This window comes from Microtus pennsylvanicus, chromosome 7 (genome assembly GCF_037038515.1).
Source record: "Microtus pennsylvanicus isolate mMicPen1 chromosome 7, mMicPen1.hap1, whole genome shotgun sequence".
Taxonomy (NCBI): Eukaryota; Metazoa; Chordata; class Mammalia; order Rodentia; family Cricetidae; genus Microtus; species Microtus pennsylvanicus.
The window spans coordinates 29,938,723-30,058,976 of record NC_134585.1 but is presented as its reverse complement, the minus strand read 5'-3'; the positions used below and the strand labels follow the sequence as shown (position 1 = coordinate 30,058,976).

At 43.4% G+C, this 120,254-nt stretch overlaps 2 protein-coding genes across 6 annotated transcripts; both read left to right on the top strand.

Annotated features, from left to right (window-relative positions):
- The first annotated feature begins 36,761 nt into the window (after positions 1-36,761).
- On the top strand, positions 36,762-85,638 carry Il1rl1 (interleukin 1 receptor like 1). Of its 4 annotated transcripts, XM_075980294.1 has the most exons (12): positions 58,364-58,403; positions 69,955-70,140; positions 70,922-71,132; positions 72,122-72,296; positions 72,409-72,571; positions 74,074-74,142; positions 75,415-75,556; positions 75,994-76,139; positions 79,563-79,709; positions 81,265-81,432; positions 83,118-83,260; positions 84,237-85,638. In XM_075980294.1, exons 2-12 carry the CDS (start codon positions 70,080-70,082, stop codon positions 84,279-84,281), a joined length of 1,470 nt encoding a protein of 489 aa, XP_075836409.1. In that variant the 5' UTR covers positions 58,364-58,403; positions 69,955-70,079; the 3' UTR covers positions 84,282-85,638. The 4 variants fall into 4 exon arrangements, with proteins under 4 accessions (XP_075836407.1, XP_075836409.1, XP_075836406.1 ...); XM_075980292.1 differs by lacking the exon at positions 58,364-58,403 and adding an exon at positions 36,762-36,853 and having other exon boundaries at positions 83,118-85,638; XM_075980291.1 differs by having other exon boundaries at positions 83,118-85,638.
- A 1,238-nt stretch (positions 85,639-86,876) lies between these two features.
- On the top strand, positions 86,877-119,374 carry Il18r1 (interleukin 18 receptor 1). 2 transcript variants are annotated; one of them, XM_075978878.1, is made up of 11 exons: positions 86,877-87,015; positions 92,431-92,516; positions 94,517-94,763; positions 98,698-98,863; positions 101,486-101,639; positions 106,388-106,450; positions 108,861-108,981; positions 110,492-110,631; positions 113,143-113,301; positions 116,657-116,815; positions 117,699-119,374. In XM_075978878.1, the coding sequence occupies exons 2-11, from the start codon at positions 92,459-92,461 to the stop codon at positions 118,052-118,054; spliced, it is 1,623 nt and encodes a 540-aa protein (XP_075834993.1). In that variant the 5' UTR covers positions 86,877-87,015; positions 92,431-92,458; the 3' UTR covers positions 118,055-119,374. The 2 variants fall into 2 exon arrangements, with proteins under 2 accessions (XP_075834993.1, XP_075834994.1); XM_075978879.1 differs by lacking the exon at positions 86,877-87,015 and adding an exon at positions 91,043-91,093 and having other exon boundaries at positions 117,699-118,173.
- Positions 119,375-120,254: the final 880 nt, after the last annotated feature.

Genomic DNA, 120,254 nt, shown 5'->3' with positions numbered 1-120,254 from the left:
CTCACATACCCAGAATGCATCTGGGGAGCCCGCTAGCTGCTTTAGTGCAAGGACTTCTAGACCAGCTACTTATCTGTAACAGATTCCCAATTTGGGGGAAAAAAAAAAACAAACCCAAAGCCCCAGGTTTCTCCCCCTCATCGGTCTCTCACTCAGCTGCTGATGTTTAGCTTTGCATGAGTACCTAACCACTTCATAAGAAGGGCGCCCAGGGGGTGCCCTGTTGTGGGAGTTAGACTAGGAAACAGAATTTCCTGCTCTCACCCACCAAGCATCCCAGAAAAGGACCCTGCATCTCATTCTCTAGGTCAGGCTCAGATGTGCGGTCGCCCATTTGTTCCACCACACCTTGTGTTACTGTATCCCCTTTCTTTTCTAAGCTAGCAAGACAGTGTGGAGGTGCAGAAGCCAGACTCCAAGTTTTGAGCTAACAGACTGGTATCCACCATCATGAAAGCCCTCACAATGTTTAAAGTGTGAAGAAGTGCTTGGGAAAAATACACGCTTTTATTTCGCACTCAGTGTATCCGTGCAAACACGAGGCATTAAAAACGAAGTTGGCTCTGTGCTCTCTGTTCTATTTTGTTTAGGGAACTTCAACAAACTCCTGCTTTTCCGGTGTTATTTGTAACCTTTTCGTTATCTGACTGGGTGCCAGTCAGCGCTCTTTCCAAAGAACACAATTTCCTGCCGCTGTAAAAAGATGACATCAAGAGGGAAAGAAAGCAGTCCCGTGGGCGGGGAACCTTGAGAAAGAAAAGCCAAGAGGCCAGGAAAAAAAAAAAATCATGCCTGAATTTGCCAGAGCAGAGATTCCACTTGGCATCACCCCTACGGCTCTGTGGCGCCCTCTTGTGGCGATTATGGAAATGCTTTTGCTCCCGTCACCGACTGAGTCCTTCACCCATCAGAATGGGCTCTCTGGGTAGGTGAAGAGGCAGGACACACCCGCTTCTAGAAGGTTCTAGGACCCCCGATGAGTCACTTTTTCTAAGCTAAATTGGATTTCTGCTCAGAGAAGCCACGCTGCTTCTGTTAAATCACATCACGTTTAAGACACCTTGTGTGAAAATGTTCTCAATGAACACTAGCATGTTGTAAACACAGGTATGGTAGATCCTTGGGGCCACACCTAGCTAAGCTTTCTGATCTTTGGGACTGGGCCTTGGAATATTTAAATATGCATAATGAGATACCTTGGGGCTGGATCCCAAGTGTGATAATGAATTTTATTTATGTTCTATATATGTCACATACCCACAACCTCCAGCTGATTTAGTTTATGTGTTCAGTTCATTTTGATTTCTTATCTCTGGAAGGCAGGCGGGCTTTTCTGTAATGACGTGTCAATGAGAAAAATGTTGTACATTTGAAAGCATTTAAGATTCTTGATTTTTATTTTTCAGGCTAGTGACACTCAGCCTGTATACTATAATTATTCCTATTGCACTAATACCATTTTTATTGCTGCATTGACATTAACCCCAATAGTAGCTGATGCTCATGGGGCAGCCATTCTCCTCTATGTTTTATACATGAAAATACCTGGCCAGGTCTACGAGTCAGGAGCCTCAGGGATTCTACTTGCAGATGAGGAAGAGGAAGCCCAGTGCTGTGCCAGAGGCAGCTTTGGAATCAACGTACTTTGACTCAAGGTACCCAGCCCAGTGTGGGCTCAGTGTTCCGTTGCTGCAGCCTTGAGAGAGCAGCTGCTAGGAGCTGCTGGAGCCAGGGCAGAGTCCTTAAGGCACGACAGCCAGATGTGCCCAGCCTTTCCTGCTGTGTCATGATATCATCTACAACCTTCATGTGAAAACCATGCAGACAAATTACAGAAACCAAGCACCCCTAAGTCTCATAACATGGGAAGGTAATTTATGGTTCTGTATTGAGCATATACATAGATATCATTAGTCACACACAGAGCGACTGGTTATTGTCATTGAGTCTATGTGAGCCCGGGAAGTCCTAGGCTCCCGTATGGAAGTGAGTTAATGAGTGAAATAACCCCACCTAAAAAACCCAGAGAGAAAGAGAGAGAGAGAGAAAGAGAGAGAGAGAGAGAGAGAGAGAGAGAGAGAGAGAGAGAGAGAGAGATTAAGTTTTATAAACATCAAATTCAAGACACACACACACACACACACACACCATGCTCAAGGACACATTAGCTGTCAAAATGCCCACCGAGTTTCTTCCACCCCCTTAAATGACAGGAGGCGTCCTGTTTGACTCTGTGAGTCCACATCTTGCTGCTTTTACAATGATCGGCACACTGAACAAAAGGTGCAGCCAGGGGATTTTCTGGAGTGGAGGACTCCAGTATGAACCAGGCCGTGACGCATGAGGGAATAAACCAGGGGAACATGACGCCTAGATGAGCAAATAAGAGATTAGTCCCACCTCTTCTCTACCCATCATGCATCTGGGAGCCACGACTTCTAAGCAGGCAAAGACACCCAGGCCCCATGTCGTTTGTGTCTGTGAAGTGAGGGGACATCGGAAGTTACAACATCAAATATGGTAGAGCTGACATTCCAGTTAAACTCCTACGTGATGCCCCTCCCTCAAGCTAATACAGAGGGGTTCACAACATGGCAAGCATACCCACGAGCGATGAAGCAGAGAGGTAGTCACAACTGAACAAAAAACAAGGCTTTTTTTTCATTCTTGGCAATGTAGGAGGAGCCTCAGCCTGAGGAAAGTCACCAAAATCTGTCCCCACAGGTGACCAGAAACCCCAGACATGCTCCCTGTGCTCACTCTAGTCCCATTTCACCAGGAGACAGTTTTCTCAGTACCGGGGGTGGGGATCACCCTAAATGATTTACTCAGCATCCTTAGAAATAAATGCTTTGGTGGAGTGGGTGTTGGGTATAAGAGAAGCCAACAGCTCACCAGAAAACAAAATATCACCTGTGGCGGCAGGTCTTTCCCACGCTCTTGCTTCGTGGGTTGCGGAGCCAGACCACCACTGAGCCCTTTTATCAAGATCACAGAGGTGCAGCTGGCCCTGACACAGGGAGGCCACACTTGACTCAGCCACATCTGTGAGTATGGTGTGTTTCATCTTTTAGAAGATGAGAGGCAGAGACATCGAATTGTTGTTCTCCCATGGTTATCTCCGGTCCCCCCTTCTCCTCTTCTCTGTCCACTTGTCTGGGTCTTCTGTCCCCTCTCTTGTGGCATTCTCACGGTTGCTCTGACGGGTGCCACACCACCAGTGCGGCTTCCACAGCGCCTCTTCCTTCCAGGCAGGAGGGACATCTGGTCAATGAGTGTTGGAAGATGACAGCAGCAAGCAAAAGAGCCAGTCTGGGGCATTTGCCCAAAGATACTAACTTTGAAACTATGGATTAGAAAAGCCATTGGATGCTTTAAGTAGGGCTTAATGGGCCACCCTAGTAGGAGTATGGAAGACAGTGGTGCTGAGGGTTATTTGAACTCTGGGGACCTGGCTCACCAATTTTCAGAGGAGGAGAATTTGGGTAAGTGATTTAGAGACTGTTCTTGTGATATTTTGGTGAGGAATGTGGCTGCTCTTTGCCCTTGTCTAAAGAGTCTACTGAGGCTAAAGTAAAGAGTTTTAGATTACTTAATTCCATTGGCAAAGGAAATCTCAAAAGAGCCTGATATTGGCTCTACTGTGTTCTAGGCCAGTCAAGCTTAGGCAGTGAAGGAAACCGTGAAAAATAAAACAAACCCAAAATGGTAATTAAAAAAGAGGGCCATGTTATAGAACCAGTAAGCAGCAGAATTTGGCAGCTTTAGCTCTGTGGTTCTGGCTTTAGACTCAAGAATAGAAGAAAGGCATTATGGAATCTCCTTCTGCGACTGAGGAACGCTGCCAAGGCCAGACGTGAAGCAGGTATGTCTCTGAATGGAGGCCTAGAGAGTCCATTGTGTGACTTTGGGATGGAAAAGCCTAGATTTGCCTTGGAGATGACAAGACAATAGAGATGTCAGAGCCATGGGATGCCTGCCTAGGAGAGCTGCTAACAGGGAGTGTAACCAGTCCAAGACAAAGAAGGGTGTTGAAGTCAACAAAAATGAAAGGGATTGGAGATCTGAAGAGTGTTTTGACATTAGACATGGAAATGCAGCTTAGAGTTTGCCCAGCTGGTGTTAGTCTTGCTTTGGTCCAGTATTTCCTCACTATGTTCTATGGTCCCTTGTCTCCATTTTGGAATGATAATGTATATCTTGTGCCATTATATATTGAAAGTATAATTTTGATTTTTTTTGAGTTTTAATTTTGATTTTACAGGAGATTGCAGTTAAGAGAGTGCATGAGTCTCAGTCGAGACTTTGAACGTTGGACTTGTAAACAAGTTTGAGACTGATATAGACTATGGGGACTTCTGAAGTTGAACTGGATTAATTTCTGCATTCTGTTATGATTACAAGCCTATGAGGTCCAGGGAGTAGAATGTGGTGGTTTGAATAGGAATGGCTCCCATAGGCTCTGTGTTTGAATGTTTGACCTACAGGGAGTGGCACTATTAGGAGGTGTGGCCTTGTTGGTGTAGGTGTGGTCTTGTTGGAAGAACTGTGTCATGGTGGGGGGATAGGGGTGGGGTGAGGTGGGGGAGTGGGGTGCGGTGGGGTGGGGTGGGTTTTAAGGTCTCATATGCTCAGGTTATGTCCACTGTGGTAGACAGTCATTCTCTGGTACCTGCCAATCAAGATATAGAACTCCCAGCTCCTTCTCCAGCACCATGTCTACTACCAAAATGTCTACTACCATGACCACAATGGACTGAACCTCTGAACTGTAAGCCAGCCTCAATGAAATGTTTTCCTTTATAGGAGTTGCTGGTCATGGTGTCTCTTCACAGCAACAGAAACCCCGACGAAGACAATCAGTTAGCTTAGTTTCCGCAAATGCAGACTGGCTCTTCTGCTTGTTGCTGTCATCTTCCAACACTCATTGACCAGATGTCCCTCCTGCCTGGAAGGAAGAGGCGCTGTGGAAGCTGCACTGGTGGTGTGGCACCCGTCAGAGCAACCGTGAGAATGCCACAAGGGAGGGGACAGAAGACCCAGACAAGTGGACAGAGTGTGTGTGTGTGTGGGGGGGGATAACCATGGGAGAACAACAATTCGATGTCTCTGCCTCTCATCTTCTAAAAGATACACACCGTACCCACAGATGTGGCTGAGTCAAGTGTGGCCTCCCTGTGTCAGGGCCAGCTGCACCTCTGTGATCTTGATAAAAGGGCTCAGTGGTGGTCTGGCTTCGTAACCCATGAAGCAAGAGCGTGGGAAAGACCTGCCGCCACAGGTGATATTTTGTTTTCTGGTGAGCTGTTGGCTTCTCTTATACCCAAACCCCACTCCACCAAAGCATCTGTTTCAAAGCAAGCTGAGTAAGTGACTTAGAATCATTTCCCCCTTGGTGCTGGAAAAACTGTCTCCTGGTGAATTGGGTCTAAAGTAGGCACAGGGAGCCTGTCTGTGGGTTCCTGGTCACCTGTGGGACAGATTTTTGGTGACTTTCCTCAGGCTGAGGCTCCTCCCACATTGCCAAGAATAAAAACAAAGTGGTGAACACTGCCTTGTCTTTTGGTCAGTTGTGACCACCTCTCCGCTTCATCGCTCGTGGGTATGCTTGCCATGTTGTGAACCCCTCTGTATTAGCTTGGGGGTTGTGTACAAATTTAATGTCAACTCTGAGACTTTAAAACCCCAACAGAAAAGCGGTTGGTAGGTTCCAAGCCCATCCCTTTCCCAGGTCCACAGGACTGTTGCTTTTGTCCTGCAGGGGGCACCCTGGTGCTTTGCCTGCTCTCTGAATAGAATCTGTTTAGACCTAGGCAAGCTTACATAGGTGCAAAGCACACTACTGGGGGAGAAAACTCCTCAGTAGTCTTACCCAGCTGTGAGCCCGTGGCCTACAGTAATGTCCAGATCAGCAAGATGACCCCGGGGGCAACAGTGATGGGAATATTACAGGATAACCAACCACTTTCTGGATGGACTTAAGGCCCACTCCACAAGGCATACCTCATGCCCCATACACTTAACTGGGCCAATAGCTCATGGCATTGTAGGTCATGGCCCCTAGAGGTGAACATACCTACTATCATTCTTCCAAATGGTCCTGATATTAAACTGCCCTCTAAGCACTTTACCCCCATACATTAAGGCGTTGGTCAACCCTCAGCCGAGAAGCTGCTTTTTTTGCAATAGATGATGATAACTTCAGAAACTCATAGCTGATTGATATATTGAGAATAAGAGATTGTGGAATGTTCGGCCTTAAAAGAGACATCTACATCAACCCTGCTCCCGCATGGCTCAAGTGATCATAGTGGAAGAGGGGTCGGAATGATTACAGAGCTAGAGGAAGTGGATAGTTGTAGTGAAACGGCATTTTCCAGACATGGCAGGGCCGCCGACCGAGAGTGACTTTGAGTGAAGGAGGCAAACCCGCTCAAGACCAAGCCAAACAAAACCCCATCAGAGATGGGGAGGAGCCTGGGCAGCTCCACCCCCAGCTAAAGGGCTGTCAAGCATTGACGTTCTCTTCCGGGATGCATCGCTCCTGGGACCGCTGTTGTAGCCCTGCTGTAGATGGTCCTACTCCCGTGCGCATGCAGGAAGCACCAAGGTGGCCTAGTGGATTTGAAAAGAAAAGACCCTAGGAATTTGGGAGGGAAATATAGTTGTGGGTCCTGGGGGATGATTTGGAGGCGACAGCATTGGGCCAGATTTGATCAAAACGCATAATACGCATGTAAAAAATTCTTAATATATAAGAGTATGTAAGTTTGGCTTGGCAGGAAGCAGGGAGCACACACACTGAAGCTGACTGACGCTCTCACTGACATGTCACTTTGGCTTGCACAGACCCCTTTAACACAGCACATAGCTTTAAACTCCGATGACTGTATGGGTGAATTCTTCTGTAGACTTTTCTAGGTACAGGTCAGCAAGGTTAAAAGCAAAAGTCTACAATAAAAAACAGTGTAGCTAAACGTTTGATCTGGATGCAGCCAGTCAGAATCAAGCTTCTAATCCTTGTACCAACCCCCCTTCCCAACGTGCAGAATTTCCATTGGTGAGATTTTATTTGATTTATTTTTATTTTTTGTAGATTTAAAGTCACTTTTGGACTGGGAAGAGTCATTTGGGTTCAGAGTTTGCAACCGTGGTTCACATTTAGACTTTAGTCGTTTGATCCATGTTGCCCGCTACTGTCAGGGTGGATGGGGGCTGGCTGAGACACTGTATGAAGGTGGGTGGGGTGTTTCACACACTTGGATCTTTTCCTCCTCTTTCCCCCCACATAGAGTCTTGGGAGAGCAGAAAGGAGTCAGGGTTCTCAACTACACATGGTGTCAGCCCTGTTTCTTGGGTCCTCTTAGCTGCTGCCCCAGTTCACTGACAAGGATGCCAGGTGGATTTTAGTGGCACCTTCATGTCCTTTGATGAATTGGCATCTGCGCAGAACCTAAGTGAGGTGATTCTTGAAGGGATATGTCTACAATTAGGCTGATATGTTGTGGGTGGCCCCAGGGCTGCAGAGAAGGACACACCTCCAGTCCTAACTGTGGCAGTCATCTTGGTTCTTGTACTCCCCAAAGAGAAGAACCCACCGAGGGTGCAGGCAGAGTGAGCAAGGGTTATGTTGAACAGGCAAGAAGGCAGAAGTGGAAAGCGCCCCATCCAGAATGGTGAGTAGGCGGAGCTGTGGCAATAGCAACCGGCTAGTTCTAGGATCTGGACTCAGAATTCTTCCCCTTTTCCCACCTCTGAAGTGGTCTGAGATCGCATCCTTTCTGGGATAAACAGAGGCTTTCCTAGAAAATGTCTTTACCCATCATTCAATCTGTTACAATTAGGTTCATTAGATAAAAACCGGTAAAGGAGTAACAGCTTGTGGAGCTGAGAAGTTAACTAGCGCAGAGGGCTTCCTAGTGGCAGCCGGAGCCTGCTGAGACTTTGCTGTTTTCTCCGAACCCAGCCCTTTCTCTTAGCTAGTTAGCTGGCTAGGCTCATCCACTGCTGTGAAAACTCTTTACTTTCCCCAGTGTTTCTGGCCTTGCTGTTTTAATGCTAACATTTTTTTTTTAATGGTAGCAGTGCTGCATACATTCCCCCACCTCCAGGCCCTGCTGACCCCCATGGTACTGTGTACATGAAGTTCCTGACCAAGCTTCCTGCTTTGGTCTGCTCTCAGATACACAAGTACACCCAGAATCCTTTTCCTTACTTTTCAGAAACCAAAAATGCTTATGCCCAAGTGTAAGCAGCCGCCTATGTCCAGTCTCATCCCAAGGGCAGTGCCCCAGCACCCCCTTCTTTTGAAGTTCACTGTTCTCTATTTTGGAGGCACAAGGCCTATCCAGCAAACCCACTAGCTGAGCTGACAGAAAGCTGGAGTTACCCAGTTCCTCTTTCTTCTTGGCACTCAGTTCTATGAAAATTTCTTTTATGGATCCCTCTTCTTTGTTTGGCCTGGTTAGGTAAGGAAGCAATAGGTTCTGTTGGGATTTAAACACTGGTAAAGGATCTGAGGAAAACCCCTCGAGCTTCTCAGGCGAGTAGTGAAGGCCATTGGGCTGGGCTGGTGATGATTGTTGGGTTGGATCAGTTCTTATGGAATGTCGAGTCTGTCATTACCCTGAGCTAGAGCTTGGGGACAACAGGAAACACATGTGGCATCATCTTTTGTCATCTATTTTTATATGAGGAAGGTTCGATGGTTTGAGGTGGTATACTAGGCACCCATGGTATTAGAGTTAGGTGCCTATGTCTTCTGCACCTTCCAGGATCACCTCAGGAGTTGCAGTGTTGGAAATGGCTCCCTCTCCTATAGTTTATTTTATTCTGACTTACCACATATAGGAAGAGATTTTGCTGCAATGTACTTTTTCTTCTAAAAAATCAATGTATGAATTTTTTTCCACCTGAAAAAGAGATTTTTTTTTTTAAAAAAAAGGAGCCACATTAAGATTGGGCTGTTACTATATGTGCAATTGATTTAAATTATGAAATAGCTCAGAAGAAACTTTTGTAAAAACATTTATGTATGCGTATTTATGTGCGTCTGCTTATCTGTACATGTACTACCTGTGCGCAGGTGCCTGCATTGGCCACTAGAGGGAGTCAGATCCCCTGAAACTAGAGCTACAAGAGTTGCAGGTGGTTGTGAGACTTCCAATGTGGCTGCTGAGAACCAGAACACCTGGGTCCTCTCTGAAAGCATCAAGCACTTTTAACCTCTTCAGCCCCGGAAGCAACTTTTAATTCATCTACTGGCTGTAGCTAACAAGTGCTGTCTGTTGTCAGGAAAGCTGACGTTGGAGATATGATGAGCTGCTTTTCTTTTCTTCTCTACTGACATCTTCCACATCCCCAGAAGCATAAGCCTTAGCTATAAATGGTGACACTATACTTTCTTCTCTGAGACCCTCCACACATTCAGAAACACCAGCCTTCGGGAGACATGATGATCCTTGCTCTGAATGCAGTTGAGTGAAGAGTAGGTCTTTCCTGTGGACTGGAGAAGGTCAGAAAGAGAGAGGGAGCGAGGAAGAGAGAGGGAGCGAGGGAGAGAGAGAGAGAGAGAGAGAGAGAGAGAGAGAGAGAGAGAGAGAGGAGAGAGCTCATAGGGAAGAGATACAGGCCAGCACACTGGTGATTTACACAGTCCTTCATGACACAGTAACTTCTCCCAGAGTAAGCCAGGCAGCCCAAATGCAAACCAACCACAGCTATGAGTTGAGTCGAGAGAAGCTTGACAGTACATGGTCCTTCATCTTCAACCATCCAGGTGATAAGCATCCAGCTCCTGATCACAGACCATCTTGACACCAGTCAGGTGTGCTTCTCATTCAAGCAAACCAAGGTCATTTCCCAGTGTGTAGTGGTTTGGGTTCCCACGTCACTCACGTGTTGGGATCTGGGTCCTTTCTCGGCAGTGAGAGATTGGTGGTGGAGCCTGTAGGGGATGGAAACTTGATGAAGTCCTCAGGTCACTGAGGGTTCTGTTTAGCAAGGAATTAATGCCATTCTCAGAGAGCCCTGGGATTTGTGAATGTGAGCAATTGCATGAGTAACACCCACCGTGGAGTCTCTGTCATGGTCCTCTTTGATGGTTTCATTTTTCCATCATTATGGCTCATCTGTCATCTAGTTGTCACCAGAGCAGAGCTGATGCTGGCCTCATGCCCCCTGGAATCTGTTGAACTGTGAGAAATCACCCCATTTCCTTTATATAGCATTTCTTCGTAGTAATGAAAAACAGATTGTTTCACAAGCCTAGGGAACGTAAGTTATTGTGTGACCTTTGCTATAAGGATAAAGTTGTGGTTTGGTGTTGGATTGGTTTGTTGGGGCTCTGTAGTTGCTGGAAAGAAGAAAAGTTGTGGAAGTGTTTTTTCTGGGACACAAGAAAAAAAAATTCTTTTAACTGGAACTGTGTGCTTTAACTACCAGAGCATGGTGAGACTACCCCTTTCTGTTTCCTGTCCTCCTCCTTCTCCCTTTGTCCATTCTTTCTCTCTGTCTCTATCTCTCTCTCTCCACCCATTTCCCTTTCCCCATCTCTTCTTCTTTTTAGCATTCTCTCCTCTTTCCCCCTATTCCTCCACTGCCCCTTCCTGATCATATTCTTACTTATCTATTTATGTGTTTCTTTAATTTTTTTTACTTCTTGAGAGTGTATTGCTGCATTTAATGTGCTTCTGTTAAATACTCCCCATCTCCTCCACTCCCAGTTTCCTCCTTGTACCCCTACCACTTATCCTCCCAACTTCATGGACTTTTGAAAAACAAACAAGCAAGCAAATAACCATTGAGTCTACTTAGTACTGCCTGCATGTGTGTGGGTGTAAGACATCTATCTACCCAAGTGCCTTCATCCTGGAAGAAAACCAATTCTCCCTCCCCCAAGAGCCATCCATTTTAACTCGCCCCTTAGCTAGGGGCGGGACCGCCATGTGCCATGCTGGGAGCCTGTCTGGATTGATATCGCGTGGGTTTGGGGCATCAGTCCCTCCCAGCAGCTGTGAGTTCGTCATGGTGCAGGTTTTCAGGTCCCAGCCAACGCCGCTTCACTGCAGACGTTGACTTCTTCTGGCTCCTATAGTCTTTTGCCCCCCTTCTGGGATGACCCCGGAGCTTAGGGGCAGCAGATGTGATACAGATACTTCCTTTAGAGCACAGCACTCCACAGTCTCACTGTGCAGCCCAGCCTAGGCTCAAACTCTTTAGCCTTCTGCCTCAAGCTTGGCAAATCACTGGGCTGTGGGATTACATAAGACTGGGAGACAGCAGAGAAGGGGATTCCAGAGGTGAGCACATGAGGAAGACTGACTGCCCCTAGTCTACCTGGGCTTCATTCAGTTGAGGGGGCATGATGAGAAAAGCCCCAAATAAACAAAGTCAGGGGAGGCAGGCACTACATTAATGGCCATAAAAGGTCACCAGGACCTCCTCAATTTGTCCCTTCGGTTCCCTCTGTGCCACCTTGGAGTCAAGTGAGATGTGGCACACTCCTTATTCCTCTGTGTCTTTCCTTTAGTGAATGATCTATGGCCTTTCTAATTCCTAGCCGTGTGTCTCTCCACACAAGTCCTCATAAAGAGTCGCTAAGAACCTCGTAACTCAGGCCCAACCCTCCTGATGAAGATCTGAAATTATCACAACATGTGCCGTCTTGCCTGATGTCCAGTTCTGCCCGGTTGAGCTGTGTTCCTTTTGTTTATGTTGCATTTGTTTAACTCTGCGAAGCTGTGATTCTTTGCCTGTCTAGAACACCTATGGGCTAATAAAGACCTGAACAGCCAATAGCGAGGCAGGAGAAAGGTTAGGTGGGACTGGTAGGCAGAGGAAATATATAGAAGAAATCTGGGAGAAGATGTGGCCATTGAAGGAGGAGGTTATCAGGGGCCACCCATCCAGCTACACAGCAACTTACGGAGTAAGAGTAAGATTTACAGAAGTAAGAGGGAGGGAAAAGCCCAGAGACAAAGGTGGATGGGACAAGTTAAGAAAATCTGGCAAGAAACAAGCGAAACTAAGGCTGAGCATTCCAAACTAGGAATAAACCTCCATGGGATTCATTTGAGATCTGGATGGCTGCCCCTCAAAAGAGCCAAAAGAGGAAAAGCATCACACTACACTGCCCCCTTGTTCCTTCTTCTAGCCAGGAAGCTCTGACCTGACCACACCAGCATGTGTGAATTCACACACCACAAACGTGAGTTTGCTTTCTCATGGTTTCTAAACAAAGGGTTGATCTTTTCTTTTCTCGCTTCCTTGGTTTTGTGGCTCGCAATAAGGTATTTTCCTTTGCCAAACAAGTAAATAAAATAAAACCAACAAAAAGATATTGTAGAAGAGAAAGAAACACACACCACACACCACAAGATTAGTTCAGAGGAAACTCTTGAAGACCTGAGAGCTGGGAGGGATTGGGGCGGCAGGGCCCATACAGGAAATTTTCTAGAAGAGATTCTGAACATTAAAGCCTGCTTAGCAAAGACCACTGTTGGCGCCAGATCTCTGCTGGGCATGCCAACAGAGGCCCTTCTTAGGAACACTTCACAAAACATATGTTTTAAATGTGTTACCACCTTGGTCCATGAGGCAAGTGGCTAAGGTTTCCTCAGGCAAAGGGTGGGGGAAAGGGACTCAAAGAAAGATTAAGCCAGCCCTTACTGATTTGAAAGCTCAACGGCACACCTTGCAGGGGAAAGCCCAAGACTCCAGAGAAGCTGTCACCCAGAGCCTTGAGCTCACTGGAGCGCTTGTGGAAGACAAGGGTGATTCAGGATGGCATGGACTTTTGGGTGCGCGCTCCCCCTCTATGCCTTGCGGTTTGGGGAGCCTCAGCATGTGTAGACCTGTAGGCACAAGGTCCACATAGGCCTTACTTTACCAATACAGGGTTGGGAATGCCCCAGGCAAGCTTATATGGTAATTGTATGTACTCAGTGGGTTACCCAGCCTCTGTAGTCAGGGTGTCTCCTTCTTGGTTGGAAATAGCTGCCTGCAGGCTGCTGCTGTTGGCTCTTTCACCTTGAGGTCTCTGAGAAGCTTTCAGAGAATTTCTTTTCCTTAATGAAAGGTCAGCCTTTGAAAGTCAGGCCCTCCTTCCTTGACTCTCTACATAGCCCCCCTCCTGTGTTACTTAATGCCTTTATTGTTGGCAGGTGATTGGAATCTGACTCCAGAACAGGACTGCAAACATCGCTGGTAGAATCAACCACTGTATTTCAACTATCCTGATTTGAAACCAATAAACTATTTCTATGTTTGATTTTTATGTGTCTCTGTATAGTATATGCATGCGAATGCAGGGCCCATCAGAGGCCAGAAGCATCAGGTCTTCTAGGGCTGGGGTTGCAAGCAGTTGTGAGCTGCCTAGCGTGGGTGCAGGAGAGGAAATGAGGTCCCCTGCCAAAGTAGTGCATGCTCTTAACCTCTGGGCCAGCCCTCCCGCCATCTCTCCGGGGTTTATATCTAAGGTTTCAACTACAGTTAAGACATGAACATTGGAAGATAACCTGTGGGAGAAGTAAGTAGAGCAAGAACAAAAGCAATAACAAGAAGAACAGATTAAAACAAAGTATGTCCCTTCCCCCAGTGAAATACCATCTTTAGTCTAATTTATTTTCTTTTATCTCATTTTTATTTTGGTATAATTTCTGTATAATGTAGATAGAGTGAGGAAGGCAGGACATGGGATAAAGAGAGAGTTATCTGAAAAATGCTGACTTTCCTACAAGCTAGAATGAGTTGGGGATTTCTAGTATGGTGTGGGGGTAGAGTGAAAGGAACCACTCACTAGCTAGTAGCTTGGTGATTTTGGATTCATCATAGAATGTCCTTCCATAAACACACACAGAAGAGCCTGATGCTCATATCACTGTATGTGATATCTGCCACCTGAATGGGATGTGTCTTTCATTAAACATCCTTATACAGTGTGTGACTGCAGCTCCAGTGCCCTGAGTGCCTGAAACCCAGAAACCCGGAGTGAAGGCACCGTTTACCAGACTCCTAGCCAGAAGACCCGGATCAAAGCCCTTCTTGATGGCTTCCCATATCTGAAGTAGGACAAAAGGTTGAAAACAAAATTAGGCGCCGGAGAGATGGTTCAGTGGGCAAGAGCACTCCTCTTACGAGCATCAAGACTCTTATTTACGATTCTAACACCCATGGAAAAGGCTAGGTTGGCATGACCAGGTCCTTGTCGGAAGTCTCAGCACTGTGGGGGAGCAGAGACAGGATTGCTGGGGTTTGCTGGCATCAGCCCTGATTCAGGTGCAGTGAGAGACCCTGTCTCAAGTGACTGAGGTACAGAGAGATGGAGCAGGTCACCTGACATCCTGCTCTGACCTTTGAGCTGTCCCAGTGCCATCAAGGGCTGGCTTCTCCTCCTCCACACATACCACATACCTCTGTGTGCAGTATACTTGTGCATGTCTATGCATTTCCTGCATGTGTTTTATTGGTAACTTGAATTTCATTTGCAAGTGAAACTGACCTTTTTAAATGTCTTGCAGATACGTTGCTGCTTTATAAAAGTCATGAAGTTTCCTGTTTTAAAAATTATTATGTTTTATTTTTAATCACAACTATGTATGTGTATTGGTGTGAATATGGGCCGTGTGTGTGTGTGTGTGTGTGTGTGTGTGTGTGTGTACGCGTGGGCGCCTGTGTGTGTGCCCACTGAGCCCGGGTTGTCAGATCTGAAGCCACAGGCAGTGAGACACTTACAGACAATTGTGAGCTTCTATATAGATGCTAGGATTTGAACTCAGGTCCTTTAGTAGAGTAGTAGAGCCTCTTAAGTTCTGATCCATCTCTCTGTCCCTGAAACTCTCTGTCCTAATGGGCTGTAATGAAAGCATCCACACAGGCTGCTCGTCCACCGCTCTTTCCTATGGGTATAAACACAAAAACCAAGCTAGGAGCCAGGCGCTGAGATCCTCCAACTACGCTCATCATTTCTGTCACACTCAGTGATTGACTTGGGTGTTTGCTTCTTTAGTCATTTACATCCATCTAGGAATTCTGCACATTATGACTTTCACGTTAATCACTACATCGAGATACAAAGCAACCCCGAAAGCATTTCATGGCGTAAGAGTGTACACTCTTGTTCTTCATTGAGCTCTAATTGCATTGGCTTTTGGCTTTCATTTCTCTACGTGGCTTCGCCAGGCTAATGCCCCTGTTTCTCTGCCCGCTGCTTATTCCACTTGGCTCTCTCATCCCGCACAGTGGCTTACAGACGGATTTTGGTTTCAGTCTTCAAGACACTCCTGTTTTTGTTTGTTGTGGTTGCTGTTTATTTGTGATTGTTGTGTGTTTCTTGGGCTCTCAGGTAAGTTCTTAATTACCTTATTAAGACACTTTACTCACCTGAATTCAAACTGCTCTACGGCACAGCTTTGGAGGAGTCCTAAGGGTTTTGTTACCGGGAAAATAGGGTCCTCCTTAGGGATCCTTAGTCTCGCTTAAGTCTTGCTTTTATAATAAAATGGTTTATGAATGGACCACGAAGGAAGCTTGAGACCAGTTTTCTCAGAGTTTGAAAGAATAATCACAGGGCAGGACAGCTGTTAATCCTTGTGGCTGAGGGTGATGGAGAAGAGGGAGAGAGAGCGCTATGCCTCTTGAGTTAGGGTGGAGGTTCATCAGTAAGCACCCACACGGCAGAAGAGAGCGGCCTTCATCCTTTATGGCATTTAGGATAGGGAAATATTTTAAATTATTTTGTGGCTTACATGCCTGCTTTTGATGTTATCTTTCAAGTAATGAAAGTTGAAAATTTTAAGGACATGAACCAAAGAGGCAAACTGTCAGACATAGTGTACTTGGACTCTGGCCAGTGTGTGAAAGAGACAGAAAAAAAAAATGCAAAAGGGATAGTTGTCTTTTGAACTCAGTACTTGGAAAGCCAAACAGACCTGGCATAGCCTGACGGAGACTCTGTAGTGACTTCATCGGGCAGGGCTTTGTGAGCAGGAAAGACAGAAACTTACCTCATTAAAGGGATGCTTATTTCTTTCAGCTCTTCAGCATGGCTTGACGTGAATTCCCCTTCCCGAAGGCTGACCCCTTAGCTAGGCGGTTGAGCAGCCCAACTGTATTGTGTAGTTTGGAATGTTAGAACTCCACCAGGCCAGACAGACACCACACCATTGACCAGAAGGAACCAGCTTCCCCTTAATGACTCTAACGCTGCTGTAATAATTTGATACATGATATTCTTGTTTCGTCAGAGGGATATTGGGGCATGAGCAATTTAATTTTCTGTCTGATTTTATTTTCAGCTAATGTGGGTGTCTCTTGCCTGTCCTACTGGCTCAGTCTCTTTGACTATAACTTCAAAAACAATTTCTTTCTAGTTTTATTGTGCCATGAATTGAAAATAAATCCCCTACCAATCATAATATAATATGAAGTTAAACAATACCTTGGCACAATGGTTGCCACTCACGTAACATTAAAAGTAAGAGATAAGTTCCCTCATATAACTACATGTATGATGTACATATTCTTTTATTTTTTCATTCAAAAATTTACACTTCCTCCCCTTCTCCCATTCCCTTCCCACTCCCCCACTCCCCCTCCTCCCTTCCCCTCCCTTCTTAATAGAGGGCAGGGTACCCTACCCTGTGGGAAGTCCAAGGCCCTCCCTGCTTTATCCAGGCCTAGGATGAGGTACATATTCTTAAGCCAACAATTAGGTACACAGGACTGGGTTGAGCTGAGCATACTTGGGACACAGGCCTAAGGATGGTCACATGGCTGTTGCCAGGGGAAAGAGGCAAATGGAGACTTCCTCTCTAACTTTCCTTTTCCCCTACTCAAGAGGAACAAGTATGTGATCACCTCACGGCCACAGGATGGTTGGGATTTGGGAAACGAACATTAGAGGCTATGGTGTAAGTAGCGGGGATACAAATCCTTAGGGAAAAGAGCCACGGAGAAAGTGCAAGTGGGCTTCAAATTCCAGGCACCCATACAAGGAAAGATGTGGAGGACGGCAAGCCCAGAATGTATGGAAGAGGCTGATGATACACTCCTGGCATCCATGATGAACGCTAACTCAGGCCAGCTCCTGGCTTGTGATACCATCTGCCTTTATTTCCTGGTCATTATCCCTAACCTCTATGAGGACTTACCATCAGGCAAACCCCTGGCTGGACAATATCAGCTTTTATCTCTCTCCCCTCGAATCTTTTAAGGAAGATACTGCCCATGATTCAGAGGAATACAAATAAGACTGAGCCTCAGAGACCATCCACGACCCATCATCCTCATATGGTGGGGTCTCGCAAGTTCATTTTATGGCTGGAGGTCGTTCATTACATAATAATCAATAAACATTCCAGAATGTTTCTGTTAAACCCACTGATAATCACACCTCTTTGAATTTTAGCATAGACCTTAACTGCTTTTCTCTTCAGTACTCTTGGGTATTGTGTGGGCCCCCCACACCATCCTTAAATACTCTTTCCCTAAACTTGACATCCTTGCTCAAAGTCAACACCAGTGCCTTTGGGAATAATGTCACTTGTGTTTAGGAAATCCACTCATCTTGGCTCATTGAGTAACCTCCATGTCTAACGTAAGGACGCTCAACATGTCCCTGCCTATTATTAGTCCTATATCTTGTCACGCCATCAGGAAGAAATAAACATCTTGAGTTCAGAACCCAACCTGGTGACACAGCAGTCAGATGACTTTGAAGGACAGTTGGGAGACTACCTCACTGCCTGGAGAAGGAGACACTCCACGGAAAGAGCCGTCTGCAGCTTCTCCCCTCTGTGTTCCGAGCATTTAGCGATAGAGAGCCTGTATGATGAAGCTCACCTATGGAATCTCCCCTCTATCCCCTGAGACTAAAGAAATGACTACCCGTTTTCACACCTGGCAGTGCTAAGGTAGACGCAGTGACAGGCAGTGAGCCTCTCAAAACCACATTGGGTGCATCTCCCGAGAGCTTCAAAGAACAAGGTGAAGAGCTCGTATTTCCCTTCTGAGAAAAAAAAAGTGTGAAAATCACTTTTTCTTGTAAAGTGGTAATACAAAACAATCCTGGGTGTCACAACTGCTAATTCAGCTGCTCTGTAGGAGACATGCAAGTGCAGATACTGATCCCTCAGCTCTGTGGCTTCTCCATCACACACACACACACACACACACACACACACACACACACACACACACCCCATTGGGGGAACATACACGTGTATTGTGTATGTGCTCAAACTTGGATCATTATTTTTTTCTTCAATATAAAACAAGTGTCGTTTCTGACAAATACCAAACCCTTCATTCACTAGAGGGTCTTAGACTCAGAAAGTTGTGCACAATGTTGCAACAAGCTAGTATTTTTTATTAGCTTTTTAAGAATTTTGTACAGTGTGTGTGTGTCTGTATATATATATATATATATATATATATATATATATATTTGGATTTTTCGAGACAGGGTTTCTCTGTAGGTTTGGGTTCCTGTCCCGGAACTAGCTCTTGTAGATTAGGCTGGCCTCGAACTCACAGAGATCTGCCTGCCTCTGCCTCCCGAGTGCTGGGATTAAAGGCGTGCGCCACTATCGCCCGGCCTGTACAGTGCATTTTGGCCATATTCACCCTCCCCGCTCTTCCCAGATCCACCCCCTCTTTCCTACCCATTCAATTTTGTGTCCTTTTTAAAAATTCCCCAATCAAGTCTTTTTTGAACTGCCCAAGCAGTCTTGGATGCATGGCCTTCTGCTCAAGTGTGGCATGGAACAAGACTCTTAAAGAAAATGCCCTCCCTCTCCCGGTAGCTGTCTCTGCTAGGTAAAGGACTTTGTGTCCACCTCCCCACAAAAGAGTAGTGGAGTTTGCAGCTAGAATGTCTCTTTCTTTTTCTCATAGAGGAGCAGCTGTCGGGCCTGCACCGTCTGGGCTGGATTTCCTTTCAAATGTTCAAATGCTGGTTCCTGTATGGGTCTATATGATTTCCTTACCCAGCTTCCTAACTAAATATTTTTGAAGAAGATACAATTTGAAAAGTGAACTAATGCGAGCGAATTGGTTTTCTGAGGGTTATTGCTTTACAGGATGGGATAAGTTTGTGTGCTTTCCTTTTGGGATCCTGACATCGTTTGTGTAGTTAGAATAGGATTTTAAGTACTAATACCTAGTCTTCTCACTGAAAATCAACTGTAGACAACTATAGCTTGATTGCCACATAAATCCCTAATTTCCTTGTCCTTTATCTTTTATGCATTTTCCACTTTTTGTTCTTCCACTGGTCACCATCTCTAACCCATAATTTCCTCCAGTTCTAGACTGAACTGTTTAGATCATATTGTTAGCTCTTGAGACCATTTGCACAGAATAACTGGGAAAGTTTAAGGAAATACCTGATGCTGGGTTGGGTCCAGCGGCAACTATGAGGTTCTGGGCACAGACAATCTTCCAGGTTATTTCCGTGGCTGACATTCTGGGTTCCGACAGCAACTCTGTGGGTGATGGGAACAATGTTGGCAAGTCACTGATCTCAAATAGAATGTTGAGGTTGGTGTGATGATTCTGGGAACCAATGTATTTGCAGTTATTGTTGACCTAACCTTTGACCCAACAGTCATATTTGTAGATTTTATTCATGTGTGATATTCTTTTGAGATCAGATTTTGTTGTGTATCTCAGACTTGCCTCAAGTTTGGCATCGTCCTATCTCGGTCTCCCAAGTCCCAACTTATGTAAGTTTGTCAACATACCCTGTACCCTAGCTATTTCTTTTTTTCAAAAACATTTTGATTTTTCTCTATACAAGTGTTGCCTGTATGCAGGCACGTGCCCCACATACATGCAGTGCCCACAGAGGCCAGAAGAGGGCGAGAGAACCCACAGCGGGTGGAATTACAGGCAGTTGTGCACCACCATTTTGTGTTGGGAGCTGAACTTGGGTCTTCTGCAAGAGCAACAAGCGCTCTTAACTGCTGAACCATTTCTCCAGCCCCCTAGTTATTTTTAATCACATTGTTTTCTGTGTGTGCATCTCTAGGTTCCACTAGTTATGGATAAGAATATTCATGAGGGGGCTGGAGAGATGGCTCAGAGGTTAAGAGCATTGCCTGCTCTTCCAAAGGTCCTGAGTTCAATTCCCAGCAACCACATGGTGGCTCACAACCATCTGTAATGAGGTCTGGTGCCCTCTTCTGGCCTGCAGAGATACACATAGACAGAATATTGTATACATAATAAATAAATAAATATTTAAAAAAATATTCATGGGCAATGCCTCAGCACTGAACCCTTACAGACCATCTCTTGTCATTATTCTTTGTTCACCCAAGAAACAGCTGCCTGCAGATTATTTTGAGTCCCTTAAATGTTGTAAGAATCTGGAGATGATCTGAAGTGTATGGGGGCATGGGCATAGGTTATGGGCCTGGAATAGGTTATTTTATATAAGACTTGAGCATAGATGAAATTTGATACCTGCTGGGAATCCTGGAACAAATCTTCCAGGGATACAGAGGGATAATTGTAATGTTGTGTCAAATATTTAGTTATGATGATGATGACCCCAGAAATACATGAATATGTAGGAAAATGAGAATCAGGAAATGTCTAAACAATGACAGTACAATCATTGCAATGCCATACTATACCATCACTGAATTACTAGTCCCAAAGAAAAATAAGTTACATCGTGGGAATGCATGAAAAATGCTCCTGATGTACTATAGGGGAAACACAAAATAAAATAATTATTTTGGGGGATAAAATCCATAAATATTAGCTCACTTTTGTATGGTGATAAAGCAAAATAACGACAATGTAATATTATTGAAGTAGGAAAATGAGAAGTCATTTTGATTTTTCCCTGACCTGCTTATCTTATCTTTCAGTAGCCATTGTGTAACATTATTATGTTTATTTAAAAATTATCTTTATTTAAAAATCACTCTCTAGTCTGGCTCCTAGATTCACCTTCAGCCTGATTGGCGTACAGTCTCAAACAAATGCTAAACAGCCATGAAAGCAAGCTAGAGCCCGAAGGTTGAAACATTTTGTAGCTACTAGAAAGTATTTTTAATTTGCTGCAGCTTTTTCTTTCTTTAAGAAAACAACTACTCGATCTGCATTATCCTTCATCCTTAGACCTTCCTGTGACTCATTCGTCTTTCATACTCCACGTGACGGAGCGTGGCTACAAACCCATGCTTTGCAGTCTTGAGCTTGAACAGTGGGCTGCACACTGCATCCTGCTTACAGGCCACCCAAAGAAAACAGAAGAAACAGATCACAAACGTAAAGCGCAGGCCCAACCGAAGGAACACATATTCAATAAATGTGCAACCAAGACGTGGGGCACAGGGGAGGCGTTCCAGGCCTCGGGAGGAACCATCATGATGGAGCACATACTTAATCTGCTTGAGACCCTGGGTTCCATCTCCTGCACCACAGGAATAAACATGGGGGAAATAGTCAAAGCAAGAGAGAGGTACAGAGCCCGACCAATAGGCACTGGAGAATGAATCAGTTTTCCAAAGTAAGAATGAGAGATTTCTCTAGGTAGAGCCCACAGAAGCATACACACTGGGTTGTTAATTGCACAAGGTATATTTGGTAAAAATAAATTAGTTTTGAGTGACAAATAAAGGGAGCAGTGTGTTTAGGGAGAAATTTGGAGAAGTCCCAGCCCTTACTGCTGCCTTTGTGCAAAGAAGGGGAAGGTGCTTTCTTCTCTGACCGAACTCCCACTCGGCCCAGAAAACGGAGTTGACAGGGATGGAGGATGTGTTGGATGTTAATTCCTCGGGTAGCAGGGGTGCCCAGCATACTCCATCCATATGTAACCTGAACAACTAAAGAAACAACGTTGCAAAGAAGGCAAACCATTTCCCTGAGCCCAGCTCCTTCAGTCAGTGCCAAGTATCTGAAGCAAAAAGTTTTAAGCAGGCAGTGTGGGCCTTTCTCTAGGGTCTGTGCCAGCCACTGATTGTGGATTTCTGATAGGAAGCTAAAATGACTTTCCGGAGATGAGGACATACATGGAGGACGGTTAGGATGTTGTTGTTAGAGGTCTCGGTGAGATAGGAGGAGGAGGTTACATAAGAAGAAGAAAGGAGGTGGAAGTGTGATACAGAGGCTGCTGTGGTATACAGGAATTTGCTGGTGGAGTAAGTTGAAGAGCGGCGAGAATAAGGTCCACCTGAAACGGATCTCAGAACCATCAACGCTTACTGGTAGCTGGCATTGTGAGAATCTATGAGAACTCCCAAGAATGAAACAGGTCCAAATCTTAGACAAAGGCTTATACTTACAAGAGGAACCAATGAGGAAGTCCCACGGAGCAACCAAAGTGATGAGGAGGGAAAGCAAACGGGGACAGGGGAGGAGGGGATGGAAACAAGAGTGGAGCGGGGCTCCAGCAATAAAGCATCAAGGAGGAAGTGGTCACAGTGAGAGAGGGTACCGGTGGAGAACCGAGAACACCATGCTTTGTTAGCAAGTCTGCAGGAAAAGCTCGTTTCTTAGTGAATCTTTCAGTTCTCCCGCAGTAATTTTATCTAAGGCTCCAAAGGGCAGCTGCGCGGTGCACAGTTCCTCTGTGTCCACCTTCCGAGTAAGGAAGTACGGAGGAGGTCAAAGTGTCACACGATAGTGAAGGACAGATAGAGTTTTAGTTATAGTGGGGAAGGGACTGGCCCTAGACCATCCATAGAGACTCCATGTGGGAAGCAGATCCTAACACTAGGTCTCCTTTAACAGATAAGCCTGCACTGCAGTCTGGGAGACTGAGGGGTCACGTTTATTATACAAGAGGAGGAGCTAAAGAAGAGGGAGACACATCTGTCTCTCTCAGTGGGGAGGGAGCAAAGATGAGTGAGGATCATGGGAGATTCTGGCTGTGAGAGGAGGGTGGAAAGCCCAATAATGTTGTTTTCCTCAGCCAGGAAAGGTCAGCGACTCTTAGCAAAGGGCTTGAGTTTTCACATCTGGGCTGAACAGAACATCTGAAAAGATTCTTCCTAATGGGAAAGAAGACAATGGTAAGCAGAAGGGTTTGTCTGTGGTGGATCAAAACCCCCTCCCCAATACAGCTAGATACTCTTGAGTCTCCAGGTTCGGTTTGGAGAGAAACCAGAGTTATTTTGTGTGCCGTTCCATTGACATCACACGTCCATGACAGGACAAAGCGCTTGCTCGGGGCTCTGCTCAGCTACTATTTAATAAATACATCCCATAACTGTCCTAACTAGCAAAGTTAAGTCTAGCCAGTATGTCTTTAGCGGATGGTAGCGAAAATAAGAGCAGAGAAAGGCAAGACATGAGGCAAAAAGGGAATGCTACCCGGGTCTATTGATACATGTAAGGCCTTTTGACGTTGATTACCTCACCCTGCTAGCCCCCAAAGACGAGGCAGGAGATATCTCAGTCTCCACTCTATTCTTTTTGTTTATTTTCTTTGTCTTCTAAGCTGTCTGTCTATTGTGCAGAGCTATTAGCTAGACTATTATATAGGGTAGACTATTGCTATTACTGGGGATGAGATTTGCATGCAGAAATTTGGACTTGGATGGATTGTGGACCGGGGATCCTCCCATCAGTGCAGGGCAAGTGTGAGGCACCCATAATCTCCCATGGTGCCGGGATGGGGGTGACTACTTCAGTAGGGACTGTAGCTTTCTTCTCTTTTGTGCTAAGAAGACTTCCCTCTTTTAGTTTTTTTATTTACCTTTAATTTGCATCCTATAATTCCCTATGTATTCTCCTTGGCTTTGCTGCTACTCCCTCACCCTACTTCCATTTCTGGTCTTTGAAGAATGAAGACCTCCTCCATGCCCAGGATATTTGCTTTGATGGAAACATCTATCTTGGGGATCTGGCTGACCAATGCAACAGATGTTTTCCTGAGCTTAGCTGACAACATAGGAACTCACCCATCTCATTCCTTGGTAAAGGGCATTTTTATCCTTGCTTTGGTTTGCTGGATTTGACGATATTTCCAATATCCCCTTTGGGCTGTGTTTTACCTAGTGAAGTTCCTCTAAGCATTTGTAGGATCCTGCCATTTCTTGTCTGGAGAAGGGGAGGCTACCTTTCTCTCCAGCTTTCTCTCTGAACCCTTCCAGCCCTGTCTAACCTTCTGAACTCCTCCCAAGGTCATCTACCTTCCTGCTCATTCCAGAGGTGCAATTTTCCCACCAGTTTTCCTGAAAAGCAAAAGTTATACGTAAGCATGGCACCTGCAAGTGACAATGTCAGATATGGAGAAGTATACAGTTACTCGCTGTTTGTGGTTGGAGAGCCTTGCTTGTGAGTTTCGTGAGGCTGGTGACTTTCCTTCTAGGTGACAGAGGTGCATTCTCATGCTGTGTCACTTTCTCTGTGAGGCTTGTGCGCTCTCTCCCCTGTCCCGAGGCAGCAGGATGGAGAGAAACGATTCACAGTGGCTCAGGTAGCATGTTTGTGTGATATCGCTGCTTATCAGAGCCAGGGTAGCATGGTGACAAGATGAAGTGGGGCCGTGAAGCCATGGAAGCTACAGAAGCCACATTGCCCATGGCTGTCATGCTGCCTTGGCAGAAGCGAGACTTTGAAAGCTCATCCATTGCCTGTCTCGGGGTCAGCCTTGAAACTTCCCTCTATCCCTATAAATGCACATGAATGTAGAAGGCAGTAAACACTGTCCTCTCTGTTGCAACTAAGACGTGGGAGGGGTGGCAACTGGGGAGAGGCTGGAATATGCCAATCTGCTGACATGGAGACCACATCTGCTCATCTTCTTGGGTTGCTATAACGACTCATCACAGACTGGCTAACTTACATAACAGAATTTTTTGGTCAAGGCCTTGGAGGGTGGAAGTTCAAGATCAAAGGGATGACAGGATTGGCTACTCCTGAGGATTTTGAGGGTCAGGCTGTTTCTAGCCCCTCACCTTTGTTTGGAGGTGGCTGCCTTCTCCCTGTGCTATCATGTGGTCTTCCATTGTGTGTACGTATCCTTAGGGTCTAATTCTTTCCTAAGGACCCCAGGGGACCATGAACCTGGGTAATACTAAGCTCCCTGGGATATACTACATTTTTTCATATACATATTCTTTCTAAAAATGATTTTTTTCTTGACTAAGCACATGTGTGTCTATATGAGTTTATGTGCCTCACATGCATGCAGTATCCCTTGGCAACCAGAAGGGGACATCAGATACCCTGGAACTGGAGGTACAGGAGTTTCTAGAATGCCATGTGGGTGATGAGAACTGAACCCACTTCTTCTACAAGAACAGTCAGTGCTCTTATCCACAGAGCCAAGCCTTTAGTCCCTCATATACATCTATTCTATGGTTAATTTAATTTCCAAATTAGGCACAATAAGAGATTAACAAGAACTTCCCATAGCTCGTAGCTAACTCAGCATTTGCTCATTTTTCCATGAACGCTCTCACATTTTCTCTTCAAAAGAAGAACTTTCCAGTCTCTCTCTCGTAGGTGTATGCAAATTGCCAGGCCACTACCCTTGCTGTTTGGCATCATCGGGAAGTAACACGGGGGTTGTTTGACGTGTTATCTCCTGGTTCCTATTGCACACCCTGAGGTAACTAACTTAAGAAACTTACTCTTTCAGAGTTTTGACAGTTTTGCCATGATATGCTAGTCCCTGTTTCTTTTCTTTTCTTTCTTTTTTTGCATGAATTTAACTCCTATATACACTGTATACCCCAATACAAGGGGGCCTCAGCACTAATTATCTAGTAGAGTATTGTTCATTTTCTAAATTTTAACAGAGTGTCAGTGACTGAAAAAAAGATGGAAAGAGAGAGAGGACAAGGAAAGCAGGGTTTGTGTTAATCTTTCAGTTTTACCCAGTGAGCCCTCACAGGTCTAGACTAGGGTGTAAAGGAGTAAAGCGGGTTCTAGTAACAACTTTGTGTACTAGAGGTACACAAAGGAGGTCATGGGATTGTACATACATGCACACCTACGGTTATACACTTATGTTAGTTGTTTTTCTGCTATCGTGATATAATACCTACAGGACCAATTTAAGGTGGCAGGAATTTAGTTTGGCTCATGGAATCAGTGTTTTCATTTGAGCATGGCGGATGAGGGCTGTCAAACCATAGCCGCTGGAAACAGACTTTCTTCTCCTTTTTCTTTCCTCTTCTCTCCTTTCCTCCTCCTTTCCCTCACTCTATCCCCCTCTCTCCTTCCCTCTCTTTCTCTTTCTGTGAGCATTAAACCTAGGGTCTTGCTCATGCTAGGCAAATGAGTTACAATGTTAGGTCTCTTCTGAGGATTTAGTCATCAGAGAAATGCAAATCAAAACAACTCTGAGATTCCATTTTATGCCTGTAAGAATGGCCAAGATCAAAAACACTGATGACAATTTATGCTGGAGAGGTTGTGGGGAAAAGAGAACACTCCTGGTGGTAGTGTAAGCTGGTACAACCCCTTTGGATGTCATTGTGGTGATTTCTCAGAAAATTAGGAAACAACCTTCCTCAAGACCTAGTAATACCACTTTTGGGTATATAGCCAAAGGATACTCAATCATGCCACAAGGACATGTGCTCAACTATGTTCATAGCAGCATTGTTTGTCCTAGCCAGAACCTGGAAATAACCTCATGCCCCTCGACTGAAGAATGGATAAAGAAAACGTGGTACATTTACATAATGGTGTACAACACAGCAGAAAAAAATAACGACATCTTGAATTTTGCAGGCAAATGGATGGAGCTATTAGTCCCCATTTCTTTAGGTATGCGACAGTCGATCATTGCAGGAGTGTGCCATCCCACAGAATTGCTCACTTCAAGGTCAGGATGTGAGACGGGGATCACCGAGATATATCATTTGTGGCTGAACATTCCACAGACACTTATTCTCTGTATTCTGACCAGTTGTGTGTTTCTGCATTAACCACTGTCCACTGCACAGAGAAACGTCTCTGATGAGGTCTGAGAGCTGTTAGTAGGTTCTCCCCTGGGGCCTGGGTCTCAAACAGTATTGTGTACTTGGTATTTTAAATTATCCTCCCACTTTCCTTAAATCTAGTTTATACTAAAGATTGATGTGGGAGGGTGGCCCCTCCCACTGACGGCAGTACCACCATGTGCAAAGTGATTTGGGATATAAAAAATGCTAATTGAGCCATGTAGGGCAAGACAGTAAGCAACATTCCTCCTGCTTCAGATTTGGCCTCCAGGCACCTACCTAGAGTTCCTGCTCTGGCTTCCCTTCAGGATGGACTAGAAATTGGAAGCCAAATAAAACAATTTCTCCCCCAAGTTGGTCATTGGTCTTGGTCAGTCTTTTTTTTTCCACAGTAGTGGAAAGCAACCAGAGTGAAAGGATAAACATGCCTGCTGTAATCGCCAAAGCATGGCATTGAGCGTCTGTAGACCAACAGTCAAAGGATGAACATGTCTGCTGTAATAGTCAGTGTAGACCAAAGCATGGCATTGAGCATCTATAGACCAACAGCAATCATGGTGTTCCCAGAAGTGTGGCAGAGAGGACTAAATTCCTCCTCCCAAAAGTCCCACAACAGGGAAGGGAAGGTTACTGTGAACCATAACAGCAGAAAACCACAATCCCTCTACCAATTCCAGATGGGAATCAATACAGACAGCACAGAGAAGGCCGGGGCCCTTTAGATAGACCTTCTACGCTGCTTAACCACTAATCGTTCACTCCCCTTACCCAAAGGCTAGGCAAGAGAGAAATACAATTTAGGAAATATAGAAACACAGGGAATTATTCGGGAGGAAATGAATAGGATTGAAGATTAGACTAGACCTGTCTGGTCATTCAGCATTTCTGGTTTTCATGAAAGATATGATTTTAAATTTCTCTCTCTTTTCCCTTTTCTTCTGTTTTTCTCCCTCTTTTTTTCCTCCCTCTCTCTATCTGTCCCCTTCCCTCCCTTCATATCGCTTCTCTTTCTCTTTCTCTCTCTTTCTCCCTGCACCCCTCTCTCTCTTCCAGAATGTCATACATTACAGCAAGTAGCTTCAGAGGCAACTGCTCCATGTGCTTGGAGAATGGGATGGGAGAGACGCAAGACAAGGTTAGAGCGGTCTGCACACCCGGATCCTAAGGTAGTCTCGACACGACTAAGGTAGTTCCTTTTCACTGCAAGTGTTTAGCATGCCAAGTATACTTTATGGTACTAATTTCTGACACCTGTTCATCATCAACGTTAAAGCACATTTGCTGAAACCAGCCATCCCATTCCCTCAGTTTCTAGAAAGACTCTTGCTACCCATCAAAATTTATGATGGGCACAGGAAGAAGCCTGTACTTTTGTCTTTCATCAGTATTAATTCTCAGGCTACTTTTAACCAATATATTTCAAATATCAGCCATTCATAAATCTCTGAAACTCGCTCTATTTGTTGAGAGTGAACTAGCGTTGGCTAATGTAAAATGGAGACAGTTCAGTTTTTCATGACCCAGTTGCTTTCTTCTCTGGAGACAGAGTTCTGCCATCCTGTTCCTGATGTTCTCAGTTTGACAAACAGTCCTGCCAGTGACGAGGTGCTGTGTACACAGGAGAGCCCATTGCCCACCATGGTTGGTTCAGTCATCTGACGCTGGTGTAAGATTCCCGCAGAGAGGGCTGGGAAGGAAGCTGAAGGTATGTTGAGCCTCTGCAAAAGGGAGTTCTCCTCAGTGGAATTGGATGGCCCTGCAAAATCAGTGTATTGTGTCCTTTGAAGGAGACGTATTTCCCATGGGCCCACGTGTTTGAACATTTGTTCCCAGTTGGTAGTGCTGTTCTGGGAATTCAAACTGTAGATTTGAGAGTATATGACTTCCCCAACTTTCTAGGTCTGTTTGTTCTATAGGAGAAGTTATGCTATAGCTTGAGTTGGTCTCTACCAAAACTCCTATTCAAACTATTTCTGTCCATGGTGGTACTGAGGTGGTGGGGCCTTTAAGAGGGTTGATTAGATCTTTTGAAAGGATCAGTGTTTTCTCAAGGGAGTTTTAAATCTTGTGGGATGAGATTCTTGATGTCGGCCCAGGCAGTTGTAAGAGAGACTGGCACCTCCCTCGAGTCCCTCTTCTGTAAACACCAGTGTTATACATTCCCTTGGACCTCCAAAAATTGAGCTAAAGAAGCATCTATACTTCATAAATTATTTGGCCTCAGGTATTTGGATAAAGAGTTATTGAAAACATCTCAGGATTAACAATTTTCCTGTTGCGTTCAAAAGAGTAGATCCTGTTGGTGCTATTTTTTTTCACTATGGACCAAACATTTTGCATGCATTTTTTTTACGTATCATTATGATAATCTTGCAAAGCTATAATGGTGATGTCCATTTTACAGATAAGGAAAGAGAGGTTTAGAGAGCTGAATAACTCGTCAGAGACGACACCTCTGGTAAGCCCTGGTGAGGTTTTGGCACAGGTCATCTGGCTGACTGTCTTGCTAGCTCTGTTGAGTGTGCGGCCAGGAGCTCAAGTTCCCTTAGATATTTCCTGTGCTAAGACATTTCCTGTTTTCGTCTGCAGGAGATTCTCTTCTTGCAGGTTAACTCAGAGTTGGGTCAGAGAACTGAAAGATGATGTAATGGAATCTGCATAGCTGTGGGCAGCCTAAAGAATAGCAGGTCTGAAAAGAAAAAAAGTAAAAAACTAACTAACAAACGAATGAACGAACTAACTAACTAAAATGCCTTGATCTGCATAGGTAAAACAGCTAGCTACCTTGGGGTCGCTAAAACAATCCCAGAAACACCAGTGTCAGTCTGGGCAGAGCTACCTGGTGCTTCATCCAGGGTGCTGGTATTATTGGCACATTCAAGCTCAGAGCATCTCCATCTCTAGCTTTTCAAGAGGCCATTTGGTCCCCCAAAGACTTTGCTCAGTTCTTATGGACAGTGACAGAATTTCAGTCATTGGTGCATGAGCTCAACTTCTCTAAGTGATTTTCCAGCTAGCATTATAAAAGCCGCCTGTACTAAAATGAATCCATACCAATACTGTACATTTATCTGTTTCAAGTAAGGTGGAATGGAAGGGATTCGAGGTCTGTGTCTCATCGTTAGTGCACATGTTCCCTGTCATTTCTGTACTTAGAGGAATCAACAGTTATGCTTCCTTTTTTAAAAGTTCGTTCCATACTTTGTTGTTATTATTATGTTTTGTATTTTAAGAAAATATCTATAATGTTTAACATAGTCACCTCCCTTGGGCTTTTGCTAAATATACATTCTCAAAAGCAACACTCTCATCTTTGTGGTTCAGGGCTGGATCTTCTCCTTGCCACTTGGGGCTTTGTTTCTCCCTCCTAGGGGCTTTGGAAATCTTCATCCACAGCTTCTGGGCAGGTTCAGAGTACATGACCAATTCTGCAGTCTCAGAGACCATGGAACCTAGTGGAGGAACTTAGAAAGATTCTATCTGGCCCCGTTGGTGCAGGATCACTGTAGGTACTATAGTCACCTGCTATGGCTTGAAGTAGACATTGCCCAGGCTTGGTGTGCTGAATCCATCTTTGGTTAAGGAGAGACTCCCCGCTGTTTTTGGTGCTGTGGTCTTTGCTTGGTAGTCTGCTCATGACTCTTTTGAGTATTCGTTTCTCTCTTTCTTCACTGTCTTGGGCACCAAGGTCCTGATCAGTTAGGTATGATGTATCCTCTTTTACCTCTTAAAAAGATTGATCCCCCCTTCTAACAAATTTCACTTCTATAAAGCCTGCCTTTTTTTTTAAAAAAAAAAATAAAAAACCCAGCATATTCATGAAACCTACATTACTTAAAAAGAACAATAACTTGTCATGGTCTCTATGTCTCTACTGACCACAGGGCCATAACCCATTTTCCAAAGCTACCCAGCACTTATTTATTTGTATGTGTGTGTTTATTTGTATGCATGCTCGTGTGTTGGTGGGTACGGGGGTAGCTGTATGTATCAATATGCGTGTGAAAGGCTGAGCACAAACTCAGGTGTCTTTTATCAGGGCATCTTCATATTTTTTTTTTTTTGCGATGAGATTTCTCATTAGCCTGTAGCCAATTAACTGGTTAGATTGGCTATTCACGAATGCCAGGACTCTGGGTGTTTCAAGTTCTAGAATTATCAGTCTTTGCCAGCCAACCATTTTTCATTTTTTTTTTACATGGGCTCTGGAGATCTGGCTCAGGTCCTTGTACAGGAAAGGCAAGCATTCTACCAAGTGAGCAATGTTGCCCGCCTTATTTATTGATTTTCACTTTGCTTAACAAGTGTTGTTTTCTTTTTTTTCTTAATCTCCAGGCTAGTGACATTCTAGGAAACAGTGCAAATCTCTTATGATTTCCTTTAGGGTTTCTTGCTAATGTGTATTTCCTTTTGTATGTTACTTTTGTTTGACCCCAAAAGATAGTTGATTTATTATGTGATAATGTCAGCAAACTCTTTATCTGTTCAGAGATAAAAGAACAACCGCCTCCAGGGGTGGAGCCCACAGGCTGGGTTCTTGAAACCAATCTTTACCAGAAATTACACATTTGGTGGTCTAGAATGATATAAGGCTGCAAGGCAGAGAACACTCCTCTGAGGAGGACCTTGTGTGCAAACACTGAAACCCAAAAGTCATCTTCCAACAGGAAGTCCTCCTTTCTTATCATAAAGAGGCACAGAGGACCTCTTTCTAAGCTGTCTGCTCTTGTCTCCCATCTCTGCCCTCTGCTGTGATGGAGCAGAAAACCTGGTGCCCTCTGGCAGCTTATAACTACCTGCAGACGAAAGAAAAGAATGGATGGGTTCCTGCTGAATCCATTTTTGGTTAAGGAGAGAGTCCCTGCTGTTCTTGGTGCTGTGGTCTTTGCTTGGTAGTCTGCTCATGACTCTTTTGAGTATTCGTTTCTCTCTTTCTTCACTGTCTTGGGCACCAAGGTCCTGATCAGTTAGGTATGATGTATCCTCTTTTACCTCTTAAAAAGATTGATCCCCCCTTCTAACAAATTTCACTTCTATAAAGCCTGCCTTTTTTTTAAAAAAAAATAAAAAACCCAGCATATTCATGAAACCTACATTACTTAAAAAGAACAATAACTTGTCATGGTCTCTATGTCTCTACTGACCACAGGGCCATAACCCATTTTCCAAAGCTACCCAGCACTTATTTATTTGTATGTGTGTGTTTATTTGTATGCATGCTTGTGTGTTGGTGGTGATGCTAGGCTTTGCCCCATGATTCCTGGCTTGGGGAGCAGACAACAGCACTTTGAGACACTGGCAGGTCACACAGCCTACTGGTCTTGGAAAGGGTGATTTCAGAAGAAGATGTTTAAAGTTGATGCCTATGAGGCTGGGATTCCCTGGGTTCCACATACACAGGCCATGCTGTCTCCACGAAGGTCTTGGTCTCGCCAGTGTCTCTACTGTCACTTGGTTAGAAGTTTTTGTTGTTTTTGTGTTTGATTGACATAGTTTAAGCTCTCCATGACTAATGAGTTTTTTTTTAAAGGTCTTCAAGTTCAAAGGTAGGGTAGGTACAAATTTGGATTTATTTTCCCTTCCCGATTGTGGTTAAGTGCTTTGTCATAATCACCGTCTTAGAAACGACGTCTTCCTTAAGGGAAGCTCAGAGGTTGATGACAGAAAATAGGGTCACCATTTCTTACCTTTTTCTTTCCACACTCCTTCTCTCAAGTGAGCAATTTTCCGGGGCTTTTGAAGGCATCGTCTGGAATATGTGGGCCCCTGACTCTGGGAGCTTCCAGCTGATCCTCTTCATTCATGGCTCCCACGTTTACAAGCATGTAAATTTTATTATAACCCTCAAATCGGGGCTTTCTATGGCTGTGCGTGGACAAAGAGAACAAGCAGCTGTCTGAGCTGATCGCTGTACACACATTCTCAGCCTAGGTCCAGGAAGTTCCGGAGCCTTGTTTCAGCTTTATGGAGCAATCAACTTCTCATGCCCACCTTGTTTTACTTTATTTGCATTTTTGTGCTCTCTGTTGTTGTTGGTAGTGATGTAACTGTTTAAGTAGCATCAAGTGCTGTCTGGTGTACCTAAGCAATAGCCCGACCCATGGAGAGAATACATAGTTGGGCTGGCTTCAAATCCACAGAATATATGAACTGTTTATAGTGTCTATATATTGGTCTCTTTGTGACCATCCAGCGGATTGGTTCGGAGTCACCTAATACAGCATGTCACGTTGGTGTTGTGGTACAGCATTCAGCCATTTGGTGCTTATGGTAACTTATGTATACAACTACTGTAACTAACATCTGGTCTTGACTGGAAAATAGTTTTCTAACTTTTTTTTTAACTTCTCTGGAAATAAGTGGGTTTAATGATGTAATGCTTGGGACATTTGGGGGAAAGGAATGAGCAACGACTGGGATTGCAGGAAATGACCTTAGTAGCGCTAAGATGGACCAAGGAAGTTCAAGCCTTGTCTGGCTTTTACAATGAAATTCAAGGACGAGATAACATTAGTCTTTAAGTCACTTGAAATTTTAATTTACCCGCAACTTTCATTTTTCCTTCATATTTTAATGGTGTAAGAAATTGAAGTTGGACGGTCGGGGGAATAGGATAGTATTTTATTGTCATTTGTTTGTTGCTCAGTTTCTTTTGGTTTATTTGTAGATTGCAAATGGGCACCATTGGAGATTAGAAAGGGATGGGGCTGTCTCAGTTGTAGGGATGTATTTGATTTCTCTGGTGCCGATCCCTGGTTGAGCCATTTGTGGAACAAATCTGGATTCTTCTCTTTTGGAACAGGGGTGTAGCAGGAGCTTCTCTGGCCTCAAAGTCAGGAGTATGACTTCCTCTCCCAGGAAGGACAATCATAGCTAAGGCAGTAAGTGTCTGTGCTATTAAGCCTGGTGAGTTAAGAGAGCTAGTTGTTGAGGGCTGTGGGGTCCTCATCTCTGTTTCTTCTTGAATCCCACGGAGATTCCTGTTATTTATGATACTGGATGAACAGCTCTTTCCTGAAGAGGTGGGGCTACTACACTCCTTTCCTTAACTTTCTCCTTGTGCGTCTTATTAAGCCTGTGTATCAGGGAGGGGTTTAGAATTTCAGGCTTGTGTTTAAGGATGGAGGCAGGAATTTCTGCTTTCTGTTCTCTGATTTAGGCTTCTTAGTTCCCTGGGCAGCTGAGGATAGGGAACCTGAAATGACCCTACCCTAGAGCAATACTGACGAATATATTGCATATCATCCTAGAACTTGCATCTGGCGATAGATGGAGATAGAGACAGAGACCCACACTGGAGCACTGGACTGAGCTCCCAAGGTCCCAATGAGGAGCAGAAGGAGTGAGAACATGAGCAAAGATGTTGGGACCACGAGGAGTGCACCCACCCACTGAGACAGTGGAGATGATCTACTGGGAGCTCACCAAGGCCAGCTGGACTGTTACCAGAAAAAGCATGGGATAAAACTGGACTCTCGGAACATGGCGAACAATGAGGGCTGATGAGACGCCAAGGACAATGGCACGCGGTTTTGATCCTACGCAATGTGCTGGCTTGGTGGGAGCCTAGCCAGTCTGGATGTTCACCTTCCTAGATATGGATGGAGGGGGGAGGACCTAGGACGTACCACAGGGCAGGGAACCCTGACAGCTCTTTGGACTGGAAAGGGAGGGGGAGAGGAGTGGGGGGAAGGGGAGAGGGGTGGGAGGAGGGGGAGAAGAGTGGGAGGAGGGGGAGAAGAGTGGGAGGAGGGGGAGGGAAATGGGAGGCTGGTGGGAGGAGGTGGAAATTTGTTTTTTTTCTTTTCTTTATCCTCCTTTTATCAATAAAAAAAAATTAATTATGTCTCTTTTGACTGACAGCAGGTACCTCTTGACTTGCTAGCCAGAAACCAAAGAATACTGGTACCTTGAGCCTACTGAGATGAACCACAAAGCTATATAAGAGCAGTACTGTTAGGGGATGATTAAGACAAAGGTCCAACTGATCCAATAATGGGTGGAAGTCAAGCTCAAGGTCAAGGTGCCCGTAATTAAGTTAAAAAAGAATTTGAACTGTAGAGGCCAAGTGGAAATTTTAATACTTCCACAGTCCTGGTATTGTTCTCTAAGAGATCATCCGCTTCAATACTTCATGGATGTGTGGAAAGCAGTATCCAGAGCTGGAGGGGTGGGCGGCAGTGTGAAGTGCATCCTAGACCTATGGTAGGATGTGTGGGGAGAGAGGAGGCCTTCGTCTTCAGGAAGGAACTGGGCAGGGCAGGATATAAAGTCGAAGGTCCAAGGCGGATGTGGTCTAATGGGAACTAGCCTGATGCTAATAATGATACCCCAAGCCTGCTTCCAAGCATAAACTCACTGTGCCTGGGGGTGGAAGTCATTTCTAGATCCTATCTAGTGGAAAGATGGTTGTGTCACAGTCTGGGATCTCACCATATTAGGTCTTCTTCAAGGTTGAGTAACAAACTTTTGACCCTTAGCAGAGGCAGAGGCTTGGTGGAAGAACTCACCTCGTGATCAAGTCTTTCAAACAATCACTACCATGTGTCAGATCATTATGATTTTATATCCTCTTTGATATGAAGTCTTTATGTTGTGTTTTATGACACGGTTTACATCCACTTTTTATTTTCATATATTGTATGTGTCATTTTATATTCAGGAAAAATTTAATTTAAAAACAAATAAGAAAACAGCTGGGATATTACATAAAGTAGCATTGGCATGGCACACTGATACATTTCATGGGTAATAGAAACTTAAACTTTTGGGTCTAAAGCTTTTAGAGGGACATGAATATTTGGTCTCTACATGAACAGCTCAATGGACGATTAAAACCAAGCAGTGCAGTTCCCAAACTTGAATGTCACACAGACCAATGGTTATCACTTGACTTGAAATTGACTTTCAATGCTCCAAGTCAACAAACACATATAAAATCGGGCAGCACACAGGAGCAACCAGACGAGGCATTGGTAGTACTGGTGAATGACAATGGGTTCATAAAGATTAAAATGTTTAAGGTTTGAGTACTCCTTTAAAGAGCTCTTTGTAACAGAAATAACTCTGAAAAGGAACACCAAAATAATAATATATAAAAAGGAAATATTAACATATTACTTTTTAGAAAAATTTAGAAAATTTTGATTTTTTAATTATTACATATAGAAAAAATTGTGCTTCATAGAACTCGCGAGATTAGCATGGATGACATGGCTTTTTTTTTTTGTAATCAATCCATAGGTCTACTGATAATCCAATTCTGTCACGAAAGGATGAACTTGGCCTACTATTTGGGGTTCCAGTCATTCTTCCTAACATACTGCAAATGGTGCTGACCAACCATGGTGCTCTAAACCAAGCGTTCCTGAAGTCCTCTCAGCCCTGTGCTCTAGGGACAAACTAGAGAGCATCACCAAGTGATCAGAGTTGGCTACACGTGGGATTGTATCAGTCATTTTTGTTTTCCTTAGTCTTCCTCTTTCTATTTTAAGCAGCCTACCACGCTGCAATCCAGTAACATGTGAACACGATATAGAGAAAGCACTGTGGAGGAGCCTTGCTTGTGGCTTTTGGCATTGCATTATATGTGACATTGGATGGGCGACTAAGACTATAGAATGGTAGGAACACGCAGGAAGCTTCCCTGTGTGGATTCACAGGAAAGGAAGCAGCGTGGGTGAGTCAGGAAGCAGGGAGGCAACAGGAAGTAGATGACATCAGCTTCTGAGCTATGGGGAACTAGAAATCAAGAACAATGGTAAGAGTGTAGGAAGAATTTCAGTTAGCATGGGATGTGCTAACTTGCTAGCTCCGGCAAGCAACTGTGCATGAGATGTTCAACAGAGACAGAAATGGAGACTTGGGGGAGAGGAAGCAATACCTGGGGTGAAGAAGAGCGCAGGAAAGCATCTACCAGGCAGGTGTGAACTCCCAAGGTAAGTGGGGCCACGCCTGGGGACTGTGAGTGAGCATGTGCAGGAGGGAACTGGTCTGCAGAGCGGATGCCGAACTGATGGAGATGTGAGGTTTACTTACAGGTTAAGTAAGCGGAAGATGAGCTGGACCGAAGTTGCTTGGGAAATACCTGGTTGCAGAGATTTATAAAGTGCAAAATAGGGTTAGAGTCTTGAGTGAAGGTGGGGTGAATAAAATAGGAAGACAGTCGATTCAATGGCTTTGGCCACACTGGGACCACTGGTTATTATGGCTCAAACCCGGGACAAAAGGCTGAGGTACCTACTTAACATATCAAAGGGGACCTGACCTCCAGGTTCTCCCTGCATCCCTGGATCCCTCCCTGGTACAGGTTATGACTGGCATGCCTTGCCTTCTACCCTGAACTCTCCTGCCCAGGGACTGGGCTACCCATCCCCCGGAGGGTCTTCCTTCTATAATCCAGATATTTTGATTACCGGTTTCTTTTGGACCTTGAGCCTCCTGGCTGCTGCATCTGGTTCCCCTTCCCCTCTCCCACAAGGCCTGGGTCAGTCTAGTCTTGTCTACCCTGGATTCTCCCAGCTGTCTGTATAAACTTTCTCCTCCACCATCCCTAGGAGCAGTTGTGTCCTCTCCTCTCCTCTTTGTTTCTGTTTTTAGCACTGGTCATCATGGGACGAAAGCGTTAGGTATCTCTGCACTTCCCCCTCACACAGACTTCCTCCAGATCTCACTTCCTATTATATACCCCCGAAGGAGCAAAGCCACGATCACCACCACAGTGCTCCATCCTCGGACTTCTCTGGCTGAGCATCAACAAGGCGCCGATTTCCCGTCTTTAACTGTCTTTATCTTGGCTTGAGGTGAAAGCTAATGTTACACCCTGCTTATCTATGAACTCCCCCATTGCTCTTCCTGCCACCTCTAGCCTACATCTCCTCTTCGCTTGCTTTCCCATAACTGAAAAAGTTGGGCCAAATGTTATGCATGTTTTTTTCCCCTCTCACTTTGTATTTTTCTCTGACACAGTTTTAAACAGCTAATGATTTCCACATTAACACCTATAATGCTAATTTTTGAGTAATATATTCAGCCGCTACTAGACTTTTTGCTTGGCTGTCTTTTTTTTATTGTTTTCATTGAGCTATATATTTTCTCTGCTCCTTTCCCTTCCTCTTCCCTCCCTTTCTACCTTCTCCCATGATCCCCATGCTCCCAATTTACTCGGGAGATCTTGTCTTTTTCTACTTCCCATGTAGATTTGATCCATGTATGTCTCTCTTAGGGTCGTCATTGTTGTCTAGGTTCTCTGGGGTTGTAAATTGTAGGCTAGTTTTTCTTTGCTTTATGTCTAAAAGCCACGTATGAGTGAGATTATATTATATTTGTCTTTCTGGGTCTGGGTTACCTCACTCAATATGATGTTTTCTAGATCCATCCATTTGCCTGCAAATTGCAAGATATCATTATTTTTTTCTGCTATGTAGTACACCATTGTGTAAATGTACCACATTTTCTTTATCCATTCTTTTGTCGAGGACGATTTAGGTTGTTTCCAGGTTCTGGGTATTACAAATAATGCTGCTATGAACATAGTCGAGCACATTTCCTTGTGGTATGATTGTTGCTTGGATGTCTTAAATGTTTCAGTTCAACAGTGCTCAAGCCAAATTCAGATTATCCTCCCCACCAGTTACAGACAAACCAGACCCTCTTCCCCATTCCATAGCACCAAGCATGCCCATCCTTTCTGTTGTTAAAGGAACACAGGAATCCATCCTTATCACCCTCCTTTTCTCTGCCATCAGCTTAATCAGAAAGTCCTGCTGCTTTTACTTCCCTAGTACCCTTTTCCACACTCTGCTACCGCTATCTCCATTCAAGACTCACTCACTTATTACCATCCCCACAACAATTGATTTTTATCAGTCATTTTATTATTTCCAACAACACCCTCCAAGCTCTTTGATGCATTTTCCACTGAGTAATGAGGTCTGCAGCCCATTTCTCTCTAATCTCAGAGATTGCAAGTGTGCTGGCCAAAGAAGCACTATTGTAGTAGCCCCGTGTGTCTTTGGAGCAAGGTCACAAAGTCTGGTTTGGTTTGCTGGACTACACACATGGGGATCATGACAACCCAGTTACATAGAGGAACAACATGGAGACAACCAAGGTTGTAGTTATAGCCAATGGGGTTACAAGACACAAACAGAGAGCGAGAAAGTCATTCTACCCTTTAATCAGCCATTCACTCTTGGTTTTTAATTCATCCCAGCTAAAGCTCCAAACCTTAGGCAGTGGCCCTAAGACATTCATATTCTTTTTCTATATTCTCACCCTAAATGCCTGTCTACATCCCAGGAAGTTTTAATCCTTTGGCACAATGCAAAACATTACTTTAATCTGGTGAATTTGGGGGATGATTTGGTATGCAGCAATAGCAACTGACACATGGATATAGCTCATTTGTCTTTACATATTTTTAACCCACAGGAGCAACTTTTCTACTTAAAACTGCTGAGTACATCTCAGTGCTCTTGACTAAGGATCTGAATTGTCCTCCCCCCCCCCCCCGCCCTTTTGACTTTTTGAGACTTATGTAGCCTAGCTCTATAGTCCAGCTGCCTTGAATTCACAGAGATCTGCCTGTCTCTGCTTCCTGGCTGTGGAGATTGAAGGTGTGCGCCACCACCACTTGGCAGAATCAGAATTCTTAATGTGACCCGGAGGATGCTCAGATGTGTCTCTACCCTTGGCTGGCAGCCCCCATCCTTTACCCTGTCCTCCAACAACTCTGGCTTCCTTCCAGGTCTCTGAATCGACTCCGCTCTTTCCTGCCATAACGATTTCTTTGTGAGCCGCTTTCCTCATGGCCCTGTGCTCACCTTTCATGACAGTCCAACAGACCAGTCAGGCTTCCTCGCTGTGGCCAGTTTGACGACACACTCACGGTCACATTTCCCTACCGTCTTCCTTCGTAGTCCCCTGTGCATTTCCAGAGTGACTCTTGGCACTGTGACAGGGATTTTATACTTCTCTCTGAAGGTTTCAACAGACACAGAATGACTTGTGTTCAACATTTGTAGTCTTAATCTAGTGAAAGGATATACAATGGATTGAATTAAGAATCATACATACACCTTTACATGTCGGGGCTTCTTGTTACTCAGCATTCTGTTTCTGTCACAAATACTTGGACCCCCAGTTTCTAAGGAAGAAAGATCCATTACCGCCCAAGGATTTGAGCTGTAACTGCTTTGTGCTATTGCTTTTGGGCTGTGGTTAGGGAGAACATGGTGGTGGGGAGTATGCTGGAGAAGAAGATGTTAAAGTCATGGTGGTTGGTGTTTCCTAGCGAGATAGAACCATCAGAAACGATATAGATGATAAAGAAGATGGATCCGATTGGCTTATGTGGTACCCTGAGTAGTCTTATGATGACTGTCTATAGTCTGGAGAGGTGAGGTACTCAGGAACCCGCAAGGATGGCTGACTCAGCAGTGCTGATCTGGGCCGAAGACCTAGAAGAGCAGTTCTCAACCTTCCTAATGCTGCCACTTTTGTGTTGACCCCCCAATCACAAAATGATCTCATCGCTACTTCATAACTGTAATGTTGCTGTTATGAATCATAATGTAAATATCTGCTATGAAGAATGTCTGTCTGTGACTCCAGTGGGAGGGGGTCACAGGTTGGGAACCACTGACCTGGAGGATTTCTGGAGAGCCGATGGTTTCCTGTCTCGATTGGGAGACTGAAGAAGCCGGCAAAGAATGGCAAGAGCATGGACTGAGTCATGAGAAGCAAAGTGAGTTCGTTTCTCAGACCTCTGCGTATCTGTTGGGAGCTGCTGCCCATTTGAGGAAGGGTCTTCTCTTTCCAGCTAACTTTTCCAGGAAATACCATCCCAGATACCATACCCAGTTAAACAACAACTAAAATTAACCACTGCCAGTCCACCCCCATGTCAGCTTGGCACTCAACAGCATTTCCATATGTTTTACTTAATTTCCAAATGAAAAAAATAATGAGGTCATAATTCTGCCTAATATAACAATACTGCTTGTAACCTCCCCGCATAAGTATGATTCCTCTTCCAAAACAGATGGCAAAGTCTCTTTTAAAAATATTTATTTTTTTGTGTATATTATGTGCCTGTGTGTATTGCGGGTGCACTGCCTGTGTACAGGAGCCCATGGAGGTCAGAAGAGGCATCGGATCCCCCCAAACTGGAGCTGCAGCTTGCAGTGAATAGTAGATACCGGAAACTGAACTTGGGTCCTCTGCAAGAGCAGAGAGCATTGTTAACCACTGAGCTATCTCTCTGGTCCAGACCGCGCTTGAGGAAATAGATTCGTAACAGTTCACTACTGATATCTCCATTGATGCCACATTACATGATGAAGAAATAGAGGAAAGAAAACACATTTGCTTAATGTATGTGTGCAAAAGCACAGACACAAAAAAATGGTGATTACAAATATACCTTCCTGTAATTGATCATCTAGCTTTAGCTGGTATTTATAACACCCTCGACTGCCCAGTTTGTATCTCTTCCACCCCTGCCAGCACCTGAGCAGGTCTTGGTTCTCCACCTTGGTGACTCACACACTCATTCCTGAGGGGTCTAGCACATTTATCATCCTGCCTGGATTGGGTTGTTGCAGTTTCCCATGGATCTTAATCCCAGGGCATGGCCAAACCCAGAGGAATCTGTTACACTCCAGACATTCTTCTGGGGAGAAGCAGTCCACTTTCCCTGTGGTAGCTTGAATCAGTCATTCCTGGTAACAATGTAACTCCTTTCTTCACTGGTTGACTCTTGGGTATCCAGAACCTGAAGTCACTAGAGGAAGTCTGAAGTCGACTTTCAGTTCAATGGGATACTTTTTGTGTCCTTGACAGAAGCTCCCGTTTGGAATAAAAACACATAGGCCAGCAAAGCATATAGTATTGGGAACAGGATGCCAAACTGTTGCTCATGGGTCACCATGGGTTGTGGCGAGTTGTGCATTTTCATTTCCACTCCTGGCTGTAGGACAAACTGTACCATACGTAGGATGCTGATGTGGAATACCCATAGCTTTTTGGAGACTCTGCCGCAGGCCTCCAGGCTTTTGCCATACGTGAGTGCTGTAATGATATCTTTAAAAGTCCCTGTCACCATTCTTTCAGACAAGCTGCTCTGGGATGGCCAGTGGAGTCTGTGAGCGTGGTCCCACGGCTGCACTTCTTTGTCCATGAAACAATTTCTTTTTTCAGGAGCAATGCTGTGTGGGATAGCAGGATGGGGGATAAGGCGTTCTGTTAGGTCCACGGATGCCTGCTTTGGCTGAAGCATTACACACAGAAAGGGAAGAGCCAGACCCAGAATAAGTGCACCAGCGAGAACAAAATATTATAGTTTCCTTGACGGAAGTGGGCCAAATTAGTTAACCCGACACCAGGTTTCTGACTAAGCACTGTGTGAAATGGTGCCATATTGGCAGCTAAGTATTGGTAGCTTAGCTGCTGTTGGTAGATCTGGCCCTCGGCCATAGCCGTAGCCTGGTCAGCCTCCGTGAGTGGGAGACCATGTTGTTGGTTCTATGCACAACCTCCACCCTTGCTACCATGGCTGTTTTGTTTATAGGTCCACCTGGAAATGACAGGGAATGAGGTTGATAGCATTTATAAGAAACACCGGTAACTTTATATCCTTTGGCGATTTGGAGAGCTCTACCTTCGTGGCTTTCCTCCGAATATCTTTCTCATCAATTTTCCAGTCATTCTTATAAGCCGCAGACCAACTGGTTACAGCTCATGAGTCAGTATGTAATCACACATCTGGCCATTTTCCTGGGAAACGAAGTAAGGAATGGGTTGTATATCAGGATCCCACAGATGCCTCGGGGGCATGTACACCATGATAAAACTTCCTCCTTCCAGTGCACACATTTTAAAGGGTTCCACTGTCTCCTTATAATGTTGTCAGCCAACAGTGACCAAACCTTTAACACATGGATCTCTGGGGGACTGTTATCTAACAATAGTAGGTGTTTATTGGTTTGTTTATTTGATTGACATCTGTTTCCCATAATAGACAGTCAATATCTCTAGGGAAGAGGCCACAGCTATTTCTGGGTTGTTCCCAGTAATGTTCTTGTTGTAGTCCATGTTACACAAAACTGAGACTGCATTTACAGGGGTAAACAAGCCTTAGCAGTCAACTGGAAAGGCCCTTACAAGAATTTCTTAACTAATGGACTATATTTAGTAGCTTGAGGAATGGGGAAGACAGAAAGATGAGGCAGCTATAAATATCCACTTGAGGAAATTACTGTCATGGAGTAATAAGAGATAGTATTAAATACCTCCCTGGGCTATCTAAGGTTCTGTTCTGATAGTCACTTTGATGGGGACTTCCACTCTTTAGCTTGTTCTTCAAACCCCAATGGGACAAGTACTGGTATAAGTCTTATTTTTCAAATGAAAGAAGAGAGGCTTATAGAGAACAGATAACTAGACCAGGGTTCTATAGTTACCAAGTGACTGGGCAAGACTCGAACCACGGATTTTTATTGAAGCAACTGGGACGGAAACATGATAATGTTTTCCATACACAATATTTCAGGGAGAGGAAAAGTAGGAAGTAAAGCAGGTTGGGTCATTTTTTCAGCTCTTACAGCTTTACCTATTTGTATATAGCAATAATCTTGCGAATACTGTGATTCGGATAAAGCCCTCAGCACCTACAGGAGAGCAGCTGATACTAGAGCAGGACCTTTACTGTAACTATTTGGAAAACCGAGTAGGGGCACTCACAGGGTGGGATAAAGGACAACAGGGCAGAACACTCCAGACCTCAGTACAGACATGGCAAAGAGCGTCCAGAGGACCACGAGGAGCGACAGAGATAATGCAATCAGGAGACAAAAAGTTGTATACACGTGCTTTAATTCTGCTGATGGTTTAAAGAAATGACAGTGAAGGTTCATGGAAGGCGTCCAACGAAAACGGAAATAAATAAACCCCAAAAGTAAATGAAAATTTGCCTAACTAAAAAATACAGTATCTGTCATGAAAAAGTGCCTAGGTTAAGGGAGCAGCAGTGGAAGTACACAGACGAAAAATACCAAGGGACCGGAAGACAGCGTAAGAGAAACAACAGTTAGATTACGCGGCAGAAAAAGACCAGGGGTCTCGAGAAACCTTAGTAGAGAGCAGGGAGGAAGGCTGAAGAACTGAAACTATATACTCAGGGATTTATGACACAGTACAGAGCAGTGTCTGGAGGCCTGAGCCTCAGCGATGAGAACAAAGCGCCTTATACAAAAGGAGAGACAAGTAAAGAGGCCTCTGAGTTGAAAAGCACAGGGAAATGTGGGTTTGTTTCAGCCCCACACTAGCAGATGCAGGCTGGTCTGCCCAAGAGTAGGGATGACCTGACTCTTGAGCGTGATGGAAGAAAGGCAGAGTCAGGGTGGATGAGGATCCCATCTAGAGGAAAAACAAGGGAGAGTCAGATGTGGTGGCTGGCGATGGGGATAACTGGGGCAATGCAATTGGGTAGAGGCGCTGAGAGGCAAGCAAGGCAAGTGCATCAGCCCCTGCCTTCCTGTAGAGGCTCTGGGGACCCACCTCGACACAGGTATTCTGAGAAATTCTAAAACCGGTTGCCACAAAGTAGATAAGCCCTGGAGGGGATGCCAGGATCCTAGGGAGACTTTATTTCATCAAAGAAGTTCCCACAGTCCCTTCCGGTTTACCTCTGCTCAGATGAGATGCCTTCAAAAAGTGGAGAGTACGCAGCTCCTGTGATCACTGATGCCAGAAACCGAGATCTGTGGTGTGTCTGACTCCTCTCTGGTCCGGAACCCTCATATACGCCTTTCCAAGAAGGGAAGAGGATTCTGCTCGCCAGTGGGCAGCCATGGGCTGAGGCCTTTGGGGTTTCTGAAGAAACTTGGTTTAGCTCTGTGTTTCCTTCAAAGAAACATGGGGGCTGGGAAGTCTGAAGCCTCCAGTGGCTACATTTTGCTTTTGCCATACTGGGATGTGAATGAGAACGGATTCTGATATCACAATGCCTAGTGCCATTTGTCCCGGGACTTACTTCCATGTTTGAGGAGCTGGTGAGATTCCTAGGTTATTTCGAATCGTATTACATGACAGAGGGAGGCACAGCCTGTGCTCTGTGCGGGATGAGGCACTGTTGTCTCGAACAGGAAAAGGTTGTTCTGACTAAAGCTCACCTTCTGCACCCATTTGTTAAAAGACCAGTATCATTCTTCAGTTTTGATTTCTTTCAAAGCATATTCATGTCAGTGAGGTAGTAGCCACACCTACGGCCCTACAATTCCAGTTTTACAAGGTGATCTTTGTACAGGATGTCAACGCATCTTCCTCCGTACTCTTGTAGGCACCTCCCTCATATTTATATTGCAGATCCAGATTTGGAAAAATCACTTTGCTAAGTAGCAGAATTAGGGCTGCAGGCCCAGCCTTCTCTTCTGCTCAAGAGTAGGGATGACCTGACCCTTGAGCGTGATGGAAGAAAGCACCAAGTCTTATCGGTATCTTCTATTTTCTAGGATTTGATTACTTACTTGGTAAAACTTCTCCATGCGCATTCTTTGTCATCCTGCTTTAGGGAACACCATCTCTAACCCACCCGGCATTTTTTTTTTTTTTTGCTCCGTGGAGATCATAATCTCAAGTATTATTCTGTATCTCATGTGCCCAGCTAGATTTGTAGTACAGGTCTAAATTCATGTTGAGAAAGATGATTTTGTTTTTGTTGAGGGAAAGTGTGACGGAGAGCAATGACAGCCGTTTTAATCAACTTTGAAAAAATGAGATAAGGGGTTGAAGAAAGGGAACCAAGTGTTTGCAGCTGGAGAGTGGGAGTGTGTGTGGGGGTGATAACAGCTATCTAGGGGGGAAGGAGAAAAAGATACAGTGGGGGAGGAGGCGAGAGCAGGCATGGGAGTCGAGGCGAGCTGTGGATGGAAGCCATCCTGCAGAGCGGCGTCAGGTACAGCAATCCCCAGGCTTCAGCGCACAGCTGCACAGCTTTAGAGCTGCAGGATTCTAAGTCAGCCAATGACTTCTTAGGGGAAGTAGTCCTGTGGTGTATGCTGCATGGGAAGTGCAACGCGATATCATCAGGGAGAGGCACTTCCTGTCCACAGAAGCGGCAAGCTTTTCCCTTGGAGGGTTAAGTATGAAAACAGACCCCCGTTGCTGGCTACAAAGTGTCTCTGCTCTAATATACGGTGCATGCCCCCTCCCCAGGTCAAAGGCTTCACAGGAGCTGAGTGACTGATGGTCAGAGCGGAAGGGCGGGCTGAGCCGTGGCCAGTTAGGTTTGTCTCTGTCTTCACAGTGTTGGGAAGTGGGGAGCAGACAGACCAACCCTGTGCTTATCCACTGGCTCAATAAGATCAGCTTTCAGTTCCTTTGAGGGCTGCAGAGATGGTTCACAGGTTAAGAGCACTGGGTCCTCTCCCAGAGGATCTCGGTTCTATCCCCAGTATCCACATATTTGTCCACAACTAACTGTAGGCTCCAATGGAGTTTGCACCCTCTTCTGATTTCTGAGAGTTACTGCACACATGTGGTGCACATTCATACATACACAGGCACACAACACACATACACACAAAGATATAAAGAAATACATAAAAATACAAAAAAAATTGTAAGTTCCTTTAGGACAGACCTAGAGGTAGAAACATGGATTTGTCTTAGTTTCAACATTAATATTCTATTTTTCAAAAATTAAGGCTTTTTTTTGCTTTTTTTTGTTTTTGCTTGTTCTTTTTGAAATGAAGTTAAATTTTTAAGCAGAAAGTCAGATTAAAATACTCTTGCAGCCAGGCAGTGGTGGTGCACACTTTTAATCCCAGGCAGATCTCTGTGAGTTCAAGGCCAGCCTGCTCTACGGAGCAAGTTCTAGGACAGCCAGGACTGTTACCCAGAGAAACTCTGGTTTGAAAAACAAACAAACAAACAACAATTATATGTGGCAATATAATAATAATAATATGGCAATTATAAGTCTATCACATTTAAAAACATAACACATGACTATCTCAATTACAAATTTATCAGGCCAAACATCTCTAAGTAATTTAAACACTAATTATTAATTTAATGTATCTAAGTTTCCTTCTTAAGTACTTCGACCAAGACCCTCCCAGGTAATAGATTAATTCTCACGAAGTTACTTTTTCTTAGGAATTTCAATGTTACAAATAGGTTTAGAAATTGTATATAAATTTAGTAAGGCTTTTACTTAAAATTGCAAATCTAATTATGTGTTAAAAGGGGGCAATTTGAAGGGGCCAGGAATGGATTTTTCTTGATTTGTTTTTGTTGTTGTTGTTACAAAACAGGGTCATTCTGGGGTTGTGAGCTGGTTCACCTGTTGCTTTTCTAGCACTGGGTCTAAGGTTGAGCCCCGCTCCACATGGGGTAGCTCATAAGCTCCTGTAACTCCACTTCCATGAGGAATTCAACGCCCTCTCTGGCCTCTGAAGGTCCCTCCTCATGGTGCATCTAAACTCATGCAGATTCACGCACATGAATAAAAATGAAACCAGTTAAAAAAAAATAACAAGATAACTTTATTGACAAACTGTAAAAAGCATGCATGGTAGTTTCCCATGCTGGTTATTTAAGCACATTTTCAGACTTTGTTAATGAATCCTTTTGAAATCTACCCAATGTCTGGAGTTAGCAAAGCCCCCGCTACTGCGTTAGGATACTGACTACTATCTTATAGGTATTCACCAAATCTCTTGAACGCCACATGACCTTAGGATCATGATGTCAGCACAGAACAAGCAAAACGAGGGTGCAGACCACCTCTCTGCATGCCTTGGGTGTTAGAAACAGAAGCAGCATGGCCTAAAAGGCTGTCTTGCAACGTTTCCACAAAAACCAAGTGCTCACAAAGATATCTTGTGTCTGTCCTGGAGGAACTTGCCTGTAACCTCAGCACCCAGGAAGCTGAGGAAGGTGGTTCTTGAATTTGAAGACTGAAGTACATAGCAAAAGCCATCTCTAACAAAGCAAAACAAAACAAAACGATAACAAACTCTCAGAGTAGTTGGAAAGGAGAATGAGACACTATGGAATAGCTCCTTCTTTCCCTCTCCTAAGTCCCAATTATGTCCTTTCCTCTAACACACAGAAAGAGGCAGAAGAGTCTAGACAGTTGCTAGGGAAACGACTTCACATTGTCAGTCCTGATCAGCAACTTCCAGTCACTGTGCATACGTGATGCCTTGTGCATCAGTGTGGACTGAGAGAGCCCAAAGCAATTGGCTGAAACAAGATTTCAGTCTAACTTTTGTCTCTCAGATAAGACCGCCTGGGTAGGCGATTGCTTGTAGAACCGTAGGTGGAGCCGGATCATGAAGGCACTTGGACTTCCAGTTCCTGCTAACTCATTGCTCCTCATCCCTTTGATCTGTGGCCCTTATTATTGTGGTTGAAACTGGCCTGGAAAAGTCAGTATGTAACAGAATTCAGTTCAAGATTTGATTCTTGTGTAGCTCCCTGACTAGGACAGAGATCTTGCCTGCTGGATGAGAAGTTACCCTATGCCTAGCCAGAGTTACAATTCATGTACTATTGTGGCCCCTGTATACCAGGGGATCTTTTCCTTAAAACAACCAACTGCAATTCTACCACTAACCGCCTGTTCAACTTTCATGCATTCATTGTTTCTGCATCTCCTTGAGTACCATAAAAGAGCAAAGACCAACTTTGGATCGTGGTTCAAGGGTTTAGTACATGGATGTTTGGACCCACGTACTTGGGCAGAAAATCATGGTGACCAGGGTATGTGGCAGAGATGCTACCTTGCTTCATTGTAGGACACAGATAGAGGGGGGCACAGGAAAGGGCTCAGGCAAGAAGTAGCTGCAAAGACATACCCCAAGGATCTACTTCCACCAAAGACACTCTATGTGCGTTTTTACCATCTTCCCAATAAGGCCACCATACTACGAATGGACCCAGGAATTAATTATCAATGAGCCCGGAGCCCTTCTCATTTTGCTATTGCTGGGAAGGCCATCACAAATACAGCCAGAGCTGAGCTTCTCTGATCTGGGCATTTCTTAGTAATCCAATCAAGTTGACAACCAAGATCAAAACTGCGTATTTTTCAACGTTCCTTTTTTGTCTTCTCTGGAGGAACACTAGGTAGTCACTACCTTGATTCTATAATCTATGTTTTGGAATGCTTAGCATACAGACATTTGGAATTAATTTCTTAAATTAAGGGATCTGTTATTGCCCAACATTGCTAGTGTTTGTCACAGTGCATTGTATTCATGCCACTCAAAAACATGTATCTTCCTGCAGGTAAGGTACCCAAGGCTTATTTAGAATTCATGTGATTTTCCCAAAGGCTGGACAGAAGTCTTCTGGGTGAAATAGTGTTTCTAGGAGGGAAATGAACAACTTTTTGTAAAGGTCTCTTCTTATTTCTGGACTGTGTCTGAGTTTCTCATGAATCAGCTGTGTGGCTTTGGGCATGCCCCATCCCACTGTCTTAGGAATCCGAGTCTGTGTCTGTGGCTTGAAGGCATTAGGGATGGATGTTTTCAAGTCAATCCTTCCTTTCCTGTTTGCCCTTTAGTTCCCTCCACTTTGACTTCTGCCACAAACGGTGCCCTAACCGATCTAACCCTCCTTACCAGCTACCAAGAATCTTATCTTATCTGGAACATATCAGCTGAGACGGAGTTTCGGTAAACTGCTGTCTGCTGCTGGCCTTTGACCTCACGAGACAGGAGGTGTGTTGGATGCAGAGACACTGTCAGTGGGGGCTTCTAGGCTCAGGGGCAGGGGCACAGTGACGGAACCTCAGAAATCCTCTTTAATTCTCCTTCTAACTGAGTAAAGGACCTGGGAAATTAGTTCATTTGCTCAGAAGCTGGACATGCAGTCCTTCTGGTTTTTATCAGTTAGATAAAAATATGTAGTTTTATCATGTTTTAATCAGGTAGATAAAAATATGTAGTAAAAAAAATCTAAAATGCATTTTCATTATGAGGGTTCAGAATATATAGAATATTTATGTGTATTTTTGCCATTTATGATTTTTTATTTGGTATATTGTAATTTTTTTATCAACACTTTTTTTATTGGCTGACAAAAATCTCTTAAATTGTTAGGGATATTAAAAGTCGGCCCAAGTCAGGAACTCCTCCCCAGCTTTTATATGTGCTTCAATTCATATAAGAATTTAAGTCATTCCAAGAGGGAGGTTTCTATTAGTAAAATCTTTATTAACACATAGAATTTAAAACTATTACATGTAAAAACAAAATACTTTCTTGGATGATTTCTTGTTTATTTTATCGCATTTCTTCTAGTCTAGGTGCCTGTTGCCACAAAGACAGGAATTATTTGTTATTCGGGCACTTGACTCAGAATGCAAAACGTACCTTGCAAATGTGTCTCACGCAGAAACAGTAAACACTATCATCGTGGTAGCGAGCTCAGAGGTGAAGCAAGCAGGAGGGCCAGAGTTAGCCACCTAGAAATCTGCAAGTGGTCACTCACATTTGTCGCCAGAAGATTCCTGGCTTCACTGGCCAGTCTGTCTTAGCGTACTTGGCCAGTTCCAGGCCACAGAGAGACCTGGTCTCAAAACAAAGGTGGGCAATGTCCTGAGGGGCAACATCTGAAGTTGACCTCTGGCCTCTTCTGGCCTCCATAAACACACACACACACACACACACACACACACACACACACGTACACACACACGCACGACACCCATGCGTATGCACGCGTGCACACACACACACTTAATAGTATAAAGAGCTTGCAGGGAGCAAATGTGCTATTTCTATGTTGCACACCCTGATTAAATAATCGGGATGAGCATCATAGCTGAACTTTGCAGATGGAGGTTTGACCCACCTGGGATGCAGACTGCTGGCAATGGACAATCAGGCTCTAAGTTACACACGGAGAAACTGGAGATCACATCTGTGGAATTCTCTTACATGGTTGTAAGATGTTGCCAGGGGAAGCATTTCTGTCTAATAAAAGAATAGACATTTAAATGTATATGGAGGCACGCATTATGCCATAGTTCTTCTCCATGTCTCCTTAAAAATCCAGACTCATTGAATTATGGTAAATGCTACTGAGGAAAAAGATTGACCAGAAATAAGGTACACGCCCCATGACTCCATCCCTCAAGAAGAAGAGCTAGGTTAACCAGTCCCTGGAATTCTTTGTGTTTTTCTGGAGCACGGCTTTCTATTCACCTTGAAATCCTGGAGCCAAATTTAGAATCTTTTCAGTAATGAGTCTCATTGAGCCCGTCTTAAAAATCTTTCTTCTCTCTCTCCCTCTTTCTGTCTGTCTCTCTATCTCTGTCGGTATCGGTCTCTATTTCTGTCTCTGTCTCTGTTTCTGTCTGTGTCTGTCTGTCTGTCTCTGTCTCCCTCCCTCCCTCTCTCTGATTTTAGGACATTTGGTCTTAAGTCACTTGTTAACTCTGTGCAGTTGGTTTGCAGGGAAGCATCCTTGTTTTAGATTCTGGGAACCCAGAGCAGAGTCTTATCAATGCAGCAAGCACCCTGCTGCCGATCCTCTTTCTCCCCAGACCCTAGACTCGAGAAGTGTTGACTGTGGGCTTCTTCTGTGTTCTAGATTCTGCCTTAACACTGTAATAGTGATCTGTTTTTCCACACCGGGAATTGGAAGTGATCATCATTGCTATTCTACGGAACTAATATAGAGATGGGGGTGTTACTGCAAATGCTGACAAATTGATGTATAAACACATTTGCTGGAATATACGTTTATATGCTGAATATTCCTTTTTCGGACATAGTAAATCCAGTTAGAAGTGATCATCATTTCCATCCTACAGAACTAATATAGAGATGCTGGTGTTACCACAAATATTGACAAATTGATGCATAAACGCATTTGCTAGAATATATATTTATATGCTAAGCCTTCCAGTTTTGGAAATAGCAAATCCGGAGTAGTGAAATGAAGAGAAAAACAAACCCTCTATCTTATCCTTGTAGATGGACATCGCCATGAATTTGGGATTCTTGGGCTTTAGACATTTTCTACCATGTACACACATATGCACATATGTATGAATGCGCTGTACATATGCATTTGTTGACCTGTGTATGTATTGTATGCATTAAAGTCATAGCACATGATACCTTTTAAAAATATTTGCAGGTTATACAGCTTTATTGAGCTATAACTGACATGATAAATTGCGCATTCTGAGGTTGTACAATCTGGCAAGTTTAGACACAGACATACACGATTGTGAAACTATCACCATGATGGAGATAGTGAACACATGGGTTACTGATGTTTCCACATACTTTTGTGAAATCCTTCCCTCTTGTCTCCCACTGAGATCACCTACACTTCTCAAAAAGTTAGTAGGGATCTTCCAGAACTTTATATAAGGGGACCACACTAGCATGTCCTATTGAGGTACACATATTCATGTGTCTGTTTCCTGTACTGTCTGAGATAGTCTCTTTCGAACATCTTTAGGAACTGGATATTGTTAATGCTTTTCCTCCTGGCATGGGATGTTTGTGTCTTCTTCCTTATTTCTCTGAGATCACCAGAGGGAGACAGATCAACTTTAGTGATCTCAACCAACCAGTTTTTGGCACCATTGATTTTTTTTTATGATTGTCTTCTTGTGTTCTGTTTCATTTTCTTCTGTATTAATGCTATTTCTTTTCTTCTGAGGTTTTTGAAATTCCTTTATTCACATTTTTTCTTAGTTTCTTAGGTGGTAATCAATGTCCTTCATCTGCATCCCTAATTCTCTTCCTATCCCAGCAGCCAGCTCTGTGAGTTCCCCTCTTCCTTGCATCTTATCATTTTTGATACATGTGGGATTCCCCTCTGTATGCTGTGATTACCATTGATTAATAAAGAAACTGCTTGGTGGGCCTATAGCAGAGCAGAACAAAGCTAGGCGGGGAAAACTAAGTTGAATGCTGGGAGAAAGAAGGCGGATTCAAGAGACGCCATGTAACCCCCAAAGGGGAAATACATCAGCTGTCAGCTGGAACCTTGCTGGTAGGCCACAAACCTCATGGTAAAATATAAAATAATGAAAATGGGTTAATTCTAGATATAACAGCTAGCTAACAATATGCTTAACTATTGGCCAAACAGTGTTGCAAATATAGTTTCTGTGTGGTTATTTTTGGGCTGAGCAGCCGGGAACAAACAAGCAGCCTTGTACAACAAACCTGAAATGTATCTTCATTCTCTTCCTCATATTGCATATTGGCTATTGGCTAAAGCTATATTAGTTAGTCTCTAAATATTTCCATTTGTATATATATTTCTGTTATTTATTTTATAACTTAATTTGATATTGCCATGTGATTTTTTTTTACTAATTTGCTAACGGTATGTATTTAACTTATGCATATTTCTGTTTGTTTACACCTTTATGCCGTTGATTTTATGACTGAATTTGACTCTTGTCACGTGACATCCTCTGTAATTATTGGATGGGGAATTCTGTGTCTATTTTGTTCTATCAGTGTCAGTTATGTGACCGTGGTGACAGTGTTTTTAAATCTTCAATATCCATACTTATTTTCTATCTAGTCTACAGTTATTGAAAGAAGAATGTTAAAATGTCTGGCTGTGATTCAAGATTCTTGTATCTTCCTTTGTATTTTCAAGTTTTCTACTCCTGCTTCAAAGCTCTGAGATTAGGACCGAAATAAGTATGTTTATTATTGTCTTAGGTAGATTGACTTTTTATCACTCTTCAGTGGCTCTTTATTCCAGTACACACACACACACACACACACACACACACACACACACACACACACACACACACTCTACTTTGAGGAAAATAAATACAGTATCCAAGTGTGAGGGTTCAAACTTGCAATCCCAGCACAAGGAGGAATCCTGCAGGCAGTTGGGGACACATGATACAATATTTCTTTCCAAGATGAAATGAATTTGTTTCTGTCAGAGATCTCGAACAGACTTAACAAGAGCACACTTTATCTTATCGGGCCAGATAAACTTTGAAGAGTGGTGGAAGGACGGCTGAGGGCGGAAGCTTCCTCTGATAGTAGAAGCCCCAGTGCTACTGGCTTCCTGATGCCATAGACGTCACAAGGCCCTCTGAGCAGGAGTGAAAGATGGGCTTTTGACCTCATTGTTAGAGGACTAGAGTGGGGAAAAAGAGGAAGAAAGGAATAGGAATCTTGTCATTTTATTCTAGCAGGTACCCTTGGCTCCTACATCCTTGGAGATCCACAAGGAAACCAGCTATGGATTTCCCTGGAAACAAGGATTAATTGCCTATTACAGCAGAGTAGACAATTTTTAAAATTGAGTGGCTTGTGCAGCAACATTCGTATCTCACACAGTTCCTAAGAGTCTGGAATCAGAGTGAATCGGGTGATGTTTCGGCTTCAGGGTCCGTCTCAGAGGACTTGAGTGGACCTGAGAATTCACATCTGTGCTCACAGAGCAGCTTGTAGTTCAGAAGCTCTTAGATCTGTCTACCCAAGTACTCCACTGAGGTGTCCAAGACTGTCACTCTCTGAGAGTGAGTAAGCCCAGAGGAGAGAGACCAGATGGTGTTGTGTGATTGTCACAACCCAGCTTTGCGGTGGTCAAGCATTTCAGTGTGTGTTGGTCACGCTGACCTGCTCTGGTACAGTATGGGGAGGCGACTAGAAAGAATAAGCAGGAGAATTCCTCTTGAACCATCTTAGAGGCTTGCAATTAAAGGCCTTTTCCTGGAGAGCTCACACTGAACTTCCCAGGGCTCCTTCTTTTGCTTAATCTAAGAATAGGAAGAGACAAGAATCTTACTAAAATTTAAAAAATCTTATTAAATTTCTTGTAAGTTTCATAAAAGCCATTAAACCTGAATAGGTCTGTATGCCTCCCTCCCCTCCCCTCCCCTCCTCTCTCCTCCCCTCCTCCCCTCTCCTGCCCTCTTCTCTCTCTCTCTCTCTCTCTCTCTCTCTCTCTCTCTCTCTCTCTCCCCATCTCTGGCTTTCCTTGAGACAGAGAATGTAAAAATCAGAAATTTCAGATGGAGATCCTGTTTTTCCCAAGTGGGCATGCCCACTGAGCATGATCCCTATCCCACAAGCCTACAAGAAGAGCCTCTGCGCACTCTCACTCAGCAGGACTTTCTCTCAACTTCGGAGCAGGAGTAAGAGCAAAGGGTGGAGCCCTAGACATCTTGCCTGATTGTCAGTTTTAGCTCTTTGAAGATCAAGTTAGCATCTAGAGCTCATTAAATCAAGGAAGGACTTCCATCAAAGGCAAGGAAAGCCAGGTCAAGTCCTGAGCACAGGGAGATCCACCCCCAACACCCCCCTCCAATATTGTAAAAGTGCCAAATGAATTTATTATGATGTTAGCACAGCTGACATTTTCTTCCCAGAGGAACATTCTTGGAGAGGGAGTCATGAATTGGTGATTTGTTGCAGATGCTACTCAGTTTTGCTTTCATACACAGACCTGCCTTAAATTTTCAATCCCCCAACCTCTGCAACACCTGGCTCATCTGTGACTTTAGGACACTTGGTCTTGAGACACTTATTAAATCTGTGCTTTTCTTTCTGGGTTGTATCTTTGACTGTTTTTGATGCTAAGATGATGTCGAAGAAGGTGTGTGTGTGTGTGTGTGTGTGTGTGTGTGTGTGTGTGTGCGCGCGCGCGCGCACAGGTGCTTACATGTGCCTATGCACGAACACATACGGCAGAATACCTGTGGAGGCCAGAAGGCAGCTTAAGGAGAAGTTAGTGTTTTTCTTCTATCATATTGGTTCTGGGGATGAAACTCGGGTTGTCATCCTCAGAAATGTCTTTGATTGTTTCTGGTTTCATTAAGAAGAGCTCTTATCCTTCCTTCCTTTCTTTTGGTTTTTTGAGATGGTGTTTTTCTGTGTCCAGGACATCTAGCTGTCCAGGAACTAGCTCTTTTAGACCAGGCTGGTCTCAAACTCACAGAGACCTGCCTGCCTCTGCCTCCCAAGTGCTGGGATTAAAGGTGTGTGCCCCCACTGCCCAGCTCAGGAGAGCTAGCTTTAAGTGGTACAGTTCTTATTACTGTATGGAAAATGAGGGTACATCAGATGGGTGCCTTCAGATCTGAGAAAACGTTACAAGGTAGCTGGGCTAGACCCTCCCTGTGAGAGGGACATGCTACAGCAGTCTCGGAGAGCCAGACTTTCCAAAGGCTTTAAAAATAGACACAAATGAAAGACACACAGGGCTACTTAGGTTTCTCATAATTTTTTTTTTAAGCATGGCCTTTCAATGTTAGCCGTGGAAGACCTCAACACTGGTCTCTCTGGATTTTGATGAGAGCCTTGAAAATATTCATTTAGACAGCACCAAATACGTAATTGTGAAGAATCGATAAAGACCGTTCTGAAGATAAATAACCACAGCAGAGATGGGCCAGATTTTTAAACACTGTTATTGTCATACTCGTATGACAGTTAGCTATCAAGAGATCTAGAATGAAGGTAGAACCATAGGTCAGCCACATCAGCAGATGACGTAAACTTCCCCTCACGAGGTAAGGCTATCATATTAGCCTGCACACTGTTGTGTGCTAAACCCCATGGATGGCAAAGAGAATCTTGGGGAGGAAAAGATTTATTTCATCTTATACTTCTCTGTCACAGTCCATCACTGAGGGAAGTCAGGACAGGAGCTCAGTCAGGAACCAGCAGGCAGAAACTGAAGCAGAGGCCATGGAGAACGGCCGCTTGTTGCCGCCCTCTCCATGTTCGTTCAGGTTGCTTTCTTCCACCATCCTGGACCACCTGTCAAGTGGTGATGCCACTCCCAGTGCTGGCTATTCCCACATCTGTCATTAAATGAGAAGATGCCCTAGAGCTTTGTCCACAGGCCACTATGATAGAGGCATTTCTTATTTGAGGTTTCTTCTTCCCAGATGACTCAAGCTTTGGTCAAGTTGATGCAAAGCAAAACAAAACAAAACAAAAAATGCCTATCCAACACAACTCTGCTTTGACAACAATCCACTTTCAATTTTTAAAAGAGATTTTGGTTGTTGCAAATATCTTAGTTTGAACCCTAAATTTTCGCACTTATGGAGTATCGCTCCCCACACGCAAGTTTGCTTCCTATGAGGCCGAGAATGTGTCTCATCCTTGTGTGTCTTTGAGTGTCTACCTAATGTTGGTCCTATCAGTGAGTGGTGTGGGATCAATTGCTTGTCTGGGTTTCTCCACCCTCGAAGGATGGAGAACAAGCGGTAGCTGACTCTGCATACAGTCACACTCTACGTGGAAGCGTGGAGTAAGTAATTGGGTTCTGACGTCATTTGCTTGGTGTCTTTTCAACTTTTGTTTATGATGCCCATAACGGCAGAGTAGGTTTTGTTGAAATTAGGGCAAACTGGTTTCTCCACACCAGGACAAAAGACTTGAGTGAGATCAAAACCCAGGCGCTACCTCAGACTTGTTACTGACCTGACCAGATGTGACTTCTGCTTCGTTTTCAAACAAGCCCTAGAGGTTTTTATTTTGTTCGTTTGTTTCATTTTTTTAAAAGTAGTTGTGCCAAGTGGAATGTCCACATATGGGGCAGAAAATCTTTAGTATTTATTAATGTAGGTTTTCAATAAATAAAAGAAAAACCAGGTTGTGTCAAAAACTCACACTCTTTCTTCATATGGAGGACTTTGGTAATTACACATCCTTATGTTTCAAAAGCTACTGTTGTTTCAGAAAAACAATTGCATAGAAAATTAAAGTCTGCCTATATCCAGTATTCTAGAACCCCTTGAGTTAATCCATAACATCCTTATTACAAGGATTTGAGAGGCCATTTGCAATCAGGTGGAAAGAGCCCAGTTATGGGGGCTTTGGATTCGGTCTCTGCTTGTGTGAGCCAGTGGCCTGGGTAAGAGAATTCCCCTCTGAGCATCCTGTCAGTCTGTGGAGATGGCAAGGGATTCCATGAGCCAAATCAGCATGCAAAGAGCTGGTTTCACACACAGACGTACCTGACGTGTGACAGAGTCTTCTAAACCCTGGACCCAGAAGTGTCAACTGAAAAATGAGCTGCAGTTGAGGGCAGAGCACAGCTGTGGGGAATTCACGTCTGTCTATCTGCTCTGTAAGGACAGTGAGGGATCTAACACCTAACAGGAATCAGGCTGGCTCTCCTGAGTCCCCACCCAGGAACACAAGACACAGTTTAGACAATTTGTGAAGGATCCTGAAGATAAGGCTAAAACTGGAAGTTCGTTGCACCGAATCTCTCTAAAACAGGGGAACCAGCAAGGATGGTAAGAGCTGTTTTTTAGTTAACAGAGTCAGTTTCTGTCTTTCAGTAACTGGGTTCCTGTATCTTAACTGATAAGAAAACGGGGAGGTTTTTAAAGACAGGGTGACAACTATATTTGCATATTGCTATTAGAGAAGCTACCTTTCAGAGCTGAGACATTTTGGTGGTGGGGAGCTGAGGAAGAAAGATCCCTAGGATGTCTGGCTAGTGGTGAGTGCCTTTGAAGTGTTTTTTTTTTTTTAAAAAAAAAATCAAAACTAGGTTTATTTCAAAGGGAAAAGCCTTTTCCAATTCAAATTTAGGTTAAAGGTAGTAATTACTACCAATTACTACCAACTTTGCTTGTGAGAGAAACAGTATTACTAGTGGGGGGAAAACAAGTTATGCTGGGCAGTGGTGGCTCACACCTTTAATCCCAACATGGAGACAGAGGCAGGTGGATCTCTGTGAGTTCCAGGCCAGCCTGGTCTACATAGTGAGGTCCAGGACAGCTTCACGGGAAAACCCTCAAAACCAAAACAGCAGCAAAAACCAAGTTATGGGTGTTAAAATCGAGATCCTGAATTCTGGTATTTGAGGTGGGTATTTTGGTCTAAACTACTGAGAGGGACCGGGATAAAGGTGTGGAAGGTTGGGAAACTTTCTAGAGGTTGGCATACCTCTAGAGTGTGCATAGGTTCCTGGGTCATCCACGAAACCCACATGATTCTGGAAATGAAGTAATGGAGTGTTCCTGGCTGGAAGTGTGTGAGAGGCTGTGGGGTAGGGAGGGAGGATGCAAGAGGGACAGTGAAGGATGGGGAGGATGTGGAATGGTGAGGACCATTCTATCTGGGAGTCAGGGAATCATCAAGGAATCCTACCTTTGTTCTGATGCCTGTTTTGACACCCTGGTTGACAGCCCCATCTTGCCTTGCTGAAGGTGTCTGAAAGAGTGGGTTCAGAAAAATATGTCTGAACTGGCCCTAAAATGTTCCCACTAGAGATCTGTTTTCCATTGTGATTTTTTTCAGACATTATAAACAAACAAGAAACCAAATAGGAATTACACCTCTTTGTATCTGCAAGTCTCTTAGCAGGTTTTCAAGCCAGACGATGGGCACACTACTGCCTCTACTTACAAACATCTGGACCCACCTTGACCATTATCTATAAATAGTAGCCCAGACAGACAATCCACACTTATGCCAACCTGCATTTAAGCCCTTTTTCTTGTCTACTATGGGGTTGTGGTAGTGTTTGAACCTAGGACCTCATGCATGTTGGTCAAGTGTTCTATCACTGAGCCACTCCACACCCCAGTGTTTCACCCCTGCTCTTGTAACTTATTTGCTGTAGAACTCGAGGCAGCTGGATTCTCTTTGTTAATTCTTGGGTTCCTTCTCTAGAAAGCGAGCAAGTAGGCGCTCACACCAAAAAGCTCAGCGGGTGGTTTCTAAAGATGAAGTACGTGTAGAATCCTTAGTGTTCTGTTAAGAGTGAATGCTAACTGCTGTCAGAGTTCATCGCTAGTATTTTTTTTCCTTTCCTGCTCTGGCCATGTTCATCTATTTGTCCAGCTATCTGGGTGCTGGGGATGCTAGTTTGAGTGCTACAGATCTCTCAGAGGAGAATGGGGTTCTCCACGTTGTTACGTGTTACGCTGTTGAAGGAACGAGTTTGGTCCTAAGGTGTTTTCCTACCTGGGTGCCTGCATATTTGTGGATGCATAGCCCAACTGAAACTGTAGGAAGAGTGATGAGCAGGAGGGATGTGTCTCTGGTTTTAAGATCCCCAATGACAGAAATATTTATTAACCACACACTAGTACAAGCTAATAAATAGATGGATTCTGGTCCTTTTAAATGTTTGAATGTTTATCTGTCGTATTTTTGTTGGTTCATTATTGGTTCCTTCCTTCCCCCTTCACCTCTTCCCATTCTCCTTCTGTGTCTATCTTCTTCTATCCATATCTCTCTCGTCCTTCCCTTTCCTTTTGAGACAGAGCTGTGCTATGTAGCCCAGGCTGGCCTTGAACAGGTGATCCTCCTGCCCCCGTCTCTCAAGTGTAATGCTAGAGTGCTGGCTCCTTTCTCTTTATGCATACATGTTCTAGGCAGTGGGGATATAGCTCAGTGGTCAAGTACATGCTTAGCATATCTGATGACCCCTGAAACCACCAGTGTCCCTAGATAAAACCAATCCAAATAAAAACAATCTAGTCTCTCCTTGTACACCTGTGTCCTAACTAATTGTAAAGAGTACTTTCCTAAATGCCAAAGAGTTGGGTATTATCCTGTGGCCTATTCCTTTACACCATAAAGCAAATATGTTTCCTGCCTCCACACTTATTTCTATCCTTCATTTCGATGTCCTTAAGAATATTTTCATGATTCAGAATACTCTAGAACCTACATCAAAATACAGACCTGTGCCTAAAATCTTCTCTGGTTTCTATACACTGAATTAGTGTGAATGTGCTCAGGACTCAAGAGATTTGACCTTGACAACTCTCTGACTTGTGTTTTTTGTCTCCACTCTTTCTTGCTTCGCCCGGCCTCTCTGATTCTCAGATCTGTGACATCCTTCTTCAGCAGGGCTCCAGGTTGGCCTGGTCCTCCTATCTGGGCTTTGCTTTTGTCACTTTCTAAAACACACTTTCCCAGGAAGCCTTCTCAGACATCTGTCTTAAACTCACAGCCCTCTAACCGCTCTCTCTCGTTCCCTCCCTCCTTAAGTGTATCACGATCTAAATCTTTTATCAGCACCTTTAACTTATCTATTTGTTTATTATCTCTTCCTTCTAGGCTATAAGCTTGACAAGAGTAGGTAGCTTTGTATTTTTCTGCTCTGTCTGACACATTCCTATAGCTCCAGTATCTGAAGCAATGATCCTTGTCTAACCCCACAGCAGTCTGAGGTTCAACATGCTGAGGTTGAAAGCCTGTTTGATGCACAGAAGGTGTGTTTCACTGTACAGAATATTAGAGCACAGAAACCCTTATTTACCAATGAGTTACTAGCCCTGCTCAGTCCTCTGAATATTCCCTATGAATGTCCCTTGGGACCCCCTCAAAGTCTGTGAGCTATAGACTTGACCTGGCTTCTCTTTCAATGACTCCTATCTCCTTCCGTCCCCTATTATCTTATAGCATTTATTTCCACATATTTTACTTTTATATGTGTGGAGGCATTAAAAGGGAATGATTGTTTTCATTAAGGTGGGTCTTCTACCTCAATCAACCCAGTTTAGGAAGTATCCAGATTGTACCCAGAGGTTCAATCTTAGCTGGCTCCGGCTCTTCTAATGCTGGCACTCAGTATTAGCCACCACAATGCTGAGGGTCACAAACGTGACTTAGGAAGGTACTGTGGTAGAAATAGATGAGCCACTCTCTCGTAAGCCAGCATGTCCTATTTAGAACACAGATCCCTCAAGCATTACATCTCTCAAACAAAGTAGATTATAGAAATCAAAGTGAATCTGGGCCATAGAAGCATCAACATGTAGAGAGAATAAGCACGTATACATTTCAATGGCATAGTATGGAAATGAAGATTTGGAAGAAAATCATATTATTGTTAGGTGCACAATGTAAAGAAATTAATCCATGATTTACCAGTTACGTTAAAAATAAGCTGAGATCAAACAACTCCAGTGGGATGAGTTTGGTAATTGATAGATGCTGGAGAAGCAAAGCTAATAGATACACGTCCTTCTACCTAGCCTCTCCTCTTCTGAGCCCTCTTTTTCTTTCCAAACTGACTGATGTGCAAGTACAGAATCCATAAGTCAGTCTGACAAGCTTGAACATGAGGAATTGATACGATCATCTTGAAGCTGATCCTTAAGAGCCACAGGTTGGAAACTGAGGCAGGATTTCTAAGATAGGAAAGGCCCAGTGTCTCACTGCACCCTTCTGCATGTCGGCAGAAGGATGAGACCTGTCCTTTACTGTGGAGAGTTGTCACTGTGGTTTGTCAGTGCTTGTGCGGTGGACTTGGCAAGTGTTTCTAAGGTCATCTTTACTTTCATCTAAGAACCCGAAAACAAATCGGGCTGGCTGCTCTTAGTTTTAAGTGGAAAACTAAAAACTGAATGGAAAGGAAAAACCTACTCAAAGGTTTGAAGAGGGAAATTACAGACCAAGAGCGAGATAGCACAAAAGGTGAGGGTACTTGTCCCAACCTGTCAACCGGAGTCCAATCCCCAGTCCTCACATAAAGGTGGAAGTCATAACTTGACTCCATCAAAGTCAGCCTTTGGCCATCCTGTGATATCGCAGCATATACAACAATAACAATCAATTAATTGCATAAATCAAGAACATTCATTCTAGAACATCTTATTCATGGAATTTTTATTAAAAGAGTCACCCGTTTTCTCCTGAGACGAAGAGAGCTGATAAAGGGCTGCTGAGATCACCAGTGGAGCTTCTCACGCTGTGGCAGATCCCAGAAATGACTCCAGTACCATGACCTCCTGTTGTCACCCGTGGAGAAGAAAGTCTCCAGTCCAGCAATAGTAAAATAACCAGTTGAATGAAATTCGGCCCTGCCTCTGCCCACTGAGCTCACATCCAGCACAGGCTACGTTTCTTCTTTCCAGGAAACAGACCCTTGTCCACTGCCCATCTCTAGGAGCATGTCCATGCAGTGTCAATATCCACCGTAATAATCTCTGGTCCCCATTGCTCAGCATCACATAAAGATAGCAATACTGTCCTGTAGTTGCTGTCTTTTGCTTGGGAGATCTTGGGAAAGAGCTTGTTGCTTTAACCTTGAAACAATTCCATATTTTTAGAACATGCTGTCTTTAAGATTCACCAGTTCATCATGTCCTTATACCAGTAATTCCTGCCTCTTATCACTGTTTATTTATTCTTTTTCATTACCAATTCTGTTGATAGACTTCTGAGTCATTTTAAGATTTGGCATTATGGATAGGGCTCATTTGGGGACACGTGATTCAATTTTCTAGGAATTCAAGGGCTGAGAAACCAGGCAAATGTGTCCCATCCATATTATCTTGTCCATCTTAGCTCGTCTAGTATGCAAAATATATATACTTTACACTTGAAGTCTGATAAGTTTCCACAAATGTGTAAACTAGGGACCTCATATCGATTAAGAAGTCACCCCATGTATTCTCACATCCTCCTCTGTAGATAACCATCCCCTCTCAGCTCCTGCACCACCGAATCCTTTGTAGCTTCTGAAACACCATATCTGTGGGTGACGCAGCATAGGAGCGGTTTCTTTCATTCAGTAGAATGCTTCTCAGATTAATTTGTGTCGCAAAAATTGGCGATCTAGTCTTTCTTATTGCTAAGCCGTGTTCTGCAAACACCGATGGTTGTTTGTGTACGTATCAGTGGACATTGCTGCATGTCTGGTGTTTGTTATATGAATCAAGCCACTGTGGACACCCGTGGAGCAATCCTTTTGTACGTAGGCATTTTTATTTCTCTTAGGCTACCGCATGAGGGAGTTCCTGGACTCAGCAGCCAAGGTTCATTCAGAAATGACTGAACTGTGTTGCAGTCACTGTGTGGCTCTGCCGTAGACATGCCAAGTCTGAGAGCTACGGCTGCATATAGCCTTGCCAACACTTGGGACTGCTAATGGTTTTCTAAATCTCGCATGTGAAATAGAGTTCTATAGTGTTTTGCTTACATCACATCTGTAACAACGGACAGCTCCGAGGATTTGTCTTCAGGAGTTTATTGTCAAATGATGAGGTTTTTCTTTTGTTAAATTTGCCTTAGACCTTTTTCTCTCTTTTGACTTGACCGCTGCTGTTTCTTCATATTGGTTTAAAAGAGAATTTTATGAATTCTAGGGTAGACAAGTCATTCTTCAGATGTGTGGGTTTCATTTATCAGAAACTCTGGGCTAGCATATTTACATTTCCGTCCTTTTTGAAGAACAGACAATCTAACCTTGGTGAAGTCCACGGTACTCATTTTTCTTTCATGATTAATGAAATCATTGTGTGTGGTCTGGTTTAAGTTTTTTTTCCTGTACTAAGTTATGGAGATTTTATGTCTTGAGTCTATTTCGAGGTGATCCTTCTGGTCCCTAGGTCACTATGTCTAATTCTAGGCCAACACCACACTGCTACGGTTATTTCAGCTCTCTATAAAATCTTAATGTCAGGTTGTTTATGTTCTCAAACCATGTTCCTTTTCCTTTGAAATAGTGTTTTAGACATTCTAAATACCTAGACTTTTCATGCAAATGAATTCCCCTAAATACGGCAAAAAAAGATCCAGTTCTCATGCTGGAAAAAGTCAAAGCCACAGTGACCTTTACACAGAGGGAGAGGCATCTGGACTCAATTAAGGTGTGACAAATTCATATCCCAGTGACCGATGGTGAGGGGTATGTGGGGCACGGGCTGTCCTGAGGTCCAAAAGGTTCTTTATTTATGACTCAGTCACTTCACACATGCAAACACTTAAGGTTGCTGGTCGTTTCTCATGGGACTGCCGTCTCCATGCCGGCTACAGGGAGCTTTCTTGCTAATGATTCTTCCCTTGGCCAGGATTTCCTAATGGATCTTCCCAGCATGGCTCAGGCCCGACCTAGCATGAAAGAGGACAGAAAAGACAGTGTTTCAGGAGAGCTGAGATTGCTGGGCAGAGGTAGCACTCTCCTGCTGGGCTCTATCTACCAAGGCTTGAGTCTTCAGAGCCCAGACTCTCCCTCCTTAGCTATCTTGGTTCATTCGACCAATATGGGGCAAGCTCTTACCCATACACACACACACACACACACACACACACACACACACACACACACACACACACGAATAACTAAATAAATGCACAAGAAAACTAGAAGCAAAGAAAGGAAGGAAGAGCAGAAGAGAAAAGAGAAGAAAGGGAAGACTATGGAGTCTCCAGGAATACTGGTTTGTTTTTATTAGCTTGATACAAACTAGGGTCACCTGGGAAAAAAAGAACTTTATAAAATTGCCTCCATCAGACTTATCTGTGGGATATTTTAATTGTCGTTTGATGCACGAGGGTCCCTTGTTGTCCTGGACAGGTGGGCCTGGACTGTATGAGAAAAGTAATGGAGCCAGCCAGGGAAAGCAAGCCAGTAAGCAGTACCCCTCCACAGCCTCTGCTTCTGTTCCTACTTTCAGGTTCCGACCTTGAGCTCTTTCTGTGGCTTCCCTCAATAACAGATGGGAATCTGTGAGTCAGTTTGCTTTTGGTGTGAGTGTTTCATCACAGCAGCAGGAAGCTGTTGACCAGTTCTATCTTAGACGCAGGTTGGAGGAGGAGAGCTAGGCTTTGGGAAGCTGCAATGGGATGTCCAGGGAAAAGAAGCAATGGGAGTAACGGGGACAGCAGAGTCTACTTTATACCTTTAATGAACAGTAAGAAGGGTCAAAAGACACAGAGCTTGAGAGGAGATGGGTAACATCCTATCAATGAGTCTATATGGCCACTGTAGGATAGTGGATTTTCCTCTTTCCAAACTAGAAGGGAACAGAGAGTCTGCACGATTTGACTTGGGTTCTCCATGGTTCTCTGGGATCTGTACATTCAGAATAGACTGAGGAGGTGCCAGGACATTCTCACCAAGCTACCAATAAAAGCCAAGCCCAAGCTGATGCTGTGAAAGGGGATGAGAATGGCCAGAGTGGAGGTGGGGGAGCGTTGCAGGCAGGATAGACTTCACAGGTGAAATAAATGACTCACCCAGAGGACCTGTCTGACAGAGATGTGGGAAAAGGTGGATCATGCATGAGGAATTTTGTGTGAGTCAATGATGATGTGCTCTTTGTTGATACAGGAAAAGTCATGGAGAAGCCAGCTTTCACGGGGGCAGGAGACAAGGTTGGGGGACACAGGGTATGAGGTTCTACAGATAGGAAGACTTTACTCTTCCTGTTTGTTCTTCTGACTATTGAAGCAGAGTGCCAGCCAGAGCAGGAAGAAGAATGGCAGAGAGCAATGGAGACTGAGTGGCCCTGGGAGAGGTGAACCAGGGGATCCAGGGAAGTATGAGTACCCCCTATGACGACAGTTGACCAAGCCAGCCCAGGCTACACAGGATCTGTGGCTGGCTGCTGACAGTGCCACACACAGTTACATTAGGAAAAGAAAAAAAGTGAAAATGTTTAAATGTGTGTGTTTTTAAGGTGACAAAACATCCCCAGCTCCTGCAGTGGATTTATAATAAGTTAGGGGTACCTGTAGCCAGCTCAGGAGGGTGACCGCATTTGTACTTTAAGCTGCACTGTTGCCGAGTCAAATGAATAAGCTTTGCATACTATCCCATTACAAAATGTGCCCGTGCCACAGTCCGAGTGGAAGGGACTGACTGCTCCTCCAGTAAAGCATGATTAATAAAAACTCAGAGAGAGAAATTGGGGTTCAACTTGAAGATCTCAAAAGCAAAACAGTCAGCCACTGGCCCTTCCCTAACCTCAGTCTGAAATGGCGATCCTGCCTCCCAGAATCTCAGAATGAGACTATGTCTGAGAGCTGTCTTCCCCCGTTTTATATTCCTCTCTAGGGCTGGGATTAAAGGCATGCACCACCTGTTTTCTATGGCAACTAGTGTGGCTACTGGGATTAAAGGTGTGTGTCATTGTGGCTAAAGGGATTAAAGGTGTGTGTTACCATAACCTGGTCTATAAAGCTGACCAGTGAGACTGTTTTACTCTCAGATCTTTAGGCAGGCTTTATTAAAATACAACAGAAATGCCCCTACACCCTCCAGCGAGATCAAAGTGATTTGTTTTAGTTTTCTTCCTAGAAGCTCAGGAAACCAGATGATAAATAGTTTCAAAACACATGGTTTCAAAACTGTAACCCCCAAATTGAGGCAGTTAGAGCAAAATTACATTAGATTTTTATTAGGTTGAATTTTGAAAGCAAAATAATTTGAAGACTTTGTCAGAGGATTTTCTAGAAATTTTGGCAGGTGCTGGATTGTTTCTGATGGACTTGGCTACTTCACCTCTCCTGTTGGGTTTATCCCTCCATGCTCACACGTGCCTTACGCTGCTGCGGTTTATGTATTCACAAACAGCTGTCTGCCATGTGTGTGAGCTCGAACTGAGCCTGAAATGGCTTGGTGCTTCCTAAAGAGCCTGGTTAAGGGTAATACCTGACTTTAATAAACTCAAGTGCTGGTGACAAGAAAAGAGGTTTTGTCCACCACAGTCTCTCTCTGTCTCTCTGTCTCTCTGTCTCTCTCTGTCTCTGTCTGTCTGTCTGTCTCTCTCTCTCTCTCTGTGTGTGTGTGTGTCTAGTTGACCTTAGGAAATAGAAAATAGAAAAGTGCCTTTTTTTCTTTTTTGCTTCAACTTAGGCTTTAATTCCAGCCACAACCGAGTGAGTTTGGTTAAATCATTTAATCAGTCTAGTCTGTGATTTTATTTTAATCTGTAAAATTTGAATGATGCTGATGATAGTACCAAATAATACAGCAATACTTGGATTTTGCTTGGACTCATGATGCGATCCTGATAATAAGAATTGTTAGTAGCAAGGAGCAGATGAGACTCAAGGACGATCTCCCAGCCAGCCAAAACCTGGGATCTATGCCTTGTGGAGTTGTATCTCCTAAGTGTGCCAGCCTAAGAACTGACTAAGCCTCTGGGCAGAGATGTTGTGGGCAGTTCCAGCGCCATAAGGAGCAATAGGGGACTGGCTCAAGCTGCCTTCGTGCTAGCGGCACCTACACGTTCGACCCCCGGCTCAGCTTGATTTGGGGGTGAGTCTTTAGAGCCAGCCTGCTTGGGCTCTAATTCTCTTAGCACTGTGTTATTTAAACCCCTGACTTCCTCTCCGTGCCTCAGTGTCACCATCTGTATTGGTAGTGAGAATGACAGTGTGGAATTAGCTGAGCTGGGGAATGAGGAGCTGGTAGAGGCGAGGAGAGCCACAGAGAGCTGCGTAAAGCATAAAGGAGAGTCTATGAAAAGACGGAATTCTTTCTCTGGTGTTGCTGTTGGTCTGGGGATGTTCCTCTAATCTTTCCTTTGTGTGACGATTTCAAAAGAAGCCTCATAATAGAAAGGCAATGATATAGTAAAAATCAAAAGCAACTATTAATATTTGCTTCTTGTGACGCCTCAAAAGGTGATGACCTTCTTGAAGCTTGGCTATTTTCATCCCAGCTGAGAATCATAAACTGAAATCTGAGGTCCTAGACTATGCTTTGGGCTGAGCTGGAGGCACTCTTTCCATTATAGAAAATCTTCCTTCCTTCCTTCCTTCCTTCCTTCCTTCCTTCCTTCCTTCCTTCCTTCCTCCCTCCCTCCCGCCCTCCCTCCCTCCCTTCCTTCCTTTCTTCCTTCCTTTTCTTTTTGTTTTTGTTTTTGTTTTTTTAAGACAGGATTTCTCTGTGTTAACAGCCCTGGCTGTTGAAACTCACTATGTAGATCAGGCTGGCCTCAAACTCACAGAGATCCACTTGCTTCTGCCTCCCAAGTGCTGGGTTTAAAGGCTTGGCTCTTATCGAACATTTCTGAGCAATGTAGGGTGATGTCTTCTTGCATCTCAGGCTCACCTCCCTGACCTGTGCCCCCCCTTACCTACCCTCTGTGATAGTTTGTGAAATTGCCCACACCACAAAGGCTGACTGTGCCCCTTGACTGGTGTCAGCCAGAGGCCCTGCTAGGGAGTAGTTGAAGGACAGTCTGATGTGTATGTGTGTCATTTGGAACCGAATGTTGAGACACAGAGGAAATAAACAGCATTGTTTACCTCAGCCGGAGCGACCCTGCTAAAACAGGGGGAAGTGATTTAAGAAGTTCTCCCGAAACGGCTTTTAACATTGTCCTTATGATTAAATATTTATGTGGTAAGTTTAAAAATTCTTAGTAAGTGATACAGCAGCGTTTTTGAACAAGTCATGGATTTTGGCTACAACTCAAATTTCATGGTGGGTGGGGTAGAAAATTCCAAGACATCTGTGTGTTTAAAATAAAAGAGGGAGCGTGTCCACACGGGTAGTCCACGGAAAACTGACGGCAGAGCTCCAGGGGCTCAGAAGCAGGCTCAGTGCCCTGAGTTCATTCTTTCCAGCCCTTCATTTGGGGTAAGAATCGAGAACTATCTGAAATTTGTAAAAGAAAATTTATCTGCAATTGAAGGAAATGTCCTCTCTTGAAATGAATGAGGATTTTCGCATTTATTCCTGCCTGTGCCCCTTCGCTGGTGGCTGAAGGGAAAGACTACAGCAATCAATTCTTCTGTCAGAAAGCCAACATTTCTTGTTTCCAGACCTCCAGCGATCCCCTGTGGCTCCTGAGAACAAGCAGAGGCAGTGGCAATTCTTTGAAAGTTTGGGCAGCACTCTTGGGTGGCTTTTTGGCTGAAGTTTTAGTTCAAATTTTCCTTCCTTAGTACTTTGGTGGCGGTTATCTCTGTGTACCAGAGTGTAAAGCAACAGGCTGTGGTTTGGCATGATACTGTGTTTTCTAGCATCTGCTCAATTTTATGGTTCTGATTTTTTTCAGATCTAAAAAATTGTTTTCTCTCCTCTTAGTTTGGCTTCTTTATGGGAATGCTCAAGGGACTGGTAAGAAACGACTGTGAAGTAATCTAATCATTGTGAGAGCTGCTCTCTAGTCCCAGGTTCAGTTGGAACAGATGTGACACTGGACACCTGAGACCCAACTCTTCTGCATAAGCGAATTTAATAAATACGTGTTCAATGACTGATTCTTCTTTCCAGGGGAATCTTTAGTAAGTAAAAAGCAGGTCAAGATAAATATTTTACTTGTGGTTTTATATGATCTATTTTTCAGTGGCTACAGTGACTTCTCTTCTGGACCCCAAGTCAGACATCACTCATCAAACACCGAGTGAGCCCATCATAGCCATTCTGTGTCTCTGATCTATCAGTCACCAGCACGAGATTGACAAGCAGAGAATGGGGCTTTGGGTTTTGGCGGTTCTGACAGTTTCCATGTATTCCTCAGTAACCAAGAGCAGTGAGTATTGGTGCTCAGCTAAGTTGTATGTTTTTTTTTTTAACTTAAGTAATTCTGGGAACATTTGTTGCATCTCAGTTGCTTGCTTCCAGTTGCTCTGGGCTGAACTGTGTGCAGCAAAATTATTTCCTCTGCCATTCTGTTGTAATATGAGCAGCAGGGCTGCGTCCCCAGCACCCCGGCCGCCTGCTAGCTTATGCCAGAAATAACAACACACAAACTGTATTCATTTAAACACATTTCTATCTAGCCTCTTCTAGGCTAACTCTCGCACCTGGACTAGCCCATTTCTAATAATCTGCTGTAGCCCACGAGGTGGCTTACCAGAGAGATTCTAGCCTAGGTCCATCCTGGGTCAGAGCTTCATTGTGTGTGCCTCAGAGAGCAGAGCTATACATGTTCTTTATCATAAATCTCTCAGTAGGAATTCCCTATTGTGAGTGTATCATAATTTTGGAGTTATATATATCAAGACTGAACACAGTACCTGCACGTGGGAGGCATTATGGGGATTTATTCACTGACAACGTGTTTGCGTGAATATAGGTGTTTTCCCCTAGGAGCAAAGGAGAACATAACTTCAAATTGATTCCTTAGTTTATTGCACCACATAGCATATTTAGTAAAGGCTTTTAACTGTTGACTTAACATTTTTCAAAGCATTGCAAACTATGATCTCTTTAAAAATCTAATCAAGAATGGAAACATTGAGTTATATGAAAAGAACTGTGTTTTTTTTTCACATGGTCACTTCAGGGTTGTGTTCATACTTTATTTGTAGGTAAAGCAATCTGGGGTCTGGAACATGAGGCTTTAATTGTGAGATGCCCCCAAGGCGGAGGCCCGCTTGATCATGTGGAATGGTATAACTCAATTACAAACGAGAGTATGTCTACTCAGAAAAGCAAGGGGATTTTTGTCTCCAGAGACCGCCTGAAGTTTCTACCAGCCAGAATGGCTCACTCTGGGATGTATGCTTGCGTGGTCACGAGGTACTGTGCAGGAATCCACTGTGAGCTTTGTGCTTGCTCCCTTCTCCATAGTGATGGGTGCTCCAGCTGTCCTTGCTTCCTCTCTGCTCTGCCCCTCAGAGAAAGGGTTAAATTTGTAAAGTGATTTGAACCAGAAAGTACTCTTGGGAAGACCAGCAGCCTGACTGGGGATGGGCTATTGAACATACCGCAGCAAGGCCATATACATGCATATCCATTCTAAATAGAAAAATGCCCAGCTTTTCTAGTGACCCAAGAACAATGAGTTATCACTCGCTGTGGTCTGAGAGTAAGAGAAACTAACAAGTGGAAGCCCAGACACCTGGCATCCCAAAGTTCTGTGCCGGGCAAAGAGATGTAGATGCCAGAACCTGAGACGAAGAGAGAGACCGCAGAGACCCAGTCTCGGTGTCTGTGTCTATAAACCCTCAGTCTGCACTGCAATGGCCTCGTGTTTAGATCTCACAGCATCTCTGGTACTCACAGAGTCTCACGCAGCCTAGATATAGCTTGATGCCTAGGTTTGGAGAAGACAGTTCCAACCCAAGCTCTTCTACTAGTAAGGTGTGCAGTGCCACCACGTGACTTCTCTGTCTCTCAGTTCCTCGTGTGTAAAATTCATATGGTAGCATCATGTTCCAAAACAATAACAACAACAACAACACAAAACCATCGCTGTGAGAATAACATGATGTCAAAGTGTGCTTAATTCTGTGTCTGACTCAACAAACACTAACCAATATTTTAGTTAGGATCCTAGCATGACAGTGGGCAATGAGGACCTGGTGAAGCCATTTTGAAGGCTTTGTTTTTTCTCCAGTGTAGCAAATGAAGTCTTTAAAAGCTCAAGATTTTGATGATTATTTTGTAATAAGAGAAGAACTGTATATATCGCTTTTGCAAGAGCAACACTGCCCAACGGATGGAGTTGGATTAAGCTATCTCGTGGTAGCAGGTAACACTTTTAAATGCTTGCCTTCTTTCCATAGCCCCGACTTGAATATGACTGAATTCATGAATGTGACCATACATAGAAAGACAACAGGCTGTAACGTTCCCGATCATTTGATGTACAAAACAGTAAATGGATCAGCAAAGAACCCCAAGATAACTTGTCCAACAATCTTCTACTATAATTGGTCAGCGCCTGTTCAGTGGTTTAAGGTAATAGTTTGAAATGTAGGGGAGAAATGGACAAAATTAGCACAAATGATGTAGCGGAAAGTGAAAAGCTCAGTGGAAGAGGAATGGGATGTTTTTCTGGTCGTTGCTGCAGAACTGCAAAGCTCTTCAAGGACCGAAGTACAGGGCGCACAGAGCATACTTGTTCATTAAAAACGTGGAGCAAGATGATGCAGGGGATTACACATGTAAATTCACGCACACTGAGAACGGGACCAGTTACATCGTGACCGCAACCAGGTCATTCACAGTCGAAGGTAAGCTCCTGGCTTCAGCAAACTGTGGGAGCCAAACAGAAATGAGAAGGGGGAAGTGAATATTTCCTGTTGTATTTTCTATCCTCTGTCCATACTTTATTCTCTTCCGGTTCCCATCCACACACTCTACTGTGACAGGAAGTTGGTGTTGTACAACACAAGGTTTAAGAATTTTAGGGAAAGATATATTATTGAACCAAAGCCATAGATAGCTATTCCCCACCCCACCCCCATTTGGAAATTGATTTTCAAGGATAAAGCAGTCTGAATTTACTCCCCCCCCCCCGTTTTTGACTGATTTCCAAAATCTACCTAAATCCTGGATGCTCCTGTTTCATATATATCCTCAGAAGTTCTTGCCTCCTCCCTTAAGCTCTCCCTCGCCCCTAGATTGCTTGTAGTAACCAGTGTGAAGTTACACAGACAAGCATACTGCCTGGTACGAGTAATGACAAGATGAAAGTTTATACTACATTTAGCTAAGACGCAATTGATGTCCCTGCATAGCTGGTTGAGTTTATGGATGTAGAAACCGCAGATGAAGAGGCCTGAGTGTCACAGGGCACCATGACCTTTATACACACTGCTGAGTGGTTTTCAGTTATGGTTTATGTGCTTTTGGTATCATCGGCATCTTTAAGGCAGGTCATTTGCTTAGAAAAAAACCTTTTTCCAAATACATTTTCAATATTGTAGAAGCCACTTGAGGGTAAGATTTTTCTAATCATATCTGGTGGCGTTTACAGAATTGAGGTCTTCTGGGCACAGATGCCTCTGTAGAGGAGATTGAGGGGAGGGTCTCACCATCCAAGTGGCGGTGAACAAGAAAAGGACTAATCAATACTGAAGAAAATGTTTTGTTTCGAGCCTTTTCAGCCCCCCATTGCTGGAGGACAACTGCCATCAGACCACAACTGTGTTTGTGTCTCCACTTGTCTAATGTCAACTCCCGTAACGTTTCCTAACGGCAGCACCCTGAAATTAATGACCACCTAGGGGTGAAGGATTTATCTGTGCTCCAAGAGACCTCCTGCTTCCCTGTGCCTCAGTCTCAGGGGCCACAGGAAGGAGCCTTCCCGAGGATAAGCACAGTGGCGGAGGGTGGTGAGCAGCACACCTCTGTGCTCATGGCTGCATCACTTTCCTGAGCCTATTGACTTCCTCTTCTCGGTACTTTTATGCCTATCCTACAGAATTATGGTTTTCAAATAGTTGTAGGTCATACAACTAATGGGTTAGACCAGCATTTGTTTTAATGATATAGAAGAGAATAGAAAAGAAGATGTCACAAAAGGTATCATAGTAGTAAGAAAAAGTGTTGCTTAAGATATTTTATTTGTTTCATTTGTGTGTGTGTGTGTGTATGTGAATTGCCAAAGGTTATTTTCAAAACAGTTGACACAATACTGTGAAATAAAATAGAAATATGAAAAGATTAGCTTTTATTGATGACTAATCAATGCAGTAATACTTACATTCTATTTCTGTTTTTTAATTTCAAGAAAAAGGCTTTTCTGTGTTTCCAGTAATTAAATTCCCTGCTCACAACACAACTATGGAAGTGGAAATAGGTAAGAAATTTTAAACAACTCCCTGTTAACCTGGAAAACATTTCTTTCTGATTCTGGGTCTGGTTTCCTATGGAAGGGCCATGCAATTAGTAGAGGGGAACTTGGGGATCATGTGCGGTGGCAGTATGGAAATACCTGTCCCTGTCACAACACTTTATTTATATTAGGGCCTTAGAGTTCATGGTCCTCATTTAAGCATCTCTTTATGGTCACTTCTACCCAATGGGCAGATGTTCTCATTTTACTTTTGAGGAACTTAGGTTCAGAGATGCTCAAAGGCATGCCCCAAGATCATAGATGAGTGATAGCAAAAGAATAAGAATAGATTTATAAATCTCTATGTCTCTTCTCTTGTTGAGTTTCATTAGAAAAGACTTGGTGTCTGAAACACCATGATGAGTCATGTCTCTCTCCTCTCCCATCTGTAATCTATGACTCTACCACACTCCTGGCCTTATATCTCTCTCTCTGATGAGCAATGTGTTTTGCGGTCTTCCCTATTATGCCCACACTGATATTCCTGCATTTCTGGGGAGTAAGATCATATATAACTCCCTGTTTGTAATCCTACCTGCCACCCTCTTCCTTGCAAAGAACAGCATTTGATTTGGTCTCAACTCAAGTCTTGGCCACCACCATTTCTGTCTGTAGTGTGGTAGCCTCTAATCCTTACTTTATAGCATTGCTGTTCCAGAGACTCTCAGGTCCCCATGTCAACTATGTCCTTTATTTTAGGCAAGCTCCTGGTGGGAGCCTGTAGTTCAGGAAGCAGGAAGTTGAATGTACAACTGTGGCCAAAATCAGCTCTGATGTTTTCACTTCCAGAAGAACATCTAGAGTCGAAGGGAGTAGGACGGAGCACCAGAGCGTAATCTTTGTGAAGGTTTTACACCCAGAATAACAAACAGCTGGGCTGGGCAAAGCAGTTTTATCTCCAAGGGCAGCTCATGGAGTGACGACGGGGATTTTGTGGGAAGGGAAAGATGTGGAAGGAACCAGGGAAAAAGAAACTCACATTTCAGCTATCAGCAACTCCTTCATGATTGTAGAAGCTGTGATGCTAGGGCAGGTAGTGTTTCCTGAGGCGAGAGGGTGGTGTGTCTGTGAGGAAAATGGAGACACTGGCGGGGGTGGGAGAGAAAGCAAAGAAGGCACGGGAAGGAAATGAGGAAGGGAAGTGGGCCGGACTGCAGAAGGTTTACTACATTGGGTGAAACTGATGCCACTTGTAGAATTTAATTTTCCTCATGAATTTCTTCACTTCCTGTCTAGGAAAACCAGTGAATATCACCTGCTTAGCTTGCTTTGGCAAAGGCTCTCAGTTCTTGACTGAAGTCCTGTGGCAGATTAATGGAAGGAATGTTGAAATGTTTGGCAAAGAAAGAATTCAAGAGGAGAAAGAACAAAATCAAAGGTATTTCATCTATCATCTATCTATCTATCTATCTATCTATCTATCTATCATCTATCTATCTATCTATCTATCTATCTCTATCTATCATCTATCTATTTATCTGTCATTTATCATCTATCTATCACCTATCTATCTATCTATTATCTATCTATCTATCTATCTATCTATCTATCTATCTATCTATCTATCTATCTATCATCTATCATCTATTTCTTGAGACAAGGTCTTACTATGTCATCTTGGTTAGCCTGGAGCCTACTTTGTAGACCAGGCTAGGCTCAAACTCACAGAGACCCTCCTGCTTCTTGAATGATGGGATTAGAGGCTTGTGTCACCACACCCAGCTATTTTGATATTGGAGTTGAAACAGCCCCCTCTCCCACCTCCCAGCTGGCACTTGCCAGGAAAACATTATCAGTAACCTGTTGCTTTTTCAGTTCCAGCAGTGCCATGGATTGTTTAACCTCGGTATTAAGGATAACTAATGTGACAGACAAGGATTTGTCCCAAAAGTATAACTGTCTGGCCCTGAACCATCGTGGCATGATAAGGCACACCTTGCAACTGAGAGAAAAACAGCCAAGTAAGGCATGTCCCTCCCACTAAGCTTGACTAAACTGGCGGAATCAACTGTAAAGTACAGCCATTTTCTCAGAAGACTGTGCGCATGCAGTTTGGTTCGGGGGAATCCTTCATGATCATGGGGACTAGTTGGCTAGTCTCGTGAAATGGGTTTCTCCTCTTGGAGATGCTCTTTGAATCTGCTCTTCCCAGAATGTTTCTGTCTTCCAGGAGGACTCTGTGCTGCTCTATTCCTCCTCTCTGTCTTCCCCTCCCTCCCTTTTCTCCCCACAGTCCTCTTCCCACTCTTCATCTTCCTTTGCCTGTTCTCGCTCCCTCTTTCCTTCCTTTTTGTCTGCCCGTGACTTCCTCCTCAGTCATCCCTTGCACGGTCAACAAGGGGCTTTGGTGTTTATATTGGGTTCAAAGCAGGACTAGCCCTGTGGTGTCTCTTTGTGTAATTTCCTCACTGAAAACAACTTATAAACTTTCCATTCAGAGCACTTCTCAGGGTCCTTGCTTGGTCTTCGAGTTTACAGCTATAGTCACCCTGATAGGTTGATGACCAGTTTGAGTCCATCTCCAAAGAGTGCAGAGGAAAATATTTGTACCCTTATCACCCTCTTTTATGATACTTACCACTCCCCTAAATGGCAATACAATTAATGTAAGCAAAAAGCTTCTTTTAAATATTGAGAGGGTGGAGGATGGAGAGAGATACTGACTCTAAGCTCATAGCAACATGTGGAGCATTCATTTGGATGAATACATGGATTAAAAGGAGGGTGGGTGTACCAGTTTGACATAGACAAGCTGTGTCTCCGCCTGGTATGGTACTTGGGCTCTTTGTTATTTTCGTTTGTTTTGTTGTTTGTTTTCACTATGGAGACCAATCTGGCCTCTGCTGGCCTTTGCCTCCTGGGTGCTAGAATTAAAGATAAGTGTCCCCACACCCAGCCAGGAGTTTTCTTGTTTTGGTTTTGGTTTTAGCCTCTGACTTGTAAATTTTTATTTGAAAAAAAAATGTTGTAATTCGCAGGTGGCCAGACTTGTGATGACCAGGCTCATAGATGACTCTTAGTCTTGTCATATTTAGCAAGACATTAGGCATCTGCCCCGATAATGGTGTTACTCAGGATGACTGTGGAGCACAGCACTGTGTTCTAGGACAGTGGTGAGCACAGTGATTTGTACAGGGTGAAAGAAGCCACATCCCTGCTCTCACCCAGCATGACCTTGTGTCCTTAGTACCCTCCTCTGCTAAGGGTGTATCTTTTGTCTAAATTTCTGAGTATTTTCTCGTTCTGTTTGTATTGGAATTATATTTGTGTTACCTGGAATGTTATATTTGTTTTGTGTACGTGTATGTGATTTTTGTACTCTCTGGCTTATTTTTTAATTCACATGTTATTATTCAAATCAACATGTTTATACTATTTCAACAACTCAGTGTATTGAATAAAAATTGTCTCCATTGCTGCTGAATTATCATAATGAATTCTTTTGTTTCTGTAATTCTGGTATTTTTTAAGTTTGAATAACAAAAACTTAAAAAAAAAGTCTCCCTCCGCATAGTTCTAAATGCTGTTACATGCAAATTTAGTGTCTGTGATAAGCATAGTACATACATATATACAAAGCTTCCTATGTATTAGGCTAGATCTAATTACCTTCCCTTAGAATTTCTCATTTCTCTTGTCACCCCCATGCCTATACTATCCGTTAATTTCACTCACTAAGCAAGGAAGAAAAAGCAGAGTGAGCCTGAAGGATTAGCAAGTACTATAATCCTAGACTCAGGACTCAGCACAGATGTCATTTGCCTGTTTATAAACACTGACAAGAAGCATTTGTATCTAGCCATTGATGAGAAAATTCCTTGTGCTTTACAAAATCATAAGCACTTAGGTAGATGTTGAGTGTCAACTTTCAGGGACATCTTAAATCAAGGTCTTGCCTCTCGTTGCATGCGCTCAACTGTCCACAAAAGTACTTACTAACAGGAGTCCCTGTAAGAACAGGTCAACTTCCCACACGTCCCTAGCATGTATCCGACAGGACTTTTAGACAGTTCTTCTAAATGAGCTTCTTGGGAAGTTCTTATTTAAACCTGAAGAAATAAAGACAGCAACCTCTGGCTTGTTTTGAGCTCTCATCCTTGGATCATCTTTGGAGCACCAGACTTTGATGTTTTGAGTTTATTGTCCTGCATACACACAGATGGTAAACTATCAGGAGTGATAGAGAAATTTGTAACTACTAGTAGAGATTTTCATGTCATATCTTAGAGCCTGTGCCTGGGGAATTACAAATAAGATTTTTAAAAAATCAATTACCAGGTCAGACTTATGAGTCTCTTGCTATTCATGTGTAAGCAGTACCACTTCTAATAAATCTATGAGCATCATAAAGTTAAAGCTGCCAAGAATATCATGAATGGTGACAGTTCCTGTGTCAGACTTGTACATGTGTCTTACAAGTTCCCAAAGTTGGAAGCAATGTTGTTTTTGTGTTTTGTGAAACAAGAAATGTGGGCCTAAGCTCAGAGACAGCTGAAGGGAGATCTCAATAGTGGGAGGCAGCAGCATTACAGAACCCAGTAAACTGCCTTCTCCCTTACACACACTCAGTGACCTGCAGTGCTCTCTTCTATATCCCCCACCCTCTAGCAGCAACAAGCCCCTGACCTACTGCTGACTCACGCTCCTTAGTGTGACCAACACTGACCTTGTCAATCCCTTTCTTACTATTTCATGAGTTCATATCCTTATCTTCCCCTCAATTACTCACCCTACTATAATTCATTAGATGTGTCTTTTTCCCATTAAAAAAAAAGCCTTCTACTACCATCATATTAATCTTGGCAAAAGAACTCTCATTTTCAACACTCCACTCCTTCATGTCATGACAAATTCCATAGCAAGAGTTTCTGGTTAAGCATAGCCCCGGACACATCTTCCACTATTTCCCCAAACTGATAAAGCTCTCAGAACACACACTCCCACCTCTGCACATTGCTCAGCATCCTCTCTGGACAAGGGAAGGGAAGCTTTTTATTTTTAGATCTTTCTGACTCCTCTCCATCCTTTAGTGATCTCCTTTTACAGGATTCCTTCTTTACTCCTTCTGGAATTGAGCAGGCTCCCTTCAAAATGTCTCCCTCAGCTGAAATCCCTTCTTATCTCCTCTCTTATGGGTTTACATGTGTCTGCGTGTCTTCTTTACCTTTAAGAACACTGGGCCACCAAGCCTCAAGACTTGCACAGAATATGGGCTAAAACAATTGATTTGTTGATTTTGAAAATATTCATGAAAATTCAACATTGGTTTATTGAGTGAGAATGTCTTGTGGTTTCAATGGATGTCAACATCCATGCATTCTTCCATTCTGTCTTATTTTACTAATACTAATGATAGTTTTTCTCATCTCCCCATCTTTTGATAGCCGATCATCAAAGCACCTACTACATAGTTGCAGGATGTAGTCTATTGCTCATGTTTATCAGTGTCTTGGTGATAGTCTTAAAAGTGTTCTGGATTGAGGTTGCTCTGTTCTGGAGGGACATAGTGACACCTTACAGAATTCAGAATGGTGAGTATCAAGTTCAAGATTCTCTTCACAAGGAAAGGTTGCACAGTGACTATTGGTTTTTTTGTCTATTGATGTTATGCTGCTAAACCCTATTTTCATTTCCTGTGTAACCTCCTCAGTGAAATCTTGAGTCTACATAGGTCATTTTCCATGCTTCTCCTGTTACTACTTGTACTCTTGACATTCATCTCAAATCTCCTCCTTGGTGGAATTACTATTCTTAGTGAGTCCCTGATAACAGACTCTGCCCAAGGCCCAGATAGGTTTCAATGTTTTGGGAAATATGTGTTGATAAAGCTTTATGAAGGGACAACAATATAAAATCATCCCAGTGTTTCAGGTTCAAGCACATGAAGGAGGAACACATAACACATGCAAATTTTCCTTGAATCCTTACCCCATGAGTACATACTTACACGAACTTTACCCATGCAAAAAGAGTTCTGATGAAATGGGAATATTTGCCTTCTTTTGAAAGTGAACACGTTAGGTCTTAGTGCTTGACTTTGTCAATTAGCCGGTGGTGGTTTGATCTGTGGGGAGTTCAGACCCCTTATGAAATTTGACTTTTCTCACTATTGACCTTTAGCATATGAACTTCTTCTGAAGGAGTATTATGGTTTCCACATACCCTTGATTTAGCTTTCTGGGATTTCAGTTACTGAGGGTCAGCTGAAGCTTAAAAAGATTAAATGAGGAACTGCTGAAAGAAGCAAGTGTAGGTTTTAGGTTGAGCATAGTTCTGAGATGAGTGATAAAGTCACAGTGTCCTGCTCTGTCTTGCCTGGGACATGAAGCATCTGTTTGTTCAGTGTATCCATGGCATGGCATGTATGCTACCCACCCACTAGCCAGTGGCTGTATTAGTTAGCAGGTTTGCTGCTGAAGTCCCACAGTGCTTGAGTCTGAGGAATAGTTGTTTTACTTTGAGATAACGGCCATAAAGTTCTAGACTATTGATGCTGCCAATTTTTTCAGAGTCCATGGCTCCATCCTGATTCCCAGTTATGGCTATTAAACTCTTACTGTGCCAAGTTTATAAATTAGTCTTAGGTCTGCGTGTCTAGGAGACAATGTAGAATAGAGGGCTAAGTAATACCCTTGGCTTTGGGTATCCACTGGCTGTCTTTGCCTAAGTGAGGCAGGCTGTGTGGGGAAAATGAAACAGGCACCAGGCACAGAAGGAGGCTCCATGCATCATGATAAATACCAGAAGCTTATGAACAAAATTGAAGTGTCCTGAACAGACTCTCTGTTCTCTATCATTTAAGTTCGGATGTTAAAAACCAACCAACCAACCAACCAACCAACCAACCAACCAACCAACCAACTAACCAACCAACCAACAAACCAAACTTAGGTCCGCATCTGTTATTTCCTGCCCACATTTTATAGCTGTGGGTTGTTGGTATCTCTTGATTTTAAGAGGATTTGGGGGGGGGGGATGAAGCAAATTCACTAACAGCCATACAACTTGTTAAGAGCGGTCTCTCATCAGATGAACGAGAGAGTTTAGAACCCATAACGAATTGGTACTTTTTGGTCTCATTCTTAGATGGCAAGTTGTATGATGCTTACGTCATCTACCCACGGGTCTTCGAGGGGAGCTCAGCAGGAACCACCTCCGTGGAGTACTTTGTTCATCACACTCTGCCCGACGTTCTTGAAAAAAAATGTGGTTACAAGTTATGCATTTATGGGAGAGACCTGTTGCCCGGACAAGGTAAAGGTGCCCTCATGGGCTGGGGAATTGAAATTCATTGGAAAAAAAGTCTGGAAAGGAGACCAAGAGAGGGTAATATTAGGTAATGAGGAGGGATGGGGTGGCACACGTGGAACAGGGAAGAGGAAAGGAACGTGGGGCAGCTATAAGGGGGGTGAAGACATCAATGGGTGGGAGAGATGAAGAAGGGAAAGCTGCAGAAACAGTTTGTTAAAAAGTATCACTATGGCATCTACTATATTATGTCAATTTAAACATTTTTAAATATAAAAAACTTCATATGGATTATGTAGTGAGAGCTATAAGTTTTCATTAGCATTTTAATGTATCAGGTGAAATATACACACCATTTCCTTTGCTGCATTTTACACTTAACATTCTTAACATTTTGAAGATCATTTAATAGTAATGAATCGACGTACTTCTCAATTTTGTAATGTGTGAGCTGTAATAGGAGATTTAGTTTAGAATATTTACTTAATAATACACACATATACATGAACAAAAATAAATTCATACAGAGAGATTTGGCCTCTTTGCTGAATTAGTGAAGGGCTTTCATTGATTGTTCTCTCGGCAAGACCAGAGATTTACTATTGATTGATTGATAATTATTTTGAGGTAGGGTCTTTCCTGGTTTCCCTGGCTGTCCTGGAACTCACCATGTAGCACAGGCTGGCCTCAAACACATGACAATTATGAGTTATCTTGGCTATGACCAGAGATATTTTAAAATTACGTTTATTTTGTGTGTGCCACACACATGTATGGCAGCCAGAAGTCAACTTGCAAAGGGCCAATTCTCCCTTTCAACTATATGGGTCTTGGGGATCAAACTCGGGTCCTGAGACTTGGTGTCAAGCACCCTAAGCTACTGGGATATCCTATTGTCTCATGACGAGAGCTTTTAAATTATTCCTCATCATTTACTCTTCTCATCCCACCTGGGTCCTGACAATGAGATGCTCACAGTAGCTGGCCAGTGCACCGTGCTTATGTTCTTGCTAGCTGTCTTCCCCTCTCCTCTGATACCCACTCCACATCTCCTTCCACCCAGGATGGAAAATCTCAACCGACACAAGGGTCCATCTGTCACCATTTTACATGATTTTCTTATTCCAACTGACTAGAAGTAACCACGGCACTCTAAGACAATCTTGAGCTGTTCATGGCTTCACTTCTTTTGTGTGTGCATTTACCCTCTGCAGTGAGTGCTAGCTAGGTGGGGTAAAGTGACCCAGGACTTCTCTTGTAAGTTTGGTCAGTTGAGAGGATCAATGCTTGCTGAGTTTGCACTCTTCGATGTATGAATTAAAATTAAAATGTTGGCCCTCTTAAAAATATGTCGCTATCCAGTCTAAGACAATAGTAGACTTAAAAATTAAATTCCAATGAACCTGACTTCTAAGTCCTCCATGAGATGATGGACTAAGAGACCTTCACTTTTCCAGGCAGCTGGGAGGACTTTTCATTAACATTGATTTATCTGGCTAAACCCTTGGGTGGATATTCTTGTAGCAAAACTCAATAATGTCATTTCAGATTTCTGAATATGACTCTATCAGCTCAGAATCCCCCAATAGATTGCAACAATAAGAACTTTTGAATGCCCAGAACATTCATGATCCAAACACTGAATGTGTAAAAGAAATGACAGGAGGTCTCTATCCATCTTCTGACTGTAGATGCAGCCACCGTGGTGGAAAGCAGTATCCAGAGCAGCAGAAGACACATGTTTGTCCTGGCCCCTCACATGATGCACAGCAAAGAGTTTGCTTACGAACAGGAGGTTGCCCTGCACAGTGCCCTCATCCAGAACAACTCCAAGGTGATTCTTATTGAGATGGAACCTCTGGGCGAGGTCAGCCGACTGCAGGTTGGGGACCTCCAAGATTCTCTCCAGCATCTCGTGAAGATGCAAGGGACCATCAAGTGGAGGGAAGACCATGTGGCCAACAAGCAATCTCTAAGCTCCAAATTCTGGAAGCATGTGAGGTACCAGATGCCAGTGCCAAACAAACTCCCCAAGATGGCATCTGGTGTGGTCCCTTTGAGTGAAACACAAAGCATGTTGACCCAGAACACTCTTGAGTTGTGGTCCTGATCACCCACAGCTGGCTGTTCCCTTGCAGCAGGCAGCGGAGTGGAGCTGTGAAGACTTGGGATGTCAAGGGTAGCAGCCCCAGGCCCTAGCTAGCAAGCTACTTCAGTAGTTCTCCTACTTGTGGGCGGGGCCATGCCTCCTTTCTCTAGGCTTTCCTTTGCCCATTTCATTCCTTTGTGGCACAAGTTCATCCCTGTGCCTTTTCTTCTCTTCCATTTCTGTCTTTATTCTTTCTTTTCATCCTCATCAATAATCTGCTTTCTAAATAGCAAGCTGATGGTTCTAGAATAGAATTCTGAGCGTTCTCATGCCCAGAGGTGGAAGCCCAGTGGTGAATCACATTCCCAGCATGCCAGAACTTCTTTCTTTATTTGGCACTTATGCAGTTTCGTTGTGTCAATGGCGCCGAATTTGTTAGACTACCTTATCTAAATTGCCATGACCAACAAGGCTCTTTTCAGTTCCAGTGTCTCTCATATAGTTTTATTCTCTTTAGAACTATTTTCTCACTGTAAAAGTAATAAAGGTATATTTGAAAAAGGACAGTGTGAAAAAAATATTATAAAAGGCAATCATAACCCTGACATCTTACGATGAATTTTGGCAAGTAAGACAGTACTTTAAGATATCCTTACAATGTGTCCATATAATTTGTATAGCCGGGATTGTACAGTACTGACTTTGAGTCTTTCCTGTTTAGCACCATAAGGAAAATCTGTGGCATGTCAATCCTGAACTGCTTTAACATTGACAGATGCTAATTGACATGTTCAGAACGCCCCATGTCAGCTTGCGCTGCAGACTCCTGCTAAAGCGGCTGCCGTGAGAAACAAGTCCATCACACCGCAGCCGTACCAGCACATCTCCTACCTACGGACTGAAAGAAGTTTTGTCACTGTGAGACAACTTATTTTTTGTGACATTTCTGTGAAATGTATAGGGAATTTTGTCAGAACGAGCACTCTGTAGTCAAAGGTCCTCTGGACAGTCTTCTTCAGGAGAACACAATACTTTGGTGCCATAGACTCCTATGAGTGGATCCGGAGGCAAGGCAGGAGTCTTACTGGCACCTCGAGTTTTGCTGGTGAATGTGAGTCCTGCCTCAGTAGGGTTACTCACTAAGTGGTGGGATTCATGTCGAGATGACAATGGGCACAGAATAGATAGACTCTTGAAATGAAGAGTAATCTTGAACTCGTGGTCAACATATATTTTGGAGTCCTGACTGCAGATAAATTGTATACCCAGAAGTCTGTGTAAAGGATGGAGAGTAACCCATATTTCTAGGGACCCCGTGCTCTTAATCTGCATCCTTAAGTTGGTGTGCCAAGTAAACCTTCAAAGTTCAGTTTAAAGGCTGATGAAGAAGATGTGGAATTCAAACTTACCCGTGCATCCGTCCTGTGGTTGTGTTTGTTAAATCCTCTTTCCCCACTGTAGTGGATTGTTGTGTTCTTAAGAAATGTTATCTACTCTTATTGGATTGCCAAAAACTGACCTGGGAAAAGCATGCTGTGTGTATAACTGTTCACACAGTAGAATGTGAGATCAGGGAGGAACCCTTGCTTTGGATAACTAGCTCTGTGGTTATGAGTTCCTTAATGTCCTCAAATAAAAGTTTTCTTAGGTCTGATGAAATGTAATACCACATTAGATTCTTTGGCTAATAGAAAATAGAAGAATTGGGACTTCAGAAACAATTCAGTAAGTACTAATGTTTGGAATTATGAAATCTCCTTGTGCACCATGTGAAACTGACTGTATTCTGTGATTTACCTTAATGAAGACTTCTTGAAAATAAAATTCTCTCCAGTTAGATGATTTATTATTCCTGCTCCCTCACCCACCAAAAATGACCCAAGAAAACTACTATTGGTTCCTTTTCAAGATTATCCCGACAATTTAAAACAATTTGCATTTATATTAGAGAAATATTCTTAGTTTCTTAGAAAATTCCACCTAGGATTTGGATAATATATGGAGCCCATAACATAGATTCTAACGTAGGTTCTCTACCAATTCAACAATAGGCAGAGTTTTTGGTAGCGAACCTGTATCTGATGGTTTTGCTAAACTCAAGATAGTAGTTTCATTTTATTGTTTCGGTGGGTTCAAAGGGTGACCCATCCAAAGGCACCTTCCGTGGAAGACAGTGTTTCCACTTTATCCCGTCCTGCCCTTATACTTCTAAACATTTTCTTCAAAGTGCTTGTGCAGCCGAGCGCAGACAGACAGCATAGTCTGGTTACTAGTCACAGAAACCAAAACATTTCTCCATGCTGCTGCTTGTAAACATCCTTTATTAGATGAGGAAGGAAATAATGGTCCTCTCTCTGTACGAGTCCTGTGTCGTAGGAGTGTTGAAGTTTGCGAAACACTTATTTTCCATTTATCCCAGAGAAGTTATGCTTTTCCTATTTATTATATGGTGAATTATTTTTGATTGGGCAGAAAGAATTGTATCATTGACTCTGCATTCTGTTCGTTTGGGTTTGAAGAGTTCTAGCTTATTATAAAAAATATAGAAATACTGTCTGTCTTCCTTTTCTGTTGGACAATTTAAAATTTCACCATTACTTTGCAATTGTGAATTCTGTCCCATCTGGGCTGGTACTGGTTCTCGGTTGGCTCTGGGAGCCTGACAGTCTTAAGGACTCTCCTCCATGGTCTGCCTCCCCCTCTCTCCAGGGTTCTTAGCGCCCTCTCTCTGCCAGAAGGGTGCGGTGTGGTGGCGGTGGTGGTTTTCCGTTTTTTGTTTTTGTTTTTGTTTTTTTTTCCAGTTTTGCGAGACAGGGTTTCTCTCTATAATATAGCTCAGGCTGTCCTGGAACGCCACCTGCCTCTACCTCCCGAGTGCTGGATTAAAAGCATGCGCAGCCTTGCTGCCAGATCTACCACTGGTAGAACACAGAGAGAGCAGCGCAGGTCCGGAAAGCTGGAGGTGGTAGCGGTGCCCTCCCCGGAGGTCTGGAGCGGCTTAGAGTCCGCAGTCAGCTTTCCCACCGCAAGGTCTATTGCCTCGAGGGCTTTAGCTCCGGTAACTGGGGTGCTCATAGGTGAGCGGGGGCGAGTGGAAAAATCAGCACAGGCTTGGGCAGGAGCTTAGGGCATCCCCAGATCTTGAGCAGCCTGCTTTTGGGAGCAGCCTAGACTTCAGTGCCCCAGCTCACAACTCCGGACCTGGAACCCCTTCCACTCCGGGCGGAGCCCATCTGCAGCCTTAACTTTTCTTTTCTTCTTACTAGTCTGTTCCCCGCCCCCGCGTCTTTGCATCCCCCCCCCCCCAAAGCCTTTCTGGTTGTCTGATCTCTTTAATCACATTCTCCTGGCCCGGCCTCACAGCACCCCCTCCTCCCCCTCAACTCTTTCTGGTTTCACAGATGTGGACTGGGAGGGATCACTCTTACCTGTTTTGCTTCTCGAATGTAAGGGAAGGAGAGACCGCCGTCCCCCCCTACCTGTGAAAGACCGCTCTGAAGGTAAGGATAGGCTCTGATGCCCGTTCCTCACTGTTTACTGTTACCTGGACCAAGGGGAAGGAGCTTCCCATTCCCAGGGTGCAAGGATCCTGAGAACAAGATCAATGTGCCTGGTGTGTGTGGAGGGTGGGGGTAGGGAGTGAGCGTGTGTGTGTGTGTGTGTGTGTGTGTGTGTGTGTGTACGCACTGATAATTAGACTACGGGCTTATAGCTCCTTTGCAGAGAGATGTGAAAAGCTGAATGAAAAACAGCAACAGTTGATTTTATTCCGCGCTCAGCCCCTGCCGACAGTGTACAAAGCCTGTCTTCAGCTGTGTTCCAGTTGCTTAATCCTCGTAGGAAACAAATAAATAGGCAGTATCACTAGGCTTAATGAATGAGAGGGACAGAGAGATTCAGGAATTTGTCTCAGGACATCCGTCTAGCAATAGATCTGAGATTTATATTATATTTTCCTAATTCCAAAATCTTTGTGCTTGCTTAATTCAAGGGGCTTCCAGAGGTGAGAAGCCCCCAGCAGGTAGTATCACAGTTAATCAATTAATGATAGGGCGGGGGCGGGGTGCTGATAGTGTGATCTTGCTCTCATAAGCACACAAATGCACTCATTGCGCGCGCGCGCGCGCACGCGCACGCGCACACACACACACACACACACACACACACACACACACACACACGACTGAACACCCGCTTTAGGCACACAAAATGAAAAGGCAGGGAGCCTTCTCCCAGGGTCCTCTGCGAAGTGAAGGCTGCTGGTCCAGGAGGGATAGATCGGTCATGAGGTAGGGTAGTCTAACAAGTTTCCTAAGGAAGTCAAACATTGAGTCATATTGCCCGGTAGGGGTGGGAGGTGGGGGCGGGGAACTCGTGGTCTGTGTATCTGGATCCACACTTGGGAATAGTGCCTGGAGATTATAGCAGCAGATACCTTTATGTCAAGCGCTGTGAGATGGCAGTGATTTTTCTGGGCCTTACAGATGGAAAATCAGATTTCACACATCCTTTGCTTTAGTGCAGAAGTGCATGGGTGTGTTCAAGATCATTTTTGCCAGTTACACCAGGCTGTTTCACCTCTTTATAGATGAAGTAAAACACTTCTGCATTAGAGATTGTAGAGAAAGGATTGTGTTAAAAATAAGCAAACAAACAAAGATAAAAACATGGACAGCCCAGCTTAGCGTTGGAGTGCTTGCCTAGCCTGTCTTCTGTTCTCAGTGTGGAGAAGAAACCTCATGGGGCATTGCAACCTGCAGCAAGGCATTTTGTGCTAGGGATCCCTCAGTGCTGTGTTTTGCTAATGAATGCGTGACACTGAGGTAATGTGTTTACTCTGAGTCAGTGAAACTCCCTGTCGTGGGCTGGGCTGTTTCCCACTCTCAGCCCCAGGTTCCCCACTGGGAAGCCTTGCAGGACCTTAATTAACATCCTTGTGTTTGGATGAGCTGTTTTCTTCTATGGTCTGTTCTCTTGTGGTGAGGCCTCCAAAGGGGATGGAACAGAACCAGGAACTCAGGAGATGGCCACTTTGATACTCTGAAAGGATATCCTGAAAGAGCACTCTTGCCTGGGAAGACAAGATACTGGGTACCTTGCTTCTTCTGGTCTTCATTCTGTACCACCTGGCCGCATAACTTTTGGAAGAGAACTTTTTTAATCCAGAGAAAATTTTATACCATTGGGTAATTGAATTTGGAATTATTCTTTATACTCATGGGCACACACATACATGCTTGTACTTGTATCTTATATTTTCATATTGTATTAACTTTGAAGTAAATGGATCTACTATGAAATTTACTTTTCCGAGTGAGCAGGTAAGTCCTATAGATTGGTGGTTTTCTATCTGTTTGTGCACTGGAATCAGCCCCGAGGAATTTAGAAGATTCAGGGGTTCAGGTTGTCTCCTGCCAGCTGTGTGGAACTCAGACTGTTCCTTTCCAGCTGTGTGGAGCCCAGGCTTTCCCCTGCCAGCTATGTGGAGCTCAGACTGTCCCTTTCCAGCTGTGTGGAACTCAGACTGTCCCTTTCCAGCTGTGTGGAGCCCAGGCTTTCCCCTGCCAGCTATGTGGAGCTCAGACTGTCCCTTTCCAGCTGTGTGGAACTCAGACTGTCCCTTTCCAGCTGTGTGGAGCTCAGACTGTCCCTTTCCAGCTGTGTGGAGCTCAGACTGTCCCTTTCCAGCTGTGTGGAGCACAGGTTTTCCCCTGCCAGCTTTGTGAAGCTCAGGCTGTCCCCTGCCAGCTGTGTGGAGCCCAGGCTTTCCCTTGCCAGCTGTGTAGAGCCCAGGCTTCCTTATCTTTTCAAAAGCTCCGTGTTATGTTTACTGAGCACCATGTTTGTCCAAACAGACTTTTGACGATATCATACTTTATAAAGGTATGCAGTGAATTGAATGATCGCTCAAGATTCCCATCTGTCTATATTTTATGGATTTGGTTCATTCATCAATTCCAAAAATAAACCATCACGCAGACATAAAGTGTGACATGCCAGTTAGTATCAGTTGCTGTAAATAGGTAAGCAAATTGAGAACAGACAGAAAGTGGGTGTGTGCACGCTTGCACAATTTGCCCCTGGGCAGGCATCCTGCGCTGGATTTTCCACATATGCTCTGGGAGAGCCTGCACATTATAAGTAGATTATCAGCAAACCTCCAAGGGAGGGTGGGACTACTTGATTAGGCAGAGAAATAATTCATAGTTATTTTGGAAATGAAAATTTGTTTAGCTTCTATTTCTATAGCAAACAAAATTAATATTTGCAAATTTAAAAATAAGTCAAATGTAAAAACAATAACAAAGCCATAAAAGTGAAGAAAGTATCGGTAACTATTTGTTTTACCACTGAGAAATAAAAGGAATGATCTATACTTAAAAATAATGGGAAATACACACACACATGAGTATTGGTTTGAGTTCATCAATATAAAAATTTCCATATGCTAATGGACCAAAAGAGAAATTAAAAGTAAGCTAAATAAGTTGGATAATAAAATTCCAAACATTGTCGAATGGTGAAAAAATCACTTGCTATAAAAAGGTTCGTAATCATGAAAAAAACAGCTTAGTCTTATGTGATAGTGTTTGCTTTGTTTCTAATAGAATGAAAACACAGACTCAAATAAACAGCCTGGTTAGATCTGATGAATCAAGGCGAGGTGTGCTGTCCTGGGTGTGGTAGAAAGTGTCCTGCACCTGTGAGGGAGGCAATGGAAGCTGCTGGGAGGTTTCTGGAATGTAGCTGGGCAGCATGCTTTTCTTGCCTTGGACTCCTTGCCTGTTTGACCATATCATAACACCAATAAAATGATAAGAAATAAGAAAACAATGGTAATAGACAACATTTAGATGAAATTAAAACCTAGCTCCTCTTGCTAGTCTGCGACAGCCCTCGCAGCGGAAATGGCAGAGGGGAAATCACACTTCACATTCCATCCAAGACAGAACTATCAGACAGTAAGAGAAGGTGTGAGAGGGGGTGGCTGGAGGTTACTATTCCCTGGACATTTTGAATAGGAACCCTTGTAGCCACCATATCAGCCCTGGGAGGTAGAACTGTCATTCCCTTCTGTGGCTAAAGGACTCAGAGTATACAGCTAGGCTATGAGACTTGCCCATGACTGTTAAGCTGGTAACAGAAAGAACGAAGTTCGAGAGCCCGCTAGGCTGGGGCCAGCAGCTGTTCTCCATAAAACTGAGCCACACTGTCTGATGAACGCAGAAGTATGGTAAAACATTCAAGTGCTGTATACCCCCCCCCCCCCACACAACTATGTGGACAGCATCTATTATTTACATGCTGAGATCTTAACGTGTCTCACATTGAAAACTCTGCTTCTCAGAATGCTGAATGATTATGTAATTTTATTTCTTATTAGCGCTTAGAATTGAAAAGGAAAATGAAAACCTAGCTCCTCTTGCTAGTCTGCGACAGCCCTCGCAGCGGAAATGGCAGAGGGGAAATCACACTTCACATTCCATCCGAGACAGAACTATCAGACAGTAAGAGAAGGTGTGAGAGGGGGTGGCTGGAGGTTTCAAGTTGCGCATTGTTCTCGTCTGACTCTGGACGGTGGGTACTTTCCATGAACAAATATCCTTTTTGCTTTCATTCTATTCAGCATCCTCTCTTATGAATTGATAGATGGTTTGGGTAGCTTTATCCTGAAAGCCTTCTCCTGTGATTGACTAGTTAGGATGGGAGGTGAGTGGCAGTTGGGGTATTGTTCTACGTTGTGAAGCTGTCATGCATGCAGAAGTTGTCATTAGCGTTAGGTATTGTGATTCCCCAATGATTCTTCAGGAAGCCGTTTTACCTTCTGTGTTCCAGCAATGAGCCAACAGTCCTTGAGCTAATTATATCATTTTTCCAAGGTCTGCAACTCCCTGTGGTTTATCAGACTGGGATTCTCGTCAGTTTTGTGTGCGTCTGAAAGAAACCAACCTCTTCATGGCCTGCCGTGTTCTGCGTGGCCAGTGTTCTTTTGAGGCAGCGGGGTGGAGGCGGTGGGCTTTTCAGTAAGCAGGAAATGTGGGCTCGTTTGTGAAGTAGTTAGACTTATGCAGACTCCACCAAGAAAGAGCTTTTTCCCATTCTACACTTGTCACTCACAGTTAGCAAGGTCAAGGGTGAACTGTTCCAGGATCAAAGTTCAAAGCAGTGGGTCTGTGACCTGGGGTACAGCCAGTGTAAGGGGGATCAGTGTCATGACTGGGACCCCTGAGACTTATTTCCTCAGTTTCCCTAAAGGAAACGGGGGCAGCCAGTGCTGACTCATGCCCCGGCCACACACACCTCTTCTTCAGTGATAGTGGTTACTATGCGCCAGGCATTGCGTAAGCTTTGCTGATGGACGAGACAACATAATTCTTAGACTTGTGAAACTTGTGAGAAATTTCAGAAACTGTGAGTCAAAATGAGGATTTTCTCTTTATGAGATGATTAGTTCACATACTTAGAACGGTTTTGGAATCTCTCTCTCACACACACACATACATGCACACACACACACACAAGCACACATGAACAAACACACTGCAGGCTTCATAGTGGATTTGCATTCCTCATTATGCTATGGATTTTCAGTCTGTAAAATCATAGATTTCTCTAGACTTTTGCTTTGACCCTAAAGGCAAGCAAGATGTGGTATGTCAAGCTAAAAGTCAAGGGCTCTATTCTACTAAAAATGCTAAACAATTATGTTTTATAGGACCTAAAATCTATTGCCTTGAAAACTTATTCATTCTATGTCACTAAACATTTGGCAAACTGGTGACTATTTTAAAAGATATGAAGCATTGCTGGGCCGCCTTTTGTTTATGTGTCAGGAGAGTTTTTAAAACTCCCTTTTTAAGGTGGAATTGGTTGCTTGCGGGCTTAAGTTTAAATTTATGCTGTTCTTTGTCTAGAGACACCAGTTGCTGCAGAAACACAACCATGCATCGTGGAGAGCTGTTTTTGCTGCTCTGTGTTTTCGCTGTTAGAAGTGCCTCAAGTAAGTGATTTACCAACACTCACAAAGAGACGTTACTAGGCAACTAGAGGGAAATTATGGAGGCTTTTTTTTCTTTATAGCTGATATGGTTACTGAAGATGCTGAATTTATTTAATAGTCAGTGACTGCAAATTGTACTTTAGAAGGTGGGGAAATATTTGGTGTCCCTGGGATAGAGAGTGGAAGAGAGGCAGGGATGGGCCAAATAAAGGGCTAGAGAGCACTTACTATACAGAGGCAGGGGCATAGAAACTTCACTTTCAAAGAAAACTGCTTCATTTGATTTGAAATAGGAAAAGAAAACAATTGTCTTTTTTATTGGCTTTAGGCTAAAGCAAGTATCAGGGCAGGCCAAACACTAACTTTAATTTTTTAGCTGTGGGTTTTTCTATCTGCTTTCTTGACCTCTGTTCACTTATATAACTAAAGACCTTTTTTTGTTTTGTTTTGTTTTTCAAGACAGGGTTTCTCTGTGTAGCTTTGGGGGCCTGTCTTGAAACTAGCTCTGAAGACCAGGCTGGCCTCGAACTCACAGAGATCCATCTGCCTCTGCCTCCTCCTGGGATTAAAGACATACAACAGCATCACCTGGCAGGTGCTTCCCCGCCCCCCTCCCCCTTAGTGAATCAACACTTGGAAACCTAAAATAACTTCAAATGTCCAATAGATTCTTTTACAATAATCCAAGTCCCCAATATACACTACATGATAACGAGGAAAGAATGATACACACTACAAGCTGCATGTAGGAAACCGAACAGCAATCATAGACTCGATGATGTGCAAAAGGATCAGGACACAGGAGCGCAAAAACTGTATGAGCTGTACACTTTATTACATCTGACTCTGTAAGGCAGGAGCATTATGAAAATGTTAAGAAGCTTACTCTTGTTTTGACTGTCAAGGAGAAACTGTGTTGAAAATTGGAATGTAAAATAGAGATTATCTTACCACCGCCAGCAAGAAGCTGGCGTTCACGGTCATTCTCGCACCTTGAAGTAGATCTGACGTTTGAGCCACTTCCTCCTCCAGCTGTGGTTAGTGTTAAGTTAAAGTCAGAATGTCACTCTGAGCAAGAAGCCCTAACGACAGACACAGCATTTTGTATGTAGTCGCAAGGAAATATTTCCGTTTACTTAAGAGATTGCAATTTTCTAAATAAAGATTACGGGCATTTGAGACCAAGAGGGCAGCGGGTGGGAGAAGGGTTTGACAATTTCAATTGAGAGTGGAGGTCCGCTCTGTGGAGATGGAAAAAATAAAGTAGGTAAATCTTCGAAGAGCAAATCTGAGCTGAGAAATGGACATGGAAGGAGAAAGAGACCCTGTAATGGGAATGGTCTGCCTCTGTCAGTTCTTTGGTTACATATGGAAGCTTGCTGCCGGGGCTTAGCTACCCAAGAGCTCCACTGTGTCTCCCCAACCTTCCTAGAAGTAAGTAGGCAGACTGCTTGGGCACAAGGGACACGAGCTGGTTGTGATATAGATGAAGGATGCACATATAGACTTCTTTTCCATGAGGCGTCTACAGTGGTGACATTTTGGGGCAATGTGGCGACACTATGACTTCTTTGTCTTTCCTTAACAAAAATTTGTTTGGAGCCTGTCCTGGAGCTAGCTCTTGTAGACCAAGCTGGCCTCGAACTCACAGAGACCTACCTGCCTCTGCCTCCCAAGTGCTGGGATTAAAGGCGTGTGCCACCACTGCTAGGCTAGTGTTGTAACTTTTAAGATGTGGCCATGGTGCATTGTCTTGAGGGAGAGCCAGTTACGCTCTTGCAGCTAGCTTTCTGTTCAGGAGAAGCCATCAGTTTCATCTTCATCTTTGTTCCAAAAATGTCTTGTCTCCGGTAGGTCTGTTTTCAGAAAAAAATCCAGTACAGGAATGTGATGCTGAGATTTCTTGTAGCCTTCTCGCCGATCTTACTTTTATACCTGAGGGGTGAAAAAAATCATTTTTGTCCTGTTTTATCTCCTTTTCCTTGGTTAATCTGCTGTAGGAAATTGCATCCGACGCCAGAAAATTCACACACTAGAAGGAGAGCCCTTTTATCTGAAGCACTGCGGCATAGCTTCATCTGTGCACAAGAACGAAACAGCCACCGTAAGATGGTTCCGAGTCCATGCTTCCCATGGATATGTAGAGCTGAATACTCAAAGCTCACCCAGAATTACTTTGCAAAGTCACTATTTGGAGTTCTGGCCAGTGGAGCTGGAAGACAATGGAACATACTTTTCCCAAGTGGGGTGAGTTAGCCATTTGGTTTCAGCATATTTCCTAGGACTCTTGGCTTTTGGCTCAGCAATTCAAATCTACATCAGGAAGCTCAGATAACCCATGCATTTTGTTTTCCTCCCCTGCTTTTGCTTCAACAGGAAACCAACATTTCATTGCAGGAAAATTGAGCTGGTCACTCTATATCCACCTATATTTATCTTCTTAGTGACCTCAAAGAATGATGAATGAGATTTCCTTTTAGGGGTTCCTTGTTAATGAAAAGGTGGAATTTCGGTGGGTCTTAAAGTTCTGTCTAAGAATAATATGCACTTGAGAAAGGAGCTACAAAGGGCAGCTTCCCACACAGCCTCCTCAGGCTCCAGAGAAAGGGTAGGGTTTATGAAATAACCGTAGTCTAGCTTTCAGAGGTTACTGGGAAACAAGAAGCAGGGTTATTGGGGGGAAAGGTACAGTTGTCACCCAGCCACAAGCTAGTAGCCAAGGTCAGTGAGGCTTTTCACACGGAGGTACATGCACACATGGGTAGGGAAATATCTCTTATTTATAAAGAGTTGCCACTGACCTGTGAAAACTCACTTAGGCTCGCTGGGCGGTGCCCACTGTGCTGTGAGAAGTAGCAGATTTCTTTTAGAAATCTCTCTTTATTCTAGGGTGACTCCTGATTGTTATCAGTGAGCCTTCGAGAGAGAAGTGAGATTTCGCAGCAAAGCCTCTTTCTCGCTCCTGTGGTTTCTCACAAAATGAGGTCATAGCTGTTTATTAGACACAGAAACTTGTGAGCCTCAGAAACAAGTCGTAGGACTGTTGTTTTTTGAAACAGCGCAGTTCTTACGACACTTTAAGAGAGAAAAACATAATAAATCGGTCCCCACTGGATCTTTCTAGAGCAAGTTAAAGATGAATGGAGAAGAGAAACAACCTGTGTCTCCACTGTCCAAACTGTATAATGTAACTTAAAGACACGAATATTCTGGTTATGGTGGACAGAGTCATTTGAGGGAAAGAGGCACCTGTGGCCATCCTGGGGAGTAGATGGAGACAGAGGGCATTTGCTCTTGATTTTTCTGATGTCAAGGGCAGAGAACACAGACTGCGTTAGGAAGCAATAGAAGGGCAATCAGAATGAGGGAGGAGGGAGCAGCAGGGAGACCCAAGGAGGCACCGAAGAGTTCAGAGACAATGCCTGAAGGATGCTGGAAGGTGGGGTTGGACAAACATGACTTGATGACAAGGAAGGAGCTTCGTCAATGGCGTTGACTGTAAGTGAGCTTTCATGGGGAAGCAGGTACCTTGAACATCTTCAGCTACAGTACAGGTAGAAGAACCTCTTGTCTGCATCATATTTCAAGAAGGTAATCAGTGTGGAGGAAATGGCCTGGTGTTTTTTGAGAGCACTGGAGGCTGAAGACAGGAGAGAGAGAGAGAGAGAGAGAGAGAGAGAGAGAGAGAGAGAGAGAGAGAGAGAGAGGAGAGGAGAGCTTCTTAGTGGTTAAGAAATGCACCGCTCTTGCGGAAGACCTGAGTTCAGTTTCCAGCACCCATGTTGGGTGACTCATAACCTCCTGTCACTCTAGCTCTGAATACCCATGCTCTCTTCTGGGCTGTGCAGACCCCTATGCTTGCCTATGCACAGGCACACACATTTACACACACACAGGATTTTAGAAATGAAAACCTTTTAAAGGGAGTAGGAAATCAGCTAAGAAGGAAAGTCAAACAGAAGAGAGATGTTTCTGTGGTGGAGGTGGAGAAACGGGGGGAAAGGAGCCTGAGGCTGATGCACAGAAAGCTTATCTTGGAGCCAGAGAGAAGAGAAGAGCAGTCCTTCCTCTTTTAGTCCCTCCTTCCCTCCCCCTCCCTTCTCTCCTTCTCTTCTTCTCTCATCTTGTTTTAGTTTGCTGCTGTTGGTACTCAAGATTATCTACATATGAGGCAAGTGCTCTACAACTAAGCAATCAGCCTTTAAGACATTTTATTTTCTTTTAAACCCACACAGCACTCAGCCAGAGGAGCCACTATAATCAGAGTGACATTGAGCATTGATCCATGGGCATAGGTTACAAGGAAGTGGGGATCCTAGATGCTGGCTCCCTTAGTCTCAACTTCACATCAGCCCTTGAGCTCGCTCTTTGGCAGCAAAGCAGAGTGTTGCTTGGTTCAGCATTTTTTAGGGGTTCCCACACATGACAGGCACTGTCAAGATCTGCCGAGTGTTAGGAATTGAGAATTAAGTGTGACTTGCCAAGAGGAATCTTAAGAAGAGAATTCTGCCAATGAACCTGAGCTCCCTTGAAGATCAGTTGGTCCCCCCTCCAGCCCTGGCTGGTTTTCTCTATGTTCAACCAAAGGTAAAGAGCAGGGCTGCATAGAATGTGAAAATGTAGTATTATGTCAACTACTCCTGCCCCAATATGCATTTATATCCTGGTCCCATCCAGTACAACAACAACAACAACAACAACAACAACAACAACAACATACACACACGATGTGGAATTCCCCTCTGTAGGCTATGAATATGTTTTTTTACCCTTGGTTATTAAAGAAGCTGTTTCCGCCAAGGCTTAGTAGAGTAAAGCCAGGCGGGAAATCCGAACAGAGATATAGAGAGAAAGTAGGTGAAGTCAAGGAGACGCCATGTAGCTGCCGCCTAAGGAGACAGTCACTGGGGAACTTTACTGGTAAACCACAAACCTCGTGGTGATGCACAGATTAATAGAAATGGATTAGAGCTGGCTAGAAAGACACTTAAGCTATTGGCAATGCGGTGATATACAGTTTTCTGTGCAATTAGTTTGGGTCTGGGCAGCCAGGAATGAACAAGCAGCCTCCTCCAACACACACACACACACACACACACACACACACACACACACACACACACAATCACACTCACACACTCACACACACACTCACACAGACACACTCACACACTCACACACACACGCCCATGTGACCACGGGACAAGTTACTTGGTTGTTTGAATCCTTGACTTTCTTATGTGAACTTGAGGAAAATGGTCAGGCTCTCCTGGATCCACACATTGCAAAGTATCTGGGAGTCAGTGAGCAACAGAACATTTCATTCTCTTCTATCCAGCTCCTCATAGATATAAAGGGGACCTGGGAAAGCCCAGGTAGAAATACATTTCCCAGGTCACAGGACAACTTAGCAACATGTTTACTACTTTTAGGATGGGGACGGATATGTCCCTAGTATGGCGTAAACAAACACACAATTGCAAATGGTTTTACTTTTCCTTCCTTCCTTCCTTCCTTCCTTCCTTTCTTTCTTTTCTTTTTTTTAAAACACTGTTGTTTAAAAACATGCCATTTATCATCTTCAAGATGGCTGATTTCTGAGAAGAGAAATCACAGACAAAAGAGATAATGAATGAAGTTCACCCTGGTTCAGTTGTGCAAGGGCTGGGCCAAACTCCGGTTTATTCAACAGTAAGGAGAAAGATCATAGAATAAACCACCTTGAGAAACAGAAGACACAGTACATATGCATACACATTCAGGAGACAAGGGCGGCAGTTCTCTTGAAACTAAAGCTACCCTTCTCTCCTGGCCTGTGAGTCTCTGAATCCGTCCAGCACTGAAGATAAAGTTTAAACCATTTATTGCTCTCCTATCCATGCCATGTGGATGACTGTATATGGTATATTTGGTATGTATGTGTGGTGTGTGTTTGTGGTGTGCACATGTGCAGTGTGTGTTGTGATGGTCTGTGTGTGTTCCTAGACTGCTCTGGAGTGTAATCTTTCACCCCATGACAGTTGTAAACTCTCTGATCTGAGCTAAGGGGTGGCAGAGAAAAGTTTGCATCTCAGTGAATAAATCTCTTCATATAGAAATTAGGGTAAAACTGGAAGATTGGAGGTAGTTGCAGAATCTCGCTAGTAACCACAAAATCCCTCTCTATTCCTGTGTTTCATAGAAATGATCATCAAAATTGGACCCTCATTGTCATTAAAAGAAATGAACACAGCTGCTTTTCTGAAAAACTTGTGATAAACAAAAACGTGGAAGTCAAGAAATCTTTGAGTATAAAATGTGAAAATTCTAGCTACGGTGAACTGATCAACCACACTTCATTGTATAAGGTAAGAAGTTGAAAGAACTTACCCTTAAAACTCGAAAGGAAAGAAAAAAAAACACATGGAGAATAGGAAGACAGTTGAACACTTTGCCATCGTCAAAAAACAAATGGTCTAGGGGCTGGAAAGATGGCTCAGTGGTTAAGAACATTGCCTGCTCTTCCAGAAGTTCTGAGTTCAATTCCCAGCAACCACATGGTGGCTCACAACCATCTGTAATGAGGTCTGGTGCCCTTTTCTGGCCTGCAGACATACACACAGACAGAATATTGTATACATAGCAAACAAACAAACAAACAAACAAACAAACAAGTGGTCTACCTCCCCACGACTTACTTGGCCTGTGTGAGAGACTGTCCCATATGGCTATCGTCAAGCGCCATTAAGCGGTATGTGCAGCACTGTAGCGTCCTGTACTATAGTAGGTATTCAGGACATGACGGTGGCTTCTTCTCTGCTGCCTCTCCTTCTTTTTCCTTCTATTAAAAAAAAAATAAAGTTCTCATTTTCTTTTGCCACACCCATTCAAAATGCTGAAAGACAATTGCATGTGTTTTCTGAATACATACATTTGTTTTATAAAGCAGGAAGACAGGAAATGAAAAAAAAAGTGAAGTGAAAAATCATTCCTATTCCCACAGCTGTGTTTGTTCTTCTACCTAGAGAAACATCTGTCCTGAAAAGTTGCTTGTTCGCTGGTCTTTTCCTTCCTAATTAAAACCATGTAGTTATTTACCCATACCTGTGAGCAGCTCTCTTTCAAACAGGGAATGTGTTTTCTATGGATTTGGTTTAAACCCCTTAATCTCCTTGTTATTAGACATGTGTGAGTGTCCCGTGTCCTACTGTTATTTACAGACTATAATGAATGATATATATTCATATAAATCTTTGCATGCTTATATGATTAACTCTTCAGGGAAAATGCCTAGATGTAGGATTACTGAGCCAGTGGGAGGTTAATTGATCAGCTTTTGATACACATTAGCCAATTCCGCCCCACCCCCCTTTACACCTTCCCAACATGGGAAACAATACTTTCAGAAAGTTAAAAATCTGACAGAAAACAGAAAACACTTCAGAAACGGGGGATTTCTTCCTATTGTTCTCTTAGGAATGGTAAGAGAAATGAGTAAATTGTAGCCTTTCTTCGTGGATCGCCTGTGCATTTTCTGTTTGCTTCATTGGCGAGCCTTTTTCTTACCAGGTTGTAAGAGTTCCTTTCAAAGATGCTGTGGAGAAGCTCGTCATACTTCTGTCTCATATTTATCATGTAGAAAACGGTGTTTGCATTCACATGCATGCACACGTGTGACATGACATATCATGTCTGTGGAAGAGCAGACCTGAGCTGCTGACCCCGTCAAAAAACTAGACAAGGGAACTCGGGGAAGCTGAACCATTAATGAGTTCCCTGAAGTATGTGGGTCGTTCTTGCTGTCACAGTGTTTCTGTATGAGTTTTCAAGGAGATTTCTTATCTGAAATACTTTCTAAACATATAACTCAGTCTTGGGTTGGCTTGCCTTCTCTTGCTGTCTAGTATACGTACTTTGCAGTACATGTAAATTAGGGAGGCGTGGTTAGTGGGTTTTAGAAAGCCCCACTATACAGATAACTAAATTTAGAAGATGTATGATCTGGCTCTGTTTATGGCTGAACATCTGTAACACGAGCAGTCACATGAAAAATCTAGTGGCTGGTCCATGACCTTCCTGAGGGGAATGGTACTAGACAGCTTAGTCAGAAAAAGTCTAATTGGAACAGAAAATGAAGGCCTTCTGGCATTTTGTCTACCATGGAGAAAGTTTGCTTCAGTTTATACAACTCTCCTTATACTCAGAAACACTTTGCTGGCATCAGGTACACATGGGACTTTGCAAGACATTTGGGTAACTGCTTGGTCCTTGCTCCGGAGGCCACCAGCAGTGGCCAGCATGAAAGTCTGTGGGCATTCTATTCCCCTTGCCAGGCATGTGGAGGGACTGTGTCACACGACCAGAGTTAGTTGGTCAACTTCCTTTCCTCACAGTCTTACACTTGCCTGAACCTATCAGTGGGTGACGGAGGGCTAGTTTGTAGACAGTGACTTTACTATTGTTATTATTGATTTCTATGACATTTGTGGGAGAAACAGAAAGATTAAAGTATGTCTATGAATTTGGCCATCTATGCCCTTTGGTACAGGATATTAAGAATCCAGAGTGGGCAACATCTACTCAGTTTTCTGGGTCATTCTGTCCACATTCCCACGGCCCATACCCTTAAATACAGAACTGGACCCAAAGTGTCATGCAGTAGAGTTGTTTCAGAGACATTCTTCACCTAAGCAGGATTTTTTGTTGTTCAAGTATTTTGGCTCTGTTTCTGTTTGTCCGTCGCTCTCTTTGATTGTGTGTGAACAACAGATTAAGATAAAATGACAATAGTGGGGATGCACTACTCTTCAGTAGTGACAATGATGATAACAGGGCGCTTCACTGCTCCAGGGGAAGGAGGTGAGCTGATGGGTTTTTGTTCTGTTTCCCTTTATCACTAAAAGATCTTAAGCTTTAGAAAAGTGAAGGGCTGCAACGAGAATACTGCCTTTACTGACTTGAAGTGTTTTAACTTGCCTTTAAATACCCAGAACTGTAAGGAAATAGTCTTACAGGGACTATTACGAGGGATCCAGAAGGATGCTGAGTTTGAAGATGGGGGTTATTACACGTGCGTGCATTCTGTCCACCATAATGGGAAACAGTACAACCTCACCAAGACCTACAATATAACCGTCATCGAAGGTAAGAGAAAGTTTTTGGAAGGAGTGAAGGCGTATGAGGAAAGCAGACTCTTTCTTTCACTGTGAAGTTACTTGGGTCTGGAGAGGGTACCTTGAGGTTAGGGATACTGTTGTTTTAACTTTGGAGCAGCGGTTGTACTTTCTAATGCTACCTCAGCCAGAAACTCCAGTTACCAGCCTGCTTCTCTAGCAGCGGCTGGGCTGCTCATGGGACAGCCAGTGAGATTCTGCTCCTGCAGGCACCAGCTGAGTCGCTGCCACTAAAAGGTAGCTTTAACTAAATCTCTATCATTCTAATTATGAATATGACTAGAGAGTCAAGGGCTCGAGTGAAAACCTGCGAGCTCAGAGAGGCTGAGGAGCAAATTATCTTGCCGTCTCTCCTTGATGGCATCCAGTGAAGACCCTTCCTTCCACTTTGCCAAACTAGAAAAACCTGTGTCATCCCGAACCCACCCTACTACTTTCTCTCTCTCTCTCTCTCTTTCTCTCTCTCTCTCTCTCCCAGATGCCCTCTAAGGCTCTATAATGACTTGCTGTCAACTAATTGCTATTGCATCCTCCTGTCCCAAAGTTAATTTTATTTAATTAACTCAAATGCAAATTCGGGACTCACAATGTGATCGAATATCCCCCCAACAGAACATATACCTACTTCAAATCTTAGGTTTAAAGCCTTTACCTTGGGCTCCCATCAAACTGACTAAAACCAGATATTCTTAGACGCAGAGGAAAGTTCATGGGTTGAACCTTTTAAGTCAGCCTGTTCTTGTTTAGACTTTGCGTAAACTGTAGAATCTTGTTAGGCTTCCATTTTTGCTTTGAGAAAATATTTATTGGGGTCACAAATATTTATCGGTGGCTGTATTCAAGAATCTGTACTGAGTGTTGAGAGGCAGAGGACACAAGAGAACGTGCTACAGCGAAGACTACAGAGTTCTCAGGGAGTTTCGTAAGGGTCTGGAGGACCACTAGCATGAACGCTGCAGCTGTGTGAGAGGTCGTCAGAGAGGCTGAAGGATGTGATGTGTAGTCGAAAAAAAAACGACAAATGTTAAAGGCTTTGCCAGATGTGCGTCTTGGAGGGACAGTGTCACGAAGGGGCAGAGCACACACAGAGAACAGCAGCCCGAGAAAGCCAGGTCTCAGAGTGCCAATTGGAGGGGGAGTCTTTGCATGCATGAATTGCCCTGAGCCCCGAGGCCAAACAGGCCTAGAATTCTATTGTGACAGTGACCTGTGAGGTAATTTAATTGAACCACACCCCACGGAGATATCCTTCAGATGGCACAGTCAATATAACTCAACATCAGTACCTTCTTGGGAACTTACAGGGAAATTCCAAATCACAACGCAGCCAAGTACAGATTTCAATACCCGAGAGTCTGTTTTGTCTTCTTTAGTTTTTAGTGACTGCTCTTCATTGGCTTTCAAAACCTTTGCAGAATGTCTGTCCCCTTCCTATGTGAAAGTTCCTCCAGTTGTTTGAAGATCTGTGGTATGACCATGACTTTCTCCACCATCATTCCAGAAAGCCTATGTGGATGACATTTGACCAGATTGTTCCAACACATCTACTCTATGGTATCTTTCTTCAGCACTTCACCTGATGCTTACATTATTGCCCATGTGCTGTGTTTGCAGCACATCCCACGACTTAGTATCCTGAAAAATCTAGAGTTCTGGAGGTCACATGTCTGAATAAATTCACTGGGCTGGAATCAAGGGTTCAGCAGCATTGTATAGTTTTGGACAGTATGGGAAGAAGATATTTCTCTACCATCTGTCAATATCTGGAGACTGTCTATATTATACTTCATCTTTAGAACAAAAAACACACTGTCTACCAGTCTTTTTCCTTTTATTCCTTCTTCTCATTATTTCTCTTCTTCTCCTCCTCCTCCTTCTGCTCCTCCTTTTCTCCTTCTCTTCCTCCTCCTCTTCTCCTTTTTCTCTTCCTCCTCCTCTTCTCCATCTCCTCCTCATCCTCTTTCTCTTCTTTTCCCATCATCCCATCATTTACATGCATGTCCCGGAGTCTGACTTGTCTGACCTTTCTGACTTTCTTCTGAGGACATATTAACAGCTAACTGGGATAGTGCAAGACAACTTCCCTTTCTCCACGTCCTTAAGCAATCAGAGCTACAAAATTCTTTGACCATATTCTTCTGCTAGAACAGAGTGCCAGAGACTGAGCAAATTATAAACCATAGAAGTTTATTTGGCTCTCAGTTCTGGAAAATCCCAGACCAAGGGGCCACCTGTGAGTGTATATCTATTATGCACTGTGTGGTTCAGAACATTGGATATCTTTCTCTTATCACCATGCCCCTTGTCTTGAGACAGGATCTTTAGCCAAATAAGGAGAGTCCTAATATGGGTAGCCTAATTGGCCAGGGAGCTTTCGAGATCTGCCTTTCTCTTTCTCCAAGTGTTGGGGTTACAGACACATACAGTCATGCTTTTAGAGATTTAAAGTCAGGTTCCACTTTAGAACATTAAGTACTCCCACCTGCTGGGCAGCCTCCCCACCCCTAAGAAGACCTCCATGCTGCATCACATTTAACTTGAGTGTAAGTGATTGTGTGTGAGACAGAAAACCTGGGCTGGGCTTACCCTTTTAATCAGGAACCCACGCCCGTAACAACTAACCAAAACTACAACCTAGGAATCCCATCCCTGAATTTTTCAGCTCCCAAAACCCTGCAATCTATTTGTGATCACTTGATTTCTTCAACCACAGTTTGCATGCATATACTTATACATCATATACTACATAAACATATACAATTTGTGTACCTTCTAGTTCCTTGGTATTCTCCCCTATTCTTTTTCTTATCCGTCTTTGCCACTCTTCCTTTTCTTCCTTGAAGAAGTGATAAGACGCTTCAGCATCAACACAGGGCACCTTTTGCTCTAGTTGGAACCTCTCATTCATTCTTTCTCATAGTTTTTGTGATGTTGTGACCTTGGACAAATGATTGTCTAGCGTCTTGCTGCCTCGGGTTCCCTCAGCCCATGGGCCAATGGTGGCTTTTGGGGCTCTCTGGTTATCGGATGCTATAGGCCAGGCACAGTAACAGTGTGTCAGGGGTCCCTGCAGGTGTCATACAGGAAAGTGAACCTCACGAAAAGATAAGGATGAAAACCTGGTGCAGATTTACTTCATCAGCCTGGGTCAGATGTCTTTGGGGAGTTTAATAACAGGCTCCCCTCCCCAATGTATTTAAGCCCAGTATGATTTGGGGGAAAGTTTCCTGATGTAATACAATTCGCATTGCACAAGGGAGTGTAATTACATTGAAACTCAACTCGTGTCATTTTTTTCCAAGAAGATGGTTTCAAGAGCTGTGCTACCAGTACTAGCTTAAGGGCCAAAGATCTGGTCTGGTCTGGTCTTGGTCATAGAGATAGAGGTCATTTGGGCTATTAGCCATACTCTGGTCCTGTTTGTGAGAGCCTGGGGAACCTCTGACTGTCAGGGTCATTTAGATTACTAGCCACCTCCGGTCTTGGTTGTAAGAACTTGATCTGGTCTGGCCCAACAGATAACACAGACCACCAGACTGTTCATCATTTCTAGGTCTTGACTTTCAGGATGGAAGAACAGGTTTTTCATCTTCCCCATTGGGAAGATAATCCTGTGTACTTAACTTTCCTGGTTTCTCTGGAGATCAGTAGGCATAGGATCTTCATGCCATGTTCCCAATAAATGTGTACATTTCTGAGCAAAATGTTCCTTCCTATGTAAGGGAGCTAAGGAGATGCTTGTATACTTTTTGTTAGAACTGGAAATCACTAGGAAGAGCAATAGTTCTGGATCTACAGGTTTGAAAAGCAGGGTCAGACAGAATCAGGTAAGGCTTCCAGGACATGGTTATGACTAAAGACTCTACACCCTCAAGGGTAGGACTGGTATCTGGGAGAGGTGCCTTACACGGCTCCTTTTAGTCTTATTATATTCTGTTAAATACATCAGTGAGAGAATGAGGAAGGCAGACAGAGGGAAGTGATACAGAGCAGGAAGGTTTTTCCTAGTGATTGTGCACCTTCTATGTCCTAAACATTTGGTCCTCTCAGTACCTGGCAGTAGTCTCCCTGGACGAACATGTTTCTCTGACTTCAGCTTCACTGGGCAGAAGCCAATGTTTGACTTCAAAGGATAGATGGAATTGGCTTTCAATAGTGCTGTGAACGTATAAGTCCAGGAAAATGAAGCTTCAGTAATCTGAGCTCGGTTAATAAAACAGTTAATAAAAGTATGGCACAATTAAATATATAGTAATGATTGCCATTGCCCACAGATAAAAGTCAAGACTTAGCGTGTGCCTGATACCATGAGAGGACCAAACCTGATATATGCTGTTTCTGTATACATACATGCCTGTAGTAAAATTTAGTTTATAGAATAGACACAATAAGAGATTAACATCAATAATTAATAATAAAACAAAATATGCTAGGGCAATTTGTCACTACTTGTCACAAATTGTCAATGTCACTACTTTTGTGCTTTGTGGTCATGATTAAATAAAATAACCGTTACTGGAACACAAGTACCATGATGTCATGATGATTGGGCTCGTAGTATATAATGCATGAGTACCATGAACAAGGGGACAATTCAGGTCCTAGTTTGGATGGAGTGGGATGGAAAACTTACAGCAGCATACAGTTTACCAGTTTACAAGTTACCTAGATAAGCTCAAGGTAATTCCAATGTCTGTTTTTGTTTTGTTTTGCTTTCAGGGAACAGCAAAATCACTCCAGCTATTTTGGGACGAAAGTTTGACACTGTTGAAGTAGATCTAGGTATGGTTTACAACATGTGTTTTCTGAATTATAAGTGGGGCCATTATTGAGACTGTTACACAATGAGGAACAGCATGTCATTGTTTGACTCTTGCCACTTTTAGACCAGTTGACTGTTTAAAAGCCAGTGAAAATATCTACTGTTTGTACACTAGGGTCTCTGCCATGCCATTTGGTTTTTTTTTTTAATTTTCTCTACTGACCTTTCAAAATATGAAAATTTGATGATAACACTCTGGAGATAAGATTCAAAATTGTTCTGTAATTTGAGTATTTGGCCATGGATAGAACTGGCTATATTTTTACGATTTGTCTAGGCAATTGGTTCTCAACCCTTTTAATGCCACGGCCCTTCAATTCAGTTCCTCATGTTGTGGTGAGTCCACCAACCATAAAACTATTTTCAATGCTACTTTTTAACTATAAATTTGCTTTTGTTGTGAATCGTAATGTAAATATTTGATATGTAGGCTGGCCCAAAGGAGTTACAACCCACAGGTTGAGAACCACTGGTCTAGAGAGATCCTAAGAATTAATGTGCACAGTTAGGTAACTTCTTTCAAAAATAAAAGCAAAGAAGGAATGGAATAAATTTGCATATGCTAAGCCAGATACTGAGCTAAGCGATTTGGGACTTTTGAGATACATTCTCCAACCAAGGTAGAGGGGTATTGTCTCCACGATATGGACTGAATAACTGACACACAGACCAAGGAACTCACAATTATCTCAGTCTGTTCAGAACTCAGCTGGGGTGGCTGGGAGCAGATGTGCTGTATTTGATCCACCTTGCATTTAAATAGCTGGGGCTGGAAAGAATACCGCAGTCATGTTGGAAGCAGACCTTTGCTGCTAGAACACAACTTCTCAAAGTGTTGGGACCACGTAGGGGACTGTGTAAGAGAGAGTGGGGGTCATGACAAATCTGGCAAAAGTAAAAGGTTTTTGAATACACAACGCCAGAAATTTCCAAGTCCAGTGTCTCCAGGAGCTGTCCTGTACCACCTCACTGCCGCCTCAGTTCCAAACACACACGCGCACACTTCACACTGGCCATACCTTCTTCCCATGTACCACTGTGGGAAAAGACTGATTCGCTTCATCCCAGGTTCAAGACTTGGGTGTGCTAGCTAGGAGGTGCACGCTTTACTGTACATATGAAGCTTTCTGGTCTATAGAAGAACAATGGTTTAACAACAGAAGACAAAAATCCTTTAGTTTTTGTATCAACTTGTATCAAATCACTGAACCCTCGGACTGTATGGTGTCAGCGTTTTGTTTTAAAATTGGCTGTTTGGAGTTGCAGACTTCAATTTTATTTTAAAAAAAAAAAACTGTTAGAGGAATTTTAGTTTGGGATCAGGATAGAAATTCTGAAATGACCCTGAATATACATGTGCCATTTTGTTTTACGTATTTATGTAAAGTGGTCTCAGCTTTGATGGTTATAAAATCATAATTTGAACATGTCTAAATACCATTGAAGATGTTCCACATCGTGAATTACCAATCATTCAGCCAGTAGGTGATCCCTCACCTAAAATCCAAGCAACCACCCCACTCATTGGCATGCAGGTTTGCTTTTGTCCTTAATAAGGAATAAAATTATGTGTATAACAAAAAATCGCTAAAACACATTTCCTCATGTCTTATTTTCAGTCAATGTCTAATTTACTATCTATTTAGTAGACCCATATGCTAAAGTCATTGCAAAAATGTCTTGACTGTAAGGCAACGGTGCATGGAGAAAGTTTACGACATTCTGGTAGAGCACCGCTTGCTCTCCTGTGGTCCATGAGCCCGTGGGAGACATCACCAAGTTCTGCAGCTCATGTTCTCCTATCTCTTACTGATACTCCCGTGAGCTGCATAGCTTCCCGCAGAGCCAATGGACTAGACTCTCTGCTTCATGAGACTCCTCCTCATTGCAACCCCAGGATGCTATTTCTAGATGAGACGGCTGCTCATGGTTACTTACCTGCACGGCACCTTTCCTAACCATATTTTCCATTTCACTATTTCTCTCTCATTCTTTCCCCTGCGCTACAACGCTTTCCTTATGTTTTTTTTTCTTGTAATTGCTTCATTTGGTAAACCTATTTTGTTTTCTGAGTAGTTCAAGAGAGACATTGGTTTGACGCTAAAGATTGAAAAAATTGCACTGACCCCCTAAATTTTAATAATTGATTTAAAAGTGGATATTTAAATAGAAGTCAGTTCATTACTTGGTGATGACTAGTCATTGCTATATAATTCTTCCCCTTTATTGTATTTTTTAAAATGAAGCATCTCTTCCACTTTTTTTTTCTGGATGTGGTATGATTTTACATTCAAATATCACACACTGATTGTATTTGAAACTTCTACCGAGTTTCTAAATTCAAGACTGAGACTGTCAATTTCTACCTAGGAGAAGAGGTGGAACTTAACTGCACCGCTTTACTGAATAAAAATGACCTGTTTTATTGGAGCATCAGGAAAGAAGACAGGTCAAACCCTAATGTGCACGAAGACACGAACATGACCACCTGGTATGCATTTGTGACATATAAGAGATGCCATGTGCATGCTCTAGAAATTCATGTGTGCACACAACAGAAAAGAGGCTGGGCTTCTGGGTGGCTGATGGGATGTTTAAGCTTTAACTGTAATTATAATTTGTTTATCATTATCATTACCATAGTGACAGATCACGTGTACTTTTACTGTAAGGATCTAAGCCTGAAAATGAAGGCTCATAATAATGTGGGTGAGGAATTTTAACATCACTTTACCAAGATACTACTTAGTCAGGCTCTAAGTCACCAAGCTCCTTCTAAAAGAGCAATCAAATGGAACCATAGTTTGAAAACTATGTCAAGTGCCTTGATCTTATTAATGTGTCACAAAACCACAAATGGCATCCATAATCAAGCTCAGGCCTTATGCAAGAGCAGTCCTTTCTCTTAACCACCCAGCAACATGCAGTTGATGTAGTTCAGATGTGATATGTCATATCCTGAACTCCTACGGGAGTCTTCCCCCCAGTGTATTGAGAATGAAAGATTAAACCAAATGTGTCATTAAGAGGGTGGGTCCTTCAAAACAAAGTTTAACTGCATTAGATCGTTGTCTTGGTCAGTGTTCTATTGCTGTGAGGAGAGACACCATGGTCACGGCAACTATTACATATACAAAAAGCCCATTTATTTGAGGCTTGCTTACAATTTCAAAGCTTTTGTCCACTATTCTCATAGCAGGGATCAGGGGGACATACAGGGAGACATGGTGCTGGAGAAGTAGCTGGAAATTCTACATCAGGATCTGCAGGCAGCAGGAAGAGAGAGACTCTGGATTTGAAATGAATTCTCTTTGAAACCTAAAAGCCCACCCCCAATAACATGCTTCCTTCCACAAGGCCACACCTCCTTTCAAATAGTGCCACTCCCTGGTGACCCACTAACTTTTCAAATCTATGAGCCCATTATGCTTGCATTAGGGGCTGTTCTTAATCAAATCACCACAGCAGCGAAGTTCCTGTGATTGCCTTCTGAACTGATGGCTTTATAGCGTGGGAGAGAGACCATCCATAAGTACATAGATGCTGCTGCCATGATATGATGTGACTCAGGGACCCTCGGTTATGCCTTTTGACTGTGAGCTAAACAAACTTCTTTTCTTCACCGAGTCCAGCTGCCCAAGAATTCATTTATAGCAATGAAAGATTCAGAATATAAAACTGAATGGTCTTGGTTAGAGGAGGTGACGGTGTAGGATGAAGTCCAAGTAGTTTCGAGGGAAAAATGGGGGAGGGGAAAGAGAGAGAGAGAGAGAGAGAGAGAGAGAGAGAGAGAGAGAGAGAGAGAGAGAGACTGATTGTGATCCTGTAATTTCTGTTGCTCCTTGGAAGAGTGGGGAAGCTAAGTAGCTAATTTTAATTCACACCAGAAGTGGAAGACACAGCTGATGCTTCCTTTAAATATTTTAGACTTAGAAATTCTCCTGAGTAGATCTGCTGGTCATGAACAAAGCCTGTTGATCAACTGTTTGCTTACATTACAGGACTTCTGAGGGCAAACTGCATGCCTTTAAAAAACTGACATTTCGGAATGTTGCTGAAACGAATCTCAACGTTTTATACAATTGCACGGTGACCAATGAGGAAGCCACAGACACCAAAAGCTTCATGTTGGTGAGAAAAGGTAAGAGATGCATTGCTCTTCTTGACTTGACAGCCTTTGCTAGCTCTCTGGGATTTCACCCAGTCTCTGTAACAAGCTTTCTTGGGTGAAGAAACCCATCCAGCGCCTCAAGGAGATGATGGGACAGACTTTAATGACTTCCCAGGGGAGGCCTCACCCTCTCTGAGGAGGAGATGGGGGTTAGGGGAAATGGGAGGAGAGGAGAGAGGGGGAACTGGGATTGGTATGTTAAGAAAGGAAGGAAGGAAGGAAAAAAGGAAGGAAGGAAGGAAGGAAGGAAGGAAGGAAGGAAGAAAGAAAGAAAGAAAGAAAGAAAGAAAGAAAGAAAGAAAGAAAGAAAGAAAGAAAGAAAGAGGGGCTGGAGAGATGGTTCAGTGGTTAAGATTACTGACTACCCTTCCAGAGTTCCTGAGTTCAATTCCCAGCAACCACATGGTGGCTCACAACCATCTGTAATAAGATTTGATGCCATCTTCTGGCCTGCAAGGACACATGCAGGCAGAATACTATATACATAATAAATATAAATCAAAAAAGAAAGAAAGAAAGAAAGAAAGAAAGAAAGAAAGAAAGAAAGCCATCTAAGGTCACAGAGCTGAGAAGGTGACAAGTCCTCCAGCTTGTAGGTCTAGATCCACATGCTTCCGCTTCATGGAAATTGCCTCCATTGTCCCCTCTTGTCACGTGAGCACCAGTTATGTGGTCTGTATGTTTGTGAAGTAGAGGCACTCCAACCTACAGCTTTGCTTATCTGAGGCTATGTTTGTATTTCCTGGGCACTGCTCATCCCCAGACACCTCTCACATCCTTAGAACCAGGCTGTCCCTGCCCCAGAAGCAGCTGCCTCTCATTGCTTCTCTCAATTTACAAATGTCACCTGGAGAGTGGGATCTTCCTATGACTGGTGCATCAGGAATCCATAGATCGTTCAATGTTGTAGGAACCCCCGGGGTATGACTTCTAAGAGTTAGCTTCTGAAATACACCTAATATCATATCTAATGGAACGGCTGGTGTTACCGGAATAACTATCTCTAAAAGTATGTTACAGAAGAGGGCAAAAGTTTTAGTCATGCTCATAGTATCTGATGTGGAAATCCCCACATCATCAGTATCTCTTCTTGGGAAACAAGCCAAAAAGGAAAATAATAAAGAAAGAGAAAGAAAGAAAAAAGAAGAAAGGGAATAAGGTGATGTATATGTAAATAATCACTACAGCATTGTGTAAACATAAAATATTAGAATCATTATAAAGGCATATATTGTGAACCAGTAAAAAGATGTTGGTCTCATGAGGAAATAAAGTGATTGCATTACCATATAATAAAAATTTCAGGTCAAAGAAAATTTATTTAGTTTTGTTTATGTGTATGAACAGTAAACATGTATGCCGTATGTGAGCCTACTGATCACAGAAGCCAGAAAGGGGAGTCAGATCCCCCCCTGGAGCTAGAGTTATATATGGTTGTTAGCTTCCAGGTCTTCTGCAAGGGTACCAAGTACCCTTAACCACTGAGTCATCTCTCCAACCCCACCTCCACCCCCTATCACCCCAGAAGGCTTTGATGCTATGTGGCCATCACCGCCTCCTTGGACGGCTGTTCAGAATTATTTGATTCTTTTTACTCTTTTGTGGTCTTTCATGTTTATCTATGGTGAATACAAACTGAATCAATCCAAGGGATATGACTTGTCTTGAGGGGCATATTGTTTAGAATTTTCCTAAAGCCCCAGTGCTATGTACCAGGCACTGTGAAGCACTCTGTGGAGTGTCTCATTCATCAGCAACTAGGTTCATTCATTATTTTCACTCTGCACATGAAATATAGGAATGATAAGCCGCAAGGATCTGATGGAGTGAGACTGGAAGCCCAGGCTTCTCTGGCCAGTGTTCCCCAGATGAAGACCATGCACTGTTTGCTCATTCCACCAGCTGTGGTCGCGCTGGAGACCTCTGCGTCTCACCCTAGCGTATTATTGCTTCAGAAAATTAAATACGACAGATGCAGATGGGCTGAGTGACCACGCTTTTATGTCCCATCTCTGGGTATCCCTGCCTACATTTCTTTCTCTCTTTCTTTCTTTCTTTCTTTTTTTTTTTTTATTTTTTCGAGACAGGGTTTCTCCTTAGCTTTTTGGTTCCTGTCCTGGAACTAGCTCTTGTAGACCAGGCTGGCCTCGAACTCACAGAGATCCGCCTGCCTCTGCCTCCCGAGTGCTGGGATTAAAGGCGTATGCCACCACCGCCTGGCCCCTGCCTACATTTATAAGTTGGAGTAGAAATAGAAAGATCCCCACTGCTGGCTACCAGAAGGAGCGTGGGGGAACTAGGGGCCTATGGAAGCACTTGGGGAGACAGATAACCAACTCAGAGTGAAGGGCGAAACTGGCAACCACAATGTTATGATGGGAAATTCTGGCCATGTTTCTTTTCATTCATGATTCTCTCTCTCTCTCTCTCTCTCTCTCTCTCTCTCTCTCTCTCTCTCTCTCTCTCTCTCTCTCCCCGCAGAAATGGCTGATATCCCGGGCCATGTCTTTATGAGAGGAATCATCATGGCAGTGTTCATCTCTGTGGCAGCAGTGTGTGTGGTGATTTTGTGTGTCATTTATAAAGTCGACTTGGTTCTGTTCTATAGACGCTTGGCGGAAAGAGATGAGACATTAACAGGTAACATACTGTGAAACCGGGGGATCCTAGTCTATGTTTTTGTGCCGAAAACCGAAACAGTAATCTTCATCTAATTTTGATGACACCGCTGATATTCTGTAAGAGAGGTTCCCAGGCTGGGGTCAGGGGTTACTCTGTATGTAGCACTATGATGGTTGCTGTGCAGTCTTGTGCTTGTTTGTGACTTTCCAGATGTTTTTCTTTTGGTGTTTCATGTCTGTACGCTGTCTCCTCCTAGACACCCTGCGCTATTGATGTGTTTGTGTTCACACACACTCCGCTGCATACTTTATACACTCAATAAAGTTTTTTTTTCATTGAATTTTCTGTCATCCTTGCTCATTATTTTCACTGGGAAAAGGAGGCTGTTTAATTAACCTGGAAGAACTCTGGGTTAGAAGCCAAATATTCTCAAGTTTAGTCTGCTACACCCACCCCACCAGTTGTTAGTGTCTATTGGGGTATGTGTCTCAATGTTTTCAAAAGTGATAAGAAATCTCCAGATTTCAAGATAATTATGTCCTTAAAAAGTTAACCTAAATCATTGCTTTTGTTTATGTGTGTATGTGTTGTGAGTGTTTATGGAAAAAAAAAACAACCTTTATAAAGGTTAAACTCAAAATTTGTAAACCTAAAGCAGGAGACCTTTTCCTGTCCTGCCCATGTCTCTGCATCCCACAAGGTCCCCATGGGCTACTGCATCCAATAAACTGTTGACATGGATTCTTACTTCATGTTGCCTTTAGAAAAACAATCTTGGTTTAGTTACCCACACTTTTGGATGTCTGCCAGTTTGATAGATGAGGGTTTGAAGCTGGGTAGTTTTAATTTGTATTTCATTTTATGATGTAATAAAACACAAGCAAGCATTCCATTTGTTTAAAATTTATTTGTGTCTCCTTTTTCAACATATCCACTCTTGGCCCATTCTGTCACCGTGCTTTCTTCTTGTTTGCAGTCACCACACTGTTTATATCTAGTATCTATAATGTATAGTATCTATAATGATATAAGATAAATATTCCGATGTTGTTATTGTCTTTGTTTGTTGTGCTGTGCCTATGTGGGAGACCCAAATATATCTTTATTTTTTCAGTGTCCGGTCTGGGCATTGTACATATAAAGCGCCCCTTAACCTCACGATACAAAATGATTCTCATATCCGCTCCTCTGGGATTTTTAAAACTTATTTATTTTATTATCTTAGATTATAGTAGAATGACATCATCATTTTTCACACTTACAATGTTTAGTATTAGCAGTTAGCAGGCACAGGGAAGTTGACTCTCAGCTTGGGTGTCTGATCCTGCTTTGGAAAGATACGAGGCAGCCATGTGGACAGTCTGTATGTGGTCTTTTCTGCACGGTCTCTACTCAGAGAGATGAACATTTGGACCTGAATGGGCCTCGGGTTACCTTTTTCCTTCTGATTTTTCATACTATTTTCACTGTGTCAAATTTTTAGACCCAACTTGGACATTCTTTCTTGGTTTTTTGAAAATTGCTTGAATACATTGGTTTTGTTTGGTGTGCGGGTCCCTGAGTGTCTGAACACACACCTCATGTGTGCAAGCACCTGCAGAAGTCAGAAGAGGGCATCAGATTTCTTGGAACTGGAATTCCAGATGGTTGTCACCCACCATGGGAGCGCTGGGAATCGAACCCAGGTTTTCAGCAAAAGCAACAAGAACTCACAGACCCTATGCCATCTTTTCAACCCCAATCATTTTTCCCAATTCATGCTTTTAACTGTTAGTATGGCAGTACACAAAAGTATTCAGGAGCATGCCCTAAGAAACTCCACTCCACATGAAGTACACAAACAGGTACAATCTGTGGCAATGGCAGAAATGAAGATGCATCTAAAAAATAAAACTTTTTAATAGTTATAGCACTGTGGTAGCCAAGTGTATGCTTGGTGTTGGTTTATAAAAAAACAGAGATATAAAGAACCAATCAGCCAAAGAGAATTAAAACACACCAGGTAATGCAATACATATATTGGTCCAACTGACTCGTTATTATTCTAAATAGCCATTTATATAATGATAGCTTCATTCATTAGGGATCAAAGATAAGATTTAATCATTCATGCCTTCCAGGCATAACAGGACTGTTCTATATAAACATATGAGTGCACAGACACTGCCATAGCTCACATAAAACCTGCACAGGTTCAAACCATGCAACACTGGGAAGGAGAAGTGGACACGAACTCCCATCCCTAACCAAGAAGCTACTTGCAATGGATATCTGCTAGGAAAGGGGAAATTTTCTAAACATCTGTCTTAAGCATCCGCTTTAAGACTCTCACCATGGAGAGGGTTGGGGGCTCATAATCAGGACACTGAGGCATATAAAGACAATAAGATACCTTTGATGAGCATATGATTCTGTAATCTTTATCAAAGTTTTCTCATACATGCAATTCATGCAATTCTGCACAAACATTTGCTCTATATCAGCAATAGATCTTGACTAAGTAAAGCAAAGCAGAATACTTGAGGAGAGTTGAGCAAGCTGCTTTTAATTCATCCCAAGTTGTCTTTGTTTCCTCTGTCACCTCAATAGACTGCATGCAACTAAAAGGATATCACATGCATTTTGAGTTACCCAGCGGGGAGAAGGAATTGTCTTTGTTAGCTAGGTGACCTGTTTTCTTCTTCATTGTTCTCTCAGCCATCTAAATTCTTCTGTCATAAAGAATTCAATGGGAGCACGCTTGAGGATCACTGTTAAGCTTTCAATGGATTATAGGTTTCCCTTTGGACATTTGACACCCTAGGGGTGTGTGGGTGTGTGTGCTTGTGTGTGTGTTACACTATGATTTAATTACATTTCCAGACTCTTCCATATACTTCACAATCCTCTCTTTTAAATCTCTTTTTCTATTGTTAGCATCTTGTTCTAAGCATCCTTATGATTTTTTTCCACTCTCTGGGGTATGGTCTCATTTTCACTTGTGTGTCTTGCTTTATTTTCCTTTGTTTTGACTTTACTCTTTACGGGTCTTTAGAAAGTAAAACTTGAGGTTGTGGTTTGTGATGGAGTTGAATGAAATGAATGAGCCAAAGTGTGACTTACTCCCCAATCCTGGAACGAGGGTCTTCTGGGGGGTCCCTAGCATCTTATTGTCTTCATATGTCTCAATGTCCTGATTACTGTCCCCCACTCCTCCCCATGATGGGCGTCTCAAAGCAAATACTTAAATAGATGTTCAGAACATTGTTTGCTTGGGATGCAGCTGAGATTTGACAACCAATAATTTTATCTTCTTTATATATGGCATTCACACAAGTTTTTACTTAAAATTTTTTCTTAATCATGAATTGAAAGAGTCCACCTTGTCCCCTAGACGGCAAAACATACGACGCCTTTGTGTCTTATCTGAAAGAGTGTCGGCCTGAGAATGGAGAAGAACACACTTTCGCTGTGGAGACGCTACCCGGGGTCCTGGAGAAACAATTTGGGTATAAGCTGTGCATATTTGAAAGAGATGTGGTACCCGGTGGAGGTAAGAAAGGAATCCCGGACAGACAGTTAGTGGAGATCATTTTCTATGAGATGGCTGATTATCTTTTTATTTTAAAAATGTACAAAATGGCCAAAGTCCTTTAGGGCAGCAGAGGCCAGTCTGTTGGCAGCGAGTTATTCATTACTCACGTCAGTCTGCTTCACCGATTTTCACTGCCACAGTAATAGACGTTGAGAAAATAACTCCAGCCTCTCCTCCGGGACCCCTTCATTCTGCATCATAAATCTGACCTCTGAGGAAAGACAAAGGCCTCTCTTTCTGAGACCTTGCGTCAATAAACAAAGTGGAAGGCGACTGAGCAGGGTACTCAGTGTCAAACTCTGACCTCTGTGTGCACATACATGTGTGCCGGTGTGGCACATACGCATGCTAAAAAGTTAACTAATGAGGAGGAGGAGGAGAGGGGAATGTGAGGAAGAAGGGGGAGGGAAAGGAGAAGAAGGAGGGATAGGAGAAGGAGGGGAAGGAGGAGGAGAAGGCGGGGACAAGGAGGAGGAGGAGGGATAGGAGAAGGAGGGGAAGGAGGAGGAGAAGGCAGGGGACAAGGAGGAGGAGAAGGCGGGGGACAAGGAGGAGGAGGAGGAGGAGGAAGAGGTAAGAAGAACACAAATGTCATTTTTTCACAAAATTTTAAAGAGTGTAGCGTCCATCGGTATAGCATGGGTAAGGGCTAAAGTGGATGCTCACGATTCTTGCGATTTAGATGGTTATTTTGCCTGCAACAGACAAAATTGGTTTATTTTAAAGAAAACCTTGTTAGTGCAGCCAAAAGCTAAACGCTGTAAAACAAGAGCGTGGTGAAAGCTTTTCCTCCGTGCCCACCCTGTAGTTCGCTGAACTGAGCCGGATCTTGCCTTTGCAGCTGTTGTTGATGAGATCCAGTCACTGATAGAGAAGAGCCGGAGGCTAATCATCGTCCTCAGCAAAAGTTACCTGACCAATGAAACCAGGCTTGAACTGGAGAGCGGACTCCACGAAGCACTGGTGGAGAGGAAGATTAAGATCATCTTAATCGAGTTTACACCGGCCGGCAGCTTCACGTTTCTGCCCCCGTCCCTGAAGCTCCTGAAGCCCTGCAGGGTTCTGAAATGGCAGGCTGACAAATCGCTTCCTTACAACTCGAGGTTCTGGAAGAATCTTCTTTACCTGATGCCCGCAAAGGCCATCAAGCCGTGGAGAGACGAATCTGAAGCTTTGCCCGTTCTTTCAACACTTTGATCTTCAGCAAGGCTCCATGTCAGAAGGAACAGAAAAGCCCTGCTGGAGGCTGTGTGTGTGCCTAATCACAGCAGGGGCTGTCGTTCAAAATACCGAAATTCTGTGTTCATCCCCCTCCACTCCCAGTTAGAAGATAAGATTTGTCATTGGGTTGTCATTGAGGAAACAGAGCAGGAACTCCCAGGAGACTTTGGGACTCACAAGAAATCAGTCTGTTATTCTTTCTTTCCCCTAGAGCAGTTGTTCTCAACCTGTGGGTCATGAACCCTTTAGCAAACCTCTATGTTCAAATATGTTTACATTATGATTCGTAACAGTGGCAAAATGAGAGTTATGAAGTAGCCTTGAAAATAATGTTATGGTTGGAAGTCACCACAAGATGAGGAACTGCATTAAAGGGTTGCAGCTTTGGGAAGGTTGAAAACCACGGCCCGTTAGTTATCTGTACTCTAACCCCACATTCAGCAAGGGGGTGACGAGACACACAAACTGATTGATGCCCCAGAACAAGTTTTTATTACCTCTCGGGGGTACTTAGTTCTCCACCAGGCTTGGGAGGTGGAAGGAGTAGGTGGAAGAGCTGTGTGTGGCACAGGGAAACAAGGTGAGGGAAGACTCCAGGGACTTGGCTTCAGCATGAGAAATGCAAGTTGGCATTTCTTGAAAGCTCAGTGAGACATTAGGCAAGATGTCTTACCTCTTCTTCAGACCTTCCATAAGACCTTTGAAAGGGAACCCTAAACACCTTTGTTTCATCCATGTCAGATAAAAATTTAAATTCAGAGAATTCTGTAGGTCTCTCAGGGTTAGTGACCTAAGGCTTTTGTTGACTTTATATAGATATTTATATGTAGGATCATAAAAGCTAACCACAATAAACAAACAATGGTTGCTTGTTTTTATTAGCTGTTTCAAAGGGGAGGGAGTTCAAGGTGGGCTATTGGGAGTGTTTGCACACTTGCAATGCCTGAGTGCAGCAAAAATGTTCCAGAAAAGTCTGAAGCAGAAATTGTTTAGAATAGACATGGTAGATTTTAAAAGAAACAAACAAACAAACAAACACGAATAGGGGTTCTCAAGTAAGTTTTGTAGCTTAAGCCTTCATGTGCCAATTGGCTGACAAAAAAGGAAAAGTAAATCGAACAAAAGCTTTATGTTTTATGCGTGAAAACATAGAGTCAGAAGTTTTGTTGCTTTGGGAGTTCTGGTAAATAAAATGACTTAGTTTATTTTTTTATTGCTCATGCTCTGACACATGAAGTTTATTTCATATGAAATATATTTTTATATTAAATCTGCTTAATGCGTTCATTAGACTTGAAATGTCTCCTGACTTTCTTTTCATTTAAGACTCCATTCCCTCATTCTCAACATAGATTCCCAGCTGTTCTAAGAAGATAAGGGGAATTCAACATGGCCCTCCTACAGCCATCCCGTTTTCCAACCCAGGGTTTCTCTGTGCAACACCGGCTTGCTTGTTCCTGGAACTTGCTCTGTAGACCAGTCTGGCCTTGAATTCAGAACTCACAGAGATCAGCCTGTCTTTGCCTCATGAATGCTGGGTGTTGGGTCCAGGGGGGTCGCACAAAGATGAGAACACCACCAAGTCTAATAAAGCAGAAGCAAACTTTATTCTAGAAACAAGATCTAGGAAAATCAGAAGCAAACTTAAAAATAGAAAATAAAAATCAAATAAAAAAAAAAAACACCGTGGGGCACAGAAGCTTATCAGCTAGCTGAGACCACAGCCAGAGATGGTGTTTGTTAAGCTGTGGCCAAAAAGGCTGGTTTCTGAACCCACTTTTTGTAGTAGGGGCACCAAGCATTAGCTCTGAACAAAGGAATTTTTACGATCTTGCTTTGACCTGTGAGTCAGTCAACATAGGAGGGGAGAAGGTTCTAACCTCAATGGGTAACTAAGCAGCTATCATGAAATATGTTACAGAGTAGATTACAGCAAAATTCACTAATTGCAAGAAAACAGATGTCTTTAACAATAGTCAGAAAAGGGACTGCTAGTAATACTAGAAGTTTGATAAGTTAGAATTAATTGGTTCTTAGGTTGAGAACTTAGAAGATAGCAGAAAGTTCTTCACACTATCTCAAGGCAAAACTTAGATACTGACTGCCACACTTTACAACCTTCATTATCAGAGCTTAGTAATTAAACCATTGTATTTGCCCACTGTCTCCTGCTACC

What these genes read in the sequence shown, in the direction of transcription:
- Il1rl1 (XM_075980292.1), top strand. Translation starts at nt 70,080, where the DNA reads ATGGGGCTTTGGGTTTTGGCGGTTCTGACAGTTTCCATGTATTCCTCA. An exon ending in TTCCTCAGTAACCAAGAGCA is followed by an intron (nt 70,141 to 70,921) that starts GTGAGTATTGGT and finishes CTTTATTTGTAG; the next exon opens with GTAAAGCAATCTGGGGTCTG. An exon ending in ACTGAGAGAAAAACAGCCAA is followed by an intron (nt 76,140 to 79,562) that starts GTAAGGCATGTC and finishes ATCTTTTGATAG; the next exon opens with CCGATCATCAAAGCACCTAC.
- Il18r1 (XM_075978878.1), top strand. Translation starts at nt 92,459, where the DNA reads ATGCATCGTGGAGAGCTGTTTTTGCTGCTCTGTGTTTTCGCTGTTAGA. An exon ending in ACATACTTTTCCCAAGTGGG is followed by an intron (nt 94,764 to 98,697) that starts GTGAGTTAGCCA and finishes TGTGTTTCATAG; the next exon opens with AAATGATCATCAAAATTGGA. An exon ending in CTTCATGTTGGTGAGAAAAG is followed by an intron (nt 110,632 to 113,142) that starts GTAAGAGATGCA and finishes CTCTCCCCGCAG; the next exon opens with AAATGGCTGATATCCCGGGC.